The 144,179-nt window shown below is 42.6% G+C and overlaps 3 protein-coding genes across 3 annotated transcripts in view; all 3 read right to left on the bottom strand.

Moving 5' to 3' along the window:
- The window catches only part of LOC137304151 (microsomal triglyceride transfer protein large subunit-like), an 83,329-nt gene extending 19,713 nt beyond the window's left edge, over positions 1 to 63,616 (bottom strand). The window contains exons 1-13 of the mRNA XM_067972651.1: positions 63,535 to 63,616; positions 59,252 to 59,395; positions 58,102 to 58,209; positions 52,263 to 52,379; positions 32,780 to 32,919; positions 30,481 to 30,628; positions 20,782 to 20,939; positions 18,219 to 18,387; positions 13,739 to 13,846; positions 11,434 to 11,646; positions 8,339 to 8,553; positions 1,570 to 1,667; positions 1,284 to 1,405 (exon numbers count right to left, since the gene is read on the bottom strand). Coding sequence (XP_067828752.1) covers positions 1,284 to 1,405; positions 1,570 to 1,667; positions 8,339 to 8,553; positions 11,434 to 11,646; positions 13,739 to 13,846; positions 18,219 to 18,387; positions 20,782 to 20,939; positions 30,481 to 30,628; positions 32,780 to 32,919; positions 52,263 to 52,379; positions 58,102 to 58,209; positions 59,252 to 59,377 — 1,722 coding nt within the window. The 5' untranslated portion in view covers positions 59,378 to 59,395; positions 63,535 to 63,616. The remainder of the gene's footprint in view (positions 1 to 1,283; positions 1,406 to 1,569; positions 1,668 to 8,338; positions 8,554 to 11,433; positions 11,647 to 13,738; positions 13,847 to 18,218; positions 18,388 to 20,781; positions 20,940 to 30,480; positions 30,629 to 32,779; positions 32,920 to 52,262; positions 52,380 to 58,101; positions 58,210 to 59,251; positions 59,396 to 63,534) is intronic.
- An 18,491-nt stretch (positions 63,617 to 82,107) lies between these two features.
- LOC137303980 (protein TBATA-like) lies at positions 82,108 to 122,492 on the bottom strand. Its single transcript, XM_067972374.1, has 10 exons — positions 122,404 to 122,492; positions 113,287 to 113,343; positions 111,945 to 112,192; positions 103,462 to 103,647; positions 99,875 to 99,966; positions 94,657 to 94,815; positions 93,036 to 93,117; positions 91,838 to 92,003; positions 90,477 to 90,523; positions 82,108 to 83,434 (listed from the first exon to the last, which is right to left on the bottom strand). Exons 2-10 carry the CDS (start codon positions 113,331 to 113,333, stop codon positions 83,322 to 83,324), a joined length of 1,140 nt encoding a protein of 379 aa, XP_067828475.1. The 5' UTR covers positions 113,334 to 113,343; positions 122,404 to 122,492; the 3' UTR covers positions 82,108 to 83,321.
- A 7,536-nt stretch (positions 122,493 to 130,028) lies between these two features.
- On the bottom strand, positions 130,029 to 136,926 carry LOC137303979 (protransforming growth factor alpha-like). Its single transcript, XM_067972373.1, has 5 exons — positions 136,704 to 136,926; positions 133,839 to 133,950; positions 133,029 to 133,178; positions 131,817 to 131,884; positions 130,029 to 131,477 (listed from the first exon to the last, which is right to left on the bottom strand). The coding sequence occupies exons 1-4, from the start codon at positions 136,762 to 136,764 to the stop codon at positions 131,818 to 131,820; spliced, it is 390 nt and encodes a 129-aa protein (XP_067828474.1). The 5' UTR covers positions 136,765 to 136,926; the 3' UTR covers positions 130,029 to 131,477; position 131,817.
- Between the last annotated feature and the right edge of the window lie 7,253 nt (positions 136,927 to 144,179).

The following is a 144,179-nucleotide window of genomic DNA, read 5'->3' as shown; positions in this document are numbered from 1 at the left end:
GGATACACTTGATAAGTCATTAGGAGAGTTCAAATCCAGGGTTCTTGGGGCAACAATTATGTTTTGTGATAGTAATTACCAGGTAGAACATAAGAGTTTCTGATGCTCATTATCCTTGATTAGACAGAGCAAACTATATTTAATTGTCCAATAAACCTCAATGTTTCTGTGCGTCCTGTGTGAAATTGTCACTATCCAAGGCTCCTCTAACCTGTACAGAATCTGTTCGTCAGAAACTTATCGTGTCACCAGAACAACAAATAGAACGTTGTGTCATGAATGTCAAGCTCTTGTTTTATGAAAGGTTTTTCTTAATTTGTTCTTGAGATGTGGGTGACACTGGCAAAGCAGTGAGACGGTGGTGGCGAGCCTTCTCTTTGAACTGGCGCAGCCCTTGTCACGACGGTGTAAGTAGAGGTGCGGCAATTTCTTTGGCGTTCTCCCAACTTCAGTGGAAGATCGGCAGAAACCCCGATTAAGTGGTTTCCGGTGTCTGCCAAAGTTGCGGCGGACAACCCTGAGGAAATTCCCAGCGAGAATTCCAGGATCTTGACCCCGCAATGATGAAGGATATGTCCACATTGGGCGGCCACAATGGCGGCAGCGAACAATCTTAACCGAAGATATGATCTCGTGCAACAAAACCCCAACAGGAACTTCCAAAAATATAAATAAAACAAAACTATACACACATTATAAAAAAAGTATATTTGAGAGCAACATCGCGGTTGCAATAACTTTGTGATATTTAAGTGTTTGTTGAACTTCGCTTTCATGGTGCACTAAGAATATTATAGTTACAGCCATGTAACACACTCCGAGCCATTATTTATCTATGCAGTAATTACCCTACAAACCTGGCAGTGTCAAAAACAAGGTTAGTCAGCAGAATAAAGTGTGAGCAACATGGCCAACCTCCTTTTGCACCTCTTACCACATTTCCTGACAGTGGTATAACATACTGGCTCAAATTTCAAACCCCTTTTCTTTAAACAGATGGATGTGCCATTAACAAGGTTGAAGCCACTGTCTGCGGGCTCCCTGTGCCATGGCACTATTATCACCAACGCAATTAATGTCACATGTACACGTGTGCACGATGATTCAGAATCTGGAGTCCACCCTTAATGAACTTGCTGGCGGCCTGAAATTCTATTAATCACAAACGTTCTCCAAAAAAAAACATTTCCCTTCTTGTTACTGAAGTCAATTAGATTGCACCTTTAAACAATAACCAGCCTTGAACTTAGGTGTGAAACCGAGCAGATTGAGAACAAACGAACCTGAGTTGCATGAAGCTGATATTCACGGGTAAAAATGAAGAAATCAGAATTACTCTTCTGTAAGATTCCGGTGTCTCCAAAGAGTAAATCCATGTTGTACGAGGACACCATATCTGTGGTAACTTATTAAGAAAGAAATTACATTGAAAAGGATCTCTTTAATCAGATAATATTTTAATTGTATATACGCAGAAAAAACATGGAATCCATTAGCTCCATTTTAAGTGTCTTAATATTTATAACAGAAAATAACGAGATGTTACTATGCAAGTTCAGTTCCTTTTACCTGCTAAATATCCTGAGGAGGAAGATGAACTCCCAGTTCTGGACAGTCGATTGTAATTATATATCATTGGGTCTTTCAAGACTTCACGGATTACTTTGCTACAAAAAGTAAGAGTGAAAAGGTTTATGTAAGGGTTGAGAAATAGAGGATTTTCATACAAGTCTCAGTAGTGCCAGAAAGTGCATGTACAGGCAACTTAAACTTATGCAAGTCAGAAGAAAATTAGGACTAAGTGACTCAGTCAGCATGTAATCTGTTCTTTTATCCAAGATCAGACGAATGGAAGGTATTAACATCCTCAATGGCCTTAAGGGTCCTATATAAGTGGCAGTCTAAGAGTGATAGTTCGCCTTAAGGGTGGAAATGTGCGAAATGAATTTGACACAAAATTGGTAGTTTCACTCTAAGCACTGTTCGTAATGGGTGAAAATGTACACAAAGTACCCCTAATTTGGCACAAAATTGGCAGACTCATGTAGAGGCATACTGGGGATGGACAGTGTAGGAAATGAACTCGCTACACTGCTTCGCTAGGAAGTGCCTATTCTAAGATTGAGGGTGTGTATCAAGGTTAGGACAAGTTAGCAGAGACATTTTAACCATTGAATCCTGGTGGATGGGCCTCACAAGTCTGCTGCTGTTTCTACAACTTCTCTCCTAGGCCACTGAAATGCAGTTCTGCAAATCATTGTGTTTATATTATGAGGTAAATTAGGACCATGATGTAAAGATGCTGAGGCACAGGATTGGCTCAGATCATGCCTGCAGAAACCATTTTTTTTCTTCCCAGGCCCACTGCATGGGGTTGGACTAAGATAAAATGGTATGAAGGTGAGAAATCTTATACTGTGATACACCTCTGCTGTCCTGCAGCTCCAACTGGGAAAATGTCGAGCAAGTCTTCTGCATCGGCTCCATTTTCCAAATCGGCTGATAGAAGCACAGGACCGTGTAAACACGAGGCAGCAGTGCGCAGAGCAGGACATCATGGGGGGAATTTTAAGCCCCAGCTCGGGCAAGGAGCTGAGGGCAGGCGACTAACCTGCTCTGCAGAGGCAGGTCCCTAATTTAAATATTTTAATGAGGCTGCGTGCCTCAAATTTTAGCTCTGTTTCAAATTTAATGGCTGCAGGCCGTGTTTCCCAGGGCTCGGGAAACCCAGCAGGTGAAGGGAGGCAAGAATGGACGGATCCAGCAGGTAAGTGCTTTTCCAACACTGCTTGTGGACCAGGAGGAGCAGGAGTGATTCTCCCCCCACTCCCCCCCGACCGGCCCCTCAAGCTAACCCGTTTCCCACTCCACCCGATCTGCCACTTGCCCCGCGATCGGGCCCCCCCACAATCAGATCCCCACGATCTAACTGGCCCCCGACCGATCTCCACGGCCCCCCCATCTATCCATTACCCCCCCCCCCCCCCCCCCCGCCGAATTGTCTGCTGCACGCTCCAAAACTTCACCCAAAAAAAGGAGGCCTCAGTCTGCAGTTCAATAACCAGGATGGCAAAACCGTAAGAAATTAAGAGCATGAAAATGCCAATCAGGAATTAGCAGCAGCAGCAATGCAATAAAATAGACTAATTCCTGATGCCTTCCAAGGTGCGTCACAGCGGCACTATTTCTTAGAGAGGCAAATGATATCTACCAATGATCCAAACCAGTGAGTCCCAACCCTTTCATACTCAGCTCTTCAAATACAATCTATTGTCATCCTAGGCTGGGTTCCTGTGATATTGTAAACAATGACAAATAAATACTCAGCCTAATGTTCAAATCAAGTAAATGGCATTTACTTCCTTTACTGTGGAGTGTGGGCAGCTCGATTTGGCTCCTTGGTGTTTTGCTTCAACACCTACCCTACTGCCCTTCTCACAGATTCCCTTGTGGAAGGAGTAAGGGTGCTGCTTGGTTGCAGGATTTCACTGACCCTAGACCTTCTGGGGATAGACATTTCCAGCCCCTGAATGTGCATCAGCCACATCCAGGACTGTGGTGGCCGCTTGGTGCTGTCTGTTTTGAGGGATCTTCTCCCATGCATGTTGCCGTAGGTGCTATTGGGAGCATCGTCATCAATTGCTTTAAGTGTGTACTTTCTCTGCCTGAGTCCTTGCAGAATGGTCTGCATCTCCTGGCCAGTCAATATATTTAGTTTCGTCAGTAATACCCGAAGGTCTAGCAACTCACTGAGTGATCAACTAGCTTTGTCTTCTTACTTCAGTTCTGGTCTCCATATTATAAAAAGAGTATAGAGGCACTAGAGAAGGTGCAAAAGAGATTTACAAGGATGGTACCAGAACTGAGAGAAGATACTTATCAGGAAAGGCTGAACAGGCTGGGGCGCTTTTCTCTAGAAAAGGCTGAGGGGTGACTGGATAGAGGTCTTTAAAATTATGAAGGGGTTTGATAGATGTAGAGAAGATGTTTTCACTTGTGGGGGAGACCAAAACTAGGGGCCATCAATATAAGATAGTCACCAATAAATTCAATATGAAATTCAGGAGAAACTTCTTTTCCCAAGGAGTCATGATGTGGAGATGCCGGTGATGGACTGGGGTTGACAATTGTAAACAATTTTACAACACCAAGTTATAGTCCAGCAATTTTATTTTAAATTCACAAGCTTTCGGAGGCTACCTCCTTCGTCAGGTGAACGATGTGAAAATGAAATCCTCGAGATGAAATCGCATTTATAATTCACAGAACAATGCTTGGTGAGTGCAGACAGTTTTTTCAACTGCCCGTTGCCAAGGCAATCAGTGTGCAGACAGACAGGTGTTACCTGCCAGGTCTCACAGAATATACAAATCACCAAAAAAAAACAAACAAAAAAAAACAGAGATAGAGAGGTAGAAACATAGAAAAGACAGCAACTGACCCATTATATTAAAAACAGATAACATTTGTTCGCTGGTGGGGTAACGTGTAGCGTGACATGAACCCAAGATCCCGGTTGAGGCCGTCCTCATGGGTGCGGAACTTGGCTATCAATTTCTGCTCGACGATTTTGCGTTGTCGTGTGTCTCGAAGGCCGCCTTGGAGTACGCTTACCCGAAGGTCGGTGGATGAATGTCCATGACTGCTGAAGTGTTCCCCGACTGGGAGGGAACCCTCCTGTTTGGCGATTGTTGCGCGGTGTCCGTTCATCCGTTGTCGCAGCGTCTGCATGGTCTCGCCAATGTACCATGCTCTGGGGCATCCTTTCCTGCAACGTATGAGGTAGACAACGTTGGCCGAGTCACAGGAGTATGAACCATGCACCTGGTGGGTGGTGTCCTCTCGTGTGATGGTGGTATCTGTGTCAATGATCTGGCATGTCTTGCAGAGGTTACCGTGGCAGGGTTGTGTGGTGTCGTGGACGCTGTTCTCTTGAAAGCTAGGTAATTTGCTGCGAACGATGGTCTGTTTGAGGTTGGGTGGCTGTTTAAAGGCGAGTAGTGGAGGTGTGGGGATGGCCATAGCGAGGTGTTTGTCCTCATTGATGACATGTTGAAGGCTGCGGAGAACATGGCGTAGTTTCTCCGCTCCGGGGAAGTACTGGACGACAAAGGGTACTCTGTTGGTTGCGTCCCGCGTTAGTCTCCTGAGGAGGTCTATGCGATTTTTTGCTGTGGCCCGTCGGAACTGTCGATCGATGAGTCGAGCGTCATATCCCGTTCTTACTAGGGCGTCTTTCAGCGTCTGTAGGTGTCCATCGCGTTCCTCCTCGTCTGAGCAGACCCTGTATATTCGCAGGGCCTGTCCATAGGGGATGGCCTCTTTGACGTGGTTAGGGTGGAAGCTGGAAAAGTGGAGCATCGTGAGGTTGTCCGAGGGCTTGCGGTAGAGTGAGGTGCTGAGGTGCCCGTCTTTGATGGAGATTCGTGTGTCCAAGAAAGAAACTGATTCTGAGGAGTAGTCCATGGTGAGCTTGATGGTGGGATGGAACTTGTTGATGTTATCGTGTAGTCTCTTTAGTGATTCCTTGCCGTGGGTCCATAGAAAGAAAATGTCGTCGATGTATCTGGTGTATAGTGTTGGTTGGTTGGACTCCTCCGGAGGGTCGCTGCCCTCAGCTGGACATGTATGCTCAAGCTGTCAGGAAATGCGTCAATGCCAGATTCATCAGCCGCACTCAGAAGACAGTCCAGAATGTCACCCGAGCACAACGCAACGCCATCAACGCTCTCAAGACCAACCGCAACATCGTCATCAAACCAGCGGACAAAGGAGGAGCCATAGTCATACAGAACAGAACGGACTATTGCAAAGAAGCATACCGACAACTGGACAACCAGGAACACTACAGACGGTTACCCGCAGATCCGACCAAAGAACACACCCACCAGCTCAACAAACTGATCAAGACCTTCGATCCAGACCTTCAAAGCATCCTACGCACTCTCATCCCACGTACTCCCCGCGTGGGAGACTTCTACTGCCTCCCAAAGATACACAAAGCCAACACACCCGGACGTCCTATCGTATCAGGCAACGGAACCCCATGTGAGAACCTCTCTGGATACATCGAGGGCATCCTGAAACCCATCGTACAGGGAACCCCCAGCTTCTGTCGCGACACTACAGACTTCCTACAAAAACTCAGTACCCACGGACCAGTTGAGCCAGGAACACTTCTCACCACGATGGACGTCTCGGCACTATACACCAGTATCCCCCACGATGACGGCATCGCTGCGACAGCATCAATACTCAACACCAACAACAGCCAATCTCCGGAAGCCATCCTACAACTCATCCGCTTCATCCTGGATCACAATGTCTTCACCTTCGATAACCAGTTCTTTACCCAAACACACGGAACAGCCATGGGGACCAAATTCGAACCCCAATACGCCAACATTTTCATGCACAAGTTCGAGCAGGACTTCTTCACTGCACAAGACCTCCAACCAACACTATACACCAGATACATCGACGACATTTTCTTTCTATGGACCCACGGCAAGGAATCACTAAAGAGACTACACGATAACATCAACAAGTTCCATCCCACCATCAAGCTCACCATGGACTACTCCTCAGAATCAGTTTCTTTCTTGGACACACGAATCTCCATCAAAGACGGGCACCTCAGCACCTCACTCTACCGCAAGCCCACGGACAACCTCACGATGCTCCACTTTTCCAGCTTCCACCCTAACCACGTCAAAGAGGCCATCCCCTATGGACAGGCCCTGCGAATATACAGGGTCTGCTCAGACGAGGAGGAACGCGATGGACACCTACAGACGCTGAAAGACGCCCTAGTAAGAACGGGATATGACGCTCGACTCATCGATCGACAGTTCCGACGGGCCACAGCAAAAAATCGCATAGACCTCCTCAGGAGACTAACACGGGACGCAACCAACAGAGTACCCTTTGTCGTCCAGTACTTCCCCGGAGCGGAGAAACTACGCCATGTTCTCCGCAGCCTTCAACATGTCATCAATGAGGACAAACACCTCGCTATGGCCATCCCCACACCTCCACTACTCGCCTTTAAACAGCCACCCAACCTCAAACAGACCATCGTTCGCAGCAAATTACCTAGCTTTCAAGAGAACAGCGTCCACGACACCACACAACCCTGCCACGGTAACCTCTGCAAGACATGCCAGATCATCGACACAGATACCACCATCACACGAGAGGACACCACCCACCAGGTGCATGGTTCATACTCCTGTGACTCGGCCAACGTTGTCTACCTCATACGTTGCAGGAAAGGATGCCCCAGAGCATGGTACATTGGCGAGACCATGCAGACGCTGCGACAACGGATGAACGGACACCGCGCAACAATCGCCAAACAGGAGGGTTCCCTCCCAGTCGGGGAACACTTCAGCAGTCATGGACATTCATCCACCGACCTTCGGGTAAGCGTACTCCAAGGCGGCCTTCGAGACACACGACAACGCAAAATCGTCGAGCAGAAATTGATAGCCAAGTTCCGCACCCATGAGGACGGCCTCAACCGGGATCTTGGGTTCATGTCACGCTACACGTTACCCCACCAGCGAACAAATGTTATCTGTTTTTAATATAATGGGTCAGTTGCTGTCTTTTCTATGTTTCTACCTCTCTATCTCTGTTTTTTTTTGTTTGTTTTTTTTTGGTGATTTGTATATTCTGTGAGACCTGGCAGGTAACACCTGTCTGTCTGCACACTGATTGCCTTGGCAACGGGCAGTTGAAAAAACTGTCTGCACTCACCAAGCATTGTTCTGTGAATTATAAATGCGATTTCATCTCGAGGATTTCATTTTCACATCGTTCACCTGACGAAGGAGGTAGCCTCCGAAAGCTTGTGAATTTAAAATAAAATTGCTGGACTATAACTTGGTGTTGTAAAATTGTTTACATTTCCCAAGGAGTGGCTGTGGTGAATAACAAAGATGCATTTAAGGGGCAGCTAGATAAGTACATGAGGGAGAAAGGTAGGGGTTGATAGGGTGAGATGACGAGGAGTGGGAGGAGGCTCGTGTGGAGCATAAACACCAGCATGGACCAGTTGGGCTGAATGGCCTGTTTCTGTGCTATAAATTCTGTGTAAATCTACGTAGTTCAGATGCCTAACTGGCTCATAAGTGCATCTCACAGATGATTTAGTGCTGCCCCGTTCTCATTGATTGGCTCACTGAGTGGAAGGGACTGTTCACATTTTAGCCCACAAACTGAAACCAGCAAGTTGGTGTATAAACCAGCACAGGAGTCCTTTCCTAAAAGTTCTTACTAACCCACAATCGTCAGAGGAGCAAGAATTTCCAAGCTCCTGTAACTCTGCTCTCACCTCGCTGGATGATGGTCAGAGTGCAGGATATTCTGCAGTTTTGCCAATAAATACTTCGATGGTTCAGATTCTAATTCTCCAACAGACAGCAAGATATTTTTCAATTCCATGGCTGAAGGGTGGTTATTGAGAATCACATCGAGTGCAGCCATTCGCACAGTATTCCCATAGTGATTCCTGCTCTGGTGAAAAATCCTGTTCATCTGCTTCTTCACCTGATTGTGAATAAATAAAATCTTTATAAACGTAACAGATCATCGGCAATGTAAATTTTATGTCACCAACTTCTACAGTTCATTCCCCAGTGTTGTCACTAAGCTTGCTTAGAACAAGGGTGCCTAACTTTCAGTCCGAGAGTCACATGTACCTCTGATAGAAGCCATGGCAACCTGGCCCTTAAATTCCAGGCTACTGAATCCCATTTATGCTCACATTTCTTATTTGCTGGTTTGGTTTTTTTCGACTACTCAGGGCTCTGATGCATTATTGGTGGATTTAGCGCTGTTGCATTATTGGTGGATAGGTCTCAAATCAGAACACCAATGATCAGCTTGGGTTATATGTAAACGAATGGAACATGGCTTTAAACTTTATAGGCATAACTTTATAAGTATCCAACTCCGCACTCCCAGCAGGGAGCACTGCCTGGTGGAGCGCATATCAGAAATTTTGGGGACACATAAATTTCAGCTTGTTGATTTAAATGGTTGGAAAATTGTGTGCTGCACATGCCTGAAGTTTCAACACATGCTCCATGTGGGCCAGGCTCCATGCGAGCCAAGCTCCATGTGGGCCAGGCTCCCGGTGGACGGGGCTCTCTGTGGGTGATGCTCCCTTTGGGCGAGGCACCCTTTGGGCGAGGCTCCCTGTGGGTGACGCTCCCTGTGGGTGACGCTCCCTGTGGGTGAGGCTCCTTGTGGGCGAGGCTCCTTGTGGGTGACACTCCCTGTGGGCGACACTCCCTGTGGGTGACACTCCCTGCCAGATGTGCAACGTCAGAAAATGGCCTTTTCGATACGGTTCTCATAGTTTTGACTGAAGGGGCATCAATTCACCATCGTGCCACTTTCACAAAATGGGAAAGATGTGGCAATAGACCATCACATTTTCATCCACATGGGGTCACAGGTGACTGCAATCATGTATGCAACAAAAATTTACTTTTATATAGCACCTTTAACATAGTAAAAACGTCCCAAGGCGATTCACAGGCGCGATATCAGGCAACATTTGAAACCGAGCCACATAAAGAGACATTTCTCGGTCAAAAAAGTAGGTTTTAAGGACCGACTTAAAAGGGTAGAGAGAGGTAGAGCAACGGAGAGGTTTACGGAGGGAATTCCAGAGCTTAGGTCCTAGGCAGCCGAAGGCACGCCCGCTAATGGTGGAGCAATTAAAATCGGGGACGCGCAACAGGCCAGAATTAGAGGAGCGCAGAGATCTCGGTGGGTTGTAGGGCTGGAGAAGGTTACAGAGGTGGAGGGGGGAGAAGCCATGGAGGGATTTGAAAACAAGGATGAGAATTTTAAAATCGGGGCGTTGCCGGACGGGGAGACAATGTTGGTCGGCGAGCACAGGGGTGATGGGTGAATGGGACTTGGTACGAGTTAGGATACGGGCAGCAGAGTTTTGAGTGAGCTCAAGTTTAAGGAGGGTGGCCGGCCAGGACAGCATTGGAATACCAATACCTCCATCTTTATCAAGCAGGTGGGGTTATATTGGATGTGATTGCGTTTACATTTATTTGGAGTCAGGCAGGTGATAGCTTCACCACAATAACTGTAATTGTCAAAAGCATTATTTTCATTCAGCCTGTGGGAATTGGATAGAAGCATGTAATATAAATGGCCTTTGGTCTTTCATTGTTCAAAAATCATTCATCCTTTGCAAGGTTCTTTGAGCCATCAGAAAATTTTTTTAAAAATACTATTAAGATTATAGTGCTGGGATTGTGTTAAAAGAGCTCACTAATAATCAAGAACGGATTGCGTACGGAGCAGGAGTTGGAGTGTGATACACACACACCGACAATGACAAACCCTAATCCTAAATGAAGCATTGCCAGACTCCTCCACCACATCAGTACGTAAAAGTTAGAATTTTCAGATCGGATTTATTTTAAACATCATTTATTTTAAATTGTTTGCCAATCGGAACGTCCAGGTGAATGTTTCAACTCCCCAGAAATGATATAACTGGGACAAGTGCTTTTTGACAGCTAGTGGGCTTTGTTGTCCCTCAGATATGCTCAGAAACCCAGCCTTCCAGACTTCTCCTGCAAAACTTCAATATTTGGGCAGCAAAACATTTCGTAAATGTAATAATTTGTGGGATTTATCATGGGCTAGCCCGTCATTCCGTGCCTCTTGCCTTAGATATAATTAATTAAAATACAATGAAACCTTTATCATAATTTGTACCTCAACAAAAGGCCTGATAACCATTATTGAATCATTGATTAACGCCTGGCATTAATGGCCTCAGAATGGGGTCAGTAGCCATCCCACCCCGTTACCACCGGCGCCATTTTGAAAGGGGCCTCCTGCTGGGTGCCCAAAACGCCCGCCTGTTTCAGGTGATTTTTTAAAAATTCGTTCACGGGATGTGGGCGTCGCTGGCGAGGCCAGCATTTATTGCCCACCCCTAATTGGCCCCTTTTAACATGGAAATCGGGGTCCTATGATGTAAATTGGACCCCGTTTGCCATTTTATAACAGATCTGGTCGGACCCTGTGCCGTGCTCACTCTGACCAGTTCCACGGGCGATGGAACCGAAGAGGCCCGACAAAGGTAAACGTCAAATTATTTCCGTGGAATACTCCTCCGGGTCCCACAAAAATAATCTGGGCCGTTGCTGCCCCGGGACCCACACCCTCCGCGATCGCAACCCTCGCCCCCTCAATTAACCTTGCAGGCGGCCGGCCCAGCCCAATTTCAGGCCTCAATCCGGCGATACCTGTTGGCGCCCCGCTGCTCACCTGCCGGGGCCCAAAATCGCGGAGGGGGGGAGCTCTTCGTTGCGGGAACGATTGGCCAACCAGCATCGGTCGGTCGCCCAAAAGTCAATATAGATCCCCGTTGTGTGTGATTTTTACCTCTTGAGTGATATAGACACTCGGGAATCTCTGCAGTACAGTCACAGCTATAGCTGCCACGGAGCTCGCCTGCCACTCAGTGTATTGTAACAGAAGTGGGATGGTTTCTGGAAGAAGTGCATTTTTAAGCGCTAGGAGGTACATCTTGACATCCGCCTCTTCCTTAGCCACATTCAGTCTATCCAAGATCACTTTCTTTGCAAGCTCGACTTCCTGGGATCAATGACAAACATAAGGCAGAGTTATGGGATGGTCTGACATTGCTGCTGCTTATCCCTTGCTTCACATTCTAATCTGAACTCTTCTTTAATTTACCTTTTATTTCCTCCCCACCCCCCCCCCCCCCCCCACCAAAAAGGTGTTGGGTTGTACCAGTTCCATGAGGGGTGCCACCTTCTGGTATTCCACCCAAGTGATCATGTGTAATCCTGGGCTGAGAATGTTGGTAGATTATTTGACTGATGGAACATTATGCCCATACTTTCCTGCAGGAATCACTGGATAGTTCAGGAATGGAATTTTTTCCATGCTGCACCCCCTGGTGGTGAGGTAAATTGCACCACTCCAGTCATCCCATATCTCTCCCCCCACCCAACTGAGATAGGGAACTCAGTAGGATCAAGGTTTGAATTTCAGAGTCAGCTGACACTTTCAGTTTCCGACCTGTAATATAATGTACTTTGTCAACTCTCAGCTGGCTCACTATGTTCAGTACCTTGTGATAGTGCCAGATTCTACCATGGATGACTTGTAAAAATGGAAAAGACATTCTCTTTCTCAGCCTGCAACAAGCTAATTTGTGGCTAATTAGAGTGCAATATTCTGAATAAAAAAAGAAAAACTTGCATTTATATCGTGCCTTTGACGACCTCAGGACCAAAGCGCTTTAAAGCCAATGAAGTATTTTTGAAGCGTAGTCACCGTTGTAATGTAGGAAACGTGGCAGCCAATTTGCACACAGTAAGCTCCCACAAACAGCAATGTGATAATGACCAAATAATCTGTTTTTTAGTGATGTTGGTTGAGGGATAAATACTGGTCAGGACACCGGGAGAATTTCCCTGCTGTTCTTTGAACTGGTGCCATGGGATCCTTTACGTCCACCTGAGAGGGGAGACTGGACCTCAGTTTAATGTCTCATCCAAAAAAACGACAACTCTGACAGTACAGCATTCCCTCAGTGCCACACTGGAGTGTCAGATTAGACTTTATGCTCAAGTCCCTAGAGTGGGAATTGAACCCACAACTTTCTGACACAAAGGGGAGAGTGCTACCACTGAGCCACAGCTGAACACTGGGTCTAGTTACCTCATTCTCTGAATAAAATCATGTGGAGTGAACACACGGAGCTGGGGCAGAGACACATGGATCGATTTGAGGGATTCTGGTAAGAGTCTTACGAGCAAATCGCATTTCGAATCGAGCTCCATCAAGTTATAAAATCATTTTCATTCCATTCAAGGTCTCCTGGGGGTACATTTGCCCACTGTTGTTGAGTGAATTGGGAAGGTAAGGGAAAGGGATGTGAAAATAGATCCCTTCCTGCGCCTTTCAAAATTGGCGCCTTGCAGGTCATGAGTAGGAATTACTGGCCAACATAGAGATATTTGTGGGTTTTAACATTCCACCTTCTTGACCTGGAAGTGGTCATAGATGTAAGGAAGAAAATGAGGAGAAAAATTATAACCATCAGTTCACTGATTATTCGTAACGTTCAGACCACAACTTTAATTCATGGCTGGTTAAGGACAAATTCTGTAGCCTGCCACACTGCAATAACTTGTTAGACAATCACAGTGTGAATAGTCGGATCTTTTAACATTTCTTTGTTGCTCCCCAGTTTTCTATTTTTAAATGTCAGCCTTGGCACACTCACCTCTGCGTCAGAAGGTCATGGGTTCACGCCCCACTACACAGACTTGAGCACATAATCCAGGCTGACACACCGGTGAGGGATTACTGAGGGCGTGCTGCATTGTCGATGATCCCACAGCACTATTTGAAGAAGATGGGGAGAGTTCTCCCGGTGTCCTGGCCAACATTTATGGTCATTTATCTCATTGCTGTTTGTGGGACCTTACTGTGCACAAATTGGCTTCTACATTTCCCTACAATACAACATTTCCAAAGTACGTCATTGGCTGTAAAGTGCTTTGGGACCTCCTGAAGTTGTGAAAGGCGCTATAGAAATGCAAGTCGTTCTTTTTTTTGTCAACAGGGAAACAATCTTATCTGCTATGTGTGAAGAAGCTTGATTGTGAATTATTGATATGCTCATTAACAATTGGTCAACAGAACTACTAACCTGGAGTTTACACAGGCCCCTTTGACACATCTTGCCAATCACTGCTCCAATCACTGAAACGGTAGTTTCTCGGATTTCTCTGCTTGCAATCTTACCCTGAAGCTTAGCCTTTAAGAGAAACGTACCGATCACATTAGTGTTCATAGCAATGGTTAAATAACACTTGTGGAGGTTTTATACAGCATTCGCTTTGGTTTACCAATTACTTTCAGTAGAGCTTCAGTTGAGAAATACCCAATACCCCCAGGTTTATGAAAGAGACTCAGATCATTCATTCATAATTTACTCGTCTGGGATCTAAACTTGAGCAAATTGATGTCATATTCTTGGATTCACGCATCCGTGTGATTTTTTTAAAATTTAAAACTATTAATTTGCTCGCTTTCCATTCATCAAAGAAGTTGGTGAACTGCATGGTTTTGGTGGCGGAGCCTCAGTATCCTATTTGGCAGATGGATAGGGCGGTAATTGGACCACATCCATTAAACCCTCCGAGATCTCTGCGCTCCTCCAATTCCGGCCTCTTGTGCATCTCCGATTTTATCACTCCACCATTGGCGGCCGTGCCTTCAGCTCTGGAATTCCCTCCCTAAACCTCTCCGCCTCTCTCCACTCCATTAAGACGCTACTTAAAACCTACCTGTTTGACCAAGCCTATCCTAATATCCCCTTATATGGCTCAGTGTCAATTTTCATCTGATTACGCTCCTGTGAAGCGCCTTGGGACGTTTCATTATGTTAAAGACACTATATAAATGCAAGTTGTTGTTGTTTTTGCCAAAACCCCTTTCTGAGCTTTACTTGGCTCAGGAAATCATGGTGTCAAAGCTCTATCACCATGTTATGTTTCGCCCAGTGAAAGGAGGTCAACACAGCATCATCTTTCTACTTGGTAGAATCAGGACTGGTCTCCAGACCCGACACTGAGTTTCCTACTGGACCATTACTACAATCCCAGGAAATTAGGTACTGGAATACATATCCTGGAGTCTTGACAAGGGAGGAACCACCAAGTTGGAGCTCAAGGGGGTAATTTTCCGAGTTTGCGCTGAGTGGGGAGGTTTGCCCGCTAACAATGGATATCGGAAACTCGGGCACTCTCTGCCCTGCGATTTTTCATCAATCAAAACCAACAGATGGAAAATTGTGGGCAGGGGCACCTCAGTCTCCAATAGGCACTGCCAGCAAGCAAGGCTACCCGTCAGAAGCGGAAACTTGGGAAATAAGCCCCGCACCAGAGTGTCAAGGCTACTTCTTGGCCCAAAATACATTGTTTCGGTTGAGGGTATCATGAGTAACTTCAGTTTGCATCATTGTCTTGATCTGACAGCTCAATGTTTCAGTTCTACTGTGCTCCAAACTGCCTCAAGCATTTAGATCTTCGGAAATAATTCCTGTACTACTTTGATGTCATCCTACACGTGGAGGTCACAATGAACAATAGGTCTGACCTTCCTCACTCTTTGAAAGTTCAACCTCCACATATAAAGATCTCCTGCGACCTGCCCCTTGATTCTCTTTCCTGACCTGTTGCCATATATAGCTGTTCTGTGTGTTATAGTTGCTTGTGTTAGCAGTTGAGGTAAAGCTCCTTCCTCCAGTCAAAGATTTAAACATAACGGTGCGGAACAAAGCTTCGTAGAAAAAGAGAACATGGAACATCGCCTGGCCAAAATGGCTGAGAATATTTTAAAGAGACGGCGTCCCTAGCATGCTCCTCGCCTAACTCCCCAACGTGGATGACAGCAAATCCTATTGGTATCTGGACTTTGAAATTTATTTAGAAAATTTGAAAGGTTTGACCTACAGTAAATAATGTAACATTTTTTAATTTAAACATTTTGGAGCTGGGAAGGCAATTTTCTTCCTTCACCCTCACCCCCTGTGCCCTGCTTGGCATCTGCTGAATCTGCCTGGTTTTCTGGGTTCAGTTCATTCAAAAGCCATGGAGAATTGCCGGTTTGGAACTACCACCTCAGATTTGGCGCTCGCTGGCAATAGCGGCTGGGAGGCCATGTACGGGACAGGAATTCCAGCAGTGTCAAGGTGAGAGAACGCAGCTCTTTCTGGTAACAGCCAAAGCTTCTCCACCCACACACTGCAGTCCTGCTGTACCCATGGACCCCCCCCCCTCTCCTCGCCAGAACCTACCTGAAAGTTGCTGGCCGCGCCTTTGAGGAATCTCGGGTCCCAAGGTGCAGAGCAGCAACGTCTAACACTAAGATTGCGCTGGCATCTGTCACCCAGGAGGCCGCTCCGCGGAATGCCTGGGAAATGGCGAGGGAGACTTATTACGTCACACCTGTGCCATTTGCAAGGGGTTTTCCCGTCCCTAAAGCCCTGGGAACTGGAATCTGTGGTGGAGAGGGAGAAAAAGAAAAGAGACAACTAGAGACCAGGAAATCGAGCCCTCAGGCTCAAATTGAATACGTAAATCAAATGCAACACTGGAGTTCTTGTCGATGGCTTTCCCTCCCCCTCCTCCAAAGTCACGATTTCAAACACATTCCCCTTCGCTGTGACTGTGGTGAGAGACAACAAATATTATAAGACTTGAGCTTCTGATTTGAGTCCAGCATCGATTTGGGGAACAACATTACATTTTTTGTATTCATTCTTGGGATGTGGGCGTCGTTGGCAAGGCCAGCATTTATTGCCCATCTCTAGTTGCCCTTGAGAAGGTGGTGGTGAGCCGCCTTCTTGAACCGCTGCAGTCCGTGTGGTGAAGGTTCTCCCACAGTGCTGTTGGGTAGGAAGTTCCAGGGTTTTGACCCTGCGACGATGAAGAAACGGCGATATATGTCCAAGTCAGGATGGAGTTTGTCTTGGAGGGAAACTTGGAGGTGATGGTGTTGCCATACACCTGCTGCCCTTGTCCTTCTAGGTGGTGGAGGTCGCGGGTTTGGGAGGTGCTGTTGAAGAAACCTTGGTGAGTTGCTGCAGTGCATCCTGTGGATAGTACACACTGCAGCCACGGTGCGCCGGTGGTGGAGGGAGTGAATGTTTTGAGGCTGTCGATCAAGCTGACTATAAGCCGAGATGAACCCTTTCCGGTATTATTCGCTACTTTTTTTACATTCACCCATTCAATTTTATCTTTCACTAACACTCATTATTAGGGCAAGTGGTTGGTTGCAGGAAGCAATGTGATATTACTCAGAACCAAGCCTCTGGCATTTTTTACACTGTTCTTCAGCAGGAAGATAATCTAAATGCAGTGACTGAAAGATAGAGAACAAATTGGCATCAATATAGCAACATTTCACATCCACAGGACATCCTAAAGTTTTTCACTACTTTCATAGTGCAGTCGCAGCCACTGATTCGAAAGTAACTCTTTCAATTGCGGTTTCAAATTCTTCTGCAGCACTCTCTAAATTGTTAAAACACACCCTCTGTTCAAAAGTTGGTTTTCTACTCCAATCATTATCAAAGGTTATTAAACAAGTTTTTAAAATTAGATTGTCATTTTAAAATTCTGATTTTTTTTTAAACAAAGTAGTTTCCTCAAGAGTTGTTAACATTTTAAGAACAGACCTGAAACAGATGTTTTCCCATGGGCACTTAAAAAATAAACACACTTTCTTTTTTATGCAGCGGGATGTTATGATCTGGAAATCAGATTCAATGGTAACTTTCAAAAGGGAATTGGAAATACACTTGAAGGGGAGAAAATTTGCAGGGTTATGGCAAAAGAGCTGGGGAGTGGGACTAATTGGGTAGCTCTTTCAAAGAGCTGGCACAGGCATGATGGGCCGAATGGTCACCTTCTGTGCTGTAAGATTCTATGATTCTATAACTCTGCTCTACATTACAACAGTGACTACACTTCAAAAGTACCTCATTGGCTGTGAAGCGCTTTGGGACGTCCTGAGGTTGTGAAAGGTGCTATATAAATGCAAGTTTTTTCTTTACATTGAAGTGGAATGGATTGTATATTACCGGATCAATTCTACCACAAGTATCGGGGCCAATAATGTGATGGGAGGCATCCTTTCGCTCTATTATGAGGCATGGAGACCGATGGCATTCTACATGTCTGATGGTTTGGCGCATCCCAATGTGGCTGCCAGCATAAAAGGGTACTGGAAGCCTACACACAAACAAGGCAACTTAGGGCCACTGAAAATATTTCAATTAGGGCCCCTACACACGATGCAACGGGAACAGGTGCTGAAGCGGAAGCCCCAGTAAATTAATAAAACTTTCTGGCTTTCATACACCACCCCCAACCCAGGAGAAACTACTGTCGCTCCACTGGCAAAACAGCAGCCCTTTACTGGCTGCTGGGACCCAAAATTTCCAGCACTGCAGCCCAATACACCTTGCCCGGTATGTTATGAGTGGCATAAAATTATTTAAATGTACTGACCTTATATTATCGGGCAAGGTGAGCTCAGTTGCGCTCAGAGATACGCACCGCCTAGGAGGCAGCATTGTGCCAGTGTTATTAGCCCTGTACTGTGCAAATCATACATACCAGCAATGTGTGTAAAAGCTCTTTGGATGGGTGTGAAGAGAAGGCAGCAGCGTACAGGAATGTCTGCAGTTGGGAAACTTGTGTCTCTTCGGAGAAATCCAGATATTCCCAGAGTGCACTCAGGGATGATTCTGTCTGTGCTGCTGTTACTGAGTCAATCAGAAAGGAGCTAAAATAAATCACAGATGGTAAGACCCCTTCAGCTGTAACACTGTATTCACCAGGCTCAAATGGATTGCTATTCTCCAAATAACCTTCAATTTTGTTTCATTCGCAAGCAGGACGTCATTTCCAAAAGCACAGACCAATATATCGAAAAAGTACGGAATCCAACACAATTAAGCATTCTACAGCGGTGAAAATTCCCACACCCGTTCCTTGCCGCTCGCCGGAACCACATATCGCAAAACTACGCATTCGCAGCCTGCGATTTTCCATTAATTTGCTTTGTCCGATAGTAAATGACCCACAAAACTGACACCAGCAGGGATAGGTCTGACCTAGTGCCTACGTGTTGAAGGAACGTAAAGGTGTTCACAAAGACTTCATTTCGTCGTTACATCTGGTGAGATCGTAAACACACTCAAGAAGACCATGTTTACCGAAAAAACATACAAAGGAAATCTTTGTGACCAACCATTACGATGTCGCTGCACATGTCGAACAGGCCAGTTCTGACCCCCACTCAAAAATGAAAGATAAAAGGGCAAGTGTTTTTTTTACTACCAAGCTCACTTTTCCATGGGACAACTGCAGTTACAGGCACATTAAACTGTGTTTACAAACTGAGGCAACAAGTTACACATCCTGGATTAAGGAAGCAAATCTCATTTAAACTTCATTTTAATTTGACACGATTTTGACCTCCACATGCAGTTGTTACTTTAAATCTTTGTTTGTAAGAATACAAGGGTGTATAAGAAAGCAATGCCTTAGCATTGGCCATTTGGCTTATCTAACCCACTCCTTCCACTGGTCAGGCTCAAGCTTCTCTATGTTGAACTTCACCTGACCAATATAAGCTGCTAAGGAAAGGTTCAGAAAAATTCTCTCTACCCACCCCCCACAACGGTAAATCAAGCAAAATTCATAACAACTTTCCACTCTTATATTCTACATTACATTTCCTTGACCGCTTGCCTTCCTTATCATGATGTTTTCATGATCACAGCAGCTCAGAGAACCGTTGTGTTCCTCATAAACAGCAATATAAACACATGTTAGATGCATTACCCCTCATTCTTCAATTGAAATCATCCTCCATATGAATAAACCCAAAGCAGAAACAAGTAGGGTTGTAATTCCCCTTAAGAAAACACAGGTTCAAATGACTAAACTCCATGCACATAGGCTTGCTCCAATGTAGACACTAACGTTGCACATTCATGACAATAGGGAAACCCCTCTTGACTTGCGAGAACTGCACCCATACCCGAAAGGAGCCTGGTTTAACTGGCCTCGTGCCTTCTGAGCACGATGGCTGATAGCGGGTAAATAGTGGAATAGACATCATGGTAAGTTGGTGTGTCTAAATATGGTGAGGATGTTCTCTGATTCCAAAACAGTTTAGCGCTATCAAAAGGAAATTCTATGATTTAACTGGGACCATTCTTGTTATGTTAAGCCAAGTGTAATTATTTACGGAGCATTTATTAGCACCACAGGGTTCATGAAATGCCAGTTCATCGTCTGAATGGCATTGGCTTCAAGAAGAAGGGAATGGCTGTGCCTCAGGTCAAGACTTGTAGGGTCTTAACTACATTACAACGTTGACCCATCCGATGATGCACAACCTCTCAAAAACTGGATAAGGAATAGAAGGGAGGGGGTGTGGGCTGGTACATGGGGTGGGGATTCCCTACGGTACACAGCCGGCAGGGTGGGCCGCAGTCCTGGGGTCGACCTGCCTTTCTTCTGCCACATGCCTGGGCCACGGAAGTCTTCTCTTTGCCAGATTTTCCATGCTTGTCTCCCCCTCTGCTATTCCGCTGTAACCATTTACACCTCCTCTGGTCCTATTTTTTGTTTCTACATTTGTCTAATTATCACCTCATTTTGCACTTTTGTTATTTAATCACTCCTGCCCCTCACCTCTCTCTTTTGTTCTTTTCCTGTCCCCCCTTTCCCTTGGCTCTGCACTTTCTTAAAAGCTGTTCATCTCTAGCATCTTCCAGTTCTGATGAAAAGGTCATCGACCTGAAACGTTAACTCTGTTGCTCTCTCCACAGTTGCTGAATGTTTCCAGTATCTTTTGTTTTTAGTTCAGATTTCCAGCATCCACAGTATTTTGTTTATGTTTGAGGGACAGAAGGGTTACCGCCTGGTGCTATAATGTCTTACAGCTGGGTGTCCAAGCTTATGTTTTCATTGACACCCTAGATAAAGCCCTTCTTCCATTAGCACTCTAGATACAGCCCTGCCTCCATAACATGAGATGGGTAGGAGAGTGGGGGATTGTGATCTCACATGCGAAATTGGGTGCGTGCCTGCCAAAGGGAATGTGATAGAATCCTAAGCAAGTGTACATTTACAATCGTGAAAGGAATATGGACCAGTGACTCACATCTCATTGTCAGCTGCCTTCTTCAGCAAATTCAGGATGTCAATCTTCTTCGTTTCTCTCAGTAGCTGGACAAAAGCCAAAAAGGTCTTTGTTGTAGATACTTTGGAAAGATCTTGCAGGTCCGTTTTTTTGTTGAGGCTTTTCAGATAGTCACTTGCCTTAAAGAGAAACAAAGTAACATTTCATTGTGGGTTCTGTCCAGCGCCTCTTACCAGTTCAACTTAGCGTAGTTGCCTGGAAATATCCACCAATGGAAAAGGCAGCTGCTCCATGCACGTAGAATTGTTCCAATATGTGACAGCCCTACAACGGTTTGGACAACACAATGGTCTGGTGAAATGGTGATAGGGTGGAGCTTTGTGAATAAATTTTAGCCTTCATACATGTTCACTGCTATTCCTGACTGACCCAGTAAATGTAGCCATTGAAAATTAAAAACTTTTTTTTAAGAGCTATCCCTACCCCGCCTGAGAGCGGAGTTGCTTTGATGTTCCGAGCAAATTCACGTGTAACTGATTTACGCCGAAACATCGCTAGGTGAGAATATCATCGATCTTTAGCGTCACTCCCAAATTACATCTGCCGAAACCCCACTTGGCTCATTAATATAGCTTCACCTCCGTCCAAAAAAAAACCAGACAATGCAAGTTTCCTGCATTTATGAAAGGCCCAAAATTTTAGGTGCAGCAGGACCTGAAGTCCCTATTTCTGGTGCTTTATAGCCATGTTTTTTTTTAGCAATTATTTTATTTCTCCGTACTAAGATCTGCACTGTATCTTCTATATCTTTGAGTGCTTTTTTTTAAGGTATCAGAGTCTGTTACATCGAAAAAGAAACGCTCCCACTATTCTGCATTCTTAAACATGCTGTGCTTAATGTGCATAAATGATGGGTTGGTGGCTTCAAACATCAATTTTCATAACATCAATAAGATAACGATGGAATTAAAGAAGTAAGATGGCGTTTGTTCCGCACTTTCCTCGAGATCTGATTGTTTACGCTGATTTCCAGTAGTTTGACGCCATTTTTTTCCGTTCTGGGGTATGCTAATACAACAGTCAGGAAATTTGGGCGCAAGTTCCCATCGGCAAAATCGACATAGAAATTGGTGTAAATTTTGGCGTAATTTGCGATTCAGGAAATTCTGAGGTTCTGTCTCTGTCCCTCATTCACTATCCCCATCATTCTCTGTCCCTCATTCACTATGTCCAACATTATTTGCCTCTGTCCCTCATTCACTATTCCTCATTCAACATTCTCTCTATCGCTCACTCTTCCCTTCAAAAATTTCTAACTCCACCACTGCAAAAAATTGTACTTTTGTGTACTTCAGCTTTTTTTACAACTGATGGACTTTAGAGCATAGCTGTAGCTTAAGTCATGACAAGTTCATGTCCCACTTTACACCCGTTATAACTACATAAAAGGCAAAACTGTAAATGCTGGAAATCTGAAATAAAAGCAGAAAATGCTGGAAACACGTAACAGGTCAGTCAGCACCTGAAAAGGCAGGGTTTAACTTTTCAGGTGCATTCACTAAGGAAGGCTACACATCCAGAATGTAATAACTCCTCTGTTCTCTTCCCAATTGCTGACTGACCTGCTATGTATTTTCAATATTTCCAATTTTAACTTCTTTTTGTACGTCATATGTGAGGCCATTGGGCTTTTAGTTTTCACACAAAACCAACTGAATTGTGAAAGGTATTCCCAAAACACTAGTAACCATCCTGAAATCTAATGCAATAAAAAATAATTGAATTTATTCAGCTGCCTTGAAGCAGTGGCCTTGGTTGTAACCCTGTACTCAGGGCTATTTTTCCAATTGAAAGTTATTTTTTGAGATGCCAGGTTTTTTTTGGAGCTGCTCATCAATTTTTCCAGGTTTTGTAGGCTGGCACATTTGCATAATTCATTACTTTCGAGGTGACGGTTGTTATGGAGATAAACACGGCAGTCATTCTGCACCAGCGAGATCCCACAAATAGCAATGAGTTGAATAACCAGTTAATCTGGTTTTTGGTTGCATTGGGTAAGGAAAGAACATTGGCCAGGACCCTGCTCTTCTTCAAACAGTAAATTCTTCTTCATTCACCTGACGAAGGAGAAAGCCTCCGAAAGCTTGTGATTTTCAAATAAAATTGTTGGACTATAACCTGGTGTTGTAAGATTCTTTACATTTGTCAACCCCAGTCCATCACCGGCATCTCCACATCACTTCTTCAAACAGAGCCAGGGCAATCTTCATCATCCCATGGAACTACCAGGACAGGCAGACAAGACCCTACATCTGATAGACAGCACCTCCAACAGTGCACCATTCCCTTAGCACTGCACTGGAGCATACACCTAGATTATGGGCGTTTCCCTAGGTTTGGGGCTTAAACCCCTAAGCTTCTGATCCAGTGAGAGTCCTAACAACTGAGGCAGGCAGACACATTAATGCCATGAAACTAAAAGAACAATTCAGTAATAGGTTTCTAATTATGATACACTGGGGTGGGTTGTCTTGTTCCTGCATCCGGGCATATTGGATCACCTGGGCATTCATAGATAATCACTGGCTCACAAAAGCTCCTAGTGTCTCTACGTGCCATAAAAATCAAATTAAAACTGCACATTATACATGCCCACCTAGCATGCCCTGCTGGTGCTATTACCATGGAGCTGGGAACAGCTGACTGAACTACCCCCAATAAAGCATTGCGAGTCATCGCACATGCACAGAAGAGGTGATTTGCAGTGCTTTATGGGTCAATTTAATATGTGCCCCCTCCCAGCGAACGGTTACCAACTGTGATTGGGTGAAAATGTTTCACAAGCTTTGATGTGATAAGACCCTAAATAAATGTAACTTTTAAAAAATTCATTCTCGGGATGTGAGCATCACTGGCAGGGCTGGAATTTATTACCTATCCTTAGCTGCCCTTGAGAAGGTGGCGGTGAGCCGCCTTCTTGAACCGCTGCAGTCCGTGTGGTGAAGGTTCTCCCACAGTGCTGTTAGGTAGGGAGTTCCAGGATTTTGACCCAGCGACCATGAAGGAACAGTGATATATTTCCAAGCCTGGATGTTGTGTGACCTGGAGATGATGGTGTTCCCATGCACCTGCTGCCCTTGTCCTTATTTTTTAATAATTTATTAAATAGGTTCAAAGTAAAGGGAAATGCTGCCCCATGATATTAATAAAGCAGCCAAGGCTCCAGCCTTGTCTGTGAAAGGATAAAGAAGCTCTCCCAAAATATCAAACAAGAAGCTAGACTTTAGTTGCAGCCCAATGCAAACAGACAACGTAAAGCCAAAACAAAAGTTGAATTGAAACGAATCCCAGAACTTTAAGCTGATCAAATGTGTTAAAAAGCAGCTAAACAAGGCCCTGAAGTAACACTCCCACATGCCAAATCTTAAAGATATTCACTGCATTAGCTTTTCATGATGCAGATAGTGTATGATATCCCATCACCCAAGCATCATGTGAATAATTTCACCCCTACTTTTCAGTACTGTGATTTTCTCAGGACCGTTACAAGCCTCTTCATTATATCATCATCCAGCTAATGTGCTCAGGTTTGACATTTTGTGTGGTAGGACTTAGTGTGATTAGACAGCTGTGGCTCAGTGGTAGCACGCTTGCCTCTTGTGAGTTCAAGTCCCCCTCCAGAGACTTGAGCATATAATCCAGGCTGACACTTCAGTGCAATAGTAAGGGTGGATGTGATTTTAAACCGAAGCCCTGTCGGCCCTCTCAGGTGGATGTAAAAGATCCCATGGCACTATTCAAAGGGCAGTGGAGTTCTCCCTGGTGTTGTCCAAGTACTGAAAAAAAGATACTCCTGAATTAAATAATAATTGTCTGAAATCACAATATGCCATTTTAATTTTGTGCTACACAAGAACCTAATCACAAGATAATTACAGATAAGGAAGATCCATCTAACTTCACCCACCCAGAAAAATCTTAATGTTCCCTCCCCTCCGATCTAATTGTTTCTTGAATGATTCCAAGGTTTATTGCCTCCATTACTCCATCTGAATTTTCAATTCAGTAAAAGCCTTGATACCCCACTGATTCCAAACACGCTTGGACAGTCTACCTAATACACAGCAGCATCTCCTACACCCCTTCCCACCAAATACACAGCAGCATCTCCTACACCCCTTCCCACCAAATACACAGCAGCATCTCCTACACCCCTTCCCACCAAATATACAGCAGCAACTCCTACACCCCTTCCCACCAAATATACAGCAGCAACTCCTACACCCCTTCCCACCAAATACACAGCAGCATCTCCTACACCCCTTCCCACCAAATATACAGCAGCATCTCCTATGCCCCTTCCCACCAAATACATAGCAGCATCTCCTACACCCCTTCCCACCAAATATACAGCAGCAACTCCTACACCCCTTCCCACCAAATATACAGCAGCATCTCCTACGCCCCTTCCCACCAAATATACAGCAGCATCTCCTACACCCCTTCCCACCAAATATACAGCAGCATCTCCTACACCCCTTCCCACCAAATATACAGCAGCATCTCCTACACCCCTTCCCACCAAATATACAGCAGCATCTCCTACACCCCTTCCCACCAAATATACAGCAGCATCTCCTACACCCCTTACCACCAAATATAAACAATTTTACAACACCAAGTTATAGTCCAGCAATTTTATTTTAAATTCACAAGCTTTCGGAGGCTTCCTCCTTCCTCAGGTGAACGATGTGGAAAGCAGCATCTCCTACACCCCTTCTCTTGGATGCAGTGCCCACTGTTAGTGCTGCCTTTAGCCCACCCACTCCCCTGAATCCCAATGCAGCTGTCTGTCCTTGTCTGTGGTTGCATTTTCAAACACGATAGAGAAAACAGAGACGTAAGAAAGAGCTTTGAAAAGGGGGAGTGAAGAGAAGAGATAGAAGAAGTACAGGAATAGGGAGTGAGAGAGAAACAGAAATGGAGGAGGGAGACAAAGGTGAAGGAGGAAGAGAAACAGGGACAGAAGGCAAGAAGAAGAAAAAGAAAAGTGAACATGAAAGACAGAACTGAAGAAGAGAAAGGGAGAGATGGAATTGGAGGGAAAGAGACACAAGGTACGAGGAAAGAGAAAAAGAAGCGAAGGAGGAGAGAGATGGAAGTGAACAGAGAAGTGAGAGAGACACACACATCCAGAATGAAGAAAGGTGAAAGTGGCAGGGTCCAAAGACTCAAGATACACAAAGTAGATTGGGAGTTAGACACAGGGTTTAATCATGGTTGTGCCTGACTCAAAAACAATGTAATGATATGAGGCCCACTGAGGTTGGTACACAGGTGTGGCCCACTGCTGCAAAAGATTGGACATCCCAGGCTAGTCTTTTATTAAAGATATACTGGTGGATCGCCTGTGGCATTGCTCACAGTAAGTCCGATCACATGTTGTTTTATAGCAACTAAAGTGATATATCGTGTAGCACACAACATATTCTTCTGCTGGCCTGTGTCTTTAAGGCCACAAAGTCTTTTTTCTGCAGGTATCCTGAAATTAATTACAGAATAATGGCTTTTGGTGAGGAAAGTTTGTAGATTGGCAGGTGCTTGTAAATATCCAGCTCCAAAGAAACCAGCATGTCTTCGACTCCTTTTGTTTATAGTTTTGGCATTTCGAAGTATTGTGAATGCTCTCAAAACTTGTACATAGATATACAATTAGAGAGAGCACGAAGAAATATATTGCTATCATTAAACCTGTAAAATCATTAAACCTATAAATAAACTACTGCCGTATCCACTGGAGAAAGAGTTTCTTGGCAACCAAAGCAGGTTGGGAACAACACCACCTGCACGTTCCCCTCCAAGTCACACACCATCCCGACTTGGAAATATATCGCCGTTCCTTCATTGTCGCTGGGTCAAAATCCTGGAACTCCCTTCCTAACAGCACTGTGGGAGAACCGTCACCACACGGACTGCAGCGGTTCAAGAAGGCGGCTCACCACCACCTTCTCAAGGGCAATTAGGGATGGGCAATAAATGCCGGCCTTGCCAGCGACACCCACATCCCGTGAACGAATAAAAAAAAAGGTAATTGTTGTTACTTGTGCTGTAGTAAGGCCACAATAATTAGCTAATGTTCAGTAATGGAACTGCCAGTCATTACCAGGAGAACAGACCCCAACTTGAACTAAACTGTCCCTTTACAGGTACCAGTGATTAACTTCAAGGTTACAATCTAATCTCTTGGTTCAGATGAAATTTTTAAAAAAATCTTTTAAACTTTGCTTTTGAATTTCATGCCATCTAATGTCCTTGATTTGATTACAGTCTTGAAATCTCTCCCACTATTCTACATTTAACAAATAACCCATGGGCTATAGCCAATGGGAGGTAATGTAGGAAGGAGAGATTTACATTTTCTGAGGAGGTGAAAGGCTTAATATAAATGCAAGTTCTTTCTTCCACTTGCTAATAACCCGGCCTGATGTCCCTGCTGATGTTTGGTTTATTGGGAAAATGTCCTGATTCAAGGTATTGTGGGGACCAACCTTATAATTTGATTCAAAATGCTTTATTGGATTATAAATTCTGCACTCTTTTTTTTAAAGTGAAATTATAAATTTCCCAGGGTGGAGGTCGGGAGGGATATATGCCCTCTGAACCCTTTATGAAAACTAACATGTACCTGGGAGGAGGAGAGGCAGCATTTGGAAGTAGTGTGCAGGTTAAAATGTGATGCCTTGGGGTAGATATTCAACTTGCTGGCCAGGCGCAAAACTGGCCGCTCATTATAGATACCACTCGAAGCTCATTTCCACAAGGGAATTAGAAATCAGCCAGCTCCTATAACAGGCAGCCAACCCTCAATACCTGCAATACCCCTTTTATGCCCAGGACGCAACAACAACAACTTGCACTTATATAGCGCCTTTAACGTAGTAAGACATCCCAAGGTGCTTCGCAGGAGCATTATCAAACATAATTTGACACTGAACCACAAAAGGAGATATTAGGCCAGGTGACCAAAAATTTGGTCAAAGAGGTAGGTTTTAAGGAGCATCTTAAAGGAGGAGAGAGGTCGAGAGGTTTAGGAAGGGAAGTCCAGAGCTTAGAGCCTAGGGAACTGAAGGCCAGGCCGCCAATGGTGGAGCGAAGGAAATCGGGGATGCGCAAGAGGCCAGAATTGGAGGAGTGCAGAGTTCTTGGAGGGTTGTGGGGCTGCAGAAGGTTACAGAGATAGGGTGGGACGAGGCCACGTAGAGATTTGAACACAAGGATGAGAATCTTAAAACGGAGGTGTTGCCGAACCGGGAGCCAATGTCGGCCAGCGAGCCACAGGGGTGATGGGTGAACATATACCCCAAATATACCCCAAATGTTGCCACGTGACGATGCATTTCATGAACCAATTACTAACCAACGGAACTCCTCAGGTTGACCAAAGTTTGACTGACAGCTGACTAGAGGAGGGGTGCAAGAGACAGAGCAAGAGGTGATCTCGTGAAATTTTGGTTGAGATTCAGGCGCTTAACTGCATGAACATCCAGGTTACTTGAATGATGGAATCTTAGTTCAGGTGGGAAGGAGCAGGAACCTCTAACATCACTTCTTGATCAATACTTACACCTATACCAACAACTCAAAGGCAGGACAAAGTATGTCAAAGAACAAGTGAGCACTTTGAATTAGATTGAAGACTGCGTCTGACTTTGCGGAATGGAATTGGCATAAATACAATGAAAAAAAATCCAAGGACATTGTAGACAGGCCAAGGTTGTTATGATTTGATGCTACCTTACCCTTTAATAAGTCATAAAACTTCATCCTTGGCAAGAAAACGGCTGCACAACTGACCACACACTGATCTACCTGCTGTGGAGTGATTACATTTTCACCGAACTGCACTTGTGTGTTTAAATGCCTTCCTCTGCCATCAATTCAGTTGTAAAAATGTAATAAAGGGGTTTAACATTAATTCCACTAATGCATACTGCTGCCTTATTTCATTTAATTGGTACACGCTACAAGAATTGCTTTTCTGACAGCATTCAGCTCTGAGCCAATTTTCATATTGTTTCTGAAAATCCATGGAATTATGTAGCTTTGGCAACCCCAATATAGAAAGGATACTGGAGCGTAGAAAAGGTGAAATGTAGATTTGCTAGGATGATACCAGGTACGAAAGGGTATAGTTCTGATGAGAGATAGAAAAACCAAGGCGGAGAAGTTTCAGGTGAATTTTAACAGGAGCTTTCGACATGGTGGTGAAGGAAATCGAGAGGGCAAATTTTAGTGACTGGTGCGGCCAGAGTCTCACACAATGGGAACTCAGTGTTGGGCATTCAGTCACGGAGGTCCGCGTGCACGATTTTAACTGTCCGTTAAAATCAACAGTGCAAGATTTCATTTCCACTAGTTGGTGAATCAGCAGCAGGGTACCTCAGGGACATAAAGAGGGAGGTTAGAACAATTTTTTTTCTGCCAAAGGGTTATTGGAATATGAAATAATTTACCAAAAGGGGCTATTGAAAGAAAGACTTGCATTTATATAGTGCCTTTCATGACCTCAGAACGTCCCAAAGTCCTTTATAGCTAATTAAGTAATTTTGAAGTATAGTCACTGTTGTAATGTAGGAAACACGGCAGCCAATTTGCACACAGCAAGATCCCACAAACAGCAATGATATAAATGTCCAAATAATGTGTTTTAGTGATGTTGGTTGAGGGATAAATATTGGCCAGTGCATGGGGGAGAACTCCCCTGCTCTTCTTCGAATAGTGCCATGGGATCTTTTATAGCCACCTGAGAACGCAGGCGGGGCCTTGGTTTAACGTTTCATCTGAATGGCAGCACCTCCGACAATGCAGCTCGCCCTCAGTGCTGCACTGGAGCATCAGTCTGGATTATGTGCTCAAGTCCCTGGAGTGGAGATGAATCAGTCACAGCATTTAAAAGGGAATTTGAAAAAAACTTAAACACGAAAAATATCAACGGGGTCACAGGGAAGGCCGAGGGATGCGATGGTCATTTCCCAATATGTGTGCCCAGGTCCGGCTGGTGAGGCTCTGTGCCGGGGGCACACAGATGGGATATTTACTCTCCCGTCGAACCCAGGCAGGTGAGCGCTTCGATTGGGCGGATCGAGCCTCCAACGCCCTATTGGAACGGTCCAAGGTCCAAATCATTTTCGTGGTCAGGCCTCATTAGCATTCCATCGGCAAACTGCTCACCAATCGGAGGCTGCAGGAAATCCACTGATTCCACCGCAGACCCCCATCCCATTCCCATCCAATTGGGAGGAGGGAGGGATTGGAAATCGGCTCCTGCATATCAGCAGGCTGTTCAACCGTGAAGGTTTCACAACTAAACCTGATTCTGTCCTCACCTGATGTCTACACAATTCCCTAAGGAGCAGGAAATATAACTAATTCCCCCCTCCCCCCCTTCCTTGCCCAAGGATTCTGAGGCCACCATCAATGCTCCCAGTGCTCCAGCCACAATCATCTGTCTGCACTGCATCAATCCTGGGATCTTCCTGGCCTGAACGTTATGGTCCCATCAAATGTATCACCATAATTAGTACTGCATGATCTGGTGTATAAAACCATCTCACACAGCACAGGAACACATACGAAACATGGTTCAAGACTTAACTAAGGCCGTCTGTGAAAAAAACTTTCCCCAAACTTGTGATGTTAGGACACAGTATGGATACTTACCAGTGTACACTCTTTGCAGGATACCTTCTCCAGGACACCAGTCATAGAAAAGTGTGTGTAGATCCCAAGATTACGCAGTGCTTCCTGAAGACTTTTCCCATAAAATTCTTTGGGCCTTAGTTCTGAAGTCAAGTAGCGAAGCTGCTGTCTGTTGTGAGAAATAATTGCTTCAACCAACTGAGTTTCATATCTGCATCTTCCACCCACTTCAGACTTGGTGCATTAAAACACATTTGCAACAGTTGAGAATAAGGAGCATATGGAGCAAATACTATTGGCATTAAATAGTAAAATGCTTAAATTAACTCATGGAAACACTAGACTACCAACCCAAGCAGCCCTAGAAAATTTCTGTCTGCTATCAACTTTTCAATGTTTTGACCAAATGGACTTCCCAATTGTTTTTGCTTTTCTGATGTGACATTTCCGATCAATCAATAATGGGCGACCTGTCATGGAAACAATGCTAATGGGGATAAATAACACACAGAAAAAAATATCAACAGGCACATTGGTAGAAAAACACTTTTCGGGATTAAAGAAAAAATCTTAGTTGTTAAATGGTTGTGTTTTCTAGGAATATCAGGGTTGATTTTCCTCTGCTCTGCAAATCAGAGGAAAAATGGGCTAATCTTTTGCTCCCATTCTGCTCCTGAAAAGTACTGCACCTGAACTTCCTCTATGGCTTTTTTTTGGTGTCTGCACCTGAAGGAAATGCAACAATATAAATTACATCCCTGATTTCCTTCGCCCCACCATTGGCAGCCATGCCTTCAGCTGTCTAGGCCCAGGCCCCAAGCACTCTCTGGTCTGTGCTGAGCTAAAGGACCTCAGTTGGGACACTAAAATTGGCTTTAATGTTCTTGGTGTGAGGAATGGAAAAAGTAAAATCAGCCAGCTATCCCTCCCAATTGCTAGCTAGTGTCTCCTGCTTGAAGGTATGTGCACATGTGTGTGTGTATGTGTACATGCACATGTGTGTGCACATGTGTGTGTACATGTACATGCACATATGTGTGTACACATGTGTGTATGCACACACATTCATGCTCATGTGGCTGTCGGGTGAGGATGAGGTTTGGCCGCGATGATCCTTCCCTCGCGGTCAAGTAGCCTGGCAACACACTGCGTCCAGGCTCAAACCTGAAGCATGGTCACTTGAGCGAGCCACCAAGGATTGTTGACGTCCATGTAACTGTAGCCCAGCAGGAGTCAACGCCTTCAGGAGAAGAGGAAGAAAACTGGAGGAAACAAAAATCAGATTTGCTTGCGCTCTGCACGTTAATAATGTGACTGCTCGGTATTGGACGATGATACCATGAGCTCGATTTGAAACTCCCTCATTAACAAACAGAGCAGGTTAAAGATCTTGACTCTGGGTTTCCAAGGGGATTCTCCCAGTCACCTGCCGTAAACTTGGTGGAGCCCTAGAGAAAAGGTGTAGAAGATCATAGTAGCCATTTACAGCGTTTCTCCGAGGGTTCTGGTGAAATCCCACAGGAATTCCAGGTTTGAAATATTACTGCTACTTCCTGTATGGCTCTCAGAGACTGCATTTAGAAGGGGTTAAACTACACAGCCCAGATTCTCTGATTGACATTAATTTTAACACTAGCGTTCGTAGATTTATTGAAATGGGTTAACACTGGCATGAAAATAACCACAACTGGAAAATCTAGGCAAAGCTCTCTCTGGCTCTAAAAGGTTTGAATTCAAGTCTTTGATTTCACCGTTGACTCTTGGGGGAGAGTTTGGGATGAGAGACCGTATTTTGATTTTTATTTAAAGGAGCACTGCCGTCATGGAAAGGATTTCAGCAGATCCAGCCTTTGTTTGGGTGAGAATGAAGGTCAGAAGAATGCAGCATCATTTTTGTCACAATGACTCATTACATTACCTGCCTGCAAACAAACCAGAAAATTTACACAATGTTTACTTCCGAAATCTGCACCCTTTAAAGAAAGAACTTGCATTTATATAGCACCTTTCACAACCTCAGAACTTCCCAAAGTGCTTTACAGCCAATTAAGTACTTTTGAGGTGTAGACGCTGTTGTAAATGTAGGAAACGCGGCAGCCATTTTGTGCACAGTAAGGTCCCACAACAGAGATAAAGGACCAGATAATCTGTTTTTTTATTGAGGGATAAATGTTGGCCAGGAAACCTGAAGAACTCCCATGCTCCTCTTCGAATGGTGCCGTGGGATCAATGCAAACAAATACAACACTTTGTCAGTGAACCAGAACAATTATCCTTCCATTCTACATCCGCATACAATATCAAGCAAAATTTGGCAAACCTTGAGCTGATCTTGGCACCAATTGTCGATTGAAGATTGAGGTTGACCACATGACTCTCCTCAGTGACCGCTGTTTTGATAACACCATCCTCCAGAGAATAAAGACATTTACAGGTGGGCTGCCACTGAACTCCAAGAACCTTGAATAAAAGGTCAACATTTTTATCAAACATCTCTTTTAACTAATGGATGACTGAAGGACTTTTAAGCTTCTGAATCACACATCATATTGGAATACCTGACTGTGTTTCTTTGGCATTCTATTAAAAAGAACAGTTGGATTAGGGAACTGGTTAGTGCAGTCAATTAGCCAATGGCCCAAATATAGCCCAGATCAATGGTCTTTCTGCAGTCTCAAACCGGTTCATATGGACGTGGGCCTATAGCACAGAATGGGCCCTAGTTCAGTTACCGTGGCAATCTGACTCAGAAAGGCCACAGAATGGCGTAGGAAATGGAATAAATGTCACTGGTGCAGCAGGGGTGCTGTGCTGAGGTGCAATTTTAGGCCAGGGGTGCAAGGTGCTTTACTGTGCATCTGGTTGTCCTGTGCCTGATCTGGGCGTGCTTGATGCTGATGCTGGGCGACTGAAATTGGGACAGACAGCCAGAATTTGCAAATGTCCAGCGTGAATGTCACTCAAAAAACAAAGAAGGGAAAAAATAATAGTTGGGTTTTAAATCGTGCTTAACAATAGTAACCCTTAAAGGGGCAGCTCCAGCAAACATTTCTTTGTTTTTTGTCCGCAAAGAGTAAAGACCCCAGAGGAGCTATGGGTCATTTCCAAGACAATTACATAATATGTGGGCGATGCAATGACACGTATAGATGAGCTTTGTGTTGTGTTGTTCAACAACAACTTGCATTTATATAGCTCCTTTAACGTAGCAAAATGTCCCAAGGCGCTTCACAGGAGCGATTATCAAACAAAATTTGACATCGAGCCACATAAGGAGACATTAGGACAGTGACCAAAAGCTTGGTCAAAGAGGTAGATTTTAAGCAGCGTCTTAAAGAAGTAGAGAGAGGTAGAGAGGCGGAGAGGTTTAGGGATGGAATTCCAGAGCTTAGGGCCTCGGCAGCTGAATGCATGGCCGACAATGGGGGAACGATTAAAATCAGGGATGCGCAAGAGGCCAAAATTGGAGGAGTGCGGAGATCTCGGAGGGCTGTAGGGCTAGAGGAGATCACAGAGGGAGGGAGCAAAGAAACAGTAGAAGGTTGACCCAAACACTTTGTTATGCAGCTAGTGCCCTTCTTAAAGCTGCAGTGTCTCGGTCTGTGTGATGGCAGATTCATTGGGCCACTAACATGAGGAGTTCCTGAACTCAAGCTAGGGAGGGGGGCAAGGGGAGGAACTTTGTCACAGGAAAGGGGGTGGCAACAAATAAATCAGAGCATGAGTCCTAATGAGCAGCTCTCACACACTTCCTAACGCAGTAATGGCAGATACCAGCTGCACATCATCTTGCCCAGATAATACTGTAGTAAACTGTACACACATACCTAGGAGGTGCCCCATCTACTTGTGGAGTTGGGATTACCTATAGCCAAGATTTATCTGATTAATATATCTAGGAGTTGTTGCTTCTTAACCCCCGGACTTTCTCCCCTTCTCTGCTGGATTCCACAGATGACTTTACTCAGGTGACTATTCTTCATGATTAAACCTAGAGATAGCGTTTGCAGGTTACTCAAACATAGGGGGCATCACAGGACACCTGTCCTCCCCCAACGCTCACTAAGGATCTCTTTCACAGCAGTGGTTCACCGGACTGTGATCAGGAGTGGGAATCTGGTCTGACTCTTTCTCTGGTTCCGAGGGCAGTATTAGTAACCCTAGCCCCACCCTGGCTGAGATCAGTTAAACTCTGCACAGACCTGGAATCAAACCTGGGACTTTCCTGGTCTGTATGGCAGGGTTTTTGATGCATTAGACTAACCGTGAGGGATATATGAAGGACTGAGGACAAAGGGAAAACTCGGAAACAACTGGGATTTGCATTGGTTTGATATGGAGGAAAAAAAAGCAAAAAGAGCCTGATAATTATATTTTGTATTTTGAATGATTCAACAAACCTGCTGGTTAAATACAAAAATAAATTCAAGACATTAATTTTTTTCTGATCAAAGGCTCAAAACTTCCACAGGTCTGAGGCCTAGAACCCAGTTGGAAACCACAGAAATTCAGTGTTAATTTTTTTTAATACTCATCCTCAGGATGTGGGTGTCATTGGCAAGGCCGGCATTTATTGCCCATCCCTAGTTGCCCTGAGAAGTTGGTTCAATGGGTAACACAATCGCCTCTGAGTCAGAAGGTTGTGGGCTCAAGTCCCTCTCCAGAGACTTGAGCACATAATCCAGGCCGACACCCCAGTGCAGTAGTGAGGTGAGTGTCGGAGGTGCCGTCTGTCTGTTAAATTGAGGCCTTGCCTACCCTCTCAGGTGGACGTAAAAGATCCCAAGAGCAGGGGAGTTCTCCCCGGTGTCCTGGCCAATATTTGTTCCTCAACCAACATCACTAAAAACAGATTATCTGGTCATTATCTCATTGCTGTTTGTGGGATCTTGCTGTGCGCAAATTGGCTGCCGTGTTTCCTACATTACAACAGTGACTACACTTCAGAAGTACTTCACTGGCTGTAAAGCGCCTTAAGATGTCCTGAGGTCGTGAAAGGCACTACATAAATGCAAGTCTTTCTTTAATATTGTCATGGACCATATCGTGGGTGAGGTAATGGGCAGGTGATACACCGAAGCTAGTGAACCGGAGGCACAAAGGCAGACCGTGGCCTGGTAAAGGACCTGCAATATGCAGATATTGTTGCCATTCCCACTGTATTGGTTATCTCTATCTGTTGACCAAGGAACTGGGTGTGGAAGAAAAGAGATGGGGCTCCAAAAACTTCCCAGCTACAGAGATTACACCCATAAAGAGGACAGAAGGGTGAATGGAGATTGAAGTCATCAATGATGGAAGTTATTTGTTTTTTAATTCATTCTTGGGATGTGGACATTACTGGCAAAGCCAGCATTTATTGTCCATCTCTAGTTGTCCTTGAGAAGGTGGAGGGGGGGGGTCTTCTTTTTGAACCGCTGCAAGTGGGAAGCTGTTTGCCCAATGAAGGGATGTGGGACACAGATGAAGATGTACTTTTAGCTGGAGGGACCTGAAGGAGGGGAGACATATCACAGGATGTGAACAGGAGAATGCACGAGGCTTATGCCCAGTTGGCACTTCTCCATGGTGCTGAGAAGACCCTGAAGCTGGAACTGAAGAAGAAGTTGGATGTTTCTGGATCATGTTATCAGAGTGGCCAACACTGAAATAACATGGCGTATCCTGTGCACATTACCAGGACATGTTATGGAGAAAAAAATGTGATGGGCAGGGTACAGCAAGTGTGCTGAACATACCCTGAGAAGGTGAGGGAATAATAATATGTAGAACCTTATGGTGTCAACACATTTCATGGTGCTTCACACAATGAATAAGGTTTGAGGGGCAGCGACTGTTGTTATGTGGGCAAATAAGGCAGCCATTTTGCAGCAGCAATGTCCCATAAACGGCAATGAGATGAATGACCAATTAATCTGTTTTTTGGTGGTGCTGGATGAGGGAAGAATGTTGGTCAGGCTGGGAAGAGTCCATGTGGAAGGTCAAAGTTGTGTTGGCAGGGCAATGTAGGGGAACAACTGGATTCAAGAGTGACAATGGCCAGACAATGGCATAGAGGACAGCTCAATGGTCAGGGCGTGGAGCACCTGTGATCTGCTTGGTTGGTGACTCAAAGTTGCAAAGCCAATTTCCTGCCACTAGAGGGGAGCATCAACAATAACTCTTGGAGCTTACAGGGGGAGAAACCAAGCACTGCACAGTATAGGAAAATCCACAGAAATCCCTGTTCTAGTCAGTGCCCGCGTATAACTGATTATTCTATCATATACTTCCCTTCCACAACAGCTGCTAATGCCCTACTTTACAGAAAACCAATTTCCTTCCCCAACTTTTCCTGGGGGGAAAAAAATCAAAAAGAATCCTACATTACAACAGTGACTGCACTTCAAAAGTCAATTGGCCCTAAAGTGCTTTGGGTCTTCCAGAGGTCAGCAAAGGCATTGTACAAATGTCTTTAACCCTCAATCCTACTTCTCAACTGATACTGATCTTGGTCCTTTTTAAAAGGTCCCAATTGATTCTAAACCCTTCTCAGAGATTGTTCCACATATTGACTATCCTGTGGGAAGGAACATTTTTTTCCTAATCTCTAACCTTGCTGAAGGCCTGAAAATTCTGCAGCTCTGGTTCTATGCTCATTGTCCAAGATAAACAGTCTGTTCACTTCAATTTTATTTTGAACTTTCGTTAGTTTGGAGACCGGTATTACGTCTCCTCTCGGTCCTTTTCCCAGAGAAAAATAAGTTTAATCCCCTGAACCTCGCTTCACAAGGCCTGGAAACTTGCTAGTCACTTTTCTCCCACCCATCCTAATGCATCCACGGCTGGGGAATTTCTCGGCGCTGCTCCTGCTTCGCTGGAAGGGCAACGGAAACCCGTGCAACGTGTGTAAACAGGACTTACGACGAAGTGATGCCGGCGGAGTGCGAGCTGTTCCGAGGAATTTCCCGGGCTAAAGTCCGAATTTCTATTCCTGGTCTGTGACGGGTCAGCTCAAGGTGGGAGTACCTTCACCACACGGACTGCAGCGGTTCAAGAAGGCGGCTCACCACCACCTTCTCAAGGGCAATTAGGGATGGGCAATAAATGCCGGCCTCGCCAGCGATGCCCACATCCCATGAACAAATAAAAAAAAAGGTCTGAACGAGAGGCTGCTACTTAATCTTAAAGTGCGTGTGGGGTGCAGATAATCAGAGATGACGAAAATAAATATGGGCTTCTTAATTAAACCTCCAGAGATGGCCCCTTCTAGATGCTAGGTTTGATTTAACAAAAACTTGACTTTAAGCTCTGGTTAAAACCACATGTAAACAGAGCATATAATAGTTAATTGACACGACACAAAGCAGCAAATAGTCTGATCATCAAACTCAACGCCCCAACATTTGATAGGCTCATACTACATTTCTGGAGTGCTATTTGTATGCAGCGCTGAATAGGTTAACGCCCCATGTTAAGTGTTTCCATGTAAAGTTTGCCGATCGGAATCACTATACCACCGATAAGAGAGTAGAACAAAGGTAACATGTCAGGGAAACAGGAATGTTATTCCATTTGGTTTACAGACTCATTATCGTGGCTCTGGTTTAAAATGGATCACGGAGATTCTGTAAAGTCTTGGGTTGCAATTGCGCAGATTCAGCTCGACAGTTTCCGCAAACTGTTTCACTGCGTTCAGTCTTTGTGTTGTGAGTAAATGGCACGACCGTTAACTCACTGCTACAGAAAGCTAGCGCTACACTACGGAGATTAAACAGGGCCCCTTGTGCCAATCAGAGTGATAACTGCAGAGCATCTGGATGTCCATGAAACGCAAGTTAGCCATGAACCTTCTTCCCTGAAGCATGAATTAGAAATAATGCCGTTCCGATAGTACACACAGCAGTTTCTGGACTGGGAGACCCGCTGCATGTAACTGTAGTCTCCTGATGACATCAATACGCCACCACTAGTGTTCCACTTCCAAGCCCTCTCCTATCCACAGGCGCAGAAAATGTTCAGACACTTATAACTTTGCTTGCGTTTTTACTAGGGTAGATTTGTAGAGCTCTACAACTAGAATATTCCCGGGGGGGACTAATATCTAGGGAATTAATGGTGACAGATCCTTATCAGCTAAAACTATCATGACATGATATCATGAATGAGATTAAACTTTAGATTCTGAGACTGTTAAGAATGATTAATACTTTGCTTTGGAAGGACTCCAAAACTAGCCAACTGTGCAATAGGAATCCTATATATACCGCAGCGTAGAGTTACAGGTCCGTTAAACGCATCGGGGTAGAAATTCGCCTGGGAGGGGGAGGCGCAGCGCAAGATGGGCGCGTATTGCATCGGCCGCCTGTTATTCGCCCCGCCCAATATCCAGTTCCATCGACCTCAATGCTTTGCATTACTGCATAAAATAAATTTCTACCCCATTTTTTGTTTGGGGCCTTGGTCTCTTATATGCTGAATTATCCGGATACAGGTAGTGGCGTTAGCTTATCGGGCTGCTCTCAGTCACAGGACCTACCCGTGAAAAGGCTGGAATATTTTAAATGATCTTTTATGTCTCAGAGGCAGTGTACAGCTTGAGCTTTTTGATTCGGCAGCGATGTAGTTGTTACAAAAATCTAAGCAGGCTCAGTGGGTAAATGCACAGACCAGGATGGTCCTCGGTTTGTGTTGAGTCAACTGCTCCGAGCCAGGACAAACCAGAGAGATGTTGCAATTGGCCTCGCGGCCTGCGTTAGATGGGAGAAGGTGGAGGAATCAGTGACCCTGATCACTGTCCAGTGACCCTCACGTGAAAGTGTAAGGCTGTTGGGTGAGGACAGCATTGGGTTCGGCTGTGATGACACCACCTTTGCCCCCAAGTTTGAAATGCTTGTGGCCAATCACTGTCTAGGCTCACACATGAAGCACAGCCATTTGAGTCCAGTTTTTTCCCCTTGACTCCTTGGGGGGAATTTTAACCCTCCCCCCACAATAGGCGGGAGAGAGGGGGTTAAATCGGCGAATTTGTGAAACCCGACCCCAAGCCCCCGTGAACGCGCCTGCTTCTGTTTTAACTGCACCGGGTTTGGGGGCGTCCGAGTAACCCGCAATGGACAGGCGGGTCAGTGATTATAACATGCAGATGAGGCTCCATTCCTGGGATTTTGGCAGCAATTTAAATTTAATGCTGGCTGGCCGGGTTTCCCAGAGCTTGCGAAACCCGGCCTTCCCGTAAATATCAGGGCCCTTGTGTCCATTTTCACAACTGCTATACGCTATCTGGTACTTCATCCATTCGGCCACTATCAAAGTGACAGTGAGTGCTAGCAGCCTATTTAGCTGTAGGGGGAATGGAAATCACATCTGAACCTGAACATGCTCTCCCTGGCATCCACACATGCTCACTTCCAGTAGGGTTCACCAGACAGTGTCTCAGGGCAGGAACCCTCTCTGATTTTCTCCTCTCCAAACTCAGCTGAGACAAGCTACTTTTAAATAACTTCAATTCCTAGACTGGAGATTTGAAAACTTCTCTGGATCGAAGTGAAAAACAATTTACAAAAAGTAGCAGGTGATATTAAAGAGCCCTTGGGCATCTAATGCAATATTAATTACAATTAAAATTGAAGCAATTATTTTTAAAAAGTACACATTGTAATTTTCTAGCCACAGAAATGGAATATTCATCATTAAATTTGATCTTGCATGTGAAAGGACCTGATAGCTCACAAGGACAAGTGGTGCTGGCAAGTTATTAGGAGTCTCTTGAGAGAGAGATGAACGAGTTATTTTTCTGTATCATGCTGCTCCACCTGCTGTTTATTGCGAAAGCTGCTATTATCCTTATGAGAAGCCGGCTGCAAATGTAGGGTTGCCAACTCTGATTGGACGTTTTCCTGGAGGTTTCATCACTGACAACCCTCCTCCAAGCGGCCCGCCTCCGCGCTCCCGCCATTGGTTGCCCTCATGGCCCACACCCACTCCAACACCAGTTGGAAAGCGAACAGACTCTTCGTTATCCGATTGGATGATTCTTGACTGTCAGTCAAACAGCCTTTTTCTCCCCCATCTCCAATTACGAATAAACCAAAATGTTCAAAGAAAATGTAAAAAACACACAATGCTTTATCTCCTGGGTCGCTTTCAGCAGTGTCCGGGAGACGGGAGACTCCAGGGCAATTCTGGAGGACTGGCGACCCTATGCAAATAACACTAATGCGTTGAGTCCAGTTAGTGCTACTGCTGAATGGGGACATGCGAGGGTAAATTTACTGAGACTGCCGGGTCGCGGGGCCTAATAAAATGTACCCTGCGAACTGGCGCCACTTATACCCAGCAGCACTATAGTTGTCCATACCTCCACCTCTCTCTCCTCCTCCAAGACGCTTCTTAAAACTTACCTCTTTGACCAAGCTTTTGGTCACCTGTCTTAATATCTCCTTATGTGGCTTGGTGTGAAATTTTGTTTGGTAACGCTCCTGTGAAGCACCATGGGACACTTTACAATGTTATATAAATGCGAGTTGTTGTTGTTGTCAGTCCCAAAAATGTTATTCAGATCGCAAGGCCTGTTGAATTTTCTCAACTCTACATTTGAATAAAAGGGCCAATTCCGTAACCTCTTGCTCCCAGCTTGGGGGGGTGGGGTCATGCTCGAAGGAAGCATGGGTCAGAGGCAGGGCTACCGTGACTGTGTCTGTGCCAGCTCCATACCGGATCTTACTCGTGCGTCTTGAGTGAGACAGCGACGAACATTGCTACCAGTTCTGACTAAGGATCTCTTTCTCAAAACATTAACCTGTGTTCTCGGTGCTAACAGACCTGCTGGGTATTTCCAGCATCTGCTCTTATTATTTCAGGTTTGCAGAATTCAACAGTTTTCTTTTTAATAGATTTTGCACATCATCAGTAACAACTGCAATAGATGAAAAGTCTCACCTAATTGAAGTTGCAATTTATATAGAATTACATACATAGGATTTACAGCACAGAAACAGGCCATTCAACCTAACTGGTCTATGTCGGTGTTCATGCTCCACACAAACCTTCTCCCACCTTACTTCATCTAACCCTACTTGCATATCCTTCTATTCCTTTCTCCCTTGTGTACCTTTAATGCATCTATGCTATTCGACTCAACCACTCCATGTGGTAATGCGTTCCACATTCTCACCACTCTTACAGTAAAGAAGTTTCTCCTGGATTTCTTATTGGATTTATTAGTGACTATCTTATATTTATAGCCCCTAGTTTTGGTCTCTCCCACAAGTGGAAACATCTTCTCTACATCTATGCTATTGAACCCCTTCATTATTTTAAAGACCTCTATCAGGTCACCTCTCAGTCTTCTCTTTTCTAGAGAAAAGAGCCCCAGCCTATTCAGTCTTTCCTGATAGTTGTACCTCTCAGTTCTGGTATCATCCTTGTAAATCTTTTTTGTATTTTCTCCAATACTTCTACATTTTTTTTTATAATATGGAGACCAGAACTGTACACAGAATGTGGTCTAACCAAGGTTCTATATAAATTTAATATAACTTCTCTGCTTTTGAATATTCCTCTAGAAATGAGCCCATGTGCTATATTTTGCATTTTTTGTGGCTTCATTAACCTCTATTGGTACTTTTAATAATTTGTGAATCTGTACCCCCAGATCCCTTTGTGCCTGTACCCCATTTTGACTCTTATTTTCCAAGGAGTATGTGGCCTCCTTATTCCTCCTACCAAAATGTACCACCTCACACTTACCTATATTGAAATTAATTTGCCATTTACAAGTTCTGTAAGTTTGTTAACGTCTTCTTGTATTTTGTCGCGGTCTTCCTCAGTATTAATTATACCCCCCAATTTGATGTCATCCACAAATTTTGATATAGTACTTTCTAGTCTCGAGTCTATATCACTTATGTAAATGAAGAACAACAGTGGTCCCAGCACCGATCACTGTGGAACACCACTTCCTATCTTCTGCCAGTCTGAGTAAGTACCTGTAACCCCTATTCTCTGTTTTCTGTTTTGTAGCAAGTTTGCTATCCATTCTGCTGATTGTCCCCTGACTCCACATGCTCTGACCTTAGTCATGAGTCGACCATGACTTATTGAAGGCCTTTTGAAAGTCCATGTATCCACTGCATTACCCTTATGTATTCTTTCTGTTATTTCTTCAAAGAATTCAATAAGATTGGTCAAGCACAACCTTCCCTTTTGAAATCCATACTGACTGTTCTTTGTTATAGTCTTAGTTTCTAGTTGTTTTTCTATTACTTCTTTGAGTAAAGATTCCAATATCTTGAGTGACTCACCTCCTGACTCCACAAAGCCTTTCCACCATCTACAAGACTCAAGTCAGGAGTGTGATGGAATACTCTCCATTTGCCTGGATGAGTGCAGCTCCAACAACACTCAATAAGCTCGACACCATCCAGGACGAAGCAGCCCGCTTGATTGGCACCCCATCCACCACCCTAAACATTCACTCCCTTCACCACTGGCGCACAGTGGCTGCAGTGTATACCGTCTACAGGATGCACTGTAGCACCTCGTCAAGGCTTCGACAGCACCTCCCAAACCGCGACCTCTACCACCTAGAAGGACAAGGGCAGCAGGCACATGGGAACAACAACTCCTGCACGTTCCCCTCCAAGTCACACACCATCCCAACTTGGAAATATATCGCTGTTCCTTCATCGTCGCTAGGTCAAAATCCTGGAATTCCCTACCTAACAGCACTATGGGAGAACCTTCATCACATGGACCACAGCGGTTCAAGAAGGCGGCTCACCACCACCTTCTCAAGGGCAATTAGGGATGGGCAATAAATGCCGGCCTCGCCAGCGACGCCCACATCCCATAAACAAATCTAAAAAAAAAATCTTTCCTACCACCAACATTAAGCTAATTGGTCTATGGTTCTCTGGAGTTGTTCAATCTCCCTTTTTAAATATAAGAACATTAGCTGCCCGCCAGTCCTCTGGCACTATTCCCCTTTCTAATGAATTTTTATAAATATATAATAGTGCCTCTGCTATCTCTTCCCTCGCTTATCTTAATATGTCCAGATGCAATCCATCCGGATCAGGGGTTTTATCCTCTTTAATTGTGTCAAGTTTATCAATTATCTCCTTCCTTTCTCTCTTAAATGTCATGATATCCTTTTTGATCTTTTCTTCTAATGTCACGTTCATCTTGTTAGTCTCTCTGGTAAATACTGAGGCAAAGTAATTATTCAATATTCCTGACATTTCACTGTCATTTCCTGTGAGTTTATCTTGTGCATACCTTAGTGGCCCTATTCCTATCTTAACTTTCCTTTTGTTATTTATGTGTTGGTAGAATACTTTACTTTTTCTCCATATAGTTATGTTTCTATATTAAAAACCTCACATAATTCTAGACACAGAATTATAGGTGCTCACACTGGAGCATAGATTATGAAATAGTTCCATTCTCTTTGCATATGCAATGAGTGCAGTCACATGAGCAGTGTGATCCCACTCTTTAATGGGACTGTTATCAACAACAGCAAGGCATGTCATGTGACCCCACTGCTGCTGTTACTCAGTTCAAAAACAAAGGGATGTTCCTTGGGTTTAATGTTGCAAAAGTTCTTTAAAAATCTTCTCCTCTATCAGGAGGATATAAAATATCCCATAACATTATTAAGAATAGCAAGGGGATTGACCTGGCTAACATTTATCCCTCAACCAACTTCACTAAAACAGATTATCTGGTCATTTATCTCATTTTAGTTAATGGGGCCTTGCTGTGTGCAAATTGGCTGCTGCGTTTCCCTAAATTACACTTCAAAAGTAATTAATTGGCTGTGAAGTGCTTTGGAACATCCAGAGGTCATGCAAGGCACTATATGAATGTAAGTTCTTTATTACTAAGGACATTACTCGTCATCTTTGATCATGCCAGTGCTAATTGGAGTCCTAACATTTAAATGGTCTTATAGACCTTGGTCTCTCTGTTTTGGTCTCCCAGCTTTTAAATGCACATTTCTATCTGTTCCAAAAATACACAGCTTTTGGGTGATATTTTAGAGCAGGTCGATAGGAGGCTGAGAGATCATTAGATCCAGTAATCGAAGATGACGCATCAAGAAGTCTTAATTAGACTAAAAAATTCTATGCAAGACTGCCCCTTCTCACGACCATGTTCTCCCTTTCTCTCCTGAAGATGCTGCGTGTTGTTCAGGTGGACAATGTAATAAACTGGATAGCCAGGTGGTGAAGGATCGAATACTAGAGCCTGATCCTCAGTTGCTTCCAAGCCTTTATTCACAGAGATCTATATTTCCCCCACCACACCCTCGATAAGCTCTAATATAAATGGATACAAGAGAGTTCCCAAATGATACACTCCACCTGAATACAATTAACACTAATTGATATAAATCATATGGATACAATTAACGGACAACAGGTTGTTTAATTTCCCTTCGCCCTGTACGAGCCCTCCCACAAAGGACTGACTTAGTGGCTTCCCACAGAAGCACTGAGGACACTTCAGGTCCCTTGTTGTCCAACACACTCTGAGTAAACTGCACTCGCAGAGAAGTTAGGAATACTGGGTCACCAAGAAAGGCAGGGTTGAGGTGCCAGCACCAGGGCTGAGGTTGTTCATTGTGACTGGGGCATGGTCTAAGATGGCGATTTTCCCCATTTCACAACAGTGGACCTTGGACAAGTGGGTTTGCTTCATGAAGAAGCAATCTACAGCATGTCCTTTCCTTTTGGGGTGCAAGGCTTGCCAAATATCCACGAGCCCAATGTCTCTGCATCATGTCACAGTCAGTATGGCTGTACTTAAATTGGTAACAAGGGGGTACTAGAAAGGCTGGCTGCATTTAAAGTAGATAAGTCACCCGGTCCGGATGGGATGCATCCTTGCTGAGGGATGCAATGGTAGAAATTGCAGAGGTGCTGGCCATAATCTTCCAATCCTCCTTAGATACAGGGATGGTGCCAGAGGACTGGAGAATTGCAAATGTTACACCCTTGTTCAAAATGGGTGTAAGGATAAACCCAGCAACTACAGGCCAATCAGTTTAACCTCAGTGGTGGGGAAGCTTTTAGAAATGATAATCCGGGGCAAAATTAATAGTCACATGGACAAGTGTTGATTAATAAAGGAAAACCAACATGGATTTGTTAAAAGCAAATCGTGTTTAACTAACTTGATTGAGTTTTTTGATGAGGGAACAGAGAGGGTTGATGAGGGCAATGCGGTTGATGTTGTGTATATGGATTTTCAAAAGGTGTTTGATAAAGTGCCATATAATAGGCTTGTCAGCAAAATTGAAGCCCATGGAATAAAAGGCAGCATGGATATGAAATTGGCTAAGTAACAGGAAACAGAGAGTAGTGGTGAATGATTATTTTTCGGACTGCAGGAAGGTATCCAGTGGTGTTTCCCAGGGGTCAGTACTAGGACCACTGCTTTTCTTGATATATATTAATGTCTTGGACTTGGGTGTACAGGGCACAATTTCAAAATTTGCAGATGACACAAAACTTGGAAGTGTAGTAAACAGTGAGGAGGATAGTGATAGACTTCAAGAGGACATAGGCTGGTGGAATGGGCGGGCACATGGCAGATGAAATTTAATGCAGGGAAGTGCAAAGTGATACATATTGGCAGGAAGAACGAGGAGAGGCAATATAAACTAAATGATACAATTCTAAAAGGGGTGCAGGAACAAAGAGACCTGGGGGTATATGTGCACAAATCTTTGAAGGTGGCAGGACAGGTTGAGAAAGCAGGTAAAAACGCATACGGGATCCTGGGCTTTATAAATAGAGGCATAGAGTACAAAAGCAAGGAAATTATGTTGAACCTTTATAAAACCTGGTTCGGCCACAACTGGAGTATTGTGTTCAATTCTGGGCATCGCACTTTAGGAGGTGTGAAGTCCTTAGAGAGGGTGCAGAAAAGATTTACTAGAATGGTTCCAGGGATGAGGGACTTCAGTTACGTGGATTGGCAGGAGAAGCTGCGGTTGTTCTCTTTAGAGCAGAGAAGGTTAAGAGGAGATTTGATAGAAGTGTTCAAAATCATGAAGGGTTTAGATAAAGTAAATAAAGAGAAACTGTTCCCATTGGCGGAAAGGTCAAGAACCAGAGGTCACAGATTTAAGATGATTGGTAAAAGAACCAAAGGCGACATGAGGAAAATCTTTTTTACGCAGCGAGTAGTTATGATCTAGAATGCGCTGCCTGAAAGGGTGGTGGAGGCAGATTCAATCGTGGCTTTCAAAAAGGAATTGGATAAATACCTGAAGGGAAAATATTTGCAGGGCTACGGGGTAAGAACAGGGGAATGGGACTAACTGGATTGTTCTTACAAAGAGGCCAGCACGGGCTCAATGGACCGAATGGCCTCCTTCTGTGCTGTAACCATTCTATGATTCCAAGCTTCTATTCTATGGCTGCTTGCCCTGGAATGCTTGTGCTTGCTGGAAGCCTATTTTACAGGTGGAGTGCGTAATTCAGATGCCCACCTATTTTCTCCATCCCCCTCATTGGGAGGAGAGGTAAGTATTTGGAAAGCTGTTGTGGGGAACGTGACGGTATTTGTGTTTGGGCTGTAAACATTCTGCCTTGTAACCTGCTGCAGGTTCCTTCAGGAGTAGCCATCACCTTCTGCAATGCTGATCTCCAGGGAGAAGAGGAGCTGTTGGTTAATTAATGGTTCGAAGGAGGCGAAGGTTTGACCCACCCAGCCTCTCCTGAGTTTGACACATCTCACCAGGGAAAGTCACATCCACTCATTCCTCTTTAAAGTAGGGCACAGAGCTTCTGTTTCTATTCTTTTAAAAGTAGAGGTAAGGGAGCCTGATTTTCATTTCTGCCCGTCTGGTTAGCATAGTGAGGTTAAACAGTGCCTTGTTTTTTTGCACTCACTCTACTCAGAGATTGGCTTCTGGGTCCCAGGAGCAGCTCTGCAGGCTGGCTCGTGACGCTAACTGTAAGTTTTTCAAAAAAAAATATTGTACCAATTTGAAAGGAAAATTGCTTAAACAAATTCAACAACATTTATCTTTCCAATCTGGGTAGCTTGCCACTGTGCAATAAGCTGAATGTGACATTCCTAATTGTAGTGAGATTCCTTTATCTGAAGAACTGGCAGATCCTGTAATATTATCACTCCTTCTAATGTGAGCAGATGCCTTTGACCTAAACAGGAGTATATGAACGGTTTTAAACATGGAACTAATCTCCTCTGGCTCTGTGACAGCTTCTCTGCTGTGGCGCAGATGGCCATGGCTACTTTGCCCTCTTAAACTGTAATGTTAGTAGTCGTTAACCATCTTCAACTTCTGCTGCATAGAATCACAGTACAGCACAGAAGGAGGCCATTCGTACTCGTGTCAGCTCTTTGAGAGAGCTATCCAATTAGTCCCGCTCCTGTAAAATTATACCTTTTCAAGTATCCAATTCTCTTTTGAAAGTTACTATTGAATCTGCTTCCACCGCCCTTTCAGACAGTGCATTCCAGATCGTAACAACTCACTGAGCCAAAAAAAATAATTCTCATCTCCCCCCTCTGGTTCTTTTGGTAATTATTTTAAATCTGTGTCCTCCTTCATGGCAATTGTGTTTTGCATATTGGAAAACAGAATATAGCCATTTCAAAAAGAAGCATAGCTGCTTCATTGACTGGAAGCCTGCAGGGTAAATTCCCTGATGCCACTATCCCAGTGGGAGAGCTTCGCCCAAAGGGGCACAAGTTGGAGAATGGGGGCAACAGTGTTGTAGCCCTTTTGCTGACTCACGTTCCCTTCAACAACTTGTATGTACACAGCGCCTTTAACTTAGGGTCTCACCTGAGAGCTGCACTGCTCCCTCGCTGATCTAAGATCTGATTGATTGATCTGATTGACTTGTCCTGTCCTGTTTTTATTTCAATTTCCAGCATTGACGGCTTTTCCATTCATCATGTCAAAGCCTCCCTACATTCAGACTCCTGTTACTGATGAACATCTACACGTCTCAGCTACTTTCAACAACCATTAAAATATGTTTTAAAATGAAAGAAAAGAAAAAAGCAAAACCTCAAGCAGAACACTTGTCTCATTACTCACTGATTCTGCACTTGGCTTCACAATGTTAAAAGAATTTGTTGAAAGCTTCTATTTGATGAAGTCTGGGGAGTTTAGCCTGAAAATTAGAGTCTCTGTTATTGTAATGTACTTAGGATGAAGTAATGTAATGTAACATCATTCCTCTCACTTCAAAAGATAAACATTTAATTAGTAAACGAATGACTTTCATCATAAAGCATTTATTTTAGTTTCCAGTCACTTCAAGATCCACAAAAGACATTTTATCATGAAAGTCAAACCTGTTCTTTATGGGACCAGAACTTGAACTGTAATACACTGATATTGACATTTAGATAATTTACAGGCAGCATGGCAGGGAACGTGTACTGAATTTTATGAGGACTAACTGAAAAAAAAATATGCATTGACTTTGCAAGATGAATATTAGTAGCGAAAACTTAAATGGGAAGGGAAGTCGAGAGGAATACTTCCACAATGTCAATGTTCAAAAAAGCACTAACGCATAATTTGAAAATGTTTTACCTTCTGTTTTCAAAATACCTTCCATCCAGATTGAGTGATAGCACCGGCTAAGGTAATTTAGACATTGGAGTCCCAGACCAATGCCATTTAATCGGGGCCACAGCTTGAGACTGGTCCCAGAACCAAACCACGGCAACCCAACCAAGGAAGAGCCAAACTGGCAAAGTATCGTCGTCAAGGGCCTCATCCATAAGAGGATACTACCGCTACCGGCTTCTTCCAACCGTTACGGCTCAGGGATATCACTTGTGCCTCATCGGCCGTTAAAGGGCACTTTTATGTTGTCATCCCATCTTCGTCTGGGTCTACCTCATGGCCTCTTCCATGTTGGTGGTGGTTTGGTGGTGAATGCTCGGTTAGGGTCAGACTTGGGGTGGCGCAAGAGGTGTCCACAGCAGTGGAGTTGGTAACGATGAACCAACCGGGATAGCGGTGGTTGATTGACCATGTGGTGCACCGCCTCATGTACAATTTTATCCTTAGGCTTAATGTTTCATCTGCCCTGCTAACTGGAATTTCCTGGTAGGATAACTGGCCACACCTTCTAGAACGGGAAACGGCCAGTGAAGAAGCACAGAGCTATGCTAGGGTTCAACCAAGGTGGGCAGGTCTGTGCGGAGCTGGTGACAGCTGACATGACATGGGTGTACTGGCTCGTTAGAGTATATGGCAAAGACCTAAATGGCTGATGCTGTAACTGTTCTCATCATTATGACAGGTTGTGGGACCCCCTAAACCAATCCACCACATAAAGCCAACCTTAAAGGGGTCGGCCATTTAAGATTGAGATGAGGAGGAATTTCTTCAATCAGAGGGTTGAGAACCTTTGGAATTCTCTACCCCAGACGGCTGTGGATGCTCAGTCGTTGAGTATATTCAAGGCTGAGATCGATAGATTTTTGGACTCTAGGGATATGGGGATCAGGCTGGAAAGTGGAGTTGAGGTCGAAGAGCAGCCATGATCTGATTGAATGGCGGGGCAGGCTCGAGTGGCCATATGGCCTACTCCTGCTCCTATTTCTTATGTTCCTTTGGTCCTTACCCAATCGGTTGCTTACAGAAACACCCAGTAGAAAATGCCAATTTAGGTGCAGGCTGCACCTCATGAATCGTAAATTCAGATTGGGCCTTAATTTCCTGTAGGTTTTTAAATTTTTTGCGTGGCAAGTTGCTGGAAGTGTGAGCTGATAATGGTGCAGCGAGAAACAAGGCATCTGGGAGCTGAGTGAACAGGGCAAGCAACTGTGTATCTCCTTAAACAATCAGTTTGAAGGATTGTGAAATAAACAGCGTAAGGACTGAGAAGGAAGTGTAAATTAGAGTGGGTGAATTCAATGTCAAATCAGGTACAGAAAGAGAAATAAAGAGAGGGAAAGAAAGATTGGATTAAGAGAGAGAGAAAAGTGACAGAAAGAAAAAGTAAAAAAAAATTAAAATTTTGCATTTGTAAAATCTCCAACAATATTTAAAACCTGAAGAAATGAGACTCCACATTTGTAATAGTTAATTTTCAGTGCCAGAGAGGTTGATTAGCAGTAATTAACACTTACCATGTTGTTAAAAAGGTACTTAGATTTGAAATGACAAGACTTAACTTTCTGTGGCGAGTTTAGTTTGTGTCTACCGCGCAAATACAACAACTTCACACCGTTCAATGCTGGTGAGGCAGTCAGTGAGATGCCGTTTTTACGAAGTTAACGGCGGAACGGCGCAACTTGGACAGCAACTTTTGGATCTTTGAGTTTAACCGCGCGTCTGCCCCTCACCTGAATTTGCTGAACCATTTATGCATAAATAACAGCGAGCGCCATTCGCCTCACCGTTATTTTGACAGCGAATTCTGGCCCATATCTCCATTCTGCCTTCATACCAGCGTGCTACAAACATCATATACCACAGGTAGTCAGGGGAACGTAACACATTACTGCATGGATGGTGCTGATCGTGGCACAAGAGCAGCCAAATTTATTTGAGGTGCTCTCAATAATGAATGAATCACAAAGAACATTTGCTCTGTGTACCCAGTTTGTGTGTGGTTTCCCCACTGTTATAGGAAAGTGTAATATTTCTCCCCCTCCTCACATGGCTCAGTGTATCATGTTGTGTGATAATGGCCCTTCCAGTCCACGAAGACTTGGCCTGTGCTGTATTAGCTCATCTCTGCAGAAGTGGCGGGATGGGGGATACTACAATTGGTCTTTCCATCACCAGGCTACAGAAAAGGAAAAAATACATCTTGATTGATATCCCATTATCCCACCTGGAAGTGTGAGTTTGTGGGCATCAGATGAGGGGGCGATGTATTCTGCCACCATCAGGTTCAAATATGTGCTGTCCAGCTTCAAACATGAAGAACAATTAAGTCGATGAAGTAACAGAGAGTTGGTACTCTCCATGCAGCCCTGTCCATCATGAATCACTGCCTTCAGGAGGGGAGGGCAAGAAGAGGGAGAAAAGGGAAGATTTCTTGGTATTCAAACCTTGCTTAAAAAGGGCATGTGCTATCCCCCCAAATAGGAGGTTCTGACTGTATACACGAAACAGAAACCTAGTCCCTTTGAGGAGACTGTGGTATCTGAAATGTCTTGAGATCATTCTTATGGAAATAATTATTTTGCACTAAGCTGTAGAAAATGAGAAAAAAATAATTATGACAGTAAATACTCTTATAAAGGCTGAAATTGCTACAATTGTGAATTTGAGTTGAACTTGTTCAATGAAGAAAGAAAGACTTGCGCCATTCGTGATCTCGGGATCTCCCAAATCGTTTCATAGCCAATGAATTACTTTTGAAGTGCAGTCACAGTTGCTATGTAGACAGATGAGTACAGCAAGCTCCCGCAAACAGCAAATGAGATAAATGATCAGTTAATCTGTTTTTAGTGGTGTTGGTCAAGGGAGAAATGTGAGCCAGGTCACCAGGAAAACTCCATGCTCTTAGTGCCATCAGATCTTTTATCCAGACAAGTAGGTGCGGTCTTGGGTTAATGTTTCATCCAAAAGTCAGAGACCTCTGACAACGTAGCATTCAGTACTGCATTGAAACATCAGCCCAGATTTCTACGGTCAAATCCCAGAGTGAGGCTTGAATCCTAACCTTCATGACTCAGGAAACTGGGGAATTGACTGAGCCAAACTGACACTCAAATTGATATTAGTAAAAGTAAAACACTATCCTCAGGGCTGCTGCACTCAGTGTTACGTAACCAATCAATGAAATGGAACATACCTTATTGGACGCACCAAATCCAAATTCTGGTCTCTCACAACTATGAAGGTCTTTGGTCTTGGTCACTTGGTTATTGTCAGTTTCATAGGTGACCCTGCAGTTGCCCGATACGTCAACCTGAAAAGGAGAACGGATTCCAATGAAACAATTGGTAGACCCTCTACGGGTCGGCTTAACCTCAGGATGCAGCTAATCTTGATCCACACTTTCTAACTCTTCCAAAACGAGTATCTGCAGCTCAGGCTGGCAGCCATTTTCACTAACTCAACAGCAGAAAATGTGAACTTTGAACTTCACAGTCAGTTCTGACAGCCTAGCAACCCATGGTTGAAAGAATGATGTGTACATGCCAACCTAGAGAACTCACAAAAGCTGATGAACAGTTGACGACTCAAACAAGAACCAACAACTTGAGAATGGCCCTGGGTATAGGCCTTGACTGACATCCTGAAATCCTGTGTTAGTTTGTGGGCACCAGATGAGGGAGTGGTATATTCTGCTGTGATAGTCACCATGGTCAAATAGCCCACCAACCTTTATTATCTAGGCTTAAATATGAAGAACACTCAATTTGATGAAGTAACAGATCTGCTTTATGGTGACTAGATTTTTATTTATTACATGAAATTCCAGGATCTTGCATTTGCTGGGATTACATTTCACAATTCTGACCCTTTCTTCTGTGAAAATTGAAACCTAAGGGCCTTGCCTATGACTTGAAAACAAGTAGTCACACTGAGAGTGCAGTGGGACATGCGTTTATTGTAATTTAAGCTGCAGGTGTACCTCGTGGGGGTAATTATCTAAGCGCATGCTGCCAGCGATCTTCTATCCATTGATATATCGATCGCTGATATTACAGGGGGAAATTTAAGTACACAAAGTGCATTTTTCGTAGTGGTGGATTGCGAATTTTGGGAAGTGGGGGGGGTGCAAGCACTGAAAATGCAAAGTTAATTTCCTGGGGCATGAGGGCTTGCCGTGCTAGTGGGAAATTTTGACCTTTGACACTTTTTTGGTGGGTTTTTCCAGCAATTTGGGCTGGATATTCAACCTTTGAAACCAACAATAATTTATTCTGGGACCCTGATAGATATTAAAGCAAAATATAGGTTTTGAACAATAATGTACACAGTGAGTATAACACAGCAGATCTTAATGTATGCAGGTACCATAGCTGGATGAGGTAATAACACAAGTAGTGATGGACTGTAGGCTTATTTATAACATCATAAATTTATTGAAATAAATGGAAATAATAACACTTTCAATACAAACAGCATTCAATCCAAACATAACAGCAATTTATTTCTACCTAGCTCTTCAACTGCAGGACTAATTCTCAACGCACATTACATTAAGTAGGAAAAAACACAACAGTGAATGAGTCTCGTTCCACATTCTGCAAAATTAAAGTAAAGGCAAATCAAGCTAAATTGATTCTCCTCAGAACTTCCAGTCTTATGCTGAATCTTTCTAAGAGCAGAAAGACCAACGTTTAACTGATAATCACGTTCCTTTAAGTTCGGAACCAAATACATCCACAGCGTGATCCAAAGAAAGAATTTTAATTTCTGTACCTGCGCCAAATGCTAAATAAGCGCAGGATCCACACCTTCCCACAACAAACGTGCAGTCTTGGCACATGTGTACAACCACTGCATTTTCACGCACGTGCACGAGAGCCCGAACTCTGAGCGTGCGCAAAAAATCCGCGCACAGGTACAACACAATCTCTGGGGTGACCCTTACCAGGAATTTCCAGAGGTAGTAAATCCACTGATTTATATCAGCAAATTCTTGATGTGCACACAGCACTGCAGAAAGGCTGACTGTCAATTGGTATGTACAATGGCAATGCGTGCGTGTGTGATTTTGTAAAAAAAAATCCTTTTTACATTACTGTCTTAGTCTATATTATATTAATATTCTTGCCTATAGTGCACTCTGCCTGTGTATTATATTTACTTCCCTGTCACACTCGGTTGATAAAGCACAACTGTTATAAAACAGGGTTCACCCGATACACTGTGAGCAACGCCACGGAGATCTGCTAGTTAGTGGATCTCCTGTGGCATTGCTCAGAGCAGGTCAGATAATATGCTGTTTTATAAGGACAGGAGTCTTATATTATTCCATGCATTAAAAAAATAAATAATTTTCTTTTCAACATTTTCTGACAGTTTTAACACTTGCACAATGGATCTCTTGGTGAATCAGAGACAATCCAAGTAACTTCACCATTCACCAACCTGCCCCTTCCCTCAAAGCTCATTTTTTATTTTCTCTTCACTAACTGTAAACTTACTATATAAAGGTCAAATTGGGCCCATCTGAGACTTGAATACTATTCCTAGATTGGGGGAGAATCTTCTAACACCTTTCTGCTGGATACAACATAGGCAAACACTTGTGGTCTGATAGGTGGTCACTCTCTCTTGCCTCCAGCCTCTCTCTTTCCCTCTGGCACAACCCTTTCTTCTTTCCCTATCTTATCAATAATACTGCACTCATTACTACTTTGAGCTTTTCTCTTATTGCTAAGCTCTAAACATGCCCTCTTACATGCACTTGCTCCTCTCTGCATTCTCACTGCATAGAAATTAAGATTCTACTCATCCCTTCCCAAGACCTGTGGAATTCCTTACCTTCCTCAAGTCTTTCCTCTTACAATTTACATTGGATCTTAAACCCCAAACTTGGCATCACCGTACCAGTCCTCAATTTATCTTGTCTTTTAATCTTTCCAACCTTCCTGGTATGGCTCTCAAGCCTTCATCTGGCTTTCTCAATTAAAATAAACAGCGACTTTTCTCTCACTATTAAAGATTGACTCTTCACGGCAACTTTGAGAATATAAAGACTATGCAGGGATATAAGTAACTAAAAGAAACAGAGAGCGCTGGAAATACTAATAGATCAATAGTTGCACTTTTGAACTAAAAGAGCTAGGCCTTTTCCTACTCATTCAGCATCAAACACCCTTTGGTCAGGTAAAGCACAACCAGATGCACAATAAACTTCCTCCACTCTGCCCTAACAACATGCGTCAGCCTTGATTTAAGTATGATGTGGATCACATCGTTCACCTGACGAAGGAGGAAGCCTCCGAAAGCTTGTGAATTTAAAATAAAATTGCTGGACTATAACTTGGTGTTGTAAAATTGTTTACAATTGATTTAAGTAGAACGCTCCCTTACTGCACCCACTGTGACAATTTTTTTCCTATCTCCCACACTAGTCATTCTGTGACTTCATTGAGTGCAATTGACAATTAGTGCTGAACTAGAGCACAGTTTGGTGTTGTAGCCTTCTGCTCACTAGGGACTGCCCACGGTGACTTCACTCATTATTAAAGACTGACTCGCCGCAGCTATTTTTAGAATGCAAAGGTTACACAGGAGTATGTAATTATAAGAGTTTAAAATAAAATAGAAAATGCTGTAAATATACAGCAGATTGAGATCTTTAAAAAAAATTATTCTTGGGATGTGGGCGTCGCTGGCAAGGCCGGCATTTATTGCCCATCCCCAGTGGCCCCTTGAGAAGGTGGTGGTGGGCCTTCTTCTTGAACCACTGCAGTCCATGTGGTGAAGGTTCTCCTACAATACTGTTAGGAAGGGAGTTCCAGGATTTTGACCCAGTGACGATGAAGGAACAGCGATATATGTCCAAGTCAGGATGGTGTGTGACTCGGTGGGGAACTTGGAGTTGATGGCGTTCCCATGAACCTGCTGCCCTTGTCCTAGTGGCTCGTGGAGGTCGTGGGTTTGGGAGGTGCTGCAGAAAAAGCCTTGGTGTGATGCTGCAGTGCATCCCATAGTTTGTACACACTGCAGCCTCAGTGCGCCAGTGGTGGAGGGAGTGGATGTTTAGGTTAGTGGATGAAGTGCCGGTCAAGAGGACTACTTTGTCCTGGATGGTGCAATGCTTCTTGAGTGTTGTTGCAGCTGCACCCATCCAGGTAAGTGGAGAGTATTCCATTACACTCCTGACTTGACTCCTGACCCCACCAGTGGGGTCCACATCTGTCCTAGGAGATGTTGGTACAGTGAGCCCCAATCTATCCTAAAGAGCGAAAACTCTCGTTGTGGGGAGTCCCTGCTCCTGTCTCATTTGCCTTGTAAAAGGTGGAACCGTACAAGGTAACTAGGGATCACCTGGAAATGGTGGAGATCTGGTCCAACTGGAGGCAATTTTCCTGGGGGTTCTGCTGGTCTCCAATCGGAGTTATACCAGGAGATTGACGGAACGTCCAAGGAATTTCGGGGTCAACATCTTCAAGAAGGATTTTGTTTAAAATTATGGAAGGTTTTGATCGAGTGAACGGGGAAAGATTGTTTCCTTTGGTTGAGTTATCAGTGATGATAGGACATTAATTAAAAATTTTCCCTGCGAGGGGTGACATTAGGAAAAATTTCCTTAGACAGAGGGTTGTTGGAGCATGGAATGCTTTGCAATGGGGAATGATTGAGGCTGAGACTATTTGCATCTTTGAAGAGAAAATTGGATCAATCTTTGAAGCTGAGGCCTTCACGTCCTTTCTAAAGTGTGGTGCCCAGTCAAACCAAATTCTTTTGTGAACCTTTAAACAAGCTAATAAATTTGTTCAAAAGGCACACAGTGGAGATTCCAGTGAGTGCAGGAATGTGTTCAGCTCAAATATCGCTGAGAAGCACTTCCACCGCATAAATTATTGTACGCACTCCTCTAACACAGAGTAGTTAGAGAAATTATAATGGAGGGGAGAAGGTAAGTGGATTGTTTCCAGACCTCGGCTGATTGTTTCCAGGTGTGTGAGCAGACCACAGGCAATTGTTTTTTCATTTTCTTTCCCTCTCCGTTTCCCCTGGCTTTGGCTTGCTGCCTTCCAGTAGAAATGCAGGGAGCGGAGAGCGGAACCCAGACCTGTAGCCCTCCATTATCAAGGCACAGTACCTTGGTGCTCCAATCCACTGTGCCAGCCAGTAGGCAGTTATGTGCCACCACTCATACATTCTACGTGACTGTAGTCCCTAAATAAGACCTTGTCAAAAATCCTGCAGACACTTTACACAAAACTTTACGCTTTTTAATTCTTTTTAAACAGTACAGTGCTATAACATAAAATAGACAAAGTCAGCAGGATATGTAAACCATCTATAGCAGACGTACTCACCCAACGTTTTGTTGAAGGCCACTCTTACAGACTACAAAGCAACTACATGCATTTACTTTTCTTCCCACCCCACAGGCAATATGGACCAGACCGTCACCATGTGCCTGGCTAAAGGAAGAAGCACAGTGGTGGGAGGCAGCATTAGGGAAGAGGGGGGGGAGGTCAAATTGTTCGCTTTGCATATTAAACACTTCTAGCGCATTCGAACTGAAGAGGTTGAAGCCCAGGGTTGCCCATTACTCTACCCAGCTGTTGTCGGAAGGGAGGTCAATCAGTTTTTGCCCTGCCCGTTACAAAGAGCGCTTCATCATAGGGGGACACCTAGTCTTTGGGAGGAGTGGAAAAAATCGAAGAGAAAACAGGCATGATCGGCCTGCCCTGTCAGCCATCTCTCAGGTCATCAAGGTCAGTCAATGGTTCATATTGTCCTACCTTTAGGGCTTTGCAGCAGAGAAAGAAAGAAAGAACAAACTAAAAGAAATAGGGAGTCGCATTTATACAGCACCTTATTACTTCTCTCAGGACATCCCAAAGTGCTTCACGTAAAATTAATTACTTTTGAAGTGCGACCACTGCTGCTAACTAGGCAAATCCAGCAGCCATTTTGCGCACAGCAAGGTCCCACAAGAAGAGGGCATTAGAAGCAAAAGTAGGAAAGGAAAACAAAATTGAATGGGTTACCTCTGTGATGGTCCCAGAATTCAGCTGCAGTTGGAAAAGACTGACCAGGCCTCGTTTTAGATTTAGAATTAAACCCCCTTCTTCCTCAGAGCCGTACAGAGCCTCGATCTGAAAGAAATGTAAAGTAAATTACTCCTGAAAGGCTCCCGAGTTTTCAGAAGCTTTATGCCATCAGCTTTTGTCCAGCACCACTCCAAATAAACAATTACAAAAGAAGCCTAGAAGTCGCTCATAAATTGACATAATATTAACCACCAACAATCATGACTATTGAAACAAATGGAGTTAAACTATCAATTTACCTCATAGTTTAAATTTAAATGATGCTACCATAACTTCTGGTTAACTGGGAGAACCTCAAATATAAAACTTCTATTAACAAAATTCAGTTCAGGTTTCACAAAGCAAAGAACCAGTTAATAGGGGTGAAATCTGTCTTGAGCAGGTAGCGCAAAGCAAGTGATAACGAATTGGGAGCCCATTCTAAACTTCCATCAATGGAAAAGAGAATCAGGCAGAGTGTAAAACAGGCTACCAATTCGCTATTGCCCGTTTTACGCTACGCCCAAGGCAAATTTCACCCCAAACCTGTTATGGTGATGTCAGCTGAGGGATAAATGTTGGCCAAGGTACCAGCAAAAATCCCTAGGAGGGAAGAAAGAACTTGCATTTATATAGCGCCTTTCAGGACATTCCCAAAACGCTTTACAGCCAATGAATTATTTTGAAGTGTAGTCACTGTTGTAATGTAGGAAACACAGCAGCCAATTTACACACAGTGAGTTCACCCAAACAGCAATGAGATAAATGACCAGATCATCTGTTTTTTAGAAGTTGATTGAGAGATAAATATTGGCCAAGACACCAGGGAGAACTACCCTGCTCGTGTTCGAATATTGCCATGGGATCTTCTACATCCACCTAATCAGGTAGACAAAGCCTCGGTTTAATATCTCAGCTGAAAGATGACACTTCTGACAGTAGATCACTCCCTCAATAATGCCCTGATGTGTCGGCATACATGATGTGCTCAAGTGTTAGTGTGGGGCTTGAACTGACAACCTTCTGACTCAGGAGCGAAAGTGCTACCACTGAGTCCAGCTGACACTTACCAAGAATTTAATTGTAACAAAATAGGGAACAAAATTACCTTTCCAGAATTCCAGTGAAAGATTATAGGCTTTTTCAGAGCTACCATAGTTGTAGGCCCCAGCAAAGCCTCAAGCTGAACGTTTTTGAAGATGTTTTGCTTCTCCTTTCGTTCTGACACATTCATTAGTTTTACTTCTTGTATCTGTTGATCAAGGCAGAGGGAGACACAGCGTGAGATTATAACTTTAACAGTAGCCTTGTGAAGGGGTAGATGAATTTATAACATGCGAGTTCAGACTGGCTGGAGAGCCTCCAGACCTTGAGAACCCGTGCTACAGCCTGGGGGAAGCCCTGTGTGATTAGCCCACGTGCTGCAGCTCCAGAGAACTTTTCAGGCCTGTCTAGAATTACAGCCTGCATTAGGGTTAGATGAAGTGGGGCGGGAGGAGTATGAAACATAAACACCAGCATGGACCTGTTGGGCTGAATGGCCTGATTCTGTGCTGAACATTCTGTGAATTCAATGCAATGACTGTGTTTGTGCAGTTTGTGATGTCGGAGATTATGAATAGCGACTTGAATATGAGGGATAATTTTGCTGGTGTTGAGCCTTGCTGAACATAAAGCTCCTCACTGGGAGCAGTAACTAAAATTAATACCAGGATATTAGATGGCTGCGAATCGGCCACGCTGACCAATCGTCCGATTTGCCTTCAGTGAGATTCCGCAATGTGAGCATCAACTCTTCAAATCTACCCCATGGTGCACATATTGGTGCCACAGAGTTAATTACTCCAAAGAAACCAAAATAATGCTTTAATTACTGCACTTAGCGCTCACCAGAGGTGTTAATAACATAGCACAGGTCATGCCGGTCGCTTAAAGGAAGACTTGCATTTATATAGCGCCTTTCACGATCTCAGGATGTCCCAAAATGCTTTACACATGAAGTACTTTTGGAGTGTAGTCACTGTTGTAATGTAGCAGCCAATTTGTGCACAGCAAGCTCCCACAAACAGCAATGTGATAATTACTAGATATTCTGTTTTTAGTTGAGGTATAAATATTGGCCAGGACACCTTCCCAAGTCATCTTTGAATAGTACCATGGGATCTTTTACTTCCACCTGAGAGGGCGGATGGGGCCTCAGTTTAACATCTCATGGCACCTCTGACAGTCCTGCACTGGAGTACCAGCCTAGGTTATATGCTCCAATCTCTGGAGTGAGACTTGAACCCACAACCTTCTGACATCAAAAGGCAAGAGTACTACCAACTGAGCCACAGCTGACACATATGTAACTCAGTTAAGTGTGGTGTTAAGCCATGCAGGTCAATGTTTGCCCCCCATTGTGCATTGAGTTAACTGGTGCTCAGCCACAGCACCCCCTTGGGTTGGGGAGGAGGAAGGGCCAAAAAAAGTATCAGCAAGAGTGCTTGTTTCTGATCACCATTCAGTGATCTTCTGCTGGAAAGTTCATAGAATCATAGAGCACAGAAGGGGGCTATTGGGCCCATCGTGCCTGTGCCAGCTGTTTGAAAGAGCTATCCAATTAGTCTCGCTCCCCTGCTCTTTCCCCATAGCCCTGCAAATTTTTTCACTAAGTATTTATCCAATTCCCTTTTGAACGTTATTGAATCTGGTTCCACCATCATTTCAGGCAGTGCATTCCAGATCATAACAAGTCACTGCGTAAATTTTTTTTCCTTATGTCACCTCTGGTTCTTTTGCCAATGACCTTAAATCTGTGTCCTCTGGTTGCTGACCTTTCTGACACTGGAAACAGTTTCTCTTTATTTACTTTATAAAATCCCTTCCTGATTTTGAACACCTCGATCAAATCTCCCCTTAACCTTTTCTGCTCTAAGGGGAACAACCCCAGTTTCTCCACATCACTGAAGTCATTGGGAATAGACGTAAAACGGGTTGCTGACTCGTTATCGCCCATTTCACCCCATCATACAAAGTCAAGATCCAACCCGTTGTGTCTGCCGTGGACCCGTTGGGCAATATGTCCGTGAACATGAAACATTTCACAAGAAGCAAGCTGGTTCAAATTCCACATTCAATATAAAAAAATGAAAAAATACTTAAAACCTGTTAAGTTTAATTTTTTTTATTCGTTCATGGGATGTGGGCATCGCTGGCGAGGCCAGCATTTATTGCCCATCTCTAATTGTCCTTGAGAAGGTGGTGGTGAGCCGCCTTCTTGAACCGCTGCAGTCCCTGTGGTGAAGGTTCTCCCACAGTGCTGTTAGGCAGGGAGTTCCAGGATTTTGACCCAGTGACGATGAAGGAACGGCGATATATTTCCAAGTCGGGATGGTGTGTAACTTGGAGGGGAACGTGCAGGTGGTGTTGTTCCCATGTGCCTGCTGCCCTTGTCCTTCTAGGTGGTAGAGGTCGTGGGTTTGGGAGATGCTGTCGACGAAGCCTTGGCGAGTTGCTGCAGTGCATCCTGTGGATGGTACACACTGCAGCCACTGTGCGCCGGTGGTGTAGGGAGTGAATGTTTAGGGTGGTGGATGGGATGCCAATCAAGCGGGCTGCTTTGTCCTGGATGATGTTGAGCTTCTTGAGTGTTGTTGGAGCTGCACTCATCCAGGCAAGTGGAGAGTATTCCATCGCACTCCTGACTTGTGCCTTGTCGATGGTGGAAAGGCTTTGGGGAGTCAGGAGGTGAGTCACTCGCCGCAGAATACCCAGCCTCTGACCTGCTCTTGTAGCCACAATATTTATTTGGCTGGTCCAGTTAAGTTTCTGGTCAATGGTGACCCCCAGGATGCTGATGGTGGGGGATTCGGCAATGGTATTGCCATTGAATGTCAAGGGGAGGTGGTTAGACTCTCTCTTGTTGGAGATGGTCATTGCCTGGCACTTATCTGGCGCGAATGTTACTTGCCACTTATCAGCCCAAGCCTGGATGTTGTCCAGGTCTTGCTGCATGCGGGCTCGGACTGCTTCATTATCTGAGGTGTTGCGAATTCAAACGCCTCTGTTAATAATAATGAGCTAAGGAATCTTATGAGAATGTACACTGATATAACACAGCATAATTTCAAGGCTTTAAGCATTTATTTCACTCTCTCTCAAAAACACATTCCTGATTTTTTTTTCCAAAGTCCTTTAAACTGCCTTTTTGGTTTAACGTTACATACCCTATAAACTTAAAATTCATATCCTAATAAAGCACATTAAAAAACAATTCTTAAAATAAAAATCACAAGCCTTTAACATAAACTTACCAATCCCAATTTTTAGCAGCTGAAACATTATTTTCCCCCCTCTGAGGCCTCACGTTTCCCCTCTGCTCCATTCCTGGAGTTTCGATCCTTCGGCTGGGCCCTTAAGTTGTGACATTTTTCAGAGCTCTGGACCTGTGTAACCGCAGTGCCCCTAATGACGCATCATGCTGAAAGTTTCAGCTGTGCACCAACACTGAACTTCTGGACTGTAAACCGTTTGTCAAGGCCTGAACAGACTTCTGAAGTGAAGCGAAGTGAGACTTGAGCGGAGTGAGACTACACTCTCCTGTGAGTCTTACACCATTAGAGCCCTACTTCTGGACTCAGGCTAATATTTACACTGTAACTGCGCTGAGGTGAAGCAAAACTGCTTCACTCCGACAGTACTGTAATAGAGTGAATGCACTCTTGTCTTTTGTCATGCATGTGTTCAGGCCTCAGGATGTACTCTGCCTGTGGCTGCCCACACACTCTCCTCCCAGCTGCCCATGGTGGGTGCCTCTGTTCCCAGTGTAAATGTGGGTACCCTTCCTGGAACATACACAAACATTCAGGTTTCTGTGTATGTGCTCTGCTCTCAGCCAGTAGCTTTGTCTCTTCTTGTTGTAGCTACTATCTGATCCCTCATCACAGTCGTGGTCTCTGCATCTTATGTAACTGTGGCCATGTACTCTCTGCTTTTGGCATGGCCATGGCCACTATCGCCTGTCCCGATGGTTCGGGCATGCCTCCTGATGTGATCCCAGCCCCAGAATCCCTCTCCCCTCCATGTGCTCTCAAACACCAGCCCTTCCCGGAGCTCCCAAATCCCAGCACTCCCAGATCCCAGCACCCAACTCTTGAGTTTTCCCAGAACCAAATGCATCCCCTCGACAATTCATGAACCTCACACCAAAGTCTTTTCCTCCTTCCCCACCAACTGATCCCAGGTCCCCAGTGTTCCCAGAGACCAGCGCTGGCTAAACATTTCAAAGCCTCAACCTGCTGTCTCCCAGATTTCAACTGTCCAAATACTCCCATGTCCCGATAGCTCAAACTTGCCATGCAATGTTCCAGGAGCTGATCTGTTAACATAGAAAACAAGTAATGTACTTACTTGCAACTGAATGAGCTGCTCATGCTGGTTGCTACCATTTTCCCAAACCACATGAAGTTGAGTGACAGCTTCAATCCTGAATCCTGATCCTGGCAGTGCTGCTGGACTTGACAAGGTCTCCAATAACAAATCCACATTGTATTTATACTTAAACAATGCACCGGATTTGTATGCAAGACCTACAGTTTGTGCTCAGGCAGAAAAATTACAAAGTTATTGCACTTTGTCCAAACAAGCATTTATTGCAATGATTCCATTATTTATTTAGATGATTATCTTGATATCTATTCCAACAAAGTGAGTTATCTCCTTTAAATGCGAGGGGATTGTGCTTTTAGAACATTGTCTTTTCACATCTGGTCAGGATTTGAATAGGATCTGTGTTGGCTAAAAGTCCCATGTTAAATTAGTTTGGTGCATATGACTATCATAAAATTATTAATGATGCTTCAGACTTTCCTACAAGCCTTACTGAAAGGCTCCAAGTTTCTCTTAATGGGCAGTCCACAGGTCCCTCTTGATAGCTCCAGTGACCCTCTAATGATAACCTGTTGACTGAAGTCTGGAATGAGTATTTCCTTAATTGTACCCAAAAAATATATCCAAACACCCATCATTGTTTTATTTCTGGTGAAACTACTTCAGAGCTTATATAGTATTATGAGATGAGATTCAGATTAAAGAGACCTAATCCAAGCATTTAGCCCCAGTTAGCATGCTTTTAAATTTTGGGCTGCGTGGGCCAGTTACAGCCTTGAATATTGGTCTCAGGGGCTGCACTATCCAGTGGAGTGGAGCCCCTAACAAGGAGCACGTTGATCATCTACTGGGAGAAGTTTTGTACTTCGAGTATCAATCTTGGACTTTAGACTGTATGAAGTGATGATGATTTGGAATCCAAAATTTTCTGTCATGGAAAGCCTTGGGAAATGACCCAAGGCTTTGGAATCTCCTTTAATGGAGAAAATCTTGTGTTCATTGAGACAAAGAGTATTCACCATTAACGAGAGATTGAACATCTACAGAAGGAATGAGTATTAATTTTGTAATTGGAGCCTTGAATGTCCAATCTGGGAGGGGAAAGCTTTCAACAGCAATTCAAGACTCTGGATGACTGACAGCTGAAGTCTTCAGCCATTCTCCCACAACCTGGAGCATTTTAATATGGAGTCCCTGTGTAGTATATGGACTACATAGATATATGGAAGAATGGAGGAATTTCCAGCAAGAAATAAGGTTTAAGCAATCTCAAGAGATGGATCATCTTGATGGTGGTGATTCTTGGACCTAGAGGATTGAGTTAGATGTCCAGTGTGTTGGATCAAGGTTAGCAGAAGACATTTTTGTGTTTTAGTAACTATTCATGTAGTATGAGTGGAGATGAAAAGGCTGAAGGAAGCTTGGCTTGGACTGGGCATTTGTTGGTTATACTGAGACCTCAAGTTCCTGAACCTGAGCTCTGCCTGACAAGAGGAAGATAATTTCCACTTATCCAAATATTCAATGGGATTCTTGGTATAGATAAACATAAGAATTCATCAAATTCCACGTGATTATGGAGTTTGTAAATTCATTTCATTTAGAACAATTGCAGCTGGCAGAAAGAAAAAATTTTCATCCTATCAGTCTGGGCTGCATTCAAAACCAGGTTCCAGAAGGGAAACATGTCAACCATTCTTTAAATCACATTGCTTCAATTTTCATCATCATATCAACAATTTGCATTTATATACAGCCTTCAACGTAGAAAAATGTCCCAAGAGCTTCACAGAGATGTAATCAAAGAGTGGATGGTGAGCCAAAAGATATTAGGGGGGGGGTGATCAATTACATGGTCGAAGAGGTGGATTTTATGGAGTTTCTTAAAGGAGGAGAGGGCGATGGAGAGGTGGGGGGTTGCGGGAGGGGATTTCGAAGTGTGGACTTAGGCAGCTGAAGGCACAGTCTCCAATGGTAGGGCATAAGGAAAGGCCAGGGGTTTGCACAAGGGGCCAGAGGCAGAGGAATAGAAAGTTTGGACGGGGAGGGTGGTGGTTGTAGGGGTGTAGGAAGTTAACGGGGGGGGGGGGGGGGGGGGGTGAAGGATGGACGGCCATCCAGGAGAGAAAATGAATAGTAGAGCCTGAAGGTGACAAAGTCATAGATGAGTGTTTCAGCAGCAGATGGGCGGAGGCGAGCAATGTTATGGAGGTTGACATTTATAAATGTCAGAATCCCATCAAATATGTGGATAAGTGGAAATTAACTTTTGCTTGTCTGGTAATGGATGGTTAAGCCAGCTGTGTACCAGATATGCTCAAGTCTATGCCCTGTGGACTTGAAGGAGCAAAGATGGGAACCATACCAGAGGAATGACCAGAATGAGGGAGAGAGAGCAAAGGTTTTGCTGGGGTCAAGGGCATCAAAGGTGGAGGTGAGGGAATAGTTGAGTGAATCGATTAGCAGAAGTATCACGGTGAATGGAGGGTCTTTAGGCAGTTGAGAGTTTGAAAATGCAGTTTTAAGTGACTTGGGGGGAGAGTTTCTTTACAGGGGTGGGTACAGAATCAAGGGGAAGCTAGATAAACACATGAGGGAGAAGGCAATAGAAGGATATGTTGCCAGGTTAGATGAAGAAGGGTGGGAGGAGACTGACATGGAGCATAAACACTGGCATGGACCTGTTGGGCCTGTTTCTTTGCTTTACATTTTTTTGTAATTCTTTGTAATCCTATGCTAATGTCCCAACTAAATGAAAACTATAACAATTTCTTTATAAAATATTGGTTTTCTACAGATACTGGGCCACCCAGAACTACTAAATAGTTGAAAAGGAAACTTAAAATTTATCAGAAACAAAATAATTCAATTTATACATCTTTCACATTCCCATTTCCCCCTACACAGGCTGTTGACTCTTCCTGTAGCCTTTGCCAGTGGAATTGGGGTTTGAGTGGCTTTAAGCAACTGTGAATTGTTCTCTGTGTTCCATTAAAGAAAATTGTATGACACAATTTGACAAAGCACAGGGTAATGTACATGTTCCACCATTCATTCATGCATTATTAATCTATTTTATTCCTGTCTAAGGATTCAGGCCTGATCCATTAATGTTGCAAAACTGGTTACAACATATAGTTTTATTCGTCTCTTCCTGTGTTGTACCACAAACCACTGCAGTCACATCCTATCCTCCCCTTCAGTCTCAGCTTGCTGTGTAAGATTTTAAGAAAAAAATTCCAGGAAAGAAAAGATACATTTTCAACCTGATAGTAAACTTTTCTGCTGTGTACTAAATTTTTGGAAGAAAAAAAACAAAGGAAAAAGTCGGATTTTGATCTGGGAGCCCAACAAGTATCCTGCTGGCCGATATAGTAACAGACCTGCTAACTGTCAGCAAAACATCAAGGGCAACACCTTCATTCCTGTATGTCAACAATCGCAATTATATATTATCCAGATCACGTACAAGAAAAAAGACTTTCATTTGTATAGCACCTTTCACGTCCTCAGGATGTCCCAAAGCACTTTACAACCAATTAAGTACATTTGAAGTGTAGTCACTGTTGTAATGTAGGAATATATATAATATATATTGTATCAAAAATATTGCAAGTATATTCATATATATATACATTTGATATACATATTTAATTTACTGTTGGATTAAACAGAATAAACGTGACAAATCAGCCCTGTATCCCCAGTAGATGTGACTACACTTTTGATACTTGTATATGTCTTCCCCCCTCATGAACTTATCCTCAGAATATCTGAAATATTAATGCTACTCTGCTGGTAAATTGTGAATTAGCCAGAAACCCAGACCACCCTATCCCTTAAATGGACAGGATAGAGGGGGGCACAGTTTACAATTCGGGGACTGGAATGACCAGAAACATCAATAAAACCTTATTGGTATTTTGCACGCTGGCTCCCCTTTTAGTTTAGCGTTCAGTTCGCTTACTCTAACTCACAGTGAGAGGGGAGCCTCACCTTCAACAGATCGGAGCATGGAGATCACAAACACCAGTATCCACTTCCTTGAAACTTCCGGAGTCCCCATGATCCGCTTCCAACGTTTCGCTTTAACTCAAGATCCCCCGATCAATTTCAAGGAACTAGAAACCGAGTCAGGGTTTTAACCGCCTGGCTTGGGATCAGAAAGGGAAACGCCAGGCTGGCAGGACAGAACGAGGCAGGGCCAGAGTGCGGAGCCTGCAAACCTGGAAAAGGAATTTTTTTTAAAAAAAGACTTGCGAAACTTTCCGGAACTTGCAAAATTTGCTGGAGTTTTTGATTGAGCGAGAGGTGTCCCGGAGCGGTCAATGACTCTGTAGGGGGCGGCTGTCTGTGATTGTGAGGGAATCTGTATGTGTGAGGGAGTATCTATCTGTGAGTCTGTCTGTCTGCCCTTGTGTGAGTGTCTTTGTGTGGGAGTTTATCTGTGTGTGTGTGTGAGTCTGTATGTGAGTATCTATCTGAGTCTGTGTATATATCCGCCCTTGTGTGAGTGTCTTTATGTGGGAGGCTATCTGTGTGTATCTGTGACTATATGTCAGTGTATATGTGTATCTATGAGTGTCTTTATGTGCGAATCTGTGTGTGGTTATCTAGCTGTGAGTCTCTCTCATTGTGTGATTATATGTGTCTGTCTATGTGTAATTGCCTTTGTCTGGAAATTATGTATGTGTGAATGTGTGTCTCTGTTCTCTGCTGGATTCTCAGATCAACAAACACAAACTATCCTCAATACTGCGAACAAAAGCAAAACCTACTGACTGGCAGCAAAATGGTGCAACACTTTCAAACTCCCCAGGAAACAGCCTAACCTTCAGATTCATAGCCTAATGTTTGGTTTGGAAAGGGAAGAATATCACTCAGAGAAGAGGAGACACGGGGAAGGAGAAATTAAGTGACAAAAGAACTAAAAGAGACAAAAGAGATAAAAATTAAACTGAGATAGAGCAGTATGTTTAAGTACAAACTTAATGAGGAGATACTAAATAAATTACAGCATTTTAAAAGGGAGGACAAAACAAATGGCAAAGAAATTCAGTTTATTTTAAATTAGGGGGAGTTCAGTGGTCAAAACTCATTTTTAAAAATCAATTGTATGAAGAATTGCCAATGTAACACCCTTATTTAAAAAGAGTAGTAGGCAGAAGGCTGGAAATTATAGACCAGTTAGCTTAACATCTGTGGTGGGTAAAATTTTGGAGTCTATTATTAAGGAGACAGTAGCAGAACATTTGGATAAACATAATTTAATAGGACAAAGTCAGCATGGCTTTACAAAGGGGAAGTCATGTCTGACAAATTTGCTTGAGTTCTTTGAGGATATAACGTACAGGGTGGATAAGGGGGAACCAGTGGACTTCCAGAAGGCATTCGACAAGGTGCCACATAAAAGATTATTGCTCAAGATAAAGAATCACTGGATTGGGGGTAATATTCTGGCATGGGTGGAGGATTGGTTATCTAACAGGAAGCAGAGAGTTGGGATAAATGGTACATTCTCGGACTGGCAACCTGTAGCCAGTGGTGTTCCGCAGGGGTCGGTGCTGGGTCCCCAACTCTTTACAATCTATATTAACGATTTGGAGGAGGGGACCGAGTGTAACATATCAAAGTTTGCATATGATACAAAGATGGGAGGGAAAGTAGAGAGTGAGGAGGACATAAAAAACCTACAGGGGGATATAGACAGGCTGGGTGAGTGGGCGGAGATTTGGCAGATGCAATACAATATTGGAAAATGTGAGGTTATGCACTTTGGCAGGAAAAATCGGAGAGCAAGTTATTATCTTAATGGCGAGAAACTGGAAAGTACTGCTGTACAAAGGGATCTGGGGGTCCTAGTGCAAGAAAATCAAAAGGTTAGTTTGCAGGTGCAGCAGGTGATCAAGAAGGCCAACGGAATGTTGGCTTTTATTGCTAGGGGGATAGAATATAAAAACAGGGAGGTATTGCTGCAGTTATATAAGGTATTGGTGAGACCGCACCTGGAATACTGCATACAGTTTTGGTGTCCATACTTAAGAAAAGACATACTTGCTCTCGAGGCAGTACAAAGAAGGTTCACTCGGTTAATCCCGGGGATGAGGGGGCGGACATATGAGGAGAGGTTGAGTAGATTGGGACTCTACTCATTGGAGTTCAGAAGAATGAGAGGCGATCTTATTGAAACATATAAGATTGTGAAGGGGCTTGATCGGGTGGATGCGGTGAGGATGTTCCCAAGGATGGGTGAAACTAGAACTAGGGGGCATAATCTTAGAATAAGGGGCTGCTCTTTCAAAACTGAGATGAGGAGAAACTTCTTCACTCAGAGGGTAGTAGGTCTGTGGAATTTGCTGCCCCAGGAAGCTGTGGAAGCTACATCATTAAATAAATTTAAAACAGAAATAGACAGTTTCCTAGAATTGTAAACAATTTTACAACACCAAGTTATAGTCCAGCAATTTTATTTTAAATTCACAAGCTTTCGGAGGCTTCCCCCTTCCTAGTTTCCTAGAAGTAAAGGGAATTAGGGGTTACGGGGAGCGGGCAGGAAATTGGACATGAATTTAGATTTGAGGTTAGGATCAGATCAGCCATGATCTTATTGAATGGCGGAGCAGGCTCGAGGGGCCGATTGGCCTACTCCTGCTCCTATTTCTTATGTTCTTATGTTCTTATGAATTATGATTGACTTAGCTTTTTTACCCAGATTTTATATATCCAGAAATGGGTTTCCAATCCACCAGCGGAGTGCACCAGAATCTTCTGATATGCGGTGCTGAAGGGTGAGACTCCACAGTGGGAGAGCACATGTAGTCTATGCTCTCAAATGAAGAATGGTCACCAAGGTGACATTCCAGAGGGCAGCAAGCATCCATGCAATGGATCTGAGCGTGAGTTAGCGCCTCCAGTAGAAAAGAAGAAAATTGGAAGTAAAGTTAAGATATAAAAACTGTTCTGTGTTCATATTATGGTCTAGATTCACCCTCAGCTCCAACAACCATGGAGCGCATGGACTTATTTGTCACTAAGATCGAGACCATCCGTTCAGCTGCCTCTGCTGCATCCCTCCTATCCTCTTGTCCACCAAGCCAAGCTTCCCCCAGGGTTCCCACCTACCCTAGCCCTGAACCCACATCTTACTCTAGTTTCTCTTCTATCTCCCCTCATGCCTTCTCCAAGCTCATCTCGTCCATGAAAACCGCCTCCTGCTCTCTCGACCCTATTCCCACTAAACTGATGACCACCCAACTTCCCTCCTGGCCCCCATTCTAGCTGACATTGTAAATAGTTCCCGCTCTTTTGGTACTGTCTCCGTCACTTTCAAATCTGCCGTCATCAACGCCCTCCTCACAAATCCCACCCTTGAGTCCTCTGTCCGAGCAAACGACTGCCCCATCTCCAATCTCCCCCCTCCATACTCCTTGAACCACATTGTCGCCTCCCAATTCCGTGCCCATCTTTCCCACCACTCCAATCAGGTTTCTACCCTTGCCACAGCACTGAAACGGCCCCAATCAAAGTCACAAATAACATATTCTGTGACTGTGACGGTGGTTCACCATCCCTCCTCATCCTTCTCAACCTGTCTTCACCCTTTGTCACGGTTGACCACAGTATCCTCCTCCAACGCATCTTCTCTGTTGTCTAGCTGAGTGGGACTGCCCTCGCCTGGTTCCGTTCTTACCTATCTAGTCATAGCCTGAGAATCTCCTGCAATGACTTCTCTTCTCACCCTTGCACCGTTACCTCTGATGTCCCCTAAGAGACTATCCTTGGCCCCCTCCTATTTCTCATTTACATGCTGCCCCTCAGCGACATCATCCAAAGACATGATGTCAGGTTCCACATGTACGCTGACCACACCCAGCTCCACCTCACCACCACCTCTCTCGACCCCCCCACTGTCTTTATGTTGTTAGGCTGCTTGTCCGACAACCAGTCCTGGATGAGCCACAACTTCCTCCAATTAAACATTGGGAAGACTGAAGCCACCGCTACAATCTCCGTTCCCTCTCCGCCGATTCCATCTGCCTCTCTGGCCACTGTCTGAAGCTGAACTAGATTGTTTGGAACCTCAGTGTCCTATTTGACCCTGAACTGAACTTCCGACCCCATATCCTCTCCATCACAGACCGCCTATTTCCACCTCAGTAATATCGCCCGGGTCCGCCACTACCTCAGCCTCAATCCATCTGCTGCTGAAACCCTCATCCTGTAGACTTGATTATTCCAATGCTCTCCTGGCTGGCCTCCCATCTTCCACCCTCCATAAACTTGAGCTCTTCCAAAACTCTGCTGCCCGTATCCTAACTGGCACTAAGTCCTGTTCACCTATCACCCCAGTGCTCGCTGACCTACATTGGCTCCCGGGCCACCAACGCCTCAATTTTAGAATTTCACCCTCGAGTTCAAATCTCTCCATGGTCTCGTCCATCATATCTCTGTAATCTACTCCAACCCTACAACCCTCCAAGAACTCTGTATTCGTTCAACTCAGGCCTCTTGTGCATCCCCCACTTCCTTCACCCCGGCATTGGTGGCGTGCCTTCAGCCATCTAGGCCCTAAGCTCTGGAATTCCCTCTCCAAACCGTGTTGCCTCTCTACCTCTCTCTCTCCTCCTTTAAAACGATGATTAAAAGCTACTTCTTTGGCCAAGCATTTGGTCACTTGTCCTAATCTCTCCTTCTTTGGCTCAGTGTCAATTCTTTGTCTGATTATGCTCCTGTGAAGCGCCTTGGGACATTTTACTATGTTAAAGGCGCTATATTAATGCAAGTTGTTGTTCTGTTGTGAATGTTGTCTAGGACCCAAAGTGAACGCCCTGCTCTTTTTCAATAGTGCCATGGGATCTTTTACATCTAATTGAATAGGCAGATGAGGTCACAGTTTAATGTCTCATCAGAAAGATGGCACTTCCGACAATGCAGGGCTCCCTTGGTACTGCACTGAAGTGTCAGCCTAGATTACGTGCTCAAGTCTTGTCAAGTAATTTACCTTTTTGTTCTCGTCTTTTTTTCAGCTCTGGTTGTGTCCTGTATTATGGATCTTGACCCTTCGCTCCAATAATAAAAAAAATATAATTGAGGGTAGGGCTGTATCTCAACTGTTTGACATAATTTCCAGTTTTGTGGATAGAGATATAGGACATGCATAACTCGTCTGATAACTGCAATCCTCACTACACATTTCATTGGAAATCTAAACTTTATCTCTTTTCCAAATTGCATGTTACAAGGGGAGTGATATACGTTCTGTTGCACAGTTCTCAAAAAAGTTACCTTTTAGTAAATGTAGCCTACTGTAAAATGGGTTTATTTCTGTGTGGGTTTTAATTTGGCATTCAACACACTTATCCCTTTGGCACAAAAAGGCCACACAAATGTTTGAACCAATTTTGGTTTGAACTTTCAAACAGAAGTTTGAATCTTACTGTTATACATATCATAGGCACCTTCCCTCATCTCACCCTGTCAACATAGCCTTCTATTCCTTTCTCCCTCATGTAGCGCTGTCAACTCTGGTTAGATGTATTCCTGGAGGTTTCATCATTTGACCTCCTGGCTTGAACCACCCCACCCAGTCAAATAGCCCTTTTCCCATCACCGACATTTTTATACTTAATAAACAAAATTGTTCAAAGAAAAATAAAAAATAAATAATGCCCCTATGATTTTTCTCCCGGATTGCTCGCAGCAGTGTCCATGAGGTTAATCTTTACTTCCTGGAGACTCCTGGTCAATCCTGGAATGTTGGCAACTCTACCTTTACGTACTTATCTAGCTTCTCCTTAAATGCATCTAAGCTATTTGCCCCAACCACTCCCACGTGGTAGTGTGTTCCACATTCTAATCACTTGTTTGTTTAGTTAAACTTCATTGCCGTCGTCCACACTTTACTCGACAAAGACCTCACTGTGCATTTGCTTTCACCATTGTGCTGTTTCTTATTGCTCTGTTCCCTCTCCCCCACTGCCCCTAACCTGCAGCCCAATGTTTCCAGTTTGTAATGGTCGGCAAAAATGAAACTCACCCCCATGTTAATATTCGGTGCACATACCATAGGGTTGCGTGAGGAAAATCTTCTACTGTACTTCAATTACCGTTCTGGTTTCGTATCAATAGGAGGTTAGGATTTAAGAACTGCATTCTGGTGAGCTAGTTTCCCATGGAAACAGTAGCTAATGAAAACTTTTAACTTCCCTCCAGCACTGAAGGCTGATAATCCCCACCGATTGTGACAACTAGTTTGTGCGTAACTAGCAGGGAATAGGTATCAAGATCAGGATACAAAATGCACGATTTAATTGCAGGATGGTATTAACTGAAAAAGGACTTCTGTCAATAAACTACTGCACATGCAGCGTTGTTGGAGGCTTTTTCTTTTAATTGGAGTTGAAAGACTCAAATTTCAGTCTCATTTATCTTCGCAGGTTAATTATAAACAACATTGATGGTTTCCAGGCCACGTATTGAAAGCAGCTTTTTCCTTAGCATCTACTTTTGAAAAATATAGTGAGAACACACAATACTTACAGTTGGAATGTATAAAACAATAACATGCCATTTATTAGCACCTGCCAAGATTATTCTGACCCAGCAGCGCAAAGTTAAATAAACTTGAGCAATCCTACGGTGCGTTCAGCTTCCCAAGGACATGTTTCCCAAAGCCTAGTCATTATTGAAGGAGAAGGGAGTATGTTTGTTGTGCATTGATTGCAATTTCACAATGAAACCTTTGGCTACCAAAGGTCACCTCCACTGGTTAGCTGGAGGTTTATAACCTCTGCTACGTTCGTGATTAATGGAAATAGTTGCTTTCTGGTCAACTGAAGATCTGCTGTTGGGTGGAATAATGCCAGGGTCACATTGACCAAAAAAAAAGCTGCGCTTCCATTACAAATCATTGTCATTTCTACATACCAGGTTATTCAAGAAATAACAAGACTCTTGGCCTTACAGAGTACCCTTAAGGATATAATTTTTTTTTAGTGATTGTACGTTGTATTACAAAGCCCAAAAGCTTGACAAACTATATTAAAGGGATGCATTACCTAGCAAAAGAATTTGGGAATCAGAGTCAATTGGAGGATATCCGACATGTGTTAAAGCTATGGAATTTTCTGTAATTTGAGGGTTCTGATCGCCCACACTCATCTCAGTACTGGTGGGAATGCTTGATCTTAAATGAATCAATGCGTCTGAGGCAATTCCTGATCAAAAGTGGCATGTATTCAATACAATATACCTCACCCTCTGTATGCTACAGAAATTGTTAGTTGCTCATATCTTTAGAATCATAGAAATATACAGCACAGAAGGAGGCCACTTGGCCTATTGTGCCTGTGCCAGCTCTCTGAAAGAGCTACCAATTAGTCCCACTCCCCGCCCTTTCCCCATAGCCCTACAATTTTTTTCCTTTTTAAGTGGAGATCCAATTCCCTTTTGAAAGTTACCCTTTCAGGCAGCGCATTCTAGATCATAGCAACTCACTGCCTAAAAACAGTTCTTCTTATTGCCCCCCCCCCCCACAATTCTCCTCACCTCCCCCCCCCCACCCACCCCCATCTCCCCCCAGGTTTAGAAGACCAGAAATTACTCAATCGGCTCAAATAACTTTTCTTCACTGCTGATGAGTTTTCTCTGGAGATAATTACAGGAGCTCGAAAAGCTGTTTTTAGTTTTCTCCTTCTCAATTTTGATATTTTAACCAATATTTCATGGGAAAGTATGTCTGTTGACTGTTGAGGTTTTGTATCATGCTCGTTGTTAGGTTCGAGGAGTCCGATCTGCAAAAGGTCCATCTATTTGGTTTTGCACAGTTCACTCAGTCCTTTCTGAGGGAGAGTTTGTGGCCAATTTTATTGCTAGGTTCTACTTTTAAAGACAGTGATACCTATAGAAAGCCTGTCCATACTACTGAGTATTAGACACAATCTCTCCAGCATGTCCCAGTAAACCACAATTTTGCCGTTTGGAGTTCTGGCATGCTCAGAGGGAAGGAGAAAAAAATACAAAAAGAAAGACTCGTATTTACATAGCCCCTTATCACTTCACTCAGACATACCTCAAAACACTGCACATACAGTGAGATACTTTGAAGTGAAATTACCATTCTTATGTAGGTAAGCATGGCAGCCATTTTGTGCTCAGCAATGTCCCACCAACAGCAATAAGATGAATGGCCAGTTAATCTTTTTCATGGGTAGAGAGAGGAACTTTGGTCATGACACCAGGACAACTCCCTGCTTTTGTTTGAATAGAAGGGACCTTTAATGCCTTACCTTACCTGAACCATTGAAACAAATAGAGATGTTAGAACTCTCTCAGTACAACAGTCATCTTAGTTTATGAGGTCAGACTGCTGGCTTGGGGCCTGGACACACCCTTTTGATCCAGAGGCAAGAGTGCGTTCACCTGAGCCAAGCTGATACATAGATCTGGAGCCAAAGATCACAGAGACTCAATAACACTAGTAAGACTAAAACGGTTGATGCAGGACTCTTGCCACAAGAACTACAAGGCAGTTAAGAAGGGCCAGGAACGCGCAATCCTTCCTTTTCCAGAGGTCACTTATCCTTGAGTCAAAACAAATTTAGCATCAAAATGTCCACATGAAGACCCACTACTGCAATTGCTCGTGATGGAAATACCAAATTCTTTTTCTCTTGCTGTTCTCGTAAGTTCCATTGCCCACCTCACATAAGAGAAGCCTTTAATCAGCAAACTTTTTCTTTCCTTGGCGACCAAAAACTCAGAATTCTCCAATCACTAGGAACTCTTGCACATTGGTTAGTGAAGTGTATTGGCCTCTAGCACCATCCTACTGGCTGTGAGCTCTTTTGCTGACATGAAAGAGCCTCTTTTTCAGAAGCCCCTTATCCTTTGATGGAAACAAATCCAGCAGGAGGGATTGCTTACTTCAGTGTTTCGCACTTCCCAATTGGGTCCTCTCATTTCAGTAGGTTGTGTATGGTAAGTGAAGAACAAATGAAGGATTGCACCTTTAGATGAAGTAGAGATCACTATTACATGGAAGTATATGCCATATACCTTATGCTGTACCTGATAATCTATCAATCTGGGGAATTTGGTGGTTTGGGCCGCCTAATCTGTGTTATATGTGAGTTTCTCCTCACTGTAGTCAGACTGCTTGTCCAACATCCAGTTCTGGATGATCGGAAGTTTCCTCTAATTAAACATTGGGAAGACTCAAGCCATTGCCTTCGGCCCTCGCCACAAACTCTGCTCCCTAGCCATCGATTCCATCCTCCTCTCTGGCCACCGTCTGAACCAGACTGTTCACAATCTCGGCATCCTATTTGACCCTGAGCTAAGCTTCTGTCCCCGTATCCTCTCCATCACAAAAACCGCTTACTTCCACCTCTGTAACATCGCCCGTCTCCGTCCCCACCTCAGTCCATCTGATATTGAAACTTTCATCCAGGCTTTTGTTACCTCCAGACTCAACTATTCCAATGCTCTCCTGGCTGGCCTCCCATCTTTCACTCTCCATAAGCTTGAACTCATCCAAAACTCTGCTCTCCATATCCTAACCTGCACCAAGCCCCATTCACATATCACCCCTGTGCTTGCTGACCCACATTGGCTCCTGGTCCACCAATGCCTCGATTTTAAAATTATCATCTTAGTTCAAATCCCACCATGGGCTTGCCCCTCCCTATCTCTGTAACTACCTCCAGCCCTACAACCCTCTGAGAATTCTGCATTCCTTCAGCTCCAGCCTATTGTGCATCTCCCACTTCCTTTGCCCCTTATTGGCAACTGTGCCTTCATCGGTCCAAGTTCCTAAGCTCTGTAAACATTTCCACTTCTCTCTCATCCTTTAAGATGCTTCTTAAAAGCTACCTCTTTGACCAAGCTTTTAGTCACCTGTCCTAATATCCCCTTCTTTAGCTTGGTGTCAATTTTTGTCTGATTATTCTCCTATGAAGTGTCTTGAGATGTTTTACTACGTTAAAGGCGCTATATAAATGCAAGTTGTGGTTGTTTGATTTCCATTGTAATAAACTTTGTTTGTATTCAAACCTTAATTATGAGGATATTGGATCCCTCATCTATTGACATATATCATGGAAGTTTACAGCATAGAAGGAGGTCATTCGGCCCATCATGTCTATTTTGGTTCTTTGCTAGATCAGTCCAAAAATATTTATCCATTTTTCCCTCAACAACTCTCTGTGGCAAAGCATTCCACGTTCCAAGAGTCCATTGCACAAAGAATTTCTTCTGACCTCTATCCTCACTTACTTAGCGATAAATTTAAACTGTTGACCCCTTGTCACTGACTCCTCAATGAAAGGAAATAGTCTTTTCCTAATGTCTCTATAAAAACCCTTAATTAATTTTAAAACCGCTTCTGAATCTTCACTTAGCCTTCTCTGCTCGAGTGGAAAGACTTGCAATATCTCAAGTTTCTTTTCATGATTATAGTTTCCCATCCCCGTCATCAACCAGATGAATCTGCACTCTATGCTCTGTAAGACTGTAATGCCCTTTCTGTAATGGTGTGCCCAAAATTGCACACAGTGCTTCAATCGTTTTAATGTTTTGTACAAATTTATCATTACTTACTTACTTTTGTACTCTATAAAAGCCAAAATGATTTTGGCCTTTTTAAGGCTTTACGTTTACCCCTTGACCAACATCCATAAACAGATTAACTGGTCATGATCACATTGTTGTTTTGGGGGACCTTGCTACGTGCAAGTTGGCTGCTGCGTTTCCAACACTACCACAGCGACTACATCTCAAAAAAGTACTTCATTGGCTGTAAAGCACTTTGGGACATCCTGAGGTCATGAAAGGCGCTATATAAATGCAAGTCTGTCTCTTGTCTTTATCTGCCTGCGTTTATATTTTCAGAGTCTATTATGTTTTTGAATCTCTAGGCCTGTCTGTACATCCACACCTTTCTCTGTCTGTCCATTGAATGTAAACTCCTATTCCTTGTTTTTTCCTCACCAAATGTAATACCTCACCCTTATCCACATTAAATTGCATCTGTCACCTGTCTGCCCATTCCGCTAGGTTGTCCTGAAGTCTTTTGCAGTCCTCCTCGCTATTTGCTAAACTACAATTGTTTGTGTTGTCAGCAAATTTTGAAATTGTGCTCCCCATGACCAAGTCAAAATCATCCATATATATCCAGAACAAAAGTGGACCCAGCACTGAGCCCTGGGGTACAACCACTTCCAAGTCTTCCTCAAACCAAACTACATCCATTAACCCCAAGTATTTGTTTCCTGTCTGTCAATCAACTTCGTATCTGTGCTGCTATAGTTCCTCTTATATCATATGTCTGAATCTTTCTAACCAGGCTCTGGTGAGAGACCTTATCGAGCGCACTCTGAAAATCCATATATACCACAACTACAGTATTCCCTTTATCTATCCAATCAATCACCCCTTCAAAAAAAAATTGGTCAAACATGTCTATGCTGGCTGTACTTGATTAACTTCTGCATTTCTAAATGCTCCCTTATTTTATCTTGAAGTATGGATATTAAGAGTTTGCCTACAACTGATGTTACAGTAACAGGTCTGTAATTGCTCAGATTCTTCTTTCCCTCTTGAACAAAGGTATTATATTGACTACATATTAATAACTCTGAAGGCAGAAAGGAGTTGAAGACTGCTGCCAACACTTTCACATATAGGAATAGGAACATGGTTGTACCTCAAAAGGGTTTAATGGAATCGGCCTCCCTGTGGTTTTTCTCAGTTAGATAAGTAATCTACCTGTGTACTATATCTTCATTCAATAAACCATGACCACTGGAACCATTTCTGGATTAGTGAAGTGCAAGTACATTAATCCAGGTATTGTAGTCCATGGTCACAAGTTCTTTGCAAGATGTGGTCTGTTTATTAATAATTGCAGTAGCCCATGACTTTGACACCTAGCTAGGCCGGTTTTGTTAGCTTTGAGAGTAAGATTAAATTTAAAAATCACATCTAATCTTGAGAGAATTCAGGCTGTTTCAAAATGTTTGAGAGTGCTCGGCAGAAATGCAACTCGAGCAAACAGTTTGTTCCATTCACTTAAAATGATTGAAGGCTTGCTGAGTTTCATTGAATTGTTATTGAACTTTATTTCTACGTGAAGAAGAACACAAATTCTATGTGGATATCTTCTTGATGCCAATTGCTTGGCATAGGTAACCAGAATGGGTTCAATTTATTCAATAGCTTGTTTCCAAGGTGACAATCTGTTGCATCTCCTGCCCATCACTGCTGCTTCAGTGAAAATCAAGTGTCCTTCTGTGAAGATTCCAGTTTCTCAATAAAAACAAATGAACAAATCAGAAGAACCTGAAGGGATATTTGGCATTGACACCTTCTTAGAGCCAGAGTGAAATCATAGTTGCATTATAACAAACCTAGTTTGGACTTCTTTACTGAACTAAATGTGCAAGATTACAGGCCTTGGAGAGGGTGCAGAATAGATTAACCAGAATGGTACCACTGATGAATAACTTAAGTTTTGTGGAGAGACCAGAGAACCTGGGATTGTTCTCCATGGAGTCAAGAAGTTTAAGGGGAGATTTAATGGAGGTGTTCAAAATTATGAGGGGTTATGATAGAGTAGAGAGGGAATACAAGCTTCGTCTATGCAACCTGTCCTCAAAATTTAAACTTATTAACCCCAGGCACCAGGCCCTCAAATGGGAGCTGGGAGCATCACCGAAATGTTTGAATCAGCTGCCCTCACACTATTGTGCACGGTCAGCATATTTGGACAAGCAGTGCTTGGAGGAGCAGCACAGAACTGAGACTGCACAGTCTGTTTCTGACTGATCTAAGTTAATCAATTTCCCAGCATGTGCAATTAAGATCCGTGACTTTACATTACAAAAATGAGTTATCTTCCAGCTGCCGTCTCCAGCTCCCGGTGTATTCTGAACTGAAGCTAAATATCAGAGCTGCAGGAATAGTGAATTCCATCGTGAACCGAACTTCAAGACAATAACTACTTGTCCTGCTGGATCACGAGCCCATGGTCTGTGACAAATCATTCTAAAAACACAGCTAATTCAGCCAAAAATAAGCCTTGACTCCCAAGGATATTCTTACAGATAATAGAGACTGCAGATAATGGAAGTGTGGATACTGGAGGTTCCATTGTACTTTATTTTAAACAAGACTGTCTACCTATGTTGGTAACCAGAATGAAACTGTAAAAATCTAGCTTGTTGCAATCTGAGAAAGACCTTTGCAACTCGGTCTTAACTTCACTTCCTAATTTGTAAACTATCAGGTGCTTCATTGTTCCATTTCTGGGACCTATTTTCAAATATCTGTTCTCATCAATGAGTGGCCACCTTTGACATCCACTCCCTGAGGTTGCCAACCCTCAAAGATTGCCCTGGAGTCTCTAGAAATTAAAGATTAATCTCCAGGACACTGCTGTAAAACAACCCAAGAGAAAAATCATAGGGGCATTAAAAAAATTGTATGTTTCATTCAGTTTTCTTTGAAAAACTTTTGTTTCTTAGTTGTAAAAATATTTTGGGGGTGGGGGGGGGGTAAAAGGCTGTTTGGCTGGGTGAGGCGGTTGGAGGTGGGTCATGTGATGAAACCTCCAGGAATACATCCAATCAGAGTTGGCAACCCCACCACTCCCAGCATCGAGCATTCCAAAATCAACTTCAACATGAGTTAGATGGAGAGTGAAGTTCTCTCAGCCCTAACAATGTACCTTCCCTCAACTTCAGAAGAGCAGCCCTCACTGAACTAATATGAATATTTTCCATTTCCCGCAGTAGGGGCTCAATTTTCAAATGGAGCTGGGAAGGGGGTGGGGGGAGGGTCAATTTGAGGACAGGAAACCCATTAGTACGGGTTTCCCGGACATCCTTACGATTTTGACGTAAGGACGTCTTTTATTTTTCTGTCGGTTTCCCGTCCGACGGACCGGCTGATTGACAGGCTGGTCTCAGTCAGACGGGAGAACAGCCAGGGAGAGGACGTCTGCAGGTAAGTCTTTGTTTGCATGGATGGGGGGGCATGGGTGGGCATAGGTGGGCACAGGGGTCGCGAGTCATGGGGGATGGGATCGGGGGTCATCGCAGGGGTCCGCGATCGTTGATGGGGAGGGTCGGGGTCGGAGGATCGGGGTCATGGTTGGAGGATCAGGGTCGGGGTCGGAGGATCAGGGGTCGGAGGGGGAAGATCGGGGGGGGGTGGGGTCCGCGATCGGGGCGGGGATGTCAGTGCAGGTAGGCTTGTTGGACCTGGGGGAAGCACTCCTGCTCCTCCGGGCCCACAAGCTATGCCTTTCTAAGCACTTAACTGCATCTCGGGCCTTCTCGCCTTCTTTCACAAGGCGTAAAATAGAAGGCCCGGGAATCCCGGCCTCCCGGGTTTGAAATGGGGAATTAGTTAAAAGTGGAAGGTTTAAAGGCCCGACCCGCCTCCTGGGAGCGGGTCGGCCGCCCGCCCCTCGTCCCGCCCCCCTGCAAACCGGAAATGGGCGGGTTGGAGGTGGGTCTGAAATGGTGACAATTTTCAATGCCCCCCCCACCCCCAACCCACCCGTTTTTTAACTTTTAAAAATCGAGCCCTAGGTTTCTGGCCTTGCTGAGGAAAATTACCAATTTAGTGCCAATTCGTGCCAAACTTTGAATGATGTGCCCGCACTGTGTGGGAATGAAATAAGGTTAGTTAACCTCACCTCACTTAGGACCTCAACAGCAGACAGAGGGGAGATGTTCGTCTCAACCGTTAGTGCCGGATTCAATCTCAGAGGTGATGGGTCTGTGTGCAAACCCATTGCACCATCCAATCTCCCAGAATACTCATTTTTCATATTTTTAGGAGCCATAAATTCAAGAGAACTACTGTTTTTTAAAAAAAAGTACACACAATGCAATCACCAGTGTTACACAAATATTGGTTGCCATTGAAGACCATAGTGGTATATTATTGACCACAGGAATACAAAAGTAATCACAATCTCTGTGTTATAACGTTCAGAGCTACAAGCTATAAGGGCGTAGACAAATTGAATATCAGTAAGTGGGTAAAGGATAACTTTCTTAGAATCAGAAAGAAAGAATGTGGATTTATATTGTATCTTTCACATCCTCAAGATATTCCAAAGCACTTCATAGACAATGAAATACATTTATTTCGAAGTGTTGTCACTGTTACATTGTCGGAAAATGCAGCAGCCAATTTGTGCACAGCAAGATCCCACAACAGCAATCCTAGTCAAATCCTGGTTAAATGTCAAAATCATTGTTTGAATCAAGCAACTGGTTTTGGAAATGGTTCAGTCGCTTCAGAACTATTTCATTGCAAGTTGTCAATCTTGCAGTTTGTCGATTTTTATGTTTTGCATAAATGAATTAATTTAGACTATTACGGGGGAAAATAATGATTGTTAAGAATCTACAGAAATTGATGGAAAGGAATTTCCTTGGCATACCTATACACCAAAAGATTAAAAGAACCTATGCCCATAGCTCTGAGATAGAATAAGTCAATTAACCAAAAGTATACTCCGCATACCTACGGTTTGACGTAGAGTATCAGATGTTGGAACATTAATTACATTTGGACCGTTGTACATTCCTTATGACTTTAAAGTTAATGAGCGGAAAGTCTTTTATACAAATGAGACATCCGCCAAATTTAACCTGAGAACTTGCACATACCACTTTAAAAATGTTAGTAATATAATCAAATTTTATCTTATCCTATTACATTTTAAAAACATATTCCTCTCCAGACTTCATTCACAAAGACGAACTGATAAGTTTTACTCATCGTGGACTGTTTTAATTAGACTCAGTGTCCCCGGAAGTTTCAGTGACTTCCTGTTTTCCATTATTTTTTCGTTCTGGAGTTTCGCTTCGATGAATCTGAAGAACTTCTGCAGTTCCTATGTGATCTAAATTAAAGGATAAAGAGGATTCAGAAATAAACATCATCTAATGAAAAATTAGTTGAGAGAAAAAATGCACACCTACACATAGAGGCATATTTAATTATATTTACAATGCAGACATTTTCAGTTTTTTAGTCCACTTATCTCCAAGTTCAGCAACGCTAACATCACTGTGTATTCTGATATAATTATAAATTATTACTAAAACATACCAAATAAGTCAATAATTAGGGGCAGATACAATTTTAAAGGCATCAAACACCAAACCTATAAGACACATTGGGGCCAGGTTTTTTTTTTATCCCTGACAAACTTAAGCCAATATGATTCACGTTTACTTTTTTGACAGAATGTATGGGTGAGAAATGAGAATGTTTCAAATGAGAAGGAGCATTGTTTCCATCATCAGTAAAAAGGCAAGACTTAATCTTGAAAGATAATAATTACTTTGCAGAGGAGATAGAAAAAGACAAATAATTGCATAGCAGTGGCGTAGGATAAAAAGTCAACAAGTGACTCCATCGTTAGTTAGAAAATACTTTATAGTTTAGGAGCAAATGAGGCCTTTGTCATAGTAGGAAAGATTTAGTGAACACAAAGTATACAGGAGTGACATATAATAACGTTATTTGACTTGCATTGGGAGGCTGAGGTTAATAAAGTAGGGTAAATCCAGCGAGACTTCACACCTGCCCTGGAGCTTTGCTAAACAGTAGTGCCTGCGTCAGAATTGCCCCTCTCGTGTTAACTCGGACTAGGGTTGCCAACTGGGACTGGATGTATTCCTGGAGGTACCCGTCACATCACCACTCACCTCCAACCACCCGGCCCCCACACTCCCGCCATTGGTCACCCGAAACAACCACCCTCGTGGCACCCTGTCAAAGCCCCAATAATTTTTCTCCAGGTTTGCTGGAAGCAATGTTCTGGAGAATAATCTTTTAGAGTTGGCAACCCGAACTCAGACCCATGTTCCCATCTAACAAGGCTCCACACCTGGAGCATCAGCCTTGCCGGTTTTACTCTGGCAAGAAGATAAATTACAATAGAGACGATATTGGGTCGATTCCTAGCCCAGGGTTGGCGAGGCCAATCGAAGTGCCTGCAACAGTTCTAGCTGACCTGTGCCAATTCAGAACAGGCCGGGGATGGAACCGTGGGACTTTCCTGGTCTATATGTCTCGATTCTACACTGGGCTCTCCCCTGTTTCGCTACACTCCATTCCCTGACTGGCAGGGCGGAAAGATAACTTATTTCTGAGCTTGAAAGAGTGCAAGAATGGCAATGGGTTGACTCTGCTTCAGGTTTTTTTTAAAGCTTGGCTTGCACCCCCATTAACTGAGAAGAAAATTCATGTCTCCAAGGCAAATCCCTTCTCTACTGGAATGGGCATTTGGCCAGGGATGGCGCGGGCGTTTGACCAGGGATGGCAACCCCGGTCGGCCGCCCGAAGTTCAAATTTACCCCAGTGACTACACTTCAAAAAAGTAATTCATTGGCCGTAAAGCACTTTGGGTCGTACTGAGGATGTGAAAGGTGCTATATAAATGCAAGTTCTTTTCTTTAAATAGCATCAATTCTGATATTCTCCACTCAGGAGAGCATGGTTCCAGGAGAGCGTTCTATAAAAAAACTGGTATGCAAGACATCTTTTTATAATGTTGGGTCTGCCCCATGATGATACCAGAACTGAGGTTATAACTATCAGGAAAGACTGAACAGGCTGGGGCTCTTTTCTCTCGAAAAGGGAAGGCTGAGGGGTGACCTGATAGAGGTCTTTAAAATTTTGAAGGGGTTCGATAGGGTGGACGTATAGAAAATGTTTCCCCTTGTGGGGGAGACCAAAACTAGGGGCCATAAATATAAGATAAATATATAATAAATCCAATAAGGAATTCAGAAGAAACTTCTTTACCCAGAGAGTGGTTAGAATGTGGAACTCGCTACCACAAGGAGTAGTTGAGGTGAATAGCGTAGATGCATTTAAGAGGAAGTACATTAGGGAGAAAGGGACAGAAGGATATGCTGATAGGGTTAGAAGTGAAGTAGGGTGGGAGGTGGCTCATGTGAAACAAACACCGGCAAAGACCAGTTGGGATGAATGGCCTCTTTCTGTGCGGTAAGCTCTATATAAATCTATGTCTCGACATATTGTACATTGTGGGTTTTCTGCTAATCTGCCTTCATATCAAAAACATGAGAGTTAAGAAAGTAATATCTGATTATTCCATTGACAGATGATCTTGTGATATGCCAGTGGAACGGCAAAAAATATTACAAGGACAGAAAAGAGAGACGCGCAAATTCAATTGTCATTTCATTAATATGTGCTGTGCTGTTTTGGTTTCAAGTAATGTTTTCTCCGGTTTAGTGGGAGTTGGATGGGAGGAGGTTCTATTATTATCAGTGGGGGAGCTTATTCTTGATAACATTTTAATTCTTTCTAATAAGATGAGTTGCTTTGTCAGAAGTTTGAATGTATGATTTGGAGATGGTTAAGGAATCGACTGAAAGAGGGAAAGCAGCAGGTGTTAACTTGGAGGCTGATGTCAGGCTGGAGGACAGGGATCGGTGCTGGGGCCCTTACTACAGCTAGTTTGCATCAATAACCTGGCTCCATAATGCAAGTTGGTCAAATGCGCAGAGTTAAATGGCTTAACAGCTCAAGTAGAACAGAGGACACAGCAATAGCATAAGAACACATGAAGTGTTTGTCCTACTAATATCAGCAGAGAGTAGCTTCTAGCCTCGATTGTCGGGGCCCTCATGCTGAAGCTGTATTGTGCTTTGTTCAGGCCATACTTTGAGTACTACAGTCAGTTCCACTGGTAACAAGGAAAATATTCAAACTCTGGAAACAGTGCCGAGAAAGACCACGGTTGATCCTTAATAGGTACAAGGAAAGGTGAGAAAAACATGGACTCTTGAATTGAGGAGAATGAGAGGGGTTCTTATAGGAGTAAACAAGATACTTTTTAAAGTAGGAAAGACTAATCCTCAGCATGATGTCAAGTTAAGGTGTCAGCCATGGCTCAGTTGGTATCACTCTCGCCTCTGAGTCAGAAGGTCGTGGGTTCAAGTCCCACTCCAGAGACTTAAGCACAAAATCTACGCTGAAGCTCCAGTGCAGTACTGTGGGAGTGATGCACTATCAGAGGTACCGTCTTTCGGATGGGACATTAAACCAACATCTGCCTCTCAGGTGGACATAAAAGATTCCAAGGCACTACTCGAAGGAGAACAGGGGAGGTATCCTGGCCAATATTTGTCCAAGAACCATAAGAAGCAGGAGTAGGCCCTCGAGCCCGCTCCGCCATTCAATGAGATCATGGCTGATCTGATTTTTACCTCAACTCCACTTTCCCACCCTTTCCCCATATCCTTTGACTCCCTTGCTGATCAAAAATTTGTCTAACTCAGCCTTGAATGTATTCAATGACTCAGCCTCCACAGCTTTTTGGGATAAAGAATTCCAAAGATTCATGACCCTCTGGGAGAAGAAATTCCTCCTCATTTCCGTCTTAAACGGGCAACCCCTTATTCTGAGACTATGCCCCCTAGTTTTAGATTCCCCCACGAGGGGTAACATCCTCTCAGCATCTACCCTATCGAGTCCCCTCAGAAACTTATATGTTTCAGTAAGGTCTCCTCTCATTCTTCTAAACTCCAATGAGTATAGACTCAACCTACATCACTAAAACAGATTATCTGGTCATTATCTCATTGCCGTTTGTGGGACCTTGCTGTGCGCAAATTGGCTGCCTCATTTCCTATATTACAACAGTGACAGCACTTCAAAAGTACTTCATTGATTGTAAAGCACTTTGGGATTTCCTGAGGTCGTGAAAAGGCACTATTTAAATGCAAGTTCTTTCTTTCTTACTATGGCTGCAGGACAAGGGAACATAGGTACAAACTGGTAAAAGGCAAGTTCAGGACTGATAGAAACATAGAAAATAGGAGCAGGACTGGGCCATTCAGCCCTTCGAGCCTGCTCCGCCATTCAATATGACCATGGCTGATCCTCTATCTCAATACCATATTCCCGCTCTCTCCCCATACCCCTTGATAACTTTTGTGTCTAGAAATCTATCCAGCTCCTTCTTAAACATATTCAGTGACTTGGCCTCCACAGCCTTCTGTGGTAGAGAATTCCACAGGTTCACCACCCTCTGAGTGAAGAAATTTCTCCTCATCTCAGTCCTAAATGTCCTACCCTGTATCCTGAGACTGTGACCCCTCGTTCTGGACCCCCCCCCCCCACCCAGCCAGGGGAAACATCCTCCCTGCATCCAGTCTGTCTAGCCCTGTCAGAATTTTATATGTTTCAATGATATCCCCTCTCATTCTTCTGAACTCGAGTGAATACAGGCCGAGTCGACCCAATGTCTCCTCATACAACAGTCCTGCCATCCCAGGAATCAGTGAAACTTCGCTGCACTCCCTCTTAGGTAAGGAGACCAATGATGACTGATTAATATCAGGATTGGCCTCTGGATAGAGTAGTGGAGGTTATGGTACTGGGCACATTCAAGGGGCACTTCGAAGCTGTGATGGGGAGGGACTATATGTTTCTGTGGAAGGATGAGGTAGATGGGCCGAATGTGATTTTGGTGAACGGATCAGTTGATTATGGCAGGGAACCAAATTTAAAGTTGTACACACTCCTTCCAAATGATGCCTCTTCCTCACACTGAATGTGCTAATGTGTATTTATGTAAATCTTTGAAACATTGTGGTTAATTTTAAAACACTTTGTTACCTCACAGTTATATTGCTTGTCTTAGGGGAAAAAAGACAACCTGATATTCAGGGTTATAAAGGGTCAATTGGTTGAAAACAGGCAGAGACATAACACACTTATGGTCACATACAAATAATGTAAAATTGAATATAGGATCATTAGGTCCAGGAGTAGGCCAATCTACCCCTCGGGCCTGCTCTGCCATTCAATTAGATCATGGCTGATCTGTACCTCAACTCCATTTACTCGTCTTTGTTCCACATCCCATATCCCTTGATACCCTTACCTAACAAAAATTTATCAATCTCAGTCTTCAAAGCTCCAACTGTTCCAACATCCACAGCCTTTTGGGGGAGAGAATTCCAGATTTCTACTACCCCTTTGTGTGAAAAAGTGCTTCCTGATTTCACTCCTAAATGACCTAGCTCTAATTTTAAAATTACTCCTCTTGTTCTTGATTCTCCCACCAGAGGAAATAGTTTCTCTGTATCTACCTTATTGAATCCATTTTTAAACACTGTATCTGGGTTTACAACACATTTCAAAATTACAAATAAACTAAACAATAAATTTTCATCATGTTCTAAAATAACAAAACAGATTAAAAATCTCCCTCTGTCTCTCCCTTCCTTCCTCTCCCCACCCTCTGTCAATACTTCCCACTCTCTCTCCCTTTATTTCTCATCCGAATTCCCTCGTGAAAAGGCGGCTGCCTGTTTCATTATGGCTGCTCACGTCCTTTCTGTTACTCAGTGGCTCGCTCACAGTGAGTGAATGCATGGGTTTGTGCAAAGAGCCAAAGAAGAGCTGCTTGCTCCTTTGGGGATGCCAATTGAGCATGACTGGAGGCCAATCATGAATGCTCAGTCCGTATAGTAGACTGGAATTATAATCAGGTTTTATAGGGGCCCACCAGAACCAAATACAAAGAATTAAAACTCAAACTATTCAAGGAGATCCAATTATTTTTTACTGAAAGAATTCCATCCTTTTTTTTTAACTAAGTAGTTCAATCCTCCTCTCCCCTGCCCCCTCCCTCTCCGCCCTCCACTCCACCTTTCAGGGGGAGAGCCTTCAGCTGTTTAACCCCAGTCTTTGGAACTCCCTTCCCAATCCTGTCAATCTCTCCTCCATCCCCACCTTAAAACCCTTCTCAAAATAAATCTCTATGAGCAAGCTTTTAGTCTCCTCCCCTAATCCACCCGCAAAGGCTCAGTATCCAATTCTTTTCGCCTCTGTGAAGCCTTTTAGGACGTTTTTCTACGTGAGAAGTGCTTTATAAATGCAAGTTAATGCTGTTTGTTACTGAAAATTGTTCAATTAACTTCAATCAGTAGTTCCCTAATTCAACCAATTCTTACCCTGCAAGAATGTCCTAATTTTCTGACACTGAAGTTTTCTCCTCCTGTTGCTTCTTTGAATAGCATTGTGTGTGTGTGTGTGTGTGTGTGTGTGTTTTGTGCATGTGTTGCATGTGTGTTTTGTGTGTGTGACTGCACATGGTAACATCCTGTGTGTCATTTGGGGCAGCCATTTCTCTGTGAGCTTGAACGAAGTGATGTGTGTGAGACAGTATTCAGGGGCTTCAGCCGAAGTTCAGCCAATCTGATTAGATTCCCAGTCTACACGTAAGCCTTGACATTTCTTTTGGCGATACTAATGGAAGCGTGCTGAACACATTAGAAGTTACAACATGGAAACAGGCCCTTCGGCCCAACATGTCCATGTCGCCCAGTTTATACCACTAAGCTAGTCCCAATTGCCTGCACTTGGCCCATATCCCTCTATACCCATCTTACCCATGTAACTGTCCAAATACTTTTTAAAAGACAAAATTGTACCCGCCTCTACTACTGCCTCTGGCAGCTCGTTCCAGACACTCACCACCCTTTGAGTGAAAAAAATTGCCCATTCCTCGTTTAATACCGGCGTTAACGTATTTTAATTACTTAACGCCTCTCCCAAAATAATGGACACAGGAATGTTATGCGAGCTCATTCATTAATTATTCACATGCTAATATCGCCATCGTTAATGTCTAGACCATAGCAACATTATCACCCATGGTCGTGTACGCGTACCTCTAGTATTTGCCTTTTGGACACAAATGCTCCTGGCAGCTGGCATTCCATTTGCCACCCTACAAAATTAATTCTGTGGTGTGTATACTGTATAGACCTGCCTGTTAAATCCCCCTGGATTCTGGCTAGATCACAATTTTTTAACCGTTGTATCATGAATGTCGAACACTTGATTTGTCTCATCTTTTTCTCATACTGAAATGGAAAAAACTCTCTCACCTGGTTGCTCCTCTTCAATTTTTTCAGGCTTCTTTTTGAGGTAATATCTGAATAAACATAACACAGAAGATGCAATTATAAACGGCAACAAAAAGTAGATTTTGGTACCACTATACTGCAGCATTCGTTGGAGGGGAATTTCATCTATCCTATGGAAACCTTGTTACAAGTTTACTTCCTCTAGATTGTCAAGTTTGATCATCTTCTCGGTACTCCGGGGCGGAACGTTAAGGGGCAAGCTGGCAGAAGTTCTGGGATATGCCAGGAAGGGCCCTAGATACATTCCCTGTTTTCCGGCCTGCACTTGCCTACATCCCACCAGCAAGAAGCACTTTCACCAGTAGGAATTTCTAGGCACTCCTCATGTAGATAGGGGGGTTTGCAAAGGGGAAGACGTGAAGACCAACATGGAAGTAACAGGATTTGGGAGAAAGACAAAGGCATGTCCAAGGAGATAGGTTTGGGAGGCTGTTGAAACCAGGGAGAGCAGCAGTGTGATGATATGGTTTGAGAATATAGTTTCAGAGGGCAGGGGTGAGAGGTTTGTGATGGTGGAATGGACGGGCATAGGACAGGCAACAATCCGCAGTCAAAATTTGTGGGCTTGAAAGTGCGAATGTAGAAGGTTATCTAAATACAATGGGACAAAGACATAGAGTGGATTACCACATGAATGGATTTGAAATATTACCATAATATAGAATTTTGCATGACAGAAACAGGCCATTCGGCCCAAAAGGTCTATGCCGTTTATGCTCCCACCTTCCTTCGTCTCATCCTATCAACATCTCCTTCTATTCCTTTCTCCCTCATGTATCTTTCTAGCTGCTCCTTAAATGCATCTATGCTATTCGCACCAACCACTCCATGTGGTAGCAAGTTCCACATTCTCACCACTCACAGAGTAAAGAAATCTACTCAAAGATTAGGGGTAGCTTTAGTGCAATATTAACCCGACACTACTAAATGCCTAAAACACAAGGCAGCAAGTTGAAAACCTACCCTAAAGCGTGAAAGAAAGTAAACGCATACAAGTCACACCAGGCTAGATTATTTTCTGTGATGGGATTTCCTCCTGGCCAATGGACTTTGGCGCTGGGCTTGAAAAGCTGAGCAAGTTTAAGATGTTCTGATTAAAACATTCCTACTTTTTAAACACAATTGACACAATGAGAGTGCAGCACCAATAAAAACTACAATGAGTGTGAGCCAACGAACATACTACAGGAAATGTACCAACACGTGCAATTCAGCTTCATTATGAGTATTAAAAAAAGTAAGTTAAACAATATTATAAGAATGTTTCCATTCTAAGATTATTGGGAAGTGACGAGAAAGTGTCACATCATTTTTATTCATACCTATCGTGCTTTTTCCTATTAGAAGTGGACTTTCTTGAGAGTGACGCTGAAGGATTGTGATCTAGTTGGGATTTTAGTTGCTCCTCTGTGCATTCCGCATATTGCTGGTAATCAGGGTAACTGCTTGCCAGAGTCGACTGAACCATTCCCAGTACAAAGTCTTTCTCTGTAAATAAATAGTGCTAATTTATTTAGACAAAAGAGCTCCTATCAGTAAAAATAAATGCTCTCTTAAAAAAAAACCGCTAAGGTCCTATAATTCATGGGTCTGGAAAGAGACAAAGCCTGATTTAGGCCAGTGGGAGGGGAGATGAAGGCAGGATCTTGGGGTGGAACCCAGTTCTGTAGGAATTTTGCCCCATATGCTGCAGCCCTTTAAATTCCAGTAGGTGGGGACCAAAAGCAGATCTTCCAGTGTCCCCTCTACACATCAAAGGGGACATGTCTTGTGAGCTCCTGAGCTTCCCTGTGAAATAGCACCCAGTAGGCCCCCCCGATAGGCCCTTACGCCTGCTGAGAACGGCTATAGATTCCCGAACCTAATAGGCCTAATTCTGTTCCCAAGCCTTTACTAGACTAAGATAATCAATCCTGGATTACCTTACCCTGAAAGCTTATTGGCTCCACTAGGTCATGATCTATTGTGACATGATTTACATAACTGTGCCACATAGTTGGCAAACAAACAGAAAAGGTTTTGCAAACTTCGCTGTGAAATTGAGCTCAATGATTCTGGTAGCACCAGAAAATGACCAAGAAAAGCTTGCGGGTTGTTGTAAAAAAAAAACAACTGGTTCACTGATGTCCTTCAGGGAAGGGAACCTGCCGCCCCTACCTGGTCTGGCCTATATGTGACTCCAGTCCCAAACTATGTGGTTGACTCTTAATATCCTCCAGGCAACTAGGGATGGGCAATAAATTACTAGCTTGCCAGTGTTGCCTACGCCCCAAGAACAATTTTTTTTTAAAAAAGTGTCCTAAACCGTCAATAAAATATCCTTGGTGCTATAGCATACTTTATGTGCAATTCTTTAATGTACATTCTTAGGCCAATTGTACGAAGGTTGAAGGAAATTAGCTACACAATGAAAATAGTGCATGGTCCTTTGGCGGTTAATTCAAACAAAGGTGCCAGGGACAGATTGGGCACTCGGTGTCTGACCCTATCAATGAGGCACAAAGGCCAGGTTTTGCTCACCCCTTTGCCCTGCGCAAAGCAGCCACTGCTGGATGGCCGAGAACGAGTCAGTCTGTAGAAGTTGGCAGAGCAGCTCCAGCACCTGAGTAGAAAAATAAATATGGCAGGTCAAGACGACACTGATATCATCGTGACAGATAAGGATGTTACTGGGAATCAGCCTTGATCTGCTCCTCAACAAGGTCCACACACACGGGGTGGGAGGGAAGAAATTCAACACACAGCCTCACGGTTGGCACCTTAAAAACAGGTGGCCAGCAGTTGAAAATCGGGGTTGGGGGGGGCGCATCTTGGCTGCCCCTTTGATGCCTAAGGCCCGCCTGGTTCGATATTCAGGCGAGAAGCCTGGTCGCCTACAAATTGGGGTCCTACGTCAGTCGTAGGACCTTGACTGCAATTCATGTATAACTGGGCGGAGCTTGCACTGAGCATGCTCCAGGGCTAGAGCAGCCTAACCAGTGTCCTTAAAGGGGCTGCTGGAGACCGTTCAACAAAAGGCTGAAGAAACTTTTAGTTTCTATTTTTGAGCATATACGTGAAGATCTACATTGGGAGCGCTAAATTGGTTGCCGCACTTTCTACATTACAACAATGACAACCCCTCAAAAGTACTTCATTATCTGGAAAGCTCTTTAGGACATCCTGGGGTCGTGAAATATGTTATATAAATGGAAGTTCTTGCTTAAATCAGCAAAATTTATCTTCCCTACTTCCCCCCTCCCCAATGAGGTTAGGGTCAGGCTCACAGCTGTGATACTCTCATAGTCAAATAGCAAACTGGCAGTCGTTGTCCAGGCTCCCACATGCAATATGGCCACCAGGAGAAGGTCTTAGAAGGTCACAGCTTACAGTACTGGGCCAGGAGCTCTTGCTTTTGGGAGTGAAATAGAAAATCAAATTGTTTTCTCTCCTTGTTAGCTATGTAAATATATAATGCACACATGCTCATGCATACACATACACAAACGTGCACATACACACACATGGACGCACATGCATACTGGTGCATGCACACACACATGCACGCGTGCACATATACACACATGCACGTGCGCTAGCCTGTTTCCTGTGGCATTGCAAACGGTGAGTCATGACCAAAATGCAGTCTTTAGGTGAAGTGGGTTTGGGGGGAAGGAATAACTGGAGCAGGGTATGCACACGAAAGATTTTGAATGAGATATTTGTCTGCTAAGGAGGTGGGGGGTGCAAAACTGAGGTGCTACAGTGCCACTATTGGCAGCAAGCTGTAATTACAACATGACATGTTTACATAGGCAGTTTCCATTGTAAATGTAGACATGGGAATTTATAATGGGAAAAGTTGAGACAAAAAGTGTGAAAAAATCACGACAAAAGCAAATAAGATTTTGCAGACAGGAAACATATGCAGATTTAAGATTTTTTTTATGCATTATTGATTTTCTCTGTTACATGTTAACTCTGTTTCTTTCTCCACAGTTGGCCGCCTGACCTGCTGAGCATTTTCTCTTTTTATTTCAGATATCCAACACCCGTGGTATTTTGCTTTTTCGTTATATTTATTTTGTGTAACATTCCAATGGCTTAAAACAAATCTAAGTTAATGATTAGATCTTGTTCTATTAAAAAATGTGTTTTTCACCAGTAATTCCTGGTCCTGGAAAGGTCCATTGTGTTTGCTCCTCTTCCTGACACCGTTTCTGGAGGATCGGTGAGATGTCTGACGGCTCACGGCAGGAGTGAAGCTCGGGATAATCCGACCAGTCTGTGCAGAATATTGAGTCATTCGTCTTACCTCGGTCTGTCAAAATACAAGGAAACATCCTGTTTGTTCTTTCAATGAGGAATATCTCCCACTGTACACTTCGAAACTTAAAGGCATTTGATGTAATCCCACGACCGAAAATAATGTTTGTAAAAATCAGAAAGATAATGCTATCATATGCCTCCCTCTGTTGATAAGGATATAAATTCCTCCCTTTATCTCTTTTCCTGGTCTCCACAGGTTGTTCATCAGGAAATTGACCAGCTCTCAGATCTCTGGGCAGGATGTTGGGAGATGTCTAGGATTAACTGTTGACGACTACCTTTAATTCCATCCTCATGCCCAGGTGGCAAAGCACTTTGTTTTTGCTCAATGGTTCATGATTGCAATTCAGTGGCAATTAGGACCTTTGAGCACAAACCCCTATCCCACTGCTCTGTGAGCTGTAAGTTGATGCTCCAGTGTTTCTCCCATCACCCCCATGCTTGCTGTCTTACACTGGCTCCCGGTGTCTCAATGCCTCCAATTTAAAATTCTCATCCATGTGTTTAAATCCTTTCATGGCCTTGCGCCACCCCATCTTGCTTATCTCCTACAACTCACTCTCCCGCCAGAATTCTCTGTTCTTCCCACTCTAGCCTCTTCCTTTTGCTCCACCATTGGTGGCCATGCCTTCAGCTGTCTCGGCCCTAAGCTCTGGAGTTCCCTCCCAAAACTTCTCTGCCTCCCTCTCATTCTTCAAGACCCTCCTTAAATCCCACCTCTTTGACCCAGCTTTTGGTCATCCCTCCTAATAGCTCATTCTTTGGCTTAGCATCCAATTCTGTCTGATTACACATCCGTGAAGTGCCTTGGGATGTTTTTCTAGGTTAAATGCAAGCTGTTATTGCACCAATGAGCTGGTCGTTTGTCTCCACTGCATTACAGTTCATTCCAGTGAAAGCATACCTCTCTCATATACACACAAAAGTGTATTATACAGAAATCCAGCCTCACTTTTACAGAGCATGGGTGGTTTTATGAGTTTGTCCTCCCAGCACGGAGCTTTGCCTGCTGGGAGTGCATATTAGAAATTCAGATCATGCCCCATGGTTAAAATGAATGGATGGCAAATTATGGGAGGCCTTGTATCTGGCTTCCTAACAGGAGATCTCAGTGGGCGAAGCTGTACACCAGGAGTACAAATTCCTAAAATTTGTGTCTGCTGCACTTGAGACCTATTCTTCTTTTATATATGTATGACTAGTCTAAAAATACATAGCAGCTTGGAAAAAATGTGAAACGCCCCTATTAAAAAATTCTGCTCAAAGTTCATTCCAACAACATGAGATGTCTGAACGAGCAGTAAGTATGCAGAGCAAAACACAGAGTTCTTTCTTCTTTCCAGAATTCCCAAAGCATTACTGTATTCAACAACAGCAACAGAGGGGGAATGTTGAATTCAGGCAACGCTGACCTTGCTTTTCAGAATTCAAACAGCTCTCAGTTTTGGCTCAGTGGGTAGCACTCTTGCCTCTGAGTCAGAAGATTCAATATTCAGTATGTTTAGCTACAAGATAAAGTGTGAGTTCCTAACTATAGGTGATGTGAAGTGCACATAGAATCACAGCTCAAAAAGAGGCCATTCGGCCCATTGTGCCTGTGCCGGCTCTTTAAAAGTGCTATCCAATTAGTCCCACTCCCCTGCTCTTTCCCCATAGCCCTCCAATTTTCACCCCTTCAAGTATTTATCCAATTCCCTTTTGAAAGTTACTATTGAATCTGCTTCCACCGCCCTTTCAGGTAGTGTATTCCAGTGACTTGAACACATAAGCTAGGCTGCTGCTTCAGTGCAGTACTGTCACAGGCGCTGCCTTTTGGATGAGATGTTGAACTGAGGCTCTGCCTGATCAGGTAGATGTAGAAGATGCCACGGCACTATGCAAAGCAGATCAGGGGTGTTCTCTTGGTGTCCTGGCCAACATTCATCTCTCAACCAACACCACCAGAACAGATTATCTAGTCGTTGCGGTTTGTGTGATCTTGCCTTGTGCAAATTGGCTGCCACATTTGCCTACAGTAGAACAGTTATTACACTTCAAAAGTAATTCATTGGCAATGGAGTGCCTGAGAATGTGAAAGGTGCTATATAAATGCAAGTTCTTTCTTTCTTTATCTCCATTTGGCATTGCTAAATTATTGTCTTGAATATGCATGTGACTTTCCTTCTATTATCCCAGATCTACATTTGCATTTGAATTCACTCCTAGCAGTTTTCTGGCTCTGAAATGTTTGTTTTTACTGCACTAGGTAGCAGTTCATTCTATATATCATCTATCAGATGCATCACCATAACTATCTGCCATTAGATTTTCCACCTCAGTTTAATGTTTCATCCAGAGGTGTTCAAAATCATGAAAGGTTTTGATAGAGTAAATGAGGAGAAACTGTTTCTACTGGCAGAAGGGTCGGTAACCAGAGGACACAGACTTAAGATAATTGACAAAAGAGCCAGAGGTGAGATGAGGTGAATTTTTTTTTTACACAGTGAGTTGTAATGATCTGGATTGCACTACCTGAAAGGGTGGTGAAAGCAGATTCAATAGTAACTTTCAAAGGGGAATTGGATAAGCTAGGATAGTAGTAGGATCACTATAATTAGCATCAGTCAGGCTCCCATTCCTGATCACTATCCAGTAACTCCTGCTGAAAGGCTCTGTATATGGATGTCGGGTGAGGAGCAGGCTGACTTGTGATGCTTTCTATTTAATAGCCTGCGAACACTCACAATCTGGGGTCACATATACAGAACAGTCACTTGAGGAGGGTATTGGAGATCTGCTGCCACCTATGGAACTGTACTGTAGCCAGGGTCAGTGCCTTCAGGAGCAGAGGGGAGACAATTACATAGAATTTTACAGCGCAGAAAAAGGCCATTCGGCCTAATTGGTCTATGCCGGTGTTTATGCTCCACATGAGCCTCTTCCCACCTTACTTTAACTCACCCTATCAACACATCCTTCTATTCCTTTCTCCCTCATGTATTTACTTTGCTTCCCCTTAAATGCAACTATGCTATTTGCCTCAGCTACTCCCTGTTCCACATTCTAACCACTCTCTGGGTAAAGAAGTTTCTCCTGAATTCCCTATTGGATTTTTTAGTGACTATCTTATATTTATGGCCCCTAGTTTTGGACTCCCCCACAAGTGGAAACATCTTTTCTACTCTATCAAACCCCTTCAGAATTTTAATTGGAATTTATTTTATGAATAACAGTGATCTGAGCTCATAAAAATGTCTTCACCGTGCAAGTTGAAAGTATGTAATTCATTCTGACTCAGAAAGATATTGACTTTTTCTCTCCCCTGAAATGATATAATCTTTTAGATCAATTGGAAGAAATGTCTATCATTCTTTTCATTGAACATTATCAATGGGACCTTGCAGAATTTAACCTGATTCTTTCCAGATCACTGGTAAAGCTCAGTAATCTGCTAAGGAGTAAAGGTTGTTGCAAACTCTTCTACCAGATTTTTACTATCGCAGTTCTGTGACAGGGGGGAAAAGTCAAACGATGCCTGCTCCAATTTGACTCTAACCAGTTTCTTAATTAGTGCAGCACTGAGTGTCGTTAAGGGAACATCTTTTAAGTTCACATATTCAAACTCTTACATCACATCATCTAACTTCCTTCAAATCAAATAAACATATTTAATGATCATTAAATAGTTCCCTTACATTTTTCCATTTACACAGATTAATAATAATCCTGTAATATAATCTATCTATAATGTAATACAGAATCTCTACTTCCAGAAACTAATAATTTTCTATACACAGTTGTAACTAGAAACTTTCGCGTTTGAACATGTTTTGATAGCCCGTTACTGTTTGTGCGCTATGGAAGGGTTAACTGAGCATGGCTTAATGTCTTTCAAAAGCTGTTAAGGTGACATGTTAACCTTCCCCCACTTTACTGTTCCCTGCCCAAAACCTACACTTTAATGTCCAAACATTGGGCCATATAAGGAAGGGCAAGAACAATAACCCTGTAATCAGGTTTTGACTGGAACTGTGAGTGATTTGAAACTCCAGGAAACAGTTTACCCAGCAATATTCCGGAAGAATGGAGTGTTGCAGAGTAAGGAAATCCCAGTTTACATACCAGGCACTATAACCCCTACTGCAATGAGTTACGCACAAGGGGACGTCAAAAATTCAAGAAAATCTGTAATTGTGGATACTTGAGCTAGCAGTCTTCAAACTGTTTAGAAGGGTGAAATGTAACCTTGGCTTCAGGAGATGAATAAATTCTTTGAATTTTTGGTCTTGTGGTTAATAGCAATCTATGAGTGACTGACAACGTAACAGCTATGAAACTTTTTTTTAATAAATGTAAGTACTTGACTGTAGATTATATTATCCTTTATTCATGCTGGCATGATGATATCTGCACATTTGAACTGATCCTGTATAATTGCTTTTCTTCCTTTGCATTTGATTAGTTAATATAACTACTTCCATCCAGTTGGCCAATTTGTGAATCTGGATCCCATTCATTCACTCACAATGCAATGGGATGGAAATAACCAAGATACTGCTCAAAGGCTTTACTCTTCTGATGAGTGGAACAAACTTATAAATCCTTCAAAAGAATTCATGCACATGCATTCAGATAACCACTAACTATTGACTTGTCATGATAATGAGATCTATAAACATTTCACAATGTAGTATGGGCCAAGTTACTTTTCATAGGGCCAAACTTAACACTGTTGGAGATGTGAAAGATTTGCAATTTGAAGATCCAAACCATTGACTCCTCATTTTCTTGCTAAACGGCTGTATTTTCTTGCGGATAGTCAATGGGGAATGAAGAGATGAGGAAGAAGATTCACCATCTAGTATGACCCAAGTGAGCTACTCATTAATTGTGAAGATGACAATGTGCTGCTTTGTAGGAATCACCATCTTGGCACCACGTAAGTTTCTTCCTCCAATTCTTTTTTTGTTTGTGTGTGTGAAACTGATGCAATTCCCCACAAGAATACAGAAAATTGAAATAAAATAGTTTTGCAATGCTATGGGAACATCCCTGTCTAAAGATGTACTGACCTCCTTCTTTTCTTCAGGCTGTTCAGGTGCAAGGAGGCAGGCCCTGGAGGTGAACTCCCGTAGTTCTTCTCGCCAAGCTTCAGACAATGATACTGAAATAAAAAGACTTCCTTCTTAGATTGGCAAATGACACCAATAATAACACAGGATCCATTGAATGGGAATGGCACGTAACAAATCTGAATTTTCAGGCATTTCCAATAATCAAGGCCCATTCAAGAAATTAATACACAGGAAGGTGAACTGAGGGGACGTTTTAACATCATTAAGGCACTTTTTAAAAATCCTTCCCTCATTTAAGACCCTATGCCAGACTTAGGCCAGATAACCCTGACATACTACAAGACATTTGTTTTTGCCATTTTTTTCTGTAAGTGTTCTGGCATCAAGACTGAGAAAAAAACAGGTACAGAGCAGCAAGGACAACTGAACAGTTGTTCCTTTGGTCACTCGCTCAAACTGCTTATCACACACAGTAGATATAATTTATAAAGTATATTAGTGATTACGGATAAACATTTGGTTTGACTACAGAGGGACAATTAGACTAAATTTGTGACTCCAGTACAGCACTAGATCATTAGACTTTCTGTTGTCTCCCATTTGGTGGAGGAGAGCATAGTCTCTTTCACCTCATCCCTTCATTCCCCCATTGACTATTTGCTCATGCAAGACAATATAGCCATTTAGCAAGAAATATTTGCTTTTCTCAACTTGAATTTGGAACGTGTAGGATTTTTAATGAAAATTAAAGGTGGCAACAGTTTTTGCACATGGTCTTTACAGCCTTGGCTCAGTGGTAGCACTCATGCCTGAGTCAAAAAGGTCATGGGTTCAAGTCCCACTCCAGAGAATAGTGCAAATAATCTAGGCTGACATTTCAGTGCAGTACTGAGGGAGTGCTGCACTGTTGGAGGTGCCACCTTTTGGATGAAACATTAAACAGAGATGGATGTAAAAGATCCCACGGCACTATTCGAAGAAGAGCAGGAAAGTTGTCCTGGTGTCCTAGCCAACATTTATCCCTCAAACAAAATCATTTTTTTAAAAAACAGATTATCTGGTCATTTACCTCATTGCTGTTTGTAGGACCTTGCTGCGTGCAAATTGGCTGCTGCATTTGCCTACGTTATAACAGCGACTACACTTCAAATATATTTCATTGGCTGTGAAATGCTTTGGGATGCTCTGAGATTATGAAAGGTGCTATTTAAATGCAAGTTCTTTCATTCTCTCTCTTTACTCAGGAAGGTCATAGAAAGGACATTATAACAACACCTGCTACTTCAAGTTACAGAGCACATCACTACCTCCTGCCTGGACTATCACACACTGGCCAGATAGCCATGGTATGATGACACTTCTCAGAGTGGACTACCAGGGAATTTACAGATGCATACTCACAATGTGACTGCATAAGCACCTCCCAATTAAACTACCAAGGGATGTACAAATACATACCTGCCATGGATCTCTGCTCCTCCTCAAATAGATTACCAGGGAATGGAAGGAAACAGAGCCAGAACAAGGCTACTTAATTCCCACCTTTCCCAAATACACACACAAGACTACCAGGGAAAGGACACTTGTCTGCTACCTGCTCCAACAGTGAAGACATTTTATATCAGAAGTCTGTACCTCTTATACCTGATAGTTATCAAAAATAGAACACCCTTTCCCAAAATTTGATGTACTGACCTGGATTCTATTTGATGGGGAGATTTATATTTTATGTCCAGTATTGAATCCAATACTTTGTAATAGGGGTTGTATTTAACCACTGCCATAATCGCAAGATAACTAGATAGCTTTGGATGAGGAAAGCATTCCAACCCATTCAATAATAATAACAACAACAACAACAAAATTTGACAGCGAGGCACATAAGGAGATATTAGGACAGGTGGAGGTAGGTTATAAGGAGCATCTTAAAGGAGGAGAGTGAGGAAGAGAGGTGGAGAGGTTTAGGGAGGGAATTCCAGACCTTAGGACCTAGGTAGCTGAATGCACGGCCGCCAATGGTGGAGTGATTAAAATTGGGGTTGTGCAAGAGGGCAAGATTTGGAGGAGAGCAGAGATTTAATCTTCCAGAATATCAACCCTACTATCTTCTCTTTATAGTATCTAGCTGTCTTTTTTTAAATGAGTCCATTGGCCTGGCCTTAAATCAACCTTCCTGCAACTCATTAAAGCAGTTGAAACACTTTTGTATGAAGAAGGAATTCCTGGTTTCTGCCCCTCACAGCCCTGAACCTGTGCCATCTTGTCATGCTGCCCAAGGGTATCAGAAAATATTGTTGCAGGTTTATTTTCTCTGTCCCATTAAGTATCTTAGAAACTTCTATGAATCCACTCTCAGCTATCTCAATTCGAGTTTATTAAGTTGTACCTCATGAGTCAGCCGGCTAAAACTGGAGATCAGCCTCGTTGATCTCTTTGGCACTGCTCTGGGGACTGGATGGCCCCTTTATGTTGCAGCAACCAGTACAGTACGCAGTACTCCAGGTGCAGCCTGACCACAGCACTGTACAGCTTCAGCGTGACTTCTGGGATTTCAACTCAGCTGAGTTGGCAATGTAACCAAGCGTCCAGTTTGCTTTGTTTATTGTAAGCTATTTGGACAAGTACGCAACAAATCAATTAACACCCTTAGGTCTCTTTCAACTTCCCCCGTGGCAAGTTTTATTTCATGCATGAAATATAAGCCCTTCCTATTTTTACTTCAAATGTGCATTACCAGTCGAGCTTTTTTTGTAAGATCTTTCTCTGAATCACAGTAACCACCCCTGCCCCGTCTCCACCACCCCACCCCCCCAAGCGCATACCCGTGCCCCTGCACCCTGCCCCCCTGCGCGCACCCCCCATGCTCCCCCCCACAACCCCCACCTCCCCGGCTCGGTGTCATTTGTGGAATTAATTACATTCCACTGAAATTGAGTGTCCAAGTCATTTATGTATAGTAGGAAAGGGAGAGCTTCAGATATGGGCCCATGGGGCCCCCCATTTCAACCTAGCCTTCCTCTTTTCACTATCCTGTGCTTTCCTTCCTTGAGCCAGTTCTTAATCCACCTCCATGTCTTATTGATACACACCAACCTTTTGTTTGTAGAAGAGATTTTCATGTAATAATGTATCAAAGGCCTTTTGGAAGTCTAGGTACAAGTATGTCATATCATAGAAGTTATAAATTTCAGCACAGAGGGAGCCATTTGGCCCTTTATGTCTGCACCAATGCTTGTTCCAGATTGGAGCTATCTACTCTAATTCTAGTTCTCTAATTCTTCCTATCCTTTTTATTAGTTTCCTTTTCAAATGTTTATCTAATTTCTTCTTAAATGCAATAATAGATGCACTTTAATGATCACATCATGCCCCTATTAAGTAGCCCATCTGATTTTCTATTCATTAAAAGAAAAATCAGATGACCCATGAAAAGGACACATAATTCTCCACATCCGATATTCCGATATGGACTCCCATCGTGCGATGCTGTGTTGGAAACACACAGCCAAAAATGTATCCGTGCTATGCAAATCAAGGAACAGAAATGTTGGGGGAATATCCCTCATGATAATGACAATACAAACCTATGGCAGGCTTCGGGATATATCCGTCACTGAAGGCATTACACTGAAAAATACTGATAGGCAATCGGGTGCCAAACCCTCCAAGGATTGTAGTTGGAAGCTGGCTCTTTATCAACGGATGAGGAGAAAGTGGAGAGTTGACGTACCAGTCATCGTTTACTGTGCAGACAGGAATCCCATTGAGTCCTTTGAAAAGAGAAGAGATGGCAAGATAACATGTTGAATTTTATTTTTTTATACCCTTGGGTCTTTGAGAGATCTGGATGAAATTCCTTAGACAATGAGAAGAAAGAATAACTTTTCATTAATATCTACACTGACTTCAATATTTTCAACTTTCAAGTCAAATTGGTTGCAACCCATTATAAAAGTAAGTAAGAGATAAATTGGAGCGAGCAACTTACTAGGAAGTAAAACATACTTTTATTTTAATCTCTGAAGGCGGTGACTTAAGTTGGTTACAACTCCACGACTGCCAACAGTGACCATTCTTCATGTGCGAGTCTAGGTAGGATCACTGAGCTGTTTAACTGTTTAACTCCCTCAGGATTGTACTGGAGTATCAGCCTAGATTGCATGCTACAGTGTTCAAATATAGCTTGAGCTCTCAACCTTCTGACTCAGAAATGAAAGTGCTATCACTGGGAGTTTTGCCTCTCCCAGTTCCTCAGCCGCTGATACAGAAAAAAGTCCTATGCTCCAACGAATTCTACTTCTCTGCTTTTCAAATGGTCATAGGTTTGTTATTTAGCTATAATTAAATAATAATATGAAAGCAAAGTATTATATAAAAATAAGGACAGAATATATGACTTTCAAATATGGACTGAATTACATCTGTGGACTTGGTCAATTTAACCCCTGCCCTCTAACCCACCTGCACCTGAACCACAATTAACCCCTGCCCTCTAACTCACCTGCACCTGAACCACAATTAACCCCCGCCCTCTAACCCACCTGCACTACACTTGGACTTGACTCCCCTTCAACACAGGAGATTGATGAGAATATATTAAAAGTCTTGCGTAAAATATGCACTGCCTTTAAGTGTCACACTTATTTCCTATTTCAGTGTCCCTGTGAAGGGAAATGAGACCCTCTGTTTCTGTCTACATTTATACTTCATTTACTTACGTTTAATCACAGTTAACTTCATTTATATTTTAACCACAAACATTTTACCAAATCATTTATTTAGTACTTCAACCGTAGTTTGGTCAAACAAACGATATGTGTTTTAAATTTAATAATGATAGTCTTCAGTGGCTTGAACCATATAATAATTAACGTAGTTGCTCATGCTTTCAGACACTTCTGTAATACATTCATAAGTATAATGTTTCTTTGTAAGTTTCGTGAATGTAAAAGAGTCTTGTCAGTCTGGGAAAAGACAGGCAGCCCTCCCCAACAGAGATTGGGTGAGCAGGTGCAAACACGTCCTTGACAAAACAGTAACTTTCAGAGGCCCATGTCTGGAAACAGACACGGCTACATGCTTAGCAGTTGTACGAAAACTGCTGGATCTGTAAGAAAGCTGAACAAAGAAAGGTTAAAGGTCTCCAACTTAGAAAGAGGTAAACCCTTGAGCATGTGATCATCACTAGCCCCAGGGCCCACTCTAATTAAGGGATGGGGGAAAAGTAACCTGAATGGGTTAATGCCTGTCCATCATTAGGCATCATTTCTACTCATGTTTTTTGTAGAGAAATAGCGCGACTAAGATGCAACAATCTGGAATAACTGCACTGGCGCTAGAATACTATTCTGCTCTGACCACCACACAGGTGAGCTTTGCCTTTGCTGTTCAGTATAAATCACTGTTTACTGCACTGTTTGTACTTGCCTCTGTTCTTATTCCAAATAAAGTGCTCAACTGTTACTAATTGGTTTGTGTCAGACTTTCCTAGATTGTAGAGATTGAGAGAGCTAGGCTACGTTGTTTTTCTGGCCTTCGAAGGGGATTCTTACACTTTCACACTTTGTTGATAGCAGCCCTTGTTTTCTAAAACAGTGTATCCTCCGACTCACCGTGAGCAATGAGACCTGAGATTTTTATTACAGTGATGATCTTTCCCAAGAATGCAACGGGAGGCAGAAGTCAAAAAGACCTAGGAACTCTCTTTGTTTCAGTGGAAAGAAATGTAAATTCTCAATTGCTTTACAATCTCTACAAGTTGGATTTTGTTTACGTATCTGCTCAAGGTTAGAATTGTCATGCTCTGAATTCCTCTAATTTAACTAATGCTTCTTATTGGAAGAGATAGCCTCATACAACAGCCTTGACATTCTCCCTGCCTCATGAGAGAAGGGTAATCACAAGGCCTGTATCAATTTTATATCTATACACACAGATATTTATAAATTTTGGACTTATCAAGATGAGAGAGGTCAGTGCAGTGGAATGGAATTCTTTCCCAGTTTTATCTCCCAATGTCAGTATCAAAAACTTTGCAAGTCACATTCAGCTCATCTTTAGTAGAAGTCAAAAGTCGAACACTCTTTCTGAAGCCAGTCTTCAGGTCAGTTGGATTTAAGTTTCAAAGATTATCATTTGGACAGATATTGATACTTATCTGAAACGGTCAGTGATGCTGAGTAACATCCCATCGCAATCTTAATATGAAATTTTGAATGGAATAAATTAGTTGATCTTAATCGTTAACTATTCCTAGATTTGGATATCTTGACTTTCGATATGTTGTGCACAACATTTAATAAATAAACTTCTGTTTACTATGGGAAGGTAGGAAACTTCATTGAAGAAGGCTAAGCTGGTCTTCCCTAGAGATGGGGATTTTATTCTTCCACAGTCCAATTTGATAAATTAATCTGGATTATTCCCCAGTATATGTGCCTGATCAGCAGAGTAATAAATGCTATAATTCTATACCTTTAAGTCACATATTATTACAGGTCTTTGACCCTTACTATAAAATGCATCACACATGTAGATGTTCAAGGATATAGGAACATATTTATCATCATGAACTTCTATTCCCAATGTCTCCAAAATTGATCAATCGGATATAGAATGCAAAAGACAAAACTTGCATTGATAAATTGCCTTACCATGCCCTCAGGATGGACCTTAGCACTTTACAATCAATTAATTACTTTTGAAATGCAGTCACTGTTATGTAGGCAAACGCAGCAGTTAAATTGTGCACAGCAAGGTCCCAGAAACAGCAAATGATTGAATGGATGGATAATCTACTTTAGTGATGTTGGTTGAAGGAGGAATGTTGATCAGGACACTAGAAGAACTCCACTGCATTTCTTCGAGTAGAGCCATGGGATCTATTACGTCCACCTGAGCAGGTGGATGTAGTCTCGGTTAACGTCTAATTTGAAAGACGGCACCCTCTGACAATGCAGTGCTCCTGCAGCCCATGTTGGGAAGTGCGCTGTGCATGAGGTCGAGGTTTAAACCCCGATTTCCAGTCAGGGATCATTTAAATAGTGAGAGGGGGTGGGGTGATCTGTGGGCAGTCAATGAGGCCTCCAATTGGGCTCAGTCATGAGGCACAAGAAATTCTTATGCTGCTGCAGGTTTCAAAGGCCTGCGGCTGCTTACAGGGGCTGATGCATCATGGATATCTTAGCGAACCTGTGAAGGAAAGACTAGCCTGAGCAAAGTTTAACATTTTGCAAGCAAAATATTCTGGAGTGCTTTTCGAAAGTTATTTCGGCCAGCAGATCACTTTTAAAGAGAAAGTGCCAAGGCTGCATTATACATTTTAAATGCACATCAATAATTTATGCAGGGTTCTTCTGTAACTTTGGCAGAACATCAATGGAAACACCTGTGAAAGTTTTACCTCAGACTGTGCGATCCATCAGACAGGATGATGAGACGAAAGGACAGAGCAAAGGAGGAATGCCCAGTTTCCCTTGCGTGGAAGGAAGGTACTCAAGGCGGTGGCGTGCAGAGCAAGGTGGTTGAAGCCATCAACTCCAGAAGCACTGACCAAAGGATGTGGATGCAATGTCAAAAGAAATTTAGTGACCTTACCAAGAGGGGGAAAGTGCGAGCCTTGATATATATATATAAAGCTGTTTGTGAGCCCCTTGTCAACAACCTAGTGTACCCTTTCACAATGCTACGTTCTTGTTCAAATTACAAAATGTAAGGCTGCAAAGACTAATTCCCACTTAGCAATATCTCCCTGGTCACAATCTATTTGCATTTGAAACAATTACATAGAAGGATCCGATATATGAAAGAACATTAAAGCATAAGAACATATGAAATAGGAGCATTCAGTAAGATCATGGCTGATCTTCCACCTCAACTCCACTTTCCCACCCAATCCCCATATACCTTGATTCTCTTAGTGGCCAAAAATCTATCGATCTCAGCCTTGAATATATTTAACGACTGAGCACCCACAGCCCTCTGGGGTAGAGAATTCACCACCCTCTGAGTGAAGAAATTCCTCCTCATCTCAGAACTAAATGGCCGACCCCTTATCCTGAGACTATGCCCCCTAGTTCTAGACTCTCCAGCCAGGGGAAACAGCCTCTCAGCATTTACTGTGTCAAGCCCTCTAAAAGTTTTATACGTTTTGATGAGGTCCCCTCTCATTCTTCTAAAATCCAGAGAATATAGGCCCATTTTACTCAATCTCTCCTCATGGGACAATCCTCTCATCCCAGGAATCAATCTAAGCCAAGTATATGCTTCCTTATGTAAGGAGACCAAAAGCAGCAACTTCACTGCAACTCCCTCTTCATGCATAGGGAGAAGGTTCAATTTTAGGGTGTCCTAACACTGTGGTTCCTAATGATAATCTTACATGTCTCCGCAGGCTATTAACAGAAGGCAGGCCACCGTTACTGGAAGAGGACCTGCTTTAGTCCAGGAAGTGACCCTGTTTGAAGAAAAGGCTATAGAGCTGCAAGAACGAAACTTGAGAGAGATGCCAGGAGACGGTGAAACAGGTGGGCAACTCCTTACTGAGTGTTTGTCATTCTCTTACACTCCCCTCCTCCCAAACCTAGTAAAAGTCTTTTACATTCCTCATTGTTTGCGAAACCTTCTACTTTTGTGCACTTGGAAACTTTCAAGATTGCGTTCCCTATGCCCGAGTCCAAATCATCTACTTATGCCAAAAAGAAATGTGGACTCAGCAATGACCTCTGGAGCTCTTTCTCCAGACCAAGCAACATCCATTTACCCTCAATCTTTATTTTCTGTAAAAATCCATGCATTTCTAAATGCTCATTAATTTTACCTCAAATTATGGAATCTAAGAGTTTTCCCACAACTTCTGTTTGACTAGCTGGTCTAAAGTTACCCGATTTGTCCTTCTCTCCCACCTTGAACAAGGGTCTTACATCAGCCATCCTCTAGTCCCATAGCTCATTTGCATATTTAAGGAGAATTGAAAAATTTCCTCTATTTCCTCTTTGACTTCTTTCAACAGCCTAGGGTGCGGCCATCAGGACCCATTGAGTTTTCGACCTTCACTTCTCAATCTTATCAGAACCTTTTAACCTTTTCTATAGTTAGTTCGATCAATTGGTCCATATTCTCCTCTATTTCCACCATTTGTAAAATAGCAATGCAAAATATTTAATATCACCACCAAACCTTCATTCTCCACAATTAGATTCCCTCTTTCATGCTCAAACGGTCCTGCCCCTTCTTTAACGATTCTTTACTTTTTATATGCTTAGAAAAGCCATAAGACCATAAGAAATAGGAGCAGGAGTACGCCATTCAGCCCCTCGAGCCTGCTCCGCCATTTAATGAGATCATGGCTGATCTGATTTTTACCTCAACTCCACTTTCCCACCCTTTCCCCATATCCTTTGACTCCCTTGCTGATCAAAAAATTGTCTAACTCAGCCTTGAATGTATTCAATGACTCAGCCTCCACAGCTTTTTGGGGTAAAGAATTCCAAAGATTCACGACCCTCTAGGAGAAGAAATTCCTCCTCATTTCCATCTTAAACGGGCGACCCCTTATTCTGAGACTATGCCCCCTAGTTTTAGATTCCCCCATGAGGGGTAACATCTTCTCAGCATCTACCCTATCGAGTCCCCTCAGAATCTTGTATGTTTCAAGAAGATCTCCTCTCATTCTTCTAAACTCCAATGAGTATAGACCTAACTTGTTCAATCTTTCCTCATAAGGCAACCCTTCCATACTCGGAATCAACCCAGTGAACCTTCTCTGAACTGCCTCCAGTGCAAGTATGTCCTTCCTTAAATAAGGGCACCAGAACTGTATGCAGTACTCCAGGTGTGGTCTCACCAGCACCCTGTACAGTTGTAGCATGACTGCCCTGCTTTTATACTCCATCCCCCTAGAAATAAAGGCCAATATTCCGTTTGCCTTCCGGATTACCTGCTGCACCCGTATGTTGACTTTTTGTGTTTCATTTACGAGGACACCCAGATCCCTCCGTACCGCAGCATTTTGTAGTATTTCTTCATTCAAATAATATTTTGCTTTTTTATTTTTCCTCCCAAAGTGGATGACTTCACATTTTCCCACATTATATTCCATCTGCCAAATTTTTGCCCATTCGCTTAACCTGTAAATATCCCTTTGCAGACACTGTGTCCTCGTCGCAACTTGCCTTTCCACCTATCTTTGTATCATCAGCAAATTTGGCCACAAGACACTCTGTTCCTTCATCCAAGTTATTGATATGTATTGTAAATAGTTGAGGCCCCAGCACTGATTCCTGCGGCACCCCACTAGTTACAGACTGCCATTTTGAAAATGACCCTTTTATCCCAACTCTTTAGCCCTTATTATTTCCTATTATATTATCGGCTAGTCTTTTTTTATATCCCCTTTTAGCTCTTCTAATCTCCCTTCTCACCTCCCCACTACATTTTCTATATTCTGCTTATCCGTAGTATTGTTAACCCTAACTTTATAATATGCCTCTATTTTAAGTTTTAGTTTGATTTTAATCTCTCTATTTATCCACACAACTCTATACTTTGATGCACCCCCTTTTCTCTTTTAAGAAATATATTTATTTTGTAAGCTATCCATGAAAGATTTTCCACTGTTGATCTTTTGACCTGTTTGCTAACTTTTATGCCCAGTCAATTTGGGCCAAATCCCTTTTTATCTTGCTGAACTTTTCCTTTTCCAGTCTAGCATCCTTATCTTTGACTCCTCATAATCCTCTTTTGTTCTTTCATGGAACCTAACTATTTTGTGGTTGCTAGTTCCCAATTATTCTCCTGCTGTTACATCTGTTATTTGCCTCATTTTATTTCCCAAAACTAAGCAAGTAATTGCTCTTTCCTTGTTGGACTAGACAATTACTGATCTAGGATGGATTCCTGGATGCATTTCCCACTTTGACTACATGCATTATCTTTATTCCACTCTATCTTGTGATAGCTAAAATCACCCAACATTATTTCCCTGTTGTTCTTATTTCTCTTTATGAACTGCCCACACATCTACCTCATCTCCACCGTTTGTTGACCTGTGTTGCACACCAACAATTGTACGATTTCCCTTCCTATTTCTTAACTCTATCCTTATGGATTCTGGTTCATCCCAATAATGGAAGCTGTAGCTTCATACTCCATACGTTTGGAATTGATTTGCCTCAGAAGTGAATCTACAGTCTTCAGCCAGCCGTGGTTCTTGTGTTGTCAATGACTCCATGGTAGCGTTCTGCCACAAAAGAAGTGATCATTTGTTTTCATTGTTTAATGTATGTAAAAAGATAGTTTGTGGAGAAGAGCCTTTGTTGTTTTGATATATCATGAAGCTTAACAAAGTTTGTAACTAGCTGTTCATCTATCTGCTTTATTTTAATAAATTGTCTGTTGGTTTATAGCCTGAGTTTCGAACTGATAGAGTGAGTATTCAGTATAACTACTGAAGACAAGGAGCAACACAATACACTCCAGTAAGCCATTGTACAGTCTTAAAGGTTCTCAGTTTGATCTCTGGGTCTTACTGTTGCCGACCTAGATATTGGGCACATATGGCCCACTACAATTTATATGGGACATAAGTTCCACTTACAGAAATGCTCAATGACACTGAATCAGAGTTGAATATCTAACATAAGACCCAAAAATGTAAGAGTGACAGAAATTTGCATTGGACACTGTGTGATGTCTGACGTATGATAGATATCTGATATGTCACTGACAAAGTCTATGCATTGGTGAAGTTTTAAAATAGATAATAAACCATATAGAAAAGTCTGGAATACTACTTCAGAATTGAACACACAGTAGGATAAGGGGGCACACTTTCAAGTTGAAAGGCAAATTTAGGACTGATGTCAGGAAGCAGTGATCAACAAGGAACAAACTTCCATGTACCATAGAGGAAGCAAAAATTCTGAAATCATTTAAGAAACATTTTATGCCTTGATGGATGACTGCAAATTCTTTCTGGATAAATGCATTAGGATGGGCCAAATGGCCTTCATCATCCTTATCTACCATGTCAAGGAAAGCAAGCTAAATGTTTACTATTAGGTCTTACCATTGATATGTGTTACTCGATGAGGGTGAGGGTTGTGCCTTGAGAAAAAGGAGTGGTGGCTCAGCTTTCCAAACCGTGTACTGCTCTTTGACTGTGGCCTCTCAGCACCAACACTGAAGCGGAGTAGTGAATTAAGAGCTAACATGTCAGATTTCCCCATCGACTTCGGCTCTTCCTTGTTCTTGAATGGACCAAGCACTGGTTGTCCTAATTTCTCCATTGTTTCCTTTATTGATGTTTTCTCAGCACTTTCAGAAGGAAATAAAATCAATGACAAATAATTTTGGAAATGTCCAAAGAAGAAATGCATCTACTGGCACATTGGAATTTAATTTATAAAAAGACAGATGTCAAATGGTCTCCTGCTTCAATAAAAACACCTGATATTTGAATATTCATGGTTACTATCCTGTAAAATCTAAATCACACCAACATTTCTTCTATAACTACGAATATTTTGTTAAGCTATTACCCTCAAAACATTGTGTTATTACCGAGGATGATTAATACCTGGTTGAAGCATTCATAGGATAGATGTCAGTCGCAGCATTTGGTTAAGACTGAAAAAATACCAAGCACTTTGGATCCACATTCTGGGAGTCAACAAAATGAGATTCCCCACCTTAAACTGCCCAATACTTTCCTATAGAGGGAGGAACAGACTGACGCAAGGGGGGAAGGCAGGAGTAAAGTGTTCACATGCTCCAGATGCAACATTAACAGCAACCCAACTGTGCCCTCAGACAAGCTAGCATGATTGCTCACAAAACACCGATACCGATGCATGGAAGACTATCCTAATATATACGACTCCGCCAATAGTCTCATTGCATCCTTGGAACATTTTACTACGTTAATGGTGCTATATAAATTCCAGAGCTTAGGACCCAGACGGTTGAAGATACAGCCACCAAAGGTGCAGCAAAGGGGCTGGGGGATGCGCAAGAGAAAAATGTTTTTTTTTCTGAGACACAATCCTTTTATTTCATCTTCAGAAGGTCAATCAGCAACTAAACCCATTTGTGTGAAATTAATGATTTACCATTATGGGACCTAGAAAGGCATAAAAAACTATTTTGTAGACGAGAATTGCACATTTAGAGGCAGTGATACAACTGTGAACCTTTGGTCAGCAAATTTTTTTTTAACCCAGTGTTAGTTAGCTATGTCCACAATGAGATTACATTTGCTCTACTTTCAATCAATCATTCTAACTACATTTATCAGACCTTGATGTGTGGTGCTGAAATGTTACTTTACCCACTTAAAACCCATTGAGAATACAGCAAAAATTTAATAAAGTAGAGTTTCTTAATCATAAAAGTAACTGCAACATACTTACTCATGTTCGCATTCAAATGCCAGATCATCATTCATTGCTGCTGTCATTGTGTCAATTCTCCAGACGTGATGAGATGCATAAAGTAAATACGGTAAGGATAATAAGTAACAATAGATTACAGCATTAGAACCAAACAAAACCCAAGGAGAGTGATTGAATTTAGGTATAAGCGCATAATCTTTTGGGCAATTGGCCTTCAGGCAACAATAGGCTTTGTGCATATATGCAGCTATCTAAAGTGAAGTGATGCTTTATGATCCCACAAACCAATGATACTGAATACATAGCAACCACTTCAATCCAGTTATTACCACTAGCTCTAGTGCTTTACAAAGTGGAGTGGGGAGAGAGGGAGCAAAAAGTTGGACATTAAATAAGAACTGAGGGGGTAGGGGAGATCAAAGGCATCATTGAAAAGAGAGAACTATGTTGTTACCCTAAGCCCTTCCCTGCGGTTTGTAATCCAAATCAAATTGCCCTGAATTGTTGCCTCAGGCACATATCAAGGGTGAAAGTGTTCGGATGCACTTATTAATGCTCAGGATTTTCTTACTTGTAAACGCCTGTTGCCAAACAGTCACATAGGGTTCTAACTAGCTATAAAGAAGCCTGTTCATTATATTGAGTCTGCAGCACAGAAACAGACCACTCGACCCAACTGGTCCATGTCGGCATTTATGCTCCAAACAAGCCTACTCCCTCTCTACTCCTTCTACTGCTTATCTAGCTTCCCCTTAAATGCACCTATGCTATTTGCCTCAACTACTCCTTGCAGTAGCGTGTTCCACGTGCTTACCGCACTTTGGGTAAAGAAGTTTATCCTGAATTCCCTATTGGATTTATTAACGACTATTTTATATTGATGACCTCTAGTTTTGGACTCCCCCACAAGTGGAAACATTTTCTCTACATCTACACCATCAAACCCTTTCATTATCTTAAAGACCTCTATCAGCCTTCTCTTTTCTATAGAAAAGAGCCCTAGCCTGTTTAGTCTTTCCTGATAAGTATATCCTCTCAGTTTTGGTATCACCTTCTCCAATGCCTCTTTATCCTTTTTTTAATACGGAAACCAGAACTGTGCACAGTACTCCAAGTGTGATCTAACTAAGGTTCTATATAAGTTTAACATAACTTCCCTGCTTTTCAATTCTATCCCACTAGAAATGAACCCAGTGCTTGGTTTGTCTTTTTTATGGCCTTATTAACCTTCGTCGCTACTTTTTTTTTATTCGTTCATGGGATGTGGGCGTCGCTGGCGAGGCCGGCATTTATTGCCCATCCCTAATTGCCCTTGAGAAGATGGTGGTGAGCCGCCTTCTTGAACCGCTGCAGTCCACGTGGTGACGGTTCTCCCACAGTGCTGTTAGGAAGGGAGTTCCAGGATTTTGACCCAGTGACGATGAAGGAACGGCGATATATTTCCAAGTCGGGATGGTGTGTGACTTGGAGGGGAACGTGCAGGTGGTGTTGTTTCCATGTGCCTGCTGCTCTTGTCCTTCTAGGTGGTAGAGGTCGCGGGTTTGGGAGGTGCTGTCGAAGAAGCCTTGGCGAGTTGCTGCAGTGCATCCTGTAGATGGTACACACTGCAGCCACAGTGCGCCGGTGGTGAAGGGAGTGAACGTTTAGGGTGGCGGATGGGGTGCCAATCAAGCGGGCTGCTTTATCTTGGATGGTGTTGAACGTCTTAAGTGTTGTTGGAGCTGCACTCATCCAAGCAAGTGGAGAGTATTCCATCACACTCCTGACTTGTGCCTTGTAGATGGTGGAAAGGCTTTGGGGAGACAGGAAGTGAGTCACTCGCCACAGAATACCCAGCCTCTGACCTGCTCTTGTAGCCACAGTATTTATATGGCTGGTCCAGTTAAGTTTCTGGTCAATGGTGACCCCCAGGATGTTGATGGTGGGGGAATTCGGCGATGGTAATGCCGTTGAATGTCAAGGGGAGGTGGTTAGACATTCTCTTGTTGGAGATGGTCATTGCCTGGCACTTATCTGGCGCGAATGTTACTTGCCACTTATGAGCCCAAGCCTGGATGTTATCCAGGTCTTGCTGCATGCGGGCTCAGACTGCTTCATTATTTGAGGGGTTGCGAATGGAACTGAACAATGTGCAGTCATCAGCGAACATCCCCATTTCTGACCTTATGGTGGAGGGAAGGTCATTGATGAAGCAGCTGAAGATGGTTGGGCCTAGGACACTGCCTTGAGGAACTCCTGCAGCAAAGTCCTGGGGCTGAGATGATTGGCATCCAACAACCACTACCATCTTCCTTTGTGCTAGGTATGACTCCAGCCACTGGAGAGTTTTCCCCCTGATTCCCATGGACTTCAATTTTACTAGGGCTCCTTGGTGCCACACTCGGTGAAATGCTGCCTTGATGTCAAGGGCAGTCACTCTCACCTCACCTCTGGAATTCAGCTCTTTTATCCATGTTTGGACCAAGGCTGTAATGAGGTCTGGAGCCGAGTGGTCCTGGCGGAACCCAAACTGAGCATCGGTGAGCAGGTTATTGATGAGTAAGTGCCGCTTGATAGCACTGTTGACGACACCTTCCATCACTTTGCTGATGATTGAGAGTAGACTGATTGGGCGGTAATTGGCCGGATTGGATTTGTCCTGCTTTTTGTAGGCAGGACATACCTGGGCAATTTTCCACATTGTCGGGTAGATGCCAGTGTTGTAGCTGCACTGGAACAGCTTGGCTAGAGGCGCAGCTAGTTCTGGAGCACAAGTCTTCAGCACTACAGCTGGGATGTTGTCGGGGCCCATAGCCTTTGCTGTATCCAGTGCACTCAGCCGTTTCTTGATATCACGTGGAGTGAATCGAATTGGCTGAAGGCTGGCTTCTGTGATGGTGGGGATATCGGGAGGAGGCCGAGATGGATCATCCACTCGGCACTTCTGGCTGAAGATGGTTGCAAACCCTTCAGCCTAGTCTTTTGCACTCATATGCAGAGCCTCCTCCTCCTCCCGTTAGTTGTTTAATTGTCCACCACCATTCACGACTGGATGTGGCAGGACTGCAGAGCTTTGATCTGATCCGTTGGCTGTGGAATCGCTTAGCTCTGTCTATAGCATGTTGCTTCCGCTGTTTAGCATGCATGTCGTCCTGAGTTGTAACTTCACCAGGTTGGCACCTCATTTTTAGGATTGATTTGTGTATCTGCATCACGAGATCCCTTTGCTCCTCTACCCCATTTAGATTCTTATTATCCAAGCAATATGAGGCCTCCTTATTCTTGCTGCCAAAATGCACCACCTCCATCAAAATTCATTTGCCAATTACACACCCATTCTGCAAGTTTATTAATGTCTTCTTGCATGTTAATGCGTCCATCCTTTGTATTAACTTTACCACCCAATTTCGTGTCATCCGCAAATTTTGAAATTGTATTTCTGATTCCCGAGTCCAAATCATTGATGTAAATTGTGAACAACAGTGGTCCCAGCACCAATCCCTGTGTGACACCACTTCCCACCTTTCTGTTAACCCCTTTCTGTTTACCCCTTTCTGTTTTGTAGCCAGCTTACTGTCCATTCTGCTACCTGTCCCCTGACTCCACATGCCCTGGCCTTAGTTGTGAGTCTACATTGCAGTACCTTGTTGAAGGCCTTTTGAAAATCCAAATATATTACTACTACTTTTCCCTTGTCTACTTTTTATTGCTTCTTCAAAGAATTCAATAAGGTAGATCAAACATGACTTACCCTTCTGAAATCCATGCTGACCACTCACTATATTTTCATTTTCTAAATGTTTTTCTATTACATCTTTGAGTAAAGATTCCATTATCTTTCCTACCACTGACGTTAAGCTAACTTTGCTATTCAGTAATAGCCTGATTAAATGGCACAATTTTGGAATGAAACTCTTTCATAGTGGGATCTTAACAATACTCTTGGGAATTATGACAATGGATTCCAGAATAACAAGGGAAATGGTCACTTCATTTCCAAAGGGGCACTGTCCTCAATGTTAAAGTGCGTGGCAAACCCATTCAGAGAAGGAGAATGACTACAAGAGCCTACGCCATTTTAGCCATGATTACGTTACATCAAATCAATGTAATGTTGACTTTCAATGCAGTTGTTGTAATGTTGCTTGTTTGTAAACAAGGAAAGGGCTGTCAAACGCATTCGTGGAGGTGGAGTTCCTTTAATGGGAAGCGGACATCTTGGTGAAGGGCAGAATCACTGCTTGTTGTGTTTAGTAATTGAAAAGAACAGCCAAGAAAAATATCAAAATAGAATAGGTGGGAAACAGGAATTGAACAGGAACAAAAAACCTAATGAAGTTTATTCTTTGCTAAATCAAAAAAAATACAAAACAGGGGTGACAGAAATTAGGAAGGCAAATCAACTGATGTATAAAACTGTATGGTTTGATAAGAATAGTTTTATTAAACAACATTGATCATTAATTAATTGATCCCAATGTCCAATATTCTTTTCAAATACAACTTTACACTGGCATGGGTCAAGCTACTGGGAATTTTTGACTTGGATTGTTGGTGAAAAGGAGAAACATTTCCTTTTAAGGTTTAACACGAGTGCCACTAGACCATTCATTGATCTTTGGCGTAGTATCAGATAACAAAATTGCTGTCAAGTTAACCAAATGTAAAATTTTTATCTGAAAAATGATGATAACCCTTTGACTGCTCCAGTTGTGTCTTCAAGAGGATTTTTAACAAGCTGGAGCAAGAATCCAAAATGCATTTTAACACATTTCCATCTGAGTTTTACAAGATACCTTTACATTCACAACAATTGTGCATTTCCTATCTATTTAAATGTGAGCAGTTGCTTTACACCCATTGATATTCCAATGGCATTATTCTTCAATCAGCATAGACATGAAGTGGTCTTGTTTCTGACTTGAATCTGAAATTAATGCATTTGAAGATCCCACTGCACAGAATGCTGAAAGTGATGGTTACTGCAAATCTGTTACAGTCTTAACTTGCTCATTATTTGTAATTTGTATTATTGTGAAATCCTGCTCTATAAGCAATACAGACCACAGACCATGAATGTGGCCATTAACTAGGATTATCGTCTGGCAAGAAATTCCTGATAAGAGTTTTAAAAGAAAACTTAATTAAAAAAAATAAAATGTAACATATGCAATTGTCAGCTTATAATTGGAATCCTGTGTGCTCAATGAAACAGTTATGAAGGAAAGCAGAATGTTACGTTGTATTATACTCATAGGGCAGGTGATAATATGCCATTTGTCAGAAAACCCACCTCAATCCCTATATCTCATGAACCGCTTTGTCCTGTATCTTTCTAATTTTCACTCTTTCCAATTTTATCATAATGCTTCAGTATTATGTATCTCTGTCTCCTCTGCCTCTCTTTCTACAGCACTGTGATTGTATCTGTCTCCCATTTCTCCAATTTGCTTTTCTGTTCCCATGCAATATGTTGCCTGTGGTCACTTACTACCCATTGACCTGTCATCCAATCCAGATACTTTACGTTTGACCATTTCCTCTATTCTCTTGTCAGTTCTATCTTATACAGTTTTCTGAAGTCTACATGTGCCATTTGTCCTCCACCTTCCTTCTGAATTAATTCCCTTTTTACAAGCCTCTTACATTTTTTTTTCCTCTTTCTTCCTTACTTACTGTGACTCATGTACTTTGTGCAAAGCTTGTCATTCTAACCAGTGATAAACACGTACAGGTCATTCCATACATGTGATCTGTTAATATCGACTGTGAATCCAGCACTGGCTGCAAAAATATGGCTCCTCCAGTGCTCAGACTGAGGATCCAGACATGATCAATGAGACAGGGGTGGGGCTGGGGAAAGAACTCTGGGTGGATACTATTCACATGGGTATATTAACGCCCAGGAGTGGACTGGCAAGATGGGAATTCGGAAGATTTCCCAAGTGCCCCCGTGAATGGTTCCATAGCGCAATATTATCAGAGGTGCCCTTTTTCCCATGGGAATCCCGAAGAATCCTGTGCCCTTTCGGGGGAGCCAGTTCACCCTCACTATTGCCTAAAGGTCTCACATTCAGGATAGACAATATTCCTGGAAAATTCAGAGTGCTTGAATGCAGGTATTTTGTAACCTAATACTCTGAATAACACATCACACATAGGATACTCTACCCCATCACCGTCTGGGTCCCTCCACAGCACAGTTAAGAACATTGGGTGAAGGATTCAGTCTTGAAGAAAACTACTGCAATTTATCAATGGATTTGTTTGTCATTCATGTCAAGGTAGTGCCTTTTAAATGAGTTACAGGGAACAAAACAAACAAATAAGGCAAAATACTGCAGCTACTGGAATCCTGAACGAGAAAACAGAAAAACTCAGCAGGTGGGGTAGTGTTTGTGGAGTGAACAGAGGTCTTAACATTTCAAGTGGATATTACTAGCTGAGTTTTTCCAGCATCTTCTCTTTTTGTGACAAAGAGAAACAATTCAAAACAGAGGCTGACAAAAGGGAATATGATGAGCTTAGGAAAGAGGTTAAAAGGAAATTAGGAAAAATGAAGAGAAGATATCAAAGAATATAAAAATAAATAGTAAAGTATTCTATAGGCACTTAAGTACCAAAAGGAGAATTAAGGTAGAACCACTGAGGGATGAGTAAGATAACAGAAGCTGATACTCAAATGGCAGAGATATGAATAGTATTTTGCTTCAGTTTTCACTGAAGAGGCTAACAGAGGAAATTACATTGGTAGAAAAGGTCAAGAGGGATATTACTATATTTAAGATAGAAAGAAAGGAAAGGAGATACTGGACAAATTAACCAAACTTGAGGACCAAATCCCGGGTCCAGATGGATTGCATGCAGGGATATTCAAAGAAACTAGGGAGGAGATAGCAGAGGCATTTGTATCCATATGTAAACATTCAATATAAAAAGAAATAATGCCAGAGGACTGGTGGACAGCAAACATAATTCCTATATTCAAAAATGGAGAGAACAAACCCAAGGAACTATAGATCAGTTAGCTTAATGTCAGTGATAGGAAAGATACTAGAATCTTTGCTAAAAGATCAGATAACAAAAAATCTAGGGATGGAGAATACAATAAATAAAAAGCATAGATTTCAAAAAGGAAGTTAATGTTTCACCAACCTTATTGAATTTTTTGAATGAATAACAGAAAGAGTAGACAAAGGCAATGCAGTGGATGTGATATATATGGACTTTCAGAAGGCCTTCGATAAGGTCTCGCATAAAAGACTTATGACAAAGGTTAAAGCGTGTAGAGTTAAGGGCCAGGTAACAGAATGGATTGAAAGATTGCTATAGAACGGAAAACATAACGTAGGAGTCAAGGGAAATTTCTCAGATTGGCAGAAAGTGGGAAGTAAAGTCCCACAGGGATCCGTGCTGGGACCCACTGTTATTCACCATATACAGAAATGATTTGGACTCAGAAATGGCATTGACATTTGCAAAGGATACTAAATTGGGAATGCACCAAAATACAGGAAGACAGAGGTTTTCAGAGTGGGCAAATAAATGGCAAATAAAATTCAATATAGCGAAGTGTGAGATAATTCATTTTGGTAGGAGGAATAAGGAGGCCACTATTCCTTGGAAGGCAACTACAATGAAACCTGTACAAACGGACACCTCCAAAAAAGGGACAACCATTGATGGTCCCAAATAATTTACTGTACATACAATGACCATTTTGAAAATGGGGACACCTGCAAATAAAGGAAACCTGATGTAAGTCCCTCAGGTGTCCCTAATTTACAGGTTTCACTGTAAATGGGTCAGAGAAGCAGAGAGATCTGGGAATACAGATAAATAAATCACTAAAAAGTAGCAACACAAGTTGATAAGGCCAGAAAAAGTACAAAGTATTGGGGTTCATTTCTAGAGAAATAGAATTCAAAAGCAGGGAGGTAAATGTTAAATTTATATAAGACCTTGGTTAGACCACACTTGAAGTACTGTATACAGTTCTGGTCTCCATACTAGAAAAGGGATATTGAAGCACTGGAGAAGTGCAGAAAAGATTTACAAGGATGTTATCAGAATTGAGAGGATGCAACTATCAGAAAAGATTGAGCAGGCTGGGGCTCTTTTCTTTGGAAGAGAGGAAACATGCTAGAGGTCTTTAAAGTTATGAAGGGGTTTGGTAGGGTGGATGTGGGGAAACTGTTTCCACTTGTGGCTAAATCCAGAATAAGGGGGTATAAATATAAAATAGTCACTTATGGATCAAAGAAATAATTTAGAAGGAATTTCTTTACAGAGAGTGGTGAGAATATGGACCCCACTGTCATATTGAGTGGTCGAAGCAGATAGCATTAATGCATTTAAGGGGAGGCTTGATGCGTACATGAGGGAGAAGGGAAGAGAGGAATATGGGGCAGGGTGGGAAGTGGTCATTAGAGTGGAAGGAGGTTGGTGTGGATTATAGACACCGGCATAAACCAGTTGGGCTGAATGTGCTGTAGATTTGATGTAATGTAAAAACACTTCACAGAAGGAATAACAATTGCCAATGATTATCCACAAAACAATTGTAATTATTTCAAATTCAGACCCCATACGATAAACTATTAAAAGCTGTGTTCTACTGCCTACTCCAAGTGCAGTTCCTCCAAATTACTTCAGGTCTATCCTGTTGATTCCTGCTCCATTTTTCTCAACATTGTTCCTACAGTAATTTTAAAAGAAAGCTTACAAGAAACATTTCTCACACAAATACAAAGTAAAACCATCATTTTTCTTTCTTCTTATATACTTGCAAAATTAGATAGGTAGATAAAGATCGATAAAGATAGATATTCCTCCCTTTAGTACAATGCTTCGTATGTTCGCTCCAGACTTTCAAACAAATACTACACTTTGCAAAGTTAGCTAAAAAAATCAGAAGTATAGAAATTCAAAAAATGCCACATAACTACTAACATTACTTAACCTCGAACACTATCAGTTAACACTCCTGACCTTTTGCTTTATATTTAAAATCCTACCATTAGGTCACAATTGATTTCATAACTGATTTTCAGAAAAGAATATGAAGGACAAAACTGTTCGATTGCAAACAAGAGAAATTAAGTTGGGGTGCTTTGCATCAAGTACAGCACAAAGGATAAAAAGCCCATTACTTACAACTACAATTTCAGCATTTTCCTGAATTCTTCTAACTTTAGGCTACTTCAGGCACATTGGTCTTACTTCAATCCGGTTTGTTGGTTTGTTTGTCTTGTGACTGATTCTAGCTGTAGTTGCTAGGATACACTAATCTGAAAACATAACGAGCAATCAAGTTATGGGACACAAAGATTAAACACACAGTCAGAGGCCGCTGCCTGTAAAATTATCATTTTCTCCCCGTTTCTGAATCAAGCTTCCTACAGGAATTTGCAACACTCCATTTAAAATCTCTGAATTAATTTGTTGGATCCAGTAAGACACGAGTCCTCAGTAAGTGGACAGCAAATCTATTTCATCTGTACGACATGGTGAGAATCCTTTAATCTTTTTTCTTTCATTCAAAACAGACAACACTCTAGAATGAACAACTGCAAACATTTTGCAATTCACTGCTAACAGCAGCATACAGACCAACCTTAGAGGTATATTGAAAACTATTATTGTCAAATACAAAATACTTAAGAGCGTCAAAATGTGAAGAGGATTATTATAGATTGCCTTATTCCTTGAACATAACAAAATTACAATTCTGCACATTTTTTGTTATTTAATTACTCATTAATCAGTGATTGAAATGCCAATCAGTTCACACTATATCCAGTTTATAATTAATATAACTTTACAATCCCAGAAGCAACAATTAAAGTGGGAATTACAATGTGTTTTTTTTTTAAAAGCCATTACTGAATTCAGATGGCAGATTTTAAACTATCATTATTTGTTTATAGAGCTGTTGAAAAATAATTTAATTCAATTTCATTGAGTGTTGACTTCATATTACTTAGAACTATAGAAGTTTATAACACAGGAGGACATTTAGCCCATTGTGTCTGTGCTGTCTCTTTGCCAGGACAATCCATTACTAATCCCACTCTCCTGCTCGCTCTCCATAGTCTTCTGCTTCAAATATTTGTCCAATTTTCCTTTAAAAGACACAATGGTTTCTGCCTCAACTACTTTCTATGGCAAAGCAATTCAACTCTGAAGAAATTTCTCATAATTTTCCTGCTCACTCTTAGTGAGAATTCTAAATGAATGACCCCCTTGTCATTAACTCTCCAACCAGAGAAAATAGTCTTCCCTATTCAATGTAACAAAACTCATTAGTTTTTAAAACTCCATTTAGAGGGTTTAAATTCATTTGGCAGGGGAATGGGCAACAGGATGAAACATTAGAGAGGAGAAACAAGGTGCACAGAGGACTGGGAGAGACAAATAGCACTAGAGTAAAGAATAGTTCAGAAATAGGAGGGATCAGACAGGGGGTAAATGCAAGGCAGTCTAAGATAAGTTTAGAGTCAATGTGTGTAATTGCACGTAGTGTGGTTAATAAGGTTGGTGAACAGCAGCTACAAGTCGCCACATGGGACTATGATATAGTGGCAATAGCAGAAATCTGATTCAAAGAAGAGGTGGATTGGGTACTTAATATTCCTGGCTACAAGGTATTCAGGAAAAATAGAGAAGGAAAGAAGAGGGGGACGGCAGTGTTGATCAAAAAAACTAATATAGCACTGGAAAGGGATGATGTAATTGAGGGGTCAAAGACAGAATCTATTTGGGTAGAATTAAAGAATAGAGGAGCTATTACACTACTGGATCTCTACTATAGGCCACCAAATAGTAGGAAGGAAATAGAGGAGCAAATTTACAGGCAAATTACAGAAAGGTGGAAGAACTATAGAGTAGTGATAATGGGGGACTTCAATAATCCCAATATAGACTGGGATAGTAACAGTGTAAAGGGCAAAGAAGGGGAGGAATTCTTGAAATGCATACAAGAGAACTTTCTTGATCAGTGTGTTTCCAACCCAATGAGGAAGGATGCAATGCTGGATCTAGTTCTAGGGAATGAAGTGGGGCAAGTGGATCATGTTTCAGTGGGGGAGCATTTGAGGAAAAGTGATCATAATATCATTAGGTTTACAATAATTATGGAAATGGACAAGGAACAATCAAGTGTAAAAATACTTAACTGGAAGAGAGCTAATATCAGAGTTAAAAAGGGATCTTGCCCTGGTCGATTGGAATCAAAAATTGGTAGGCAAAACAGTAATTGAATAACAGGAGGCCTTCAAGAAGGAGATGGTTTGGGTACAGAGTGGACACATTCCCACTAGGGGGAAAGGAAGGGCATCCAAAGCTAGAGCTCCCTGGATGACTAAAGATATGGAGATTAAAATGAAACAGAAAAAAGGAGGCTTATGACAAATGTAAGTTTTGTAAGACAGCACAGAATCAAGCTGAATACAGAAAGTACAGAGGAGATCAAAAAAGGGGAATAAGACGGGTAAAGAGAGTATGAGAATAGATTAGCGGCTAACATAAAATGGAACCCAAAAATCTTTTATAAACTTATAAAGGGTAGTCAAAGGAAGGATGGGGCCGATTAGGGATAAAAAAAGATCTTCTTGTGGAGGCAGAGGGCATGGCTAAGGTACTAAATGAATACTTCGCATCGGTCTTCACTAGAAAAGAGGATGCTGCCAATGTAGCAGTAAAGGAGGAGGTAGTAGCAAAACTGGATATGATAAAAATAGATAAAGAGGAGGTACTTAAAAGGTTGGCAGTACTCAAAGTAGAAAAAGTCACCCGGTCCAGATGGGATGCATCGTAGGTTACTGAGGGAAGTAAGGGTAGAAATTGCGGAGGCTCTGGCCACAATCTTCCAATCCTCCTTAGATATGGGGGTGGTGCCGGAGGACTGCAAATGTTACACCGTTGTTCAAAAATAGGGAGAGGGATAAACCCGGCAATTACATCCCAACATCGGTGGTGGGGAAACTTTGAGACAGTAATTCGGGGCAAAATTAATTGGCACTTGGAAAAGTATGGGCTAATAAATGAAAGTCAGTATGGATTTGTTAAACGAAAATAGTGTTTGACTAACCTGATTGAGTTCTTTAAGTAACGGAGGGGATTGATTAGGGTAGTGCGGTTGATGTTGTGTCTATGGACTTTCAAAAGTCATTTAATAAAGTACCACAATAGATTTGTTAGCAAAATAAAACCCATGGGATTAAAGGGACAGAGGCAGCATGGATACAAAATTAGCTAAGGGACAGAAAGCAGAGACTAGTGGTGAACGGTTCTTTTTCAGGCTGAGGGGAAGTATACAGTGGTGTTCCCCAGGGGTCAGTATTAGGACCACTGCTCTTTGATATATAGTAATGACCTGGACTTGGGTATAGAGGGTGTAATTTCAAAGTTTGCAGATGACACAAAACTCAGAAATGTGACAAACAATGTGGAAGATAGTAACAGATTTCAGGAGGACATGGACAGACTGGTGAAATGGGCAGACACATGGCAGATGGAATTTAATGCAAAGTGTGAAGCGATACATTTTGGTGGGAAGAATGTCAATATAAACTAAATGGTACAATTTTATAGGGGGTACAGGAACAGAGACATGGGGCTGAATGTATACAAATCTTTGAAGGTGGCAGGACAAGTTGAGAAGGCTATTAAAAAAGGCATATGGGATCTTGGGCTTTAATAATAGAGGCATAGAGTACAAAGGCAAGGAAGTTATGCTAAACCTTTATAAAATACTGGTTAGGTCTCAGCTGGAGTATTGTGTTCAATTCTGGGCACCACACTTTGAGGATGTCAAGACCTTTGAGAGGGTGCAGAGAGATTAATTAAAATGGTAGGAATGAGGGACTTGAGTTATGTGGGGAGACTGGAGAAGCTGGGGTTGTTCTCCTTAGAGCAGAGAAGGTTAAGCGGAGATTTGACAGAGGTGTTCAAAATCATGAACTGTTTTGATAGAGTAAATAAGGAGAAACTGTTACCAGTGGCAGAAGGGTCAGTAACCAGAGAACACAGATTTAAGGTGATCGGCAAAACAGCCAGAGGCAACGAGGAAAGATTTTTTTTTTTGCAGCGAGTTGCTATGATCTGGAATGCACTGCCTGAAAGAGTGGTGGAAGCAGATTCAGTAATAACTTTCAAAAGGGAATTAGATAAAAACGTGAAGGGAAATAATTTACAGGACTATGGGGAAAGAGCAGGGGAATGGGACTCATTGGATAGCTCTACCAGAGAGCCAGCACAGGCACGACGGACCAAATGGCCTCCTTCTGTGCTAATACTATGATAAAAATCTCCTGAATCTTAACTGTTCCAGTGGAAATAACCCAGTATCTCAAGATGCTTCTCATATCTACAGTTTCTCATTCCTGATGGGCACTACATGAAATATTTGCTTTATATCCCCAGCCATACCATTTTGATTTCATATTCTGTTAATTTGGTTTGTTTTAAAAATGACTTCAGATGGCCCACTCCTTTCTGAACCTTTACTAGCATCGCCCCAAGGGGAGGCATTGGGTGTAGCCCACTGTGTTGGGACTTAGCCAAATCCCATAGTCCTCTCTCAAAGTGCAACTCATAATTGTGTTACGCCCTGTAGAAGATAGTACCATGTTGTATAGGTAGGTGTGCTCACTCGAAGTAGTAACGTACCAAGACTGATCATACATATGCCATTGCCTCTAACTGGTATGCGTCATTGGCTCCTCACCAATTTCCCTGTTCTGCACCAAGGAGGCATCCATATATCTCACACCCACACACAGACATATTTCCACATTTTAGAGGGATGCTATTTTATGGTTTTGGTTAAGTTTCTCCCCCAACTGTTTGCTTTTGGGCATCTAGTGCATAGGAAAGACTGGAGGACTTGATAACACTGCCCCTTAGCGGAGGGCCCATATAACGGTCTAGGTGAGGTGTGCCTACATTCAGAACTACAGTCTACACCCAGCTGTCACTTAAATATGAACATACAATTTTGCCAGTTGACAGATGCCCAGGTCCCCTGTCTATTGTTTTGATTACCCTACAAGTGTTTTAAAAAGATCAGTTTGGGTAGTGAATTTTTAGTAATGCACTTCCTGTCAAATGCATTTATGCCATCAAGTAACCCATTGTGAAATAGTTCTGAAACCATATTTCATACAGTTCATAGAAAATTTACAGTACAGGAGGCAGCGATTCGGCCCACCGTGTCAGTACCGGCTGAAAATGAGCCGCCCAGCCTAATCCCACTTTCTAGCACTTAGGCCATAGCCTGTTAGGCTATAGCACTTCAGGTGCTCATCCAGGTACTTTTTAAAATGTAAACAATTTTACAACACCAAGTTATAGTCCAACAATTTTATTTTAAAATTCACAAGCTTTCGGAGGCTTCCCCCTTCCTCAGGTGAATGTCTCCTCCTTCCTCAGGTGAATCATTCACCCGAGGAAGGAGGAAGCCGCCGAAAGCTTGTGAATTTTAAAATAAAATTGTTGGACTATAACTTGGTGTTGTAAAATTGTTTACAATTGTCAACCCCAGTCCATCACCGGCATCTCCACATCATGGCTTTTTAAAATGAGTTGAGGGTTTCTGTCTCTACCACCCTTTCAGAGATAGTGAGTTCCAGACCTTCACCACCCTTTGGGTGAAAGAATGTTCCTCAGCTCCCCTCTAATCCTTCTACCAATCACTTTAAATCTATGCCCCCTGGTTATTGACCTCTCTGCCAAGGGAAATAGATCCTTCCTATCCACTCTATCTCAGCCCCTCATAATTTTGTACACCTCAATTAATTCACCCCTCAACCTCCTCTGTTCCAAAGAGAACAACCTCAGCCTATCCAATCTTTCCTCATAGCTAAAATTCTCCTGCCCTGGCAACATCCTTCTAAATATCCTCCATACCCTCTCTAGTGTAATTACATCCTTCCTGTAATGTGGTGACCAGAACTGTATACAGTACTCAAAACTGTGGCCTAACCAGTGTTTTATACAATTCAAGCATAACCTCCCTGCTCTTATATTCTATGCCTCAGCTAATAAAGGAAAGTATCCCGTATGCCTTCTTATCCACCTGTCCCACTACCTTCAGCGATCTGTGGTTATGCACTCCAGGTCCCTCGCTTCCTCTACACTTTTCAGTATCCTCCCATTTATTGTGTACTCCCTTGCCTTACCTCACTTCTCTGGAATGAATTCCATTTGCCACTTTTTTGCCCACCTGACCAGTCCATTGATATCTTCCTGCAGTCTACAGCTTTCCTCCTCACGATCAACCACATAGCCAATTTTTGTAGCATCTGCAAACTTTTTAAACATAGAGGGTATGATTAAGTCCAAATCATTAAAATATCTCAAAAAACAAGGGACCTTGTACTGAGCCCTGCGGAACCCCAGTGGAAACAGCCTTCCGGTCACAAAAACAGCCGTCGACCATTACCCTTTGCCTCCTACCACTGAGCCAATTTTGGCTCCAACTCGCCACTCTCCCTTGGATCCAATTGCAATTTAAAATTACAGCATTATTTATTGATGTGGTATTTAGGAGTATCCTCCTATAGAATAGATCCTACTGTGCTCTCATTTACAGCCCCCTTCAAATCTTGACTATTTATCACCATCCATTGTTATATTTTGACAAACTTGCTCATTTACCCTTTTTCTTGTGAGGTATTTTCCTGGTTAGTCAACCTATTGAACTCTAATTGGTTTTGGATAATGTGTGTACCAGCTACCAGAATCCACACCAATTGTAAATTGGATTAGCTCCTTTCTATTTGTTTTTGGTAAAATTTAGACTCAAGGCTGCGAGAGCCATTCCAGCAATATTTGTATAACTGGCTTTATTTTTGCCCCTATTGAGAAGTGATAAAAATTGGGAAATAAAAAGCTGGTATCAGTAAGTTATCATAAAGCTGCCAGATTGTCATAAAACCCCCAACTGGTTCACTAATGTCCTTTAGGGAAGGAAACATGCTGACTTTACTTGTTCTAGCCTATGATTCTCCTTCACAACATGGTTATCTCAAATGCATTTACAAGCCAGTTATCATGGCAACTAGGAATAAATAAATGCTTTGCCCACATACTGTAAATGAAAAGTAAGTGATACTTGTTTATAGCCTCCAGATTATTCAATGTATTGAGGGGGTGGGGGAAAGCAATTGTGATATTAGAAGGGCCCTATTCTTACACAATTGGTAATACCCTAAAGCTGTCTAAACATCCTGAGAAAATAAGTAGTGAGACCTAAATACACAGTTGAACAGGGATATTATATTAGAGACAATTGCCCAACTGTGTTGCCAGCAAGGAGTCTTCGATACTTGAAAGAGTACATCAGCAGTTTAGGGCCTCCTGATTACTGCAATAGATTTTAGATCTATTCCAGGGTCTGAATCATGAACATCATGGTTTTGATTGGATAGGGAAGCCAGATAGCTGCTTTCTCTTGGCATTTAAAGAATCTTAAACAAAATAGTACTTTGGTAACATATTGCATTTGTTTAACCACCAAGGCACAGGTGGCTTTGGGAAATTTCAGCTTTGGCATTAGAGTGCAGCAGGAGCAGAAGTCTCAAGACTCCAATAGATTGTAGCCTAGCTCTAATTTTAAGATTGAGTTCTTGTTCTAGACTCTTCCTTCACCATCTTCCCCCCCGCCCCCCCTCCAATTGCATTAGACAGAAATTGGTCATTTTCTCAATCACATGGTCTGAAGAGAGATAAAAGCCAAGAGCACACTTCGAACAATAAATAAATAGGACAAGGGCAGCTTAACACAAGAGAAATTTCATTAGTCAGTCAGTGTTGGGAGGGAAGAGCCCCACCCCATGACATTTGGGGTTGTGATTTTACAATAGGGCACACAGCAGGTTAGTAATTCAATCAAGTTACATGGCTGGCTGGTCACCAATCTGATTGAACAGCATTCAATTACATCTTAAATGGCCTCAACAGGCAGCTCTTCAGGGACACATTTTGAAATTTCCCCACTTAACTACAACCTTAAAGCCACTGATGTAGATTTGACAAACCAAGTTACTGGTCTCTAACTTTTACATATTGTAGAATTAATTAGCCAAGACTGTATTAAGTCAGTAATATTGAAGTCAAGTCTTGCATAGATTTAATAAAATAATTTCAATCCTCCTACAATACAAGCAAATATCCTCCTTCCCACCCATGAAGCAATGGAGGGTCTTCAGCACTTCCCCCACCAACTCTTCCATCTGGACTGGTCTTAGCAAGTTCTAAGTGAAACGAGTCATTGCATTAAAAAAAAGTTAATAAAAAACCCTAAGAGTTGCGTACAAACTAGTGTAAAGAATGTGCAAGTATTCATTTGAGACAACATCCAAGGTCAGGCCCCATTCTAGACAGTATTTAGGTTAAATGACAAAGCGGGTGACCAGTTCACTGTGGATACCATACCAACATGTTGCCCAACAGTTTCCCAACACAGTTTCTAGCTTTCTGCAAGAGGGAAATGTCTCTAAATGAGTCTTCACTGCTTTTGCAGATTTTCCTCAAATGCCAATAGAACAAATTTTAGAACCCACAAGCTAAAACAGACCAAAAATCAGGGACTCATGTGGGTGATTGTGTACTTGCACCTGGGAAGGACAGGGTCAACGGGTTATAAAAAGGAGTGTTTGTGGTTACAAGTGTGTAACTACCACACAAAGTTAACAAGGTGAGTGGAGCAGGGAAGAGTGCACAGCTTAAGTCATCACTAGGTTCACCCGATCCAAGATTCAACAAATGTTCAAACAAGGTTTCAACCTTTGAAGTTCAGTCCACCCTAGATTTCATTGGTAGCTGAACCAGTGACAGCAAAAAGCCACTGTGCTGAGCAACTAGAACACATGGTCACCTTTCAGAACGCAACTTGTTTTCAAGGCCCTTGCTACTCAGTTGTATTGGTAATCAATAAATGTGAACAATGTCCACTGTTGGCTGTACTATAAATATCTGTTGAAACAACTAACAGCAGACAGTGATGGGTATGGTGACAATCAATAAAAGGCATCAATGAGCAATTGAGACATGTAACATATGTTAGTGTATTAAAATCCAATACCCCAAAGAATATGGAGTTATTTGCAGAACCCATCTTGCACAAATTTTAAAAAGTGTTCTAAAAGTCTTCAGTGTCTTAAATGCAAAATTTTGTAGGTTCCCATCTTGCAAGATTAGTGGACTTCCAAATCCATGTTAGTCATCTGTAAACAAGAGATGTTACAAGTTAGCCAGTTTTGTAACAAAAAAAACTTAAGTGGAATCATTAGAGTGAAGTAGAGATGATCAGTTTAGTATCCCCTTAATCTAAGTGGGGCATTAGAAACTTTCATATCCATCAGCCACTGTCAATTTCAAGCCATTGATAAACTAACAAGTCACTTGTTGGTTAGAATCAGAGTTGGGAGAGCATTCTCTCAAACTACAGTGAGTGAATGCAAGTGCAACACTGAATTCTACCCCCCGCCCTATAAATTGGGTGTAGAAGCTAGTATCCTTTCCCTTGTAGAAATGAACAAGTGCATTATTACTGTGTACTGTACCTTATATATTCACACCTGTGCAAGCTTCAGCCTCCATTCTATGATTCCATTGTTTACATTTACAGAAACTGGAAATAAGAATTCAAAAAAAAAAGTTACTGCTGAACCCCTTCCACTTCTGCCCAAATTGGTAGAATTGAAACATCAAGCAACTTTCTGCATCAAAAAGGTTAGATTACAGGCAGCAAGTAGTCCTGGGATCAAAGGATGTGTGTGTCTAAATGGGCTCACTAATAGTTACAATACCTGTAATGTGAAGGCTGGGAGGGTTCATTTGGTTGAATTTGAAGTGGAATTTCATCAGGAGTTACCAAGTTAGCATCAGAAGAGAGATTAGCAGAGTGGGCAGACCAAGAAATATCTAGTACGGTACATTTTTGGGATTAATTGCACAATGAGGCCTGTTCTCCGGATATATAAATTTGTAGGGAACATTGTTAGAAAAACATACTATTCTGGGTTTTATACATGGGCATTGAATATAAAAGCACAAGAGTGATGTGCAAATTCAAGATATTGTTAGGCCTAAGAGTATTGTGTAGCTATGAGCACTACAAGAAATAAATTAGCCATGAAAGAATACAAAGATATCTTAGTCATTGCTCAATTAGGCCTTTTCCACTTAAAAGAGGCCAAGGTTGGTGGGGTGGGAAGACAGAGTTTTAAAAGACCAAATATATTATATAAAAAAGAGAATGGCAAGTTTCCACTGGCTGGCAAAAGAAATTAGTTTCATGGTCACTTGATGAATTGCACTACTGAGAGGTTTAGAGAAGGATTTCCAGTGCTTAGGGCCTGGGCAGCTAAAGGCACAGCCACCAATGGTGGAGCAAAGCAAAAATTAGGGACGCACAAGAGACCAGAATTGGAGGAGTGCAGCGATTTCAGGGAAGGTTACAGAGCTAGGGAGGGGCAAGGCCAGGCCATGGAGGATTTGAAAATTGAGGTGTTGCTGGACTGGGAACTAAAGCAGGTCAGCATGCACAGGATTTGGTACAAGTTAGGATACAAGCAGAATTTTTGGAAGGTGCAAGGTGGGAAGCTGGCCAGGAGATCATTGGAATGGGGCTGTATGGGCCAAATGGCCTCCTTCTGTGTTGTATCGATTCCATGATTAGAGTCCAGAGGTAAAGGCATGGATGAGGTTTTCAGCAGATGAGCCAAGGCCAGGGTAGAGCTGGGTGATGTTAGAGGTGGAAGTACATCACTTACTGTATGCAGAGACAGAGTGTAGCTGCCATACTTGTAACCAAAACAGGGATCATAGCAAAGACAAGGATTGTCTGTGTATCTGGATCCTCAGACACCACAGCTAGCAAGTCAAAGTACTGACATCTGTTTCCAACAAATCCTGTTGAACATCTGGAATTGGAAAAAAAGTTACACTAGTGCTCATTTATGGTATTTTTTGCCTCTCCAAGAGTTCAATTTTTTGCTGGCATTAATTCAATGGATGGCTCAGCCTACACCCCAAACAAAATTCTTTTTTGAAATCATACATTGCAAAAATGTTAGTTATTTGACTGGAAACCATCACTGCCAAGCTCGACCTCGTCCTGCCACAATCTACAAATTAAGGAAGTGGTCACTGGATAGTCACAAAGCAGGAACCCCCACCTGGATTTCTCAGCCTTGTCTGCTCCCTCTCTTGCCCAATTGCAACACCCTTACTTTTGCCCCAGCTGAAATCAGCAGAAACTTACAGCCTTTATGTGGCTCACCTATGCTGGAGAATTTAGCCACTGGTGCTTGCTCAACAGTATAGTCTAATTACTCACACATCAAGTTCAGTGGATAATTGAAAAGGTTTGAGTAGTTAAATCATGTAAATCAACACTAGATAAGTTCTATAGATATTTCACTGCAAGATTCCAAAGTTATACTTCCTTAGATAAACAAGCATCATTTCCATCTAGATCATTGTACTCGGCTCAAGAATTTTCATGTAGTTCTATGAGAAACAAAAGCAGCACTCATTTAAAAGTGATCAGGTAGCAAACAAGTGATCTTACTTCTACTTACATGCAAGATAGAACATCGTCAGATACTAGATGTCTGCATGATCCATGAAAGCAGAAACCAGCGTAGGACTCTGAACAGTCTGCAAATTGTTCCTGAATGCTAGTTGCTACAGCTGTTTTAAAAAAGGTTAGTGGTTTGGGCAAACAGCAAAAAGTCACCAGCTTAAATCAAACCAAATAAAAATATTAGCATCTTAGCTCCTTTACACTGAATTTTTGTGGGCCGGTTAGGATAACCCACATTGGTTAGGATAACCCACATAAACTAGCTACAAAATACAATTCACTACAATGACAAGCTAGACCAAGGGGCACTGGAGTTTTGTTACACCAATAAAAATGTACTAGGTAAACTGTCACAGCATACAACATCCTATAACCAGTAGCGTTATAGGCTGCAATATTGTGTTCATTAATGTCAAGAACATTTTAGCACATTGGTGGACACATGACAATTATTGGGGGGGGGGCGGGGTATTGGTGACAGCAAGTTAAGACACTCCTTGCATCACCAGACAGATTTGAATTTCACTCTAGGGAGTGTGAGAATTAGTTTGTGTAATCTCTGCTCCAAACTCAGGAGCCCACAATGTTTAGTGTGAGAATTCACACCGGCACTCAAAGTTGGAGTGAGGCAGTGCAAGCAGCACTTGTGCCATATGAACCATGGGAGTACTGGATGCCATTTTGTGTCACATTTTGCCAGCATGAATACACAATAGCTTTGAAGTGACAAAAATTGCAAGTTTACCATCTGCATCTGTAAACCTTTTGCTAAAAAGTTCAATAGGCTTGAGAAATTGGGTTCCAAAATGCATTTAAGCAATTCTTAGGTTTTGTGGCATTTATGGCAATTCATACTAAAAAAGTGTGCAGAACAGTTTTAGTCCACTATGAACATTGTACCCAGGATTGTGATACACTCACTGCTTGATAGTACCTTTCTGTGCTGTGTATTTGTAGAGCAATTTCCAAGTCTCACTGCATTACTAGATCTGGGAATAGGTCTTGCTTTGCCTTCACTATTTGAAAAATCAGTCTCAGTAATTGAGTTACTGATATCCTCCTAGTTAGCCCAGTCTTTATAATAAGCAGAGACCTCACAGCTCCCCCAGCCCAAGATTCATGACTTATGATTTTACAGTCTGAAAGAATGGAATCTATTTGAATATAGGCAATTTGTTAATCCTAAACTCAGTTTGCAAATTCAATTGCAAAGAGATTCAAGGTATTCCATGCAATAATCAGTTTTACTGGCATTGACAATTGAGTTATGTAGTCTACACAGGTGTATTTAAACACAAGTGGTTAGCAGCTATGAAACAATTCTTGCCTTGGCACAATAGACTTCATTCTAATCAGTGTGGTTCTTCTGGATATATATCAGACATTTCTATAGTTACTCTGGATGAACAAAACATACTAAATGCTCATATTACTACACCTCTGCAGATCTCAATACAGAAAAAGGTAAAATAGATAGCTCTGAAAGGCAGGGAGATCTAATTAGCACACAGTCTCCACTTAAACACCAACTGCACTAACAGGTGTACCAGCTTCAAGTTAGTTACCAGCAGGGACATGAAGCAGATCCCTCAGATAGTCAAAGTTAGGTACTGGTGCTACCAAGGGTGGAGCACTGAGCTTTATCAAGGTTGTGTTTTGGTCTTGTAAGCAAGCCTGTATTGGATGTCCCCTCAAAAAAAAAAGTACTCATTCACAAGGATGTAGGTTAATAGATTGAATTGCTGCATGGCAAGATGAAGAATTTACCTCAAGTTTGACAGCACACATCAAAAGGCCAATACATTACTACAAGTGCAGATGTTGCTAGATGCAAGCTCCAGACTCCCAGGCTTTTCCAAACAGTGAGAATTATGATAAAGGGCAAGTTTGAAGAAACTTCCCAGTCCAAAGCTTACAGGTGTTGCACTCATATTCCACCAGGAAAAAAAAAGTAGTTTTAGCCAAATTGAGAAGGCTATTTGAAAACTATCAAATTGATAGTTAGGGAAGCTCAATTTCAAAGGGCCAACAGAAGTTGGATTAACATTGTTGAGTGGATGGAAGCAGTGAATAGACAAAAAATTCCAATTGATGAAATAAAAACAAAATGGTTGAGCAGTCAAGCTAGATCACTTAAAAAAAGACAAAAATAGAAGCAGAGTGTACAATTCTTATCCCAAGGGTGAAAACATTTAGATACAGACAGGTGTGATCCATTCTATAATAGAAAGATTTCAAAGTGCCATTCAATAATACAACATAGGTGGTGTCTATCTGGGAAAGTGGATAACAAGGATGTGTGGAGCACACAGCCACACAGAGAAAAATTGATCTTCTAAAGATTGGCAGAAAATCAGGACAATGGCAGACCTACATGACTCACTATCAAACTCATTTACCCACTGACCATCAAAAAAAAATTAAAAGCCTAGATGAAAGAATGGTCCCAGGAATAGATAAATAAGACAATTATCCTTAGTTCCCTATTCAGCCTTTGAAAAATTGGCTCAAAGGGAAAAAAAACATTGAACTTGGCATCTGATCAGAAACATTATGCAGTCATCACCTTCAATTTGCTATATTAAGTGAGAATCTGATGCATGGAAAATGCTCAATATATTTTAAGACTTACAGCTAAAGCAGTTGTTACTTGTTTGAAGTTCATATTTGCAGGTTTTTGATGTGGTACTAGCAACTACTGTGGAAACAAGCATTGGTGTTCCAGTTCATGTGGAGACAATCAGGATATGTTTGTATCCACTGCACTCACTATGGTGCAGGAGTTCATAATACACTTTGTTTAAAAAAATTAAGTAGTCACTCCCTTCACACCCACAGGGTGCTGAAAAAGTCACCTTACCTGCCAGAAGCAGCAGGAGTCCCAACAAGAGGCTCATTCTGCAGGTTGCATTGCCAGCCATTTCTAGTCAGAATTGGAACAGCACAGGGGCAATCCTGAGACAGTTAGAGATATTGTTAAGTACAGGCAGGACTCAAGGATTAAGTAATAGCACAAGTAGCTAGATATCTGGTGGTTCTGGTCTTCCTGACACTTTTTCACCTGCTGTAATCAAGAGAGATCCATGAACTATAGCACCATGAAGACCAGAGTAGCAGTTGCTACTATAGCACCATGAAGACCAGAGTAGCAGTTGCTACTATATCACCTTACCAATAAGGAGCAGCAGCAGCCAGGTATCAAATACTGAAACTACAGCTTCACTCTGATTGCTAGACTTTATATTGGTAACCAGCAACTACCAAAAAAAAACTACCTGCACACCTGTTGCTTGTTGGTCCTGTTTATGGAGGCAGATTGAAACCAAGAACATCAAAAACCATAGCAACACACCAACACATATATGGAAATAAAGCTCACTCAATTAGGAACTGCAACACACAATTTCATTTCACCTGTGAGGGGGCCCAATCACTGCCGTGCAGTACAGACAGACAGACAGTCATCACATTACTGTAGGTTATGTTGTCTCCTTTGCATTTTTCTTGAAAGTTTTATTGCTAGTTATTTATTTCAGTTGTGAGTCTGCAAAAGTGAAAATGTAACAGGGACTTCCAGCAGCTAAACAACTTAAGTTGCCTAGATCATTGTTTTCCTACTAATTTGCTCCTCAGTAGTTTGGTTAAGAATATCAGGTTCCTGGCTGTAATATTTTCTAATAAGACATCCTGGCAAAAGCTTGATCACAGACTGGATGATATAATACTGGGTTCAGGTTTTCTTCAGTTATTCCAATACAAAGTTAGTACAACTGAAGAAGGCTCGAGTTTAGAAAGAATAGCAGGTGAGGGGGGGGAAGGGCTGAGCATTCCATGATAAATTTTCAAGTTAAAACACGCACACACACTTATGAATCATAGTATTTGGACACATGGATAAAGCAGTGACATTGATGAAGTTAATAGGGAGCGAAATCAAGGGCAGCTTGTGAAAGAGCACGGTGAAGAACTCCATGAAGATAATGAAGAATGTCCCAAAAAGAAAAAAACAGAACGACTTGCATTTATATAGCGCCTTTCACGACCTCAGGACATCCCAAAGCACTTTACAGTCAATGAAGTACTTTTGAAGTTTAGTCACTGTTGTAATGTAGGGAAACACGGCAGCCAATTTATGCACAGCAAGATCCCACAAACAGCAATAAGATAATGACCAGATAGCCTGTTTTCTTTATAATGATGTTGGTCGAGGGATAAATATTGGCTATTGTCCCTGCTGACACCAAGGAAGGTAGCAGTGACTCTGGGAGAGAAACGGCATTGTTGGAGGATGTTGCTGGGAGTTCTTATCCCTGATTCATCAAGTAATAGTGAATTAAGACTTTAAGGAAATGATCAGCAGTTATCAAGTGCTGTTGCATACCTAGACAATGACAGATATGCTTTTGAAAAGTGTAGAGCTGTTATTTGTGGGGGATTCGCTAAAGAAAATCAAAATTACATTACTTTTGGAAGTAAATTTTAAAAAGAGATCTTGCCCTGGTGGATTGGAATCAAAAATTGGTAGGCAAAACCGAAATTGAACAATGGGAGGCTTTCAAGGAGGAGATGGTTCAGGTACAGAGTAGACACATGTCCACGAGGGGGAAAAGAAGGACATCCAGAGCTAGAGCTCCCCCTGGATGACTAAAGATAGTAGGGGGAGAAATTGGATAGGGGTCCGTTTCGGGCGGGGGTATCGCGATGCGCTAACACCCCACGCCCGATGGACCCTACGCAGGCAGGACGCAAGTTTGGACCCAAGGGAGCACTTACCTGCAATCAGCCTTCCTTTCCAGGCCTTGTATGTAGAATCAATGCAATTCGCACTTTCCACCACCTGGGGGAGCTCAATCTGTTAAAGTGAGGACGTTTCTTAGAAATCTCTTAAAGCTGGCTGGTACCTGTTATTTGATGAAAATAACAGCCTGCACTGGCAGCTATTCAATCATGACAGGCACATCACCCAGACACACGTCCCGCTTTCTTGCAGGAGAAGGTGGCGCATATCAAAAGGGAGCAAGTGGCAGTGGCATTTAGCCCCTCAAGCCTGTTCCACCATTCAATGAGATCATGGTAGACCTGTGACCTAACTCCATACACCCGCTTTAGCCCCATATCCCTTGATACCCTCGGTTCACAGAAATCTATCAATCTCAGATTTAACATTCACAATTGAGCTCGCATCAATTGCCATCTGCAGAAGAGCGTTCCAAACGTCTCCCACCCTTTGCGTGTAGAAGTATTTCCTAACTTCACTCCTGCACGTCCTGGCTCTAAACAGTTACAAATATCTCGGTAGCCAGAAGCAACAATCCAGCCACTAACCTGTAAATCCTCATGGTCCCTTTAAATAGCGCTGGTGGCGGGGGGGGGGGGGTCCTCCAGGCACTCCAAGACATGTTTAGACGGTCGGGGTTAAGACTCTGCGTTGAGTTCAGCGTTAAGTCCCAAAATGGTGTCTATCACTTTAAATCAGCATTGCACACTGAAGCCATTTTCTCCCTACTTTACATAATTCCAGCGTTATCTGCGCCTGCGCAAACTCCTATACCAAGATGGCGTCTGGCGCATGTCACGCAGGAAACGTGCGTGCGTATCTAAAACGCCATCTTGGATGTCGGAGAGGCCGTGTAGCACCAAAACAACGGGCATTACACGGCCCAATTTAGCGTCCATAGAGATTAAAGTGAAACCAAAAAAGAAGGATTACGACAAATGTAAGTTTCATAATACAATAGAGAACAAAGCAAAATACAGAAAGTACAGAGGAGATCTAAAAAAGAGAACAATACGAACATATGAATTAAGAGCTGGGTAGGCCATTCGGCCCCTCAAACCTGCTCTGTCATTTCATAAGATCATGGCTGATCTGATTGTGACCTCAACCCTACATTCCTGTCTACCTACTATAACCTTTGACTCCCTTGTTAATCAGGAATCTATCTAACTCAGCCTTAAAAATATTCAATGACCCTGCCTCCACCGCTCTCTGGGGAAGGGAGTTCCACCGACTCATGACCCTCCGAGAGAAAAAATTTCTCCACATTAAATGGGAGACCCCTTATTTTTAAACTGTGTCCCCTAGTTCTTGTCTCTCCCACAAAGGGAAACATCCTCTCAGCATCTACCCCTTCAAGTCCCCTCAGGATCTTATATGTTAGATCCTAGGGGCAAAGAGAGAGTATGAGAATAGATTAGTGGCTAACATAAAAGAGAACACAAAATTCTTTTATAAACATATAAATAGTAAAAGGGTAGTCAAATGAAGGGTGGGACTACCAAATCTAGAGCCCCCTGGATGTCAAGGACCATACAGGGTAAGATAAGGCAAAAAAGGAAAGCTTATGTCAGACACCGAGAGCTCAATACTGCAGAAAGCCTAGAGGAGTATAGAAAGTGAAGGGGTGAAATTAAAAAGGAAATTAGGAAAGCAAAGAGAGGACATGAAAATATATTGGCAAGTAAAATCAAGGAAAACCCTAAGATGTTTTATAAATACATAAAGAGCAAGAGGATAACTAAGGAAAGAGTAGGGCCTATTAGAGACCAAAAAGGTAATCTACGTGTGGAGGCGGAAGATGTGGGTATGGTTCTTAATGAAAACTTTGTGTCTGTCTTCACAAAAGAGAGAGATGATGCAAACATTGTAGCTAAGGAGGAGGAGTGTGAAATATTGGATGGGATAAACATAGTGAGAGAGGAAGTATTAAGAGGATTAGCATCTTTGAAAGTAGATAAATCACCAGGGCCGGATGAAATGTATCCCAGGCTGTTAAAAGAAACAAGGGAGGAAATAACGGAGGCTCTGACCGTCATTTTCCAATCCTGCCTGGATATAGGCATGGTGTCGGAGGATTGGAGGACTGCTAACGTTGTACCGTTGTTTAAAAAGAGAGGGATAGACCGAGTTATTATAGGCCAGTCAGTCTAACCTCAGTGGTGAGCAAATTATTGGAATCAATTCTGAGGGACAGGACAAACCGTCACTTAGAAAGGCACGGAGTAATCAAGGATAGTCAGCATGGATTTGTTAAGGGAAGGTCGTGTCTGACTAAATTGATTGAATTTTTTGAGGCGGTAACAAGGAGGGTCGATGAGGGTAGTGTGTTTGATAGAGTCTGCATGGATTTTAGTAAGGCTTTTGACAAGGTCCCATGTGGCAGACTGGTCAAAAAAGTACAAGCCCATGGGATCCAAGGGAAAGTGGCAAATTGGATCCAAAATTGGCTTAGTAACAGGAAGCAAAGGGTAATGGTCGACGGGTGTTTTTGTGACTGGAAGGCTGTTTCCAGTTGCTTATCTATTATCATATCTTTTCATCTAATTGAGTTCTGCAGGGCTCAGTACTAGGTTTTTGTGTATATATTAATGATTTTGCCTTAAATGTAGGGGACATGATTAAGAAGCTTGCAGATAATATAAAAATTGGCTGTGTGGTTGATAGAGAGGAGGAATGCTGTAGACTGCAGGACGATATCGATGGTCTGGTCAGGTGGGCAAAAAAGTGTCAAATGGAATTCAATCCAGAGAAATGTGAGGTAATGCCTTTGGGGAGGGCAAACAAGGCAAGGGAGTACACAATAAATGGGAGGATATTGAGAGGTGTAGAGGAAGTGAGGGACCTTGGAGTGCATATCCACAGATCCCTGAAGGTAGCAGGACAGGTAGATAAGGTGGGTAAGAAGGCATACGGGATACTTTCCTCTATTAACCAAGGCATAGAACATAAGAGCAGGGAGGTTATGCTAGAATTGTATAAAACACTAGTTAGGCCACCGCTTGAGTACAGTGTACAGTTCTGATCACCACATTACAGGAAGGATGTAATTGCACTAGAGAGAGTACAGAGGAGATTTATGAGGATGTTGCCAGGACTGGAGAATTTTAGCTATGAGGAAAGATTGGATAGGCTGGGGTTGTTTTTTTTGAAATAAGAGGAGGCTGAGGGGTGATTTAATTGAGATGTACAAAATTATGAAGGGCCTAGATAAAGTGGACAGGAAGGACCCATTTCCCTTAGCAGAGAGGTCAATAAACAGGGGGCATAGATTTAAAGTGATTAGTAGAAGGATTAGAGGAGAATTGAGGAAAACGTTTTTCACCCAGAGGGTGGTGGGGGTCTGGAACTCATTGCCTGAAACGGTGGTAGAGGCAGAAACCCTCATCGCATTTAAAAAGCACCTGGATATACACCTGGAGTGCCATAGCCTACAAGGCTGCGGACCAAGTGCTAGAAAGTGGGATTAGGCTGGGTGGTTCATTTTTGGCTGGTGCAGACATGATGGGCTGACTGGCCTCCTTCTGTGCCATAAATCTTCTATGATTCTATGATTCTAACATTATAAGCCCCTTCTTTTAATCTAATACTATCTTTAACTTCTTTAGTTAGCCATGAATGGATCACTTTTGCTGTGGGGTTTTTATTCCTCAGTGGAATGTATATTCGTTGAGAATTGTGAAATATTTCTTTAAATGTTCGGCATTGCTTATCTATCATCATATCTTTTCATCTAATTTCACAATTTACCTTAGCCAACTCGCCCCTCATACCTATGTAATTGGCTTTGTTTAAGTTTGAGACTCTAGTTTCGGACTTAAGTGCGAGGAGATTTGATAGAGGTGTTCAAAATCATAAACGGTTTTGATAGAGTAAATAAGGAGAAACTGTTTCCAGTGGCAGAAGGGTCGGTAACCAGAGGACACAGATTTAAGGTGATTGGCAAAAGAACCAGAGACAACATGAGGAAACACTTTTTTATGCAGCGAGTTATGATTTGGAATGCATTGCCAGAAAGGGTGGTGGAAGCAGATTCAATGATAACTTGCAAAAGGGAATTGGATAAATACTTGAAGGGAAAAAAATTACAGAACTCTGGGGAAAGAGCAGGGTAATGGGACAAATTAAATAGCTCTTTCAAAGAGCCGGCACAGGCACAATGGGCTGAATGGTTCCTTCTGTGCTGTAAGATACTATGATACTAAATGTGAATGATTCAAATCGATATACATTATTAAAAGCTGTGTGTGTCTCCAAGACCATTAATTCACAAGCAAGAAATAAAGGCAGCACCATGACACATTTTATCCTTAATTTACTTTTTTACTTGACCAGCACTAAGCAATGGTGAGTGCGTCTCCAACTACATCACCACAACAGAGGACAGTCACAATGAAAGAGTTTAAAAGCTAGGGCTGTATTCACTGTAGCAGAGAAGGCCAAGGAGAAATCTATTAGAAGATCTTCTGAAACATTTTTATTGATTCTTTCGTGTTTCTGAACAGCTTGGAGCATGTACAGAAATTTAACAATGGTTTTTGTGATTATTGTTGAACCTGAACAATTCACCTTTTCTTCAAAGAGTTTAACCTTGAAGAATTTCACCCTTCCTACATTACAACAGTGACTACACTTCAAAACTATTTCATTGGTTGTAAAGCACTTTAGGATATCCTGAGGTTGTGAAAGGCACTGTATAAATGCAAGTTCTTTCTTTCATTTTGAAGGCAATTATTTCCACTGCTACTTACAAATTTAGCACCACTTATCTCAGCCTCTTAAAGGTGAAAGACAGTTTCTATCATTTGAGCAGGTAGTGCTTATTTACCACAATTGCTGATCCCAGCACCATCGGGATTTTTTTGGCTTCGGTAGTGATGGGCTCCCATCTTGGTGGCCAGGAATCCCACCGGGAGACTGCCAAGCCTGGGTGATGAACCCTGACTCAGGAAACCGGGTTATTTTCTTCAAGTGTACTCGTTTTTAACCTAGAAGTTATTGTAATGTTGTAGCCCTATTTTTCCCATGGCCCCTTCAAGCATGGCTCTCCACTGGTAGTGCAGGATCATCTCCCTAGAGCCACACCGTCCCTTTCTTTCCACTCTGTCCTACCTCAGCAGTCTATCAGCTATGGTAGCCTTCTCACTTCCAAATCATGGAAGGTAGTGGGTTCAAGTCCCATTCCAGAGACTTGAGCACAAAATCTAGGCTGACACTCCAGCGCAGAGCTGAGGGAGTGCTGCACTCTCGGAGGTGCCACCTTTCGGATGAGATGTTAAACCGGGGCCCTGCCTTCCCTCTCAGGTGGACGTAAAAGATGCCATAGCACTATTTCGAAGAAGAGCAGGGGGGTTCTCCCCGGTTTCCTGGCCAATATTCAGCCCTCAACCAACATCACTAAAAACAGATTGTCATGTTGTTGCTGTTTGTGGGATCTCGCTGTGTACGAGTTGGCTGCCACGTTTCCTACATTACAACAGTGAATACACTTCAAAAGTACTTCATTGGCTATGAAATGCTTTGGGACATCCTAAGGTCATAAAAGGCACTATATAAATA

The sequence above is a fragment of the Heptranchias perlo genome, chromosome 36 (genome assembly GCF_035084215.1).
Source record: "Heptranchias perlo isolate sHepPer1 chromosome 36, sHepPer1.hap1, whole genome shotgun sequence".
NCBI classification, from domain to species: domain Eukaryota; kingdom Metazoa; phylum Chordata; class Chondrichthyes; order Hexanchiformes; family Hexanchidae; genus Heptranchias; species Heptranchias perlo.
This window is presented reverse-complemented; position numbering and strand designations above follow the sequence as displayed.

What these genes read in the sequence shown, in the direction of transcription:
- LOC137303979 (XM_067972373.1), bottom strand. Translation starts at nt 136,764, where the DNA reads ATGGCTGGCAATGCAACCTGCAGAATGAGCCTCTTGTTGGGACTCCTG. An exon ending in ACTCCTGCTGCTTCTGGCAG is followed by an intron (nt 133,951 to 136,703) that starts GTAAGGTGACTT and finishes TTTTTAAAACAG; the next exon opens with CTGTAGCAACTAGCATTCAG. An exon ending in ACACTCTGTCTCTGCATACA is followed by an intron (nt 131,885 to 133,028) that starts GTAAGTGATGTA and finishes TCTTATTTCCAG; the next exon opens with TTTCTGTAAATGTAAACAAT.
- LOC137303980 (XM_067972374.1), bottom strand. Translation starts at nt 113,333, where the DNA reads ATGACAGCAGCAATGAATGATGATCTGGCATTTGAATGCGAACATGA. An exon ending in GCATTTGAATGCGAACATGA is followed by an intron (nt 112,193 to 113,286) that starts GTAAGTATGTTG and finishes TCCTTCTGAAAG; the next exon opens with TGCTGAGAAAACATCAATAA. An exon ending in AATTGAAGAGGAGCAACCAG is followed by an intron (nt 83,435 to 90,476) that starts GTGAGAGAGTTT and finishes CCTTTAATTTAG; the next exon opens with ATCACATAGGAACTGCAGAA.